This window comes from Puntigrus tetrazona, chromosome 5, assembly GCF_018831695.1.
Source record: "Puntigrus tetrazona isolate hp1 chromosome 5, ASM1883169v1, whole genome shotgun sequence".
NCBI lineage: Eukaryota > Metazoa > Chordata > Actinopteri > Cypriniformes > Cyprinidae > Puntigrus > Puntigrus tetrazona.
This window is the reverse complement of record NC_056703.1, coordinates 20,654,713-20,757,428: the sequence shown is the minus strand read 5'-3', so window position 1 is coordinate 20,757,428 and position 102,716 is coordinate 20,654,713. Positions and strand designations below refer to the sequence as shown.

The 102,716-nt window shown below is 37.8% G+C and overlaps 9 protein-coding genes, 2 long non-coding RNA genes and 4 pseudogenes across 14 annotated transcripts; 10 read left to right on the top strand and 5 right to left on the bottom strand.

The window, feature by feature from the left end:
* Positions 1-8,129: 8,129 nt before the first annotated feature.
* Positions 8,130-8,907, bottom strand: LOC122345841 (annotated as a pseudogene).
* Positions 8,908-10,713: 1,806 nt separating this feature from the next.
* Positions 10,714-13,944, bottom strand: LOC122345851 (annotated as a pseudogene).
* Positions 13,945-18,271: 4,327 nt separating this feature from the next.
* Positions 18,272-23,807, bottom strand: LOC122345098 (G-protein-signaling modulator 1-like). Its single transcript, XM_043238931.1, has 3 exons — positions 23,719-23,807; positions 18,548-18,878; positions 18,272-18,421 (listed from the first exon to the last, which is right to left on the bottom strand). Exons 2-3 carry the CDS (start codon positions 18,857-18,859, stop codon positions 18,272-18,274), a joined length of 462 nt encoding a protein of 153 aa, XP_043094866.1. The 5' UTR covers positions 18,860-18,878; positions 23,719-23,807.
* A 4,759-nt stretch (positions 23,808-28,566) lies between these two features.
* LOC122345856 lies at positions 28,567-30,035 on the top strand. Its single transcript, XR_006251043.1, has 3 exons — positions 28,567-28,707; positions 29,300-29,387; positions 29,892-30,035. It is a non-coding gene; the product is annotated as an uncharacterized LOC122345856 (long non-coding RNA).
* Positions 30,036-31,409: 1,374 nt separating this feature from the next.
* Positions 31,410-35,363, top strand: LOC122344820 (centrosome-associated protein 350-like). The gene is made up of 4 exons (XM_043238394.1): positions 31,410-31,611; positions 32,748-33,028; positions 33,818-34,555; positions 34,615-35,363. The coding sequence occupies exons 1-4, from the start codon at positions 31,589-31,591 to the stop codon at positions 35,361-35,363; spliced, it is 1,791 nt and encodes a 596-aa protein (XP_043094329.1). The 5' UTR covers positions 31,410-31,588.
* LOC122345835 lies at positions 35,323-38,812 on the top strand. 2 transcript variants are annotated; one of them, XM_043240321.1, is made up of 6 exons: positions 35,323-35,467; positions 37,539-37,697; positions 37,828-38,064; positions 38,152-38,292; positions 38,409-38,500; positions 38,655-38,812. In XM_043240321.1, coding segments are annotated over exons 1-6 (684 nt in total). In that variant the 5' UTR covers positions 35,323-35,413; the 3' UTR covers positions 38,656-38,812. The 2 variants fall into 2 exon arrangements, with proteins under 2 accessions (XP_043096256.1, XP_043096255.1); XM_043240320.1 differs by having other exon boundaries at positions 38,409-38,534.
* Positions 38,813-39,601: 789 nt separating this feature from the next.
* On the top strand, positions 39,602-50,970 carry qsox2 (quiescin Q6 sulfhydryl oxidase 2). The gene is given in 14 exon segments (XM_043240307.1): positions 39,602-40,043; positions 43,652-43,702; positions 43,705-43,751; positions 44,578-44,626; positions 44,712-44,817; positions 44,978-45,068; positions 46,618-46,763; positions 46,859-47,002; positions 47,537-47,666; positions 47,787-47,909; positions 48,023-48,173; positions 48,400-48,455; positions 48,457-48,589; positions 50,055-50,970. Coding segments are annotated over 14 exon segments (1,998 nt in total). The 5' UTR covers positions 39,602-39,784; the 3' UTR covers positions 50,567-50,970.
* Positions 50,971-53,535: 2,565 nt separating this feature from the next.
* Positions 53,536-57,179, top strand: LOC122345826 (nucleus accumbens-associated protein 2-like). Of its 3 annotated transcripts, XM_043240310.1 has the most exons (6): positions 53,538-53,802; positions 54,098-54,942; positions 55,039-55,215; positions 55,350-55,455; positions 55,670-55,767; positions 56,047-57,179. In XM_043240310.1, the coding sequence occupies exons 2-6, from the start codon at positions 54,147-54,149 to the stop codon at positions 56,580-56,582; spliced, it is 1,713 nt and encodes a 570-aa protein (XP_043096245.1). In that variant the 5' UTR covers positions 53,538-53,802; positions 54,098-54,146; the 3' UTR covers positions 56,583-57,179. The 3 variants fall into 3 exon arrangements, with proteins under 3 accessions (XP_043096244.1, XP_043096243.1, XP_043096245.1); XM_043240309.1 differs by having other exon boundaries at positions 53,536-53,724; positions 54,098-55,215; XM_043240308.1 differs by having other exon boundaries at positions 53,536-53,802; positions 54,098-55,215.
* Positions 57,180-66,318: 9,139 nt separating this feature from the next.
* Positions 66,319-70,337, bottom strand: LOC122345839 (annotated as a pseudogene).
* Positions 70,338-70,504: 167 nt separating this feature from the next.
* LOC122345836 (inactive phospholipid phosphatase 7) lies at positions 70,505-73,626 on the top strand. The gene is made up of 2 exons (XM_043240323.1): positions 70,505-71,154; positions 73,093-73,626. The coding sequence occupies exons 1-2, from the start codon at positions 70,683-70,685 to the stop codon at positions 73,479-73,481; spliced, it is 861 nt and encodes a 286-aa protein (XP_043096258.1). The 5' UTR covers positions 70,505-70,682; the 3' UTR covers positions 73,482-73,626.
* A 2,133-nt stretch (positions 73,627-75,759) lies between these two features.
* edf1 (endothelial differentiation-related factor 1) lies at positions 75,760-77,889 on the top strand. Its single transcript, XM_043240333.1, has 5 exons — positions 75,760-75,938; positions 76,214-76,265; positions 76,350-76,510; positions 76,603-76,696; positions 77,563-77,889. Exons 1-5 carry the CDS (start codon positions 75,864-75,866, stop codon positions 77,622-77,624), a joined length of 444 nt encoding a protein of 147 aa, XP_043096268.1. The 5' UTR covers positions 75,760-75,863; the 3' UTR covers positions 77,625-77,889.
* A 454-nt stretch (positions 77,890-78,343) lies between these two features.
* On the top strand, positions 78,344-79,436 carry LOC122345848 (putative uncharacterized protein BRD3OS). The gene has a single exon (XM_043240336.1). It carries the CDS (start codon positions 78,446-78,448, stop codon positions 78,698-78,700), a length of 255 nt encoding a protein of 84 aa, XP_043096271.1. The 5' UTR covers positions 78,344-78,445; the 3' UTR covers positions 78,701-79,436.
* Positions 79,437-79,485: 49 nt separating this feature from the next.
* LOC122345824 (bromodomain-containing protein 3-like) lies at positions 79,486-92,496 on the bottom strand. Its single transcript, XM_043240305.1, is given in 12 exon segments — positions 79,486-81,898; positions 82,839-82,964; positions 85,201-85,490; positions 86,332-86,564; positions 88,640-88,828; positions 88,910-88,939; positions 88,941-89,039; positions 89,534-89,905; positions 90,761-90,939; positions 91,043-91,187; positions 91,280-91,417; positions 92,202-92,496. Coding segments are annotated over 12 exon segments (2,118 nt in total). The 5' UTR covers positions 92,400-92,496; the 3' UTR covers positions 79,486-81,779.
* A 733-nt stretch (positions 92,497-93,229) lies between these two features.
* Positions 93,230-97,581, top strand: LOC122344817 (annotated as a pseudogene).
* Positions 97,582-97,957: 376 nt separating this feature from the next.
* On the top strand, positions 97,958-98,335 carry LOC122345854. The gene is made up of 3 exons (XR_006251041.1): positions 97,958-98,036; positions 98,144-98,231; positions 98,322-98,335. It is a non-coding gene; the product is annotated as an uncharacterized LOC122345854 (long non-coding RNA).
* The last annotated feature ends 4,381 nt before the right edge of the window (positions 98,336-102,716 follow it).

The window sequence follows — 102,716 nt, the reverse complement described above, 5'->3', positions numbered from 1 at the left end:
CTTCTTCAGCGTTCTTTACATTTGATGTTCAGGGTATCTGGGGACAATTGTTAAAGAGAATAAAAATAACAAAAATATAAAAAAAATAAAATACAAATTCTGTCATCTAATTACCCATATTATGTTTTTCCAACAATGTATGTCTTGCCTTCTGCACCACTGACTTTAATTTTTGCACCAACATTTTTTTTTCAAAATACCTTCTTTTGTGTCTCACAAAAGTCAGCCATACAAGTAAACAATTAGAAAATGATGACATAATTTTCAACCTGGAGTGAACTACACCTTTAAAATGTGATATGAATGTCTGAAAAGTTACTCAGTCTTTTGGTGACAGCCCCAGTCCTCCACCTTAACCTCTCTCCAACCTCCCAAGATGCACCAAATCCCCTCCTCCACTCTTCCAATGACCTCATACGTCTTAAAATGACCTTTTCAGTTGTCTTTTTGTGCAGTAACCATTTTACGATATTTAATTTTCGTGGACAACAGCAATGATTCTCAAACATTTTTAAGTATACTTGACCCCCAGACAAAGGAAATACACATGTCGTCATAATGAATAAATCACGATCAAATATGACTCACTACTAACGCTACTCATCTTTAATGAATAAAATCTAAACTATATTGTCAATTCCTATTGGTTTTATAAGAATATCTGACCTTATGTGAAAATATGCAAATGTTTAACACAGATTTAAAAAATTTAACCTGCCTGCAATAAATACAGTTGATGTATCTTTATAAATCTTAATCTTCAGTTGTATTCTCCAAAATCCAAACTAGAAATCTGTTATAATAAGATGGAATTATAACGCACATCATCCTATGCACCTCCTTATATACTGTATGGGTGTGACTGGAGTAAATTCCTTAATAGCCATTTAGTCCCTCTTAAATCTTTCATTTATCAACACCCAGTGAGCCAGTGGAGTGAAGAATGTGTGTTGTTGTTGTCAGTGTTGTTCCAGTGCGTATTACAGCCATGTGTTGTTGTATCCATAGTTACTCGCCGAGTGCATCCTAATTTGCCAGGCGTTCTCATGCGGACCACCACTTCAAACACCCCTCCACCCCATGTGTTTCTCCAGAGTGCCCAGCCCTGTGCCTGCTCCTCCGTGTTGGCCTGCTCTTTCCATACCCCACGACCTTCCCGCTCAGACACTTGAGGCTTGACGTAGGACGACTCATTTTTCAAATCAATGCTTTCTGGCCCTGCCCACGCTTGGCGTTCAAAACAAATGCATGAAAACAGGGTTCTTTACGCACGAAGCCACTGACCAAAACAAGCACTTTAAAGTATTGACACAGACCAAATGCCAACAAATGCCTGAAACTTTGTAAACATTCCAACTCTTGGCTTCACACCAAGCAATGCATGCTTTGAGCCCTACCTTCAAATTTAGTTGGAAAACATAAACACTAGCGATATCATATTAAGTACACTGGAAAAAATGTGTACAAATAATTTCTAGTCTAGAAATTGCCAATAAATTTCACAGTTTCAAAAAATGTTGAATTTTGAAGTAGAAAGCATAAAAAATATTTTTCTAAAAAACACTCCGTTAATCTGCTGCATTTACAATTTTTGAACAATAATTTTTACAGTGTATATGTATTTGTGTATGAATTGTTTTTCAATGTAAAATCTGCACTTATAGTTTGTTTTCCCAGTCTTCTTAGTTTTCTAATCCCATCAACAGCCTTCCAATTTTGGCGTTGCTACCACACCTACTATGTTATTGGTTTCCTGCTTGTCAAAAGGAAAAGAAATCTGACAGATGCTGAAATATGAAACTAAATAAACAAGAAGACAGAGAAGACAGATTTCTTAGAAGCTGTATTTCCATGTCCCCTGTTAGAACTTGAAGAGAACTACGTGTAATGATTAATAGGAAGGACAAAAAAAAAAAACAGATATTAGACCTCAGGATAAAATAACAACTTATAAGACAGAACGTAAAAAATATTAAATTACAAAACCAACACATCTGATAGGATGACTGACATCTATATTAATTAGAGTCCTAAAAGCTCTTAGCATACTAAACTCTCTGGCGAGCTGTCAGCTGGAAAATATGGCTCATCTTTCTGGAATGAGCGCTTCCTAATTAGTTAAGCTTACTCATAAATGAAAATTCTGTCATTTACTCACCTCAAAGGCATCACAAACATTTTCCAACCATAAATGAATATATTTTAATAACACCTGAGGAGGTTTCTGTGCCTCCATTCCACCAAACATTTGATGCTTCATTAATTTAATCCATATGAATCAGAGCAGTTTAGTCTGAAGAACTATTATTGAGTTTATGATGAACAGGTGTAATTCAGTCTTTTATTAATATATAAGCATTAAATATGGCAAACAGTATCTTGAACAATTCAAGAAACTCATTGGTTTATATGTATATATTCATCATATAAAGTCTCTTTAGAAGATTTAAATTAAACTGATTAATTCATTTTACTGCTAGCTTTAGGTAGCAATGAAAACATGTTAAATAATCTTTCAAAGGCGATCGAAAATCTTCTGAGTTAGGATGACATCTGTGTGAGTTGTAAATGATGACAATTTCCATTTTAGAAGTGAGCTATTCCTTTAAACTAAAACTGAGTTCTCGATATGGAAATTTTCTACAACATCACAGTAAGTTATCAGTCTGGCTCTGCTTGTGTGGGATTTTATGTCATAGAGGATACAACACCTACTAAACTGGAAGTCCACATATGGTTTGGCTTAGGGGGTAAAATAAACACTGCGATCTGTTCTTGATCCGCTGCGAACATTAATTCCTAAACTATATCCAAATAACCAAATTCAGCTGGCATTTACAGTAGGTGCGGACCTTGATCAAATAAAAAGTGATCAATTACTCCTCAAAAACAGTCAAATTGCCTCAGAGTACACATTGGAGGTGCTTCAAGCTGCCATATACTGTATGTCACATAAAACAGATTCAACATAAACTTTAATTTAAATCAAAGCCTGTTTATCCATCATTCGCTATTCCCTCAGCGCTGGGAAGCAGCTGCACCGCGTATATCTGTTTAGAGCGACTTTGACCTCCACCCAAACCTGCTGAAATGGCACAGCAGGCTGAAGCAACCTGTTCCATCCTGGACGGTAACCTAACATATTGATTGTTCTAGGAGCAGAGTGCATTGGCGGTGAGCTGAAGGACTGTGTGTAGAGAAGCAGAGGAGACACCTGACTGGGAAGATTTTAATGGACTCTGGCAGGTTCTGCAACCATGTCATTGCGCATAAAGTCAGCCTGCCGAACCGCTCATCTCCCCACAGGAGCAACACTAGCCTCGAATCGGACTGACTTCAACCATCGCTCTGTGCTGTCTTATCGCTTGATTCATTGCGCTCTGTGTGGCTTTTTATCAATTGGCCGGTCATAATTTCCTCAGGGTTTGAATATAGCTTCTCAATCATCACACAATGAGTCTTACGAGTTCCATATATATACGACAGTGGATATATGTAGGTCATGACCGCACTGGTCTGCTAGGAAACTGTAAATCTCGACGGGAAGGCAATGAAGGCACGGTAGTCAGCCTGACTAAACATCTTAGTTCGATCATTTTAATTCTGGTGACCAGACGCCTGAACTACTGCAGAAAACATGCTATAAAACTGTTATTGACTGCACAATCCCAGATGTTATATAGAGACAGAGAAATAAATATTTGGATATCGATGCCCCCTAGTGATGTTCTAACAATTGTCTGGCATTGACATTTTAGCATCTTTTTGAGGATCAGCCTTATTGCTGTACTTTTTCTAGCTACTGGTAAATCACGCTTTCTGTTTTCTGTTGTATGTTGTTTTTATAAAGAAGAGCGTACATATGTACAGTAAGTGTTGGGGCAATAATGCCCTCTAGTGATATCACATGCCATCACATCAATTTTCACACAGAACATGAGCGTTTTCAAAGTGCAAAGCGGTGTTTGTTCTCGTTTGCATCTTGATAATAACTGTCGAATGTGACTGCAAGTCGGTCCTCACGTGGTCATCCGAGAGAGACTCCGTCCTTCTTACAAGACTGCAAAATCTCTGCAACACACAAGCACAGCACACAACTCCAGCCGATGATGTCATCTGTAACTGACCCATCCCCCATCGGTGAGGAAGATTCAGTGCAGATTTGAGGGCTTGTGCACTGAGATACCTCAATGGTACTGATTAAGGTATGCTGGGAACATCCTCTCCTCATTTTCTCAGTCAAAGGGGCCCAAAAGGCACTTCTTTTTTAAAGACACCAAGGAGGTATTTAAGACGTTTAGAAACACGGTGCTCTTATAACGACTTTTGACATTATATTTTGATTATCTATGTCAAATATGCTCAGTGTCATAAATATGCATGTCAAATATACTGTATATAAATGTAAGACATAATTCCAAAAGACATTTATAAGATCTACATATTCTAAGGAGACAACTGAGGTTTTATTATTTGCAAGATTCTGTCTGTATCTAACAATCTTCGTTAACTTGGCTTTGCACCAATATGAATTTTATATATTAACATTCTAATATTATCTTTTTTCAGCTTTCAGATGATGTATAAATGTAAATTTCGAAAAAACTGACCCCCCATGGCTGGATTGGAGTGCTAAAATAAATAAATTAATTAATTACAGTATCACAAAATTGCTAAAACTTTCAAATTGATTCGAAAGCAAAAGTTAAGACACTAATGTACAATTTTAAGTATCAAAGCTCTAATACTACAACAGAGAGAGAGACAGAGAGAGAGAGAGAGAGAGAGAGAGAGAGAGAGAGACTCGTGCCTCATTTATATTAGCTATATGATGAGCATTTAATGTGAGTGAAACGCACCAAAGACTGATGACTAGAAAAGGAGACTCTTAAAATATTTTATACCTTCTACCTTTTGATGTCCCTCTCCCACTGTAAGCTTCAGAGATCAGTCTTCCTTAGCACTCTTAATTCTCTGACATTTAGGATGATATTTGCACGCGCTGAATCTAAGCCTATCGCCTCTCACGTCTGTGTTTGGGCCGTCTGAGGAGAAAGTCTCGCCTGTGAGAGGTCTCCACATAAGGATCCTTTTGTTATTTCTCAGTGCGCTCCAGACTTAAAGAATAAAATATACGTCTGGACATCAATGAATAATAAACTGTTGTTTGAGATAATAAAGATGCTCAAGCTCAGTCTTTAAGGCCACGCTTCCTTGATCATGTGCCAAACGCTCTCTCGAGATCAACTACCCCAGAATCGCCTACAGTTTCACGGCCATTGGTTTCTTGTGAACTTAAACTCGACTGCCATATGTACGTCCCAGTGTGAACCTATATCCACATGCATGCACAAAAAAGAGTCATTAGCTGGGCAGACGTTGTCTTTGGATCCGAATTCAACTAAAACTGTTATCTCTGTCAGTGGTCTTTATGTCCAGAAAGAATGTATAAAAACAACCATACACGTCTCTAAAATAAAACATACTTTGTCTTTAGGGATGAAAAGAGGCAAAGATGGCTACAGCTCAGTCCTGCCAAAGAAAACAGCCTTTGTGTGGGACAGATTCACTTCTGAGCCTATAGTCAAACCTAAAGAGTCGATCTCTGACGTTCAAATCCAAGAGGCCTGTCAAAACGACATTATTCAACAAATAAGAATCGAACTCGGAGGTTTCGCCTCACACTTTGGAAAACTGGCCACCTAGAAAGCGAAATACACTAAATGACTCACAGGATATTTAACATGAGAGATGTGGCATATGAAAATGGAAAAGGACACATGCCTGATAGACATAATGTGTGCGGTGACAGGAATGAGTATCTGATTGATGGGTGGCTGCTTTTCCTGGGTTTGTTTGGGATGTAACAGAGGGGAAGTACAGATGTGGTGTCAACCGGGCTTGCCAGGGCATTACCTGTCACCATAAACAAACTCTCCTCTCATAAACAATGAAATAAAATCCTTCCTTGGACTTGCCTGCGGTTCTGTTTTTGCTCTCCTGATTGAGCATAGATGGGGAAAATCCAGTGAGCTTCAAGCTGCCAAAGCTGCAAGCAAAAGAGGGTTGGTGAGCTGCCATCATAACTGCAAACAGATATAAATCACGACAGCGAATCTCATGGACTCACAAGCATTTAAATCTTGGCGAAACTTCTAAGCGCCTAAATTACTCATTTACTGCAGTTATAGATCACAAAGAATGTTGTTATGCAGAGAACATCGCAAAAATGTCAGATATGGGAAGACTTTGGAGGATTCCCGCCAAACATAATGTTATGATACGAACGACTTTTGTTTATTTTCACAGCACTGATTTAATGAGGAAAAGGTGGATTTACTAGAACAAGATGCGTGACAGCCACGAGGAAAAGAGCTCAGGTATTTTTCGGAGGTTCAAAGCTGCAAAATCTGCCTTCTTTATCGCTCAACTCTCAAAAAGTTAGTAATATGACCACCAACCCCCATTCCCCTCCTCTCCCTAACAGGAGTATTACACGCTGATCTATACAGTTCAAGTACAACTTGTACCCTACTTAGCCAATCAATGTTATAGTCACTATGTACTAACCTTAATTACAGTGAAATTGAATGCAGGGACCAGAACAGCCTAGGGTGCCTATTTGAGAATGTGTACTGATGGTCTGCATTTTATGAATTTGATATGTATCATGTGAAAGAAAATAAGACTGCAAAAATTAATCGGATGATGCTGTTCTTCAAATAGACCATAGTGATTATGCACAGGAGAATAATCAATAGCAGAAATACCGATACTACCTATTCAAAGTACCTGAGCGTTTTTAACTTAAAACTAACTTTCACGAAGGTTACGCTAATGTCATAAAATTAAGCAATATCACACAAGCCTCTGCACTGTTCTAAAATATTGGTTGTGATTTAATCTGCGCTAATCACAGTTAGGCTGTATAATATTTCCCCACAGAGTTAAAGTGACTGTGATCTTGTTTTTAAGCAACACTTACAAAGGTTTAAATTAAGGAACTTGAACACACATTACCTTGTATCTGTTTTCACACCACCTATGGAGACATTTCCAAACAACCGTTTTGCGGAATGGGTCAGTGTTTTTGTAAGTAACTGGTCGATTTAAATGGTTCAGTAGCACTTTGGATGGGATTTTACACCATAGACGTGTATATTTGTATATACTATGTGTTTGTGTATATATATATATATATATATATATTATATATTATATTTTACAAGCTCATTAGGATTTGGGCAGCAATACAATCATTGACTAACCCCAATTAAAATCGCTAATGTCCACATGAGACTCAGAGACTCACTCATAAAAACGTGTCTCCACCTAGCTTGCACTGACTGATCTTAAAATATGTCAGTACCGTAGTTTTGTCTTAAGATGCACAGCAGTAATACTTTTTTCTAAGGCACGTTTATAAAAATTACTTAAATGTCCTAACTGAACTATGGCCTGATGCTAGCTTTAGGCTAAGCACTGTCTATGAAACCGGCCCAGAACAGTTTGTATTACTCCGCTCTTTATTTTAAAGGTGACATATCATGAAAATCAGTCCCTAGCGCACCTACCAAGGAAACTTAAAAAAAATTATACCAGTTTTTGTTTTTGCAAGTCTTTGTCTGTAAGCGTCTGATTTAGCTCCCTTAGTGATATTGCAAAGGGATTTCATTACAATATTACGGTATTATCAATAAGTGTCCACCCACTGATCAGTATGTAAAATAGTTGACCAGTAAAATGTCCATCAAACACTTCAGAAATTTGGAAATAGGTTTTCTCTGGGACAATTTTGCCCACTGTGAATTTGTTTTTTTTTTCTAGTTTTTTTGATTAGTTGTTTTTTTCCTAGCCTATTGTATAGTATGCAATTTCATATGCAGCCATTTATACGCCACACAGTCAAGCTAATCCGAGAATTTGAAGTTATGGTTGCATAGATTGTTTATGGCACTAAGCAGGACATCGCTGCCAAAATTCTTTTTTTTGGTTTTTGCTGGCACTATTTTTAATAGTACATGTACTGTACTGTAGTTCATGTTTTCCAATACCTTCCTTCTTTTACACACATCTGAGTTTGACATCTCAACAACAAGATTAACAGAACAAAAAAATCTCAGACGAAACAAAATTTGGCTGGTTTTTATTTGATGCTTTCCAAGACATACAGACAAGACATATTTTCTTTCCAGTGTTTTGACAGTTGCCATTTAGAGTTCCAATTTCAATCAGCAGTCGTTGTAGCTCCGGCTCACCCAGAGAGGATGTGCTTGATGAAGGGCGTGTAGTTAATGCAGCCGTTGGCGTCTTCTTGTCCGGCCATCAGACGGTCCACCTCATCTTCTGTCATTTTCTCCCCAAGCGTTGCCAAGACATGGCCGGAGCTCAGCACCCATCACTGTTCCATTTCCTTCTTTGTCAAAGACTCTCAGACCCTCAACAAAGTCCTCAAATGTCCCCTGGTCCTTTGCTCTCGAGATATGCTGCAGCATGGGCAGGAGCGTCTCAAAGTCCAGGTGTTTGATGTTCATATCTTCAGCCTTGGGCTTCCCCAGCACAGTCAGGACATCAGCGTTGGTAGGGTTGTGACCCAGGGCCCTCATCACGTCTCCACACTGGGCGTACCTTATCTTCATCTCGCCCGTTGGTGTCTCGTCAAAGAGAGTGAAGGCGTCTCTGAACTCTTCAATTTGGTCAGCGGTAAATTCAAGAGGGACACTTTTCAGGTCCAGCTCGGGCTCTTTGGGGTCTCTGGAACCGGGGCAGGAGCTGGGGCTTCTTCTTTCTTAGGCTCTGGTTTTTTAGGCTCTGGTTTCTTGGGTTCAACTTTCTTTGGTGCCATGGTGCCAATGCTAAGAGTGGAGATGGGAAATGCTGGGAAGTGTGTTGTAAAAGACCCTGCTGGGCTTTTATATTGACGTGTCAGAGATTGTGATAAGCCTTATCGGAACTGGAATAGTGACATACTATATAAGGAAATGAACTGGAACAGACTTGAGTGCTGCTCATACCACTTTGAAATGCTTCTGTCCGGTAGATAAAACCAGAACGACCACCCTGTTCCTGTTAATGTTCTTAAATAGCCTTAGTCAGCTTTAAATGAAACCTTGTTACAAGCGTAGGTTAGTTTTGCCTTTTCAAACATTTAAATTATATTAGCATTTAGAGACCTTAGATCAACCTAAAAATTTATGTTTGTTTATTTGCGTATCTTTATGTGAGAAACAGACCAAGATGTGGGTCATCATTCACTGATATTGTTAACTGAAACTAAAAAGATCTAAAAATAATGATTTGTTGAATCAGACAATATTTCTCTCATAACTGTGCCAAGGATAGCTACTGTGTGTAAATTGTTTCAGGGAATTTATTTCAAAAAATGTTTTAATGGCGTATGAGTCAGCAAATGATAACACAATTTTAATTTGTTGGCGAACTGTCCTTTTTAACATATATGGACTAGCTTGCCCAAAACTGAAATTGTCATAATTTTCTCACTCTCGTGTTGTTCTACGAAGATAATTTGAAGAATGTTGGAGACCGTTGATGTCCACTGCATGGACAAAAACATTTTCTTCTTTTATGTACATCAGAAGAAAGAAAATATGAAAAAGAAAATAATTATTAAGCTCAAAAACATACAGCGGAAAAGAGTTAAGAAGAGCGAAAACTGCACCAATGTTTTGGAGTTTAGTGATATTTTGGGATCAATCTCTAAACTAAATATGTTAATCCAGAACATGAAAAGGAAGATTGTGCATTTATGTCAGTAATTTAAATTGTGCTTCTAAAATCCTGAAGCTGAGTTATACGCAAGCCAACAGGAGTCTCCTGGTTCCGCTCAGAGCTGCTAGTAATTTGCCTGGCAGGTGATAAGGGCGGATCTATTCTGAGAAACAGCACATACCAGCACTCTGTCACAGAGATGCTGCTGATAAAACAGTATTTTAAGCACACTTAGCACGGAATAAAGATACCATGATCTTTGTATGGTAAATGTTATCCAGTATAGGCTAGTTAAAAGCAAACTCACATGTTATGATTTCTCAAGCATTTTTTTTCTTAATTTGTGCACAATCTCAAAAGTTAAAATTTCATAATATTAATTTATAAAAAGAAAAAAAAGTTGGTATAGTTGTGGACGGCTATAAATGAACTCAAACCAAGAAAGGCTATGCAAAATATTTTTAAGAAATAAAAGCCTGCCATCTAGCGGCTCAATTGTGAATTTGTGTTCAGAAATGTACAAGCCAGTGTAGAGTTTACATGAAATAGATAGTGAGGTTTAATAGACTTTACTGCTTGATACTGCTCTGTATTTAAAGTAACAGTGTCTTGGCGCATGCATGATTGGTCAAGGTCTGTCAGCAAGGGCAGAGAGTCTGTGTTCACTGATGTCTTACTGTGAAAAAGTGGCACAGCTGGAATGAACATCCATTAATGAGAACACAGCCAGAGGACACGTCTGTATAATGCGTTCATATTGTGAAGTAAGATAAAACAAGAAATGCTACATTCATAAGTGAACTAGTTATTAATCAGAAATTATTTAATCCTTGTAATGTTTTTTACAGGAATAGGTATGTTTTTTCAGCATATTATATTATGTTTTATTATTACTATTACTGGCTTAAGATCCAAATATACATTAATATAAAGTCAAACATAATATTCAAAAACAGAAAATGTTGGAAAAAAAATGTTCTGCTCTAAAAAGTCATTCTTATTAAATTACCGTAGAAGTTGTAGAGAAGATTCACAGTGAAGTACAAATAGTCAACAATGATTGTAAAATATACAGTATATTATATTTCTCCCTTAACTCTTGTCCCTGATCCTCGACTCTGACCCACAAGTTTATTATTGAAGAATTATGGTAAAATAAAATGTTTGGCAGGCTGCTTTTGACATTTTGGATTTAATGGCAGCAGCTGTTTGGATGTTTAGACGTCCCTCTAAAGATCTTCCGTACCACTCTGCAGGAGAAAAATAATGTCTATGAAATATGAACAGAACAGATTTGAAGCACAAATTGTGGCTTGTAGTGTACGTTTTATATAAAAACCTACTGGATTTGTGTCGCTAGGGAACAGTCTCTCCTTGACAATGGTACAAATGTCTGTGAAAATGTCATCTTCTTCTCGATCAGCGTCAACCTGGCCAAGTACATTGAGACAGAATTGTGGGTCACACTTCATATCACCGTAGGTGGCCTAAACTACTATGTACTAACATCAAAAAATAAGTACAATGTACTTATTGTGTTCATATTGTACTGCAAAACACTTTCGCTGCTCTTGAGGTGGGATATGGGTGCAGTTAGGGACAGGTTTGCTGATATGGGTTGGTTTAAGGTGTAAGGGATGGGTCAACAGTGTAATTGTAATTATACATGTAATTACTGAGATTTATTACATGGCATTTTAAAAAAATATAAGTACAATGTAAAAACATGTACATACACAATAAGTGCATTGTACCAAATTATTCATTTAAATGTAAATACATAATAGTTAAAGCCACCTTATATAAAGTGGGACCGAATGCGTTTCACAGCGAAAACTAGACAATTTTTTAAACAAAGCAGCATCTATACAGCCACTCCTGTTAAAACCAGCTGATTTCAACAGCGATGTAAAATAGGCAAAGAGCAGCATCTTACCCTTACAATAAGCCCTCTCTCCTGGTAGTACTTGGCTATGAGTGTGATATTGTGTTTAAATGTATCTAGTCTCTTCTCAATAGCGTGAGTATTGTCGTCGGGGCGGCCCTGCTCGGACGCTCTTTTCTCTAGACGTTGCCGGAGTTGCTGATTGGAGCAGGCAAGCAAGACCACCAAGTCTGGCGAGCCAATCTGAAGGAATACTGTATGAGTGTCATTCATAGTGTACAAAGACTTTTTTCATGCAGTTTATATAATGTATTGAGCAGACCATCAGAATGCTGAATATCTGACCTGTTCCTCAAAGGTGAACGCCTGTGAGATCTCTCTGGGGAATCCATCCACAATGAAGCCTTTAGCATCCTGCTTTTTGATAAACTGATGCTTCAGCTCTTCAATAGTTGTCTCCTGAAAGATACCATACCAGAACAACACTGAGGTGAATAAAAAAGTACTATGGAATAAAGTGCACTACTTAAATGTTTGGGAATTTGTTTATTTCAAAAATACAAAAATAATGAATTCACTGTCACACTGTCCTTATATTCAGGTTTGGTGCTCAATATGTTGTGCAGCTCAAAAGTAGCACAACATATTTGCAAAATACAACATATTTTACAAAATTTGAGGCCATCCAAAATGTGTGTATTTCTTTATTTGGAGAGACATTTGGTAGATCTTCTGCAGTGAATGGCTGCCGTCAGAATGAGAGAACAGCTGATAAAAACATCACAATAAAAAGCAGCATGTTTGCAATAAACTAATTCATCATAGAGATCTCTTCGATCATCGATGTTGTAACTTCAAACTATTGCTAACAGCTAAAATATGAGACTTCAATATTATTCGATATGACCTCTATAACACTGCTATGTCAACCGCAGAGGATCCGTTAGTCAGCAAGTGATGCAAAATTTCTCAAAACATGCTACATCTTGAAAGCCTAATGGTAAGTACATTTTGGGACTCATTTTTCATTCATTTTTGTAATTAAGCAGCTGTACCACCATTTACCATATCTGTGCAATTCACACATTCGGTGGTCAAACTGACAAACCTGAGGCGCCAGTTCTCCATTGGCAATGATTTGAGCAATCAGTTCCCATTTCCTGTCGCTGGGGGCATGATGCAGCAACTGGTTCCTTAAAATTTCCCCACGGACACATGCTCGTAATCATAGTGATGTGCAAGTTTAGCTGTCTGAGTGCCCTTTCCACTGCCGGTCCACCTGGAAAATATTACAGCAAATTTGACTTTACATCGCAGAAATAGCACAACAGGATTGCTCATTTTAAATTAATTAAGGTCAAGGTCTACGAATTGAATTTCATCCAGCTCAAAGAGTTATTATTCAGAATAAGATGAATTCAGGAAAAGATCAGATGATCAAAAAAGGCTGAAAATGACAAGCTGACAGTGATGAGCGTTCACCTATAATGAATATGATGTGTGGTCGTGACTTTGTTGGGTCGAATACATCATATTCCTGTATGAGCCCCGAGGACTCCGTCATATCTGAGTCGCTTTCTATGGAGAACTGGGCCTGGATTGGTGGCAGCCTGTCATATCGACAGTAAGGACCGGGGCCTGGACCAGGACCGCCGTCTGTGGAGAGAAACGGATTACATTCACTGTTTTAGTAGCTCAGATCAGATGCACTCTTCGTTCGCTCGTTTGATAGAAGCCTACAAAAATATGTGGTTAGGCTTTCGTTACTGAGGTATTTAAGAGTTTAAAACACTTGAACCACGTTTGACCGCTCTAACAGATGTCCTTCAGATTCTCGCTCTGAATAATGATTGCCGCTGCTGGCTTTTATCAAGAAAATGTTTTAGTGATTCAACAGTCACACAATGAATGCATATTATATAAGACAATGAACGTGCTTTTTCACCTTGCACGCATGTCAACCTGTTTTTGGGGACTTCCAAAACCAAAAAATTAACCTTTTATTACCCATAATAGAAGTGCTTTAGCTAAAACAGCCAATGCAACTAAAATGCAAAGTGTGATTTTAGCTATATTTATGGTGTACAAATACATAATTTTTTCACTTAATCATTGTTGATAATGTGCCTTCAAATTGTCTGAATTACCGAGTTTGCAGGGGGCTTTCTTTCCCTGTGCCGGGGTGATCGGTGGTAGAGGTTTTCGATCAGGTGTAATAAAAGTGTCCCAAGCCACACATTCAGGACCCCCAAGATCTCGTGTTTTCTGCAGGCAACCCTCCAAGAATGCCAAAGGGTCCTCAGGTTTGTGGTACATCAGGCCTGTTAACATGCTCTGTGAGATACACACAGAATTCATTTTTGTTTTGTTATAAGAAGTGCTTTAGTTGAATGTTTCTGAAATTCTGAATTACAGTTCGTCTATATGTAGGAACAACTTCTTTCATCAAGATTTCATCAAATGATTTTTACCTTATTTTAACCGAGGTTAAATGATTTAAAGACAGGGACAGAAAAAAATGAGCATTCAGGGGAGAAAATAATAATTGCAAATTGTTGCTCTATTCATCTCACACGTGTTAGCAGTTCATACGCCGGGCCATTCAGAGGGACATGGAATGGAAAATCTGAGCTCTAAATAATCAGCTGTTTGCTTCTTTTGATGCAAATAAAACTGCTTGAGAATTTACATCTCAATCCTCACGGGTATCAAACAGCTAAAGACACATTCAAGCCCTGAATAAAGCAACAGTGTCTGAACAGAAACAAAACAAAAGGCTGAATTTGCTAGAGGTATCAGTTCCATAACAGATCACAGCATTTTTAAGCACTGTTGCAGTATAGATATTGAGAACCCTGTTGAAAAAAAATGCATATGCTGGTTAGGTACGTTTCGAAGCATGGCAGCTGGTTTGAGATGGTCCTGAACAGAAGCTAGTTGCATGACCAGCATAAACCGTCTTTTGACCAGCTTAAACCAACTCATGAGTCGCCATCGGCATAAACCAGCTCAAACCAGCTGTAATGCTTCAAAACATACCTAACACAGTTAAAAGTAACCTGCTATTATTACCTTAAGGTGCTATGTATTCTATTCAAAACATGCAATTAAGTATTATTGCTGTAAGTTAATAAGCTTGATTTAGAAATGGTAAATAACACTTTAGATTTTATTCAAATTAATTAGTAAACCTTAATTAATTATTTGCGGCATATTTAGTACTTCTCCAAATTGTCAACACAATCAAAACTTTGCTTCGTTTATTTTTTTTTAATAAAAACAAGTGTAACAGCAAGTAAAAGGCCTTTGAGTACAACGAAATTGGGTATGTTTGCCATGATTTTTATTAATTTTGGTACATAAAATAACTTTTATATTGTTAGCGAAATGTAAAGATGGAAGTGAAGCAACCTAGGTCTGCTTGATAAATTCTTATGTTAAATGTTTCTGTTTAAACTAGTGCTGGGCAAACATTCAGTGTCATACAAAAATGCTTTTGTGAACATAATACATGTGTGTGCATGTCTCTGAACAACACTTAGGAGCTCAATTTTCTTCTACTATCTGATACCCATGCTTTGACGACAGTTTAAATAAAAGTTATGTACGAAAATAAAGTTCACAAAGTTTCTAATCCGTATATGCGTACAGAGTCTGGAATTAGAGAGATGTTCTGTATGTCTGCAGGTATGCACACGAACCCAAACCTGCGTGTTTGCATTCCTCAGTGAACATGTTCAGGCGCATGCAAGAATAATATTGTTTCAGTCCTTCTCTTCCCCTCGCTCTACATTGCCCACTTTTCCAAAGATGAGTCACATAAAGTAAATATGAAGTGCATAGCTTGTTGCCTTGGTGACAGCCGAAGTGTTGATGTGCTAAACCTCGTGTTTACAACCTTCACCATTATGTCTTGCCTGAGGAGATGTCAGGCCTTGCGGTGATGACCCACAATATCGAGCCTCCTTGTATATAAGATCAATTTGGAGATGGAAAGCCTGTTGGAAGTGTGTCCGGTGGTCCTCTGTTTTGTATGCACCTACATATCTCCCACACAAGCACAAGCACTTGTTGATGCTGTCTGAGGAGAATCTTCCCTCTCACTGACAAGCTTGCAACCCTCGGCTTTGCCATCACAGTAACCTACTTGAGAATCACCATAGAGACACCTTGAAGTATCTAATTTACCATGTAATTGTGCATGCTAAATAGACACAGATTAATTCGTGCTATCAGCTCGCATCTGATGTAGCCTACAGCTGTAGTCAACCCCAAATAGATTTCAGAATATACAAACTGTTAAAACAACCATCATTGCCAACCTATCATGTACTTTGAAGAACTCAAGAAGAACTGGAAGGCACAACGTTATATGCTCGCGCTGCACAATTGTCATAGTGGCAGATGTTTCCAGATGAGTTGCTCTCTAATTGACGTCGCTATACTAATATTATAACGTACGACCAGGCTTCTCCTGGAGGCGATTCTTACCTCAAAAGGTGTGGATCTGTCGTTTGGAGAGGTAATCCTTCGCGTCGTTTGTGTTCATTCTCGCCGGTTATCCAGAGCAGCGTTTGTAAGTCAGTGGAGCAGTAGCTGTGTCTATCTGCTCATCTGTTGCGTTTCCTTCAGAGCAGCTGTGCTGTCTTGCACCATCGCGTTGGCTTGCTCTCTGCTGCTTTGACGCCGATGACCTCCGGGCGATGTTTCTATTCATCAGTTGTTATAGTCACGCTCATGAATGTCGAGCTCAAAGTGACCCTTATAACGTGTAGTCGCGGGTAATAGGCTAATCGACTAGTATCGAGTGTCCTTGGTGTGTGTGTGTGTGTGCGTGTGCGTGTGTGTGTGTGTCTCTGTGTGCTTAACGAAAAATATTACAAGCGATCTAATTTAATAAAACATAGCCTAACCATCTGGCACAGTTAGCTAGAGATCTTTATTTTATAGTGTTTTTTTTTTGTTTATTTAATGTATAAACAAAACGCTGCTTTGGTGATGTAAATATTTAATCAAGTGCAAAACATTTTTGTTACTATACAGATATTAATATTTGCATGAATAAGCAAGTAGCCTAAGTAAGTAAATAAACAAATAATTACGTTTTAAAATGGTAGATTACAGTACGTGCAAAATGCAGTCTATTAAAGATTACAAATTGCAGGCTAAAGGTAGCTAGTTAGGTAATCTGTTGGATTAGGTAATGTGTTTTGACTGTTTTTGGATTGCTTTTAGAACACACTTCACCTAACTCATGAGAAAATGATTCCAATGTTATTCTTTTGTAATCAGCATCATGAATTGCATTAAACATATGTTGCATGTCCAAAATGGGGTTCCTGGCATAACTGCAGGGGGTTGCTGAGGTGATACAAAGCTAATAATTCATTAAATCATACAAATTACAAATTAAACATCAACAAATTATTAAGATTATATAATTTTTTCTGCTTGTGACTCTGTACAAAAATAAAGGTTGCATTCAAACAAGTTTTAAATGAAAATAATCCCTTCTCAAATTTATTGAGACAATCTTGTTGTGTCTGCACAAACAGAAACCATTTGGTTTTTATCTGTGGAATCAAATACCTGATCACGGAATATTTAAACCTTAATCTGTATATTATAAATGAGGACTTTTTAGGAAATTAGGAAATTAATGATTTAGGACATGATTTACGTTCAAGCAACCTTAAATGGATATTTAAATGGATAAATGTTACAACATGTGCAACAAGGACACCTTAAAATGAAGTTTCACCAGTAATTCATACAGGATTTTTAGGGTATCTATCTATCTATATAGTGTTTTTTAGCACTGTTAGAAGGAGATACCATATTCATAAATATTTAGCAAGGAAATCATCATCAAAAATAATATTAAAGACAAACTAAAATCATACTAAAACACCACTTTTATTCCAATGAAACTAAAAGCCACGTTAAACAGTGCGCCTTGACACGAGTCTATCCACTTTTCACAGACTAACAATTATTTACTTAATGCTAAAGATGGATTTAGCCTTTCTTAAGTCTTCTGAATGAAGTCTGTTACTATTAGTATTACTTATCAGCAGAATTAGACAACCACATGAACCGATCCGTGAGCCATACAGCTTCAGATACAACCGCTCCCATCTGCTGGGTATCAGTTCATTCATATTCAGTGTGCGCTGAAACACACTTTACACTTGAGTTAAATGAACACGCACCTGTTTGGGGATCATGTGCTGTCGTTGTTTGTCACACCGATCTATATTGTGTTGTGTGACAGTAGTTAGTAATATTATCCTTGGAAAGCAAAGCATCATGTTAATCATTTTCCATGGCGTTGCTTTGCTTAAGATCTGCACAAACACTTTTGTGAAAGAACAATTGGTACATACAAACATGTGAGTGTTTCCATTCCTCTGAATCACATCTGTTGGGTTTGGATTCACCTCAGGGTAACTCAGGGTGACTGTAAAACATGAAACACTTCAACACGATATAGTCCCACTAATTAAAATAAACCTATATTACGCCCCTAAACCCAGCCTTGGAAGATCTCTTAAAATGTGCAGCCAGAGAGTCAGAGTTTGCAGAAGACTTTGTGAAAGTCACATCAGAAGTGCCACAGTCTCTAGCTTGAGCCCTCAGAGGGTTTGGACTTATAATTTAAGTCTGTTTCATCCTTTTCATTAGAAGGAAAAGACACCGTTGTTCATCCATGCGTTTGGATTGCACCCTCTGAATAAGGCTGAAGAAGTCTTCATCTGGGTCTGGTGCTGGTGGCAAAGAGCACCTCTGATCATTGATCCTGGAGGACTGGAGGGCGAGAGAAGTGAGGAAGTTCACAACATGCAAACATAGACGCCTGAGGAGCATGAGTATAAAATCACATTTGTACACCTCGCATCCGATATTGAATTTCAGTTGCTATTGTGTTGTTACCTGATACTTTATGAGCATGTTGAAAAACTCATCACTAGGTTCCCGTGGACTACATGCATCACACAAGTGTCCCACATTGTTCTGTGCTATCCTGATGCCCAGACGGTCACCTATACTGGCTCTCTGGTCATCCAGTCTGCGGCTCTGGGAACTGGCTATGAGGTCAAAGAACTCCTCTGTCTGGGTAAGGGAGATGAGGGAGGAGGCTCCAGACAGTAAAGGGGACTGGGGCATGGAGGACTGGGGCCCGGATGAGGCCTCTTGGGCCTGGGCATTGGGCTGTTGAGGGTGCTGGCAGCGCCGGTTCTCCATGCCGCTGCTTCTGGGGTCTCTGAGCACAGTGAAAGGGCAGACCTCATTAGAGGTGACTGGGACTTACCCTTAAAAAAGAATACAGAGCAAAAAGATTAAACGCTCTTGCAATGATTCATGAAATCCTTCATTTTGAAGCACATGTTAAATCATGATAACTTGAAACCGAATGTCATTATAACAACTTCATTGTTGTTTTTTTGTTACCAGAATGATACAAACATAAACTACAAACAATATTTAGATTTTTAAACACTACTAAACTTGTCAACTTTTATTAAAGCAGACTTGCTTCTATGCGGCTAAAAGTTAGGTCTGAAATTTGTCTGGGATAATAGCTTATTTTAGACTTAGCACAATGCAGACCAGCAAAGTTTCAATGAGTTAACCATTTTAAATCAAATTTTACATTTGGTGTTGGAGTAACACAAAAGAATAACATTAAATCATGTTCGTTCTTAAAAAAGAAAAAAAAACTTTTAATATATATGTAGCATCACATAATACATTTGAGTTATTTTACTAGAAATGCAATATTTAAGCATGACATATTTTACATACGACAAAGTTTTAAAATGACTTACAGTTTTATCCTTTTCAAAAATCCAAAAACAATAAAGTTCACAAAGCGCTCTCTACAGGGACTTCATCTGAAAACAGCCATACACCAATTGCCACAGCCTCTGGCACTAAATGATTTTCTTGGCAGACATGACAATCAGACCTTTCTCCCCCAAGGTTGAAACGTACATGTTAGTGAACGGCTTGCAAATCTTAAAAACATTAAAAAAAGAAAGTAAATACGGGAAAAAATGGCTTATATTCCAGCAAAATGAGGATGACTTCCCTGTCTTCCACACCCAGGTTTCCTGTGTGCTGGGCTGTCTGTTTTTTCGAGGGGGAGAGGGAGAGGGAGAGGGAGAGAAAGGGAGAGTGAGGGGGGAGAGATAGAGAGAAATGGGGCGCAGTTGCCCCTCTCCGCTTACATCATGGTTGCTATAGGAACTGGAAATCGGCTTCCAAATCTCGCTCCTGTTGTTCACTCAAACACAGACATATACACACCAACAAAAACACACACTGTCTGGTGCACACACATACACACACACACACTGGCTTGCATTCCTGCATTGTTGAGTTCCATTCATTGCCTCCTGGGGGATCAGTTGCCTCTCTCTTTCCACAGTCAGGAAAACTAGAGCACAATTATATGAGGATACAGTGGCCAAGATTGCTGATGTATCTGTCATTTTCACGTCTTTGTTTCAAGCGACGCTGAGCTACTGTCGGCAGAGCACGAGGAGGAGGGGGTCGCTTGGAAGCTACCATAAGGAGGAGGCAATAACCAATGATTCTGGGATAAACCAAAGCAACATAATGTTGCCTGGGGCCCTTCGTCTGAAATGAATGGATGAATGCCACTCCATTTAGAATTCCCCAGGGGGAATAGAGCAGTCTTTCTTGGGATTCCTCCAGTCCAACTCCATGTGCCAGCCAGCAGGCAGCTACGAGAACAGGTCCAGTTCATCAGTGCTCTCCACTGCTCTTTGCTAAAGTTCACCGTACATTACATGTGCAGTAGCAGGCAGATCAATGACAGAAGAGTTCATTCAAAAAATAATGTTTCTTCATTGTGTATTCCAGTTAATCTCAATCAAACTGCAGTTTGATAAAGTGAAAATAATACTAGCTAACTAGCACAATAAAATAAACCAAAAACATGTATAACGAAATATATAGATATCTGTATATAAATAAATAAAATCACACACACACACACACACACACACATATATATATATATATATATATATATATATATATAGAGAGAGAGAGAGAGAGAGAGAGAGAGAGAGAGAGAGAGGGGGAGAGAGAGAGAGAGAGAGAGAGAGAGAGAGAGAGAGAGAGAGAGAGAGGGGAGAGAGAGAGAGAGAGAGAGAGAGAGAGAGAGAGAGAGAGAGAGAGAGAGAGAGAGAGAGAGAGAGAGAGAGAGAGAGAGAGAGAGAGAGAGAGAGAGAGAGAGAGAGAGAGAGAGAGAGAGAGAGAGAGAGAGAGAGAGAGAGAGAGAGTAGGGGAGAGAGAGAGGTTCAGTTCCTCTCCCACCACCTCCCCAGCTCCACCTGTCTAGATCTGCTTTAAGATTTCTATATGCCTATTTATGCATCACCAGAATATCTTACAAGTTCAAAACAGGAGCAAGTTTATACAGCAGCATCACTAGTGTGCATAGCACATATAGCTGACTCAAGACCAAAATACCAAATCGCAGGACAGTCCTGAAACTGGGAACATTGTCCTACATCCTTCAAGACATAACTGTCCTGCATTTCAACTGTGTCTATTGTTTTCTTCTCTAAAATTATAGTGCCAGCTTAATAAGAAATCTGATACTAAAAATCCTCATCTAGACATGTACTGGATAAGAACATCCTGGTGCCAGATTCAACAGAAAATACAAGTTTGAGATGCACTGAATCCAGTAAAATGCATGTCTGCATAGTCTAATAAAGGAACATAAACGAGTTGCTATGTAAAGAAAGTAAGTTACTACTTAATTTTAATATGAAACGTGATTTTTACTATTCTATTACTCAGTTTATTATATTTTGCATGCTCAAATTACACTGTATCACTTGAACCTGGGCAAACTGAGTGCCAGTCAGAGAGTCAGTCACAATCACCAAAAGCTTTTTGACAATTTGAAACATGTTATCATCCAACGCACACAGGCTTTCAAACTAATGTAAATCAACACTTGTATAAAATTATTTCTCTCCTCCAAAATTGCACACACTGTCACTATCATAATTATTAACATGTCATAAAAAATCACAGATGTTCTGTACAGGCCAAGTGAGACTTGCACAAAAATGCAGTTCCTGTGGTTTGGCTCTCATAAAATATGTATTTGTGAAACCTCATATCACTATTAAGCCAAGTCTTTATGCTCTTTAGACGCACCACTGGAGTGAGAGCAAACATCACCCTTCTTTTTAAATGTACTGCCAGAAGGAAGCTTTTCAGCCCTCCATTAGGTAAGTGCTCTGCCAAATAGGAAAATCCATCATCTTTTGTGAACAAAGCCACTGAGCCATACCTGTCCATTCGCAAGCAAGCATACAAAGGCATCATAAATAGATTCAAACTTTCCTGTTTCAACAAACAATGTGATCCAGCATGTGTTAAAACACTGCACGAACAAGTGCATCACACTGTCTGTTTGAGAGCATGCTATGTTAGTGTATCCAAAATTAGAAAGGCGGAATTACTTGACATTATATGAAAATAGATCCTGTGCTAATGTTGAATGGCTGGAAGGGCAAGAGCGCACGATTGTTGAAGCACCCAGCATGACTGCAAGCAGGATGCCTGCACTCCTGCACCTGGGTTCCCCCTAATCAGATGCCTTTTATTATCACTGCTAAACGTTATTGAGCTTTGTCTTTAAAGTAACGTTTTGTATTTTCGTTCTTTACATACATGTCAGACAAATCATGCATTTTTTCTAAATCATCTTAAGCTTAATTAGGTGTGTTAAGAAACTACAAAATGCTACTCAGAAGCATATCCTGATTCTGTATTCGTAGCAATGGACATTGAACCTCAAGATACAGGCTACTTGACACAACACGGGTCTTGCAGAAAGAGTCTTACCTTAGTTGTTGTGTAGTTTTGGCGCTCCATTCAGCGCCAGTGTTCATAACCTCCTTTATCGAGTTCAATCTGTTACTAGGAGCTTTAATGTAAACAAAAAACTGCCACTGAGACGCTGAAATGACCGCGAGCCTCCAAATTTAAGGGTAGGGTGGCTTAATTTTGTTAAATATAGTTGATTATATAGCATTTTATTCTAATGTTTGTGTTGCTTGCTGGTGTTTTCGGGGCTTCGGGTTGAACTCGGTCTAATAATTGACGTTGCTTATAGGCAACAATATAAAACCAGCCACTTGGGCAATGTTATGACTATAGACATAACATATTTTTTGGTGTTTGGACGTGATTGATTCGAACTAGTAAACAAAAGGCCTAAATCATGCTAAAACCTATGGGGGTATAAGAAACAGTAAAATGCCTTTTATGGATATTAGAGAGTATTCGGCGCACGCTCTGGTTGCCATAGAAAGTGTTATAATTGATATCGTGGATGAATGGGGCTAATTTCTCCTTAATAGGCTATTAAAAATATACATATAAAGATATAACCATTTAGTTATGAAAACATTATATCAAATACACAGTATACTCTTTTTAAGTGCAAGCATATGAAATGGAAGTAACCATTCATAAATGTATTCTTTACAGTCATAGAATATTTTTGTCTCTATGACTTACAGAATGTATCGGATTCTATAATAAATTCTATATATTTTTGTGTATCTGTGTGAATGTATTGCTTTCTTTTCAGAAACACTGCACGCAAAGACAAGTGCAGCAAAACATCTTGAAACAAACATGCATGCTTCAAGTGTTTTAGATACATTCCACTACAGGTGAATATATTTGATTTTTATACTTCGATTAATGTTTAAAGAAATGTTCTATTCCCGAGGGTTTTGTATGAAGTGTTAAAATCTCATTTTCAGGCAAGTTAGGATCACGCCAGAGTGTGACTCATCCGCTGTGCCACATCCAGGAAGTGCTTTCCTCCTGGACTCCTTAAATATAGTTGATCCAAATAAATCTGTGCAAAAAGTTTTTGCAAAGAGCACTTATCAAACAAACCCAAAAACGAACACTACAAAGGCAACTCAGGTTCTGCAGACTGTGAGTCATTGCCAAAAGTTTCCACAAGATGACACTCTTTCACCGAAATTAGACTCACTATCTTGTGCAGAGCTTTTGAAGAAAAATGTACCTACATCCAAAGCCTTACGCAGTCTACGAATGGAGATCCAGCAGAAACCGAGGAGAGAAAGTCGAACTCCAGAACCTAAAGAGAAAGATCGACAGCACCTTAGCAGAAAAGTTTGCAGGGTGGCAAACAAAGGTCTGCATTGTCACTGCACTTTATGACACATGCAATTACAAAAGCATGGACTTGTGTTTAAAAAGATACAGAGGTAACAGATATGGGTTAGATGATGTGACGGTCTGTGTTGAATTAAGTTTTTTGATGTAATCTCTTCTGCTAGAAGGTGCAGTTAAGTTGGCTGTAAGAAAAAACACTGTAAGCTGTTTTTCACCCATCGCCAAAGCTACCAAAGATCTGATCTCCGGAGGTGAGACCCGTGAGGAAACTATTTAATATATTGCTTCCTGACCCAGAATGTAAAATAAAAATATCTCGGAGCTTTCAAGGCACCTTTGGCCTACTAAACAGCTTGCGTAAAGAGAATAGAAAAAATCAATTAAGCATTAAAACTACACTCTCAGGAAATGGGTTTTTATAAACGTCACCTTTTTGGGAAACAATAGCTTGTCACTGGGGCAGTACTTTTATACTTTTAAGAAGTGTATTTAATTTGAAAGAAATATATTTAAAGAATATGAAGGACCTAAATGCAAACTGAATTTAATGGCTCAGATGCAATTATTTACATTTACAATTAAATAAAAATACATTATATACTTATTATATGCACAAGTACAAGTGCACATTCAATACAATAAAGCTTCTTTTTTTTCACAAGGAAGACACTAATATGTATCCTAATATGTGTGTAGATACTGTAAATTGCAAAGTTGGCCCTTTAACTACAGAAATAGTTCACCCAAAAATGAAAATTTGTCGAAAATGTTCTTACTGTAAGGCCATCCAAGAGCACATCCTGATTTTGCTGAGTTCTGCGTGTTCCTAGGTCAACATATTTTGTTGACCCTGAAACAACATTTTAATCCTAAAATTTAGCCTTGAACATATCTATACACCTAAACCTCACCTTACCTATGAGTAAAGCCTAAAGTCATATTTAATTATAGATGAATGATACTGATCTAAAAACACCAAACACGGATTGTAAGCCTAAACTTCACAAAAATTATAAACTGGTTCTTCAAATCTGATCAGTTAATCACAATGTTGTTCCAGGGTCCACTAAGATGCTGCCCTACGAACACGTCGAACTCAGCAAAATCAGGACATGCTCTCGAATGGCCCTTCTAAGATCTTTAAAGAGTCTTTGTGAGAAACAAGTCCACCGTTGCATCATGTTAACTTTAAATTGTCACACGGTTCTCGCTTCACAAGAAGTTTACTGATTGACTGGAGTCTTGTGGATTAGTTTGATGTTTTTATCAGATTCACTGGTGATCAAGTCATTGCTTAATTGCTTAAAAGCACAATCTACAAACTGGATGGCCTGTGACTGAGAGAAAATGTCAAGCAAAAATTCATTTTGGGTGAACTATTCATTTAAATCTACCAGCTGTGTCAGGAATAAGCTACTGTACCACGAGAAAAGGTACAATCTTTGCATTTCTTTTCCTTTCTAACCACGCAGCAGAGCATTCTACGTACATATCCGCCTGGAGGAAAGCCCAAGGGCTTGTGAAACTAATTTTGAACTCACCTTGCAGTGCTGTTTCAGAGGCTGAAAAGAGTCAGCATTAAGGGTAGGCCGTAATTCAGTTGCATTTAGTGGGCACACAGAATCAGACTCAGCATCTAATGCATGCTTATATCATATTTAGCACCTTTGCGTTTTCCTTCTTTTATTTTAAATTTGCACACTTCTCACGGATGCATTTTCTTTTACAGATCAGAAAGACCGGTCAAACACGAAGGCTTCTGAACAATTGGCTGTTTTGAACGCTCAGACAATCGGAAACCTTAGTTCAAACCAAATGAAAAAGCCACGAGAATTCATTTAAGAAGCATCAGCCCCTTGAGATGTCAGGCTCGAGTGTTGTATTCTCCAGCATCTGGAAAGGCATTCAAAAGCCGTGCAGGTTCTTCATGCCCGTCAGAGCAGTTCCAATGGCACACAGAAATCATTACTCGCCCAATTCCACCTCAGAAGTATTTGCTAAAAGCGACAACTTTACAAAAACGACAAAACCACTAGTTGCAGGTAAAGAAAACGAGGCCAAATGAAATCAAACAGGCAGCCTAGACATAATATCCAAGAGCTGCAGGAATATATGCATCACCAGGCCGCTGAGAGAAGGAGAAAGGTGCTGCAAATGAGGGAAGAAGCACAGCGAGAGGACGAGAGGAAGCAAAGGAATATGCATGAAGTAATTAAGAAACAAAGGCAGGGAAGTGCTCCACAGGGCCAAGAGCGAACAGCAACAGGAGTACAAGGTATGTAAATGAATGTTGTCTGGAAAGAGCAAAAAAGCAAATCTTCTTATCTAGACATCTTAAGGATTACCACCTTCATGCTCTTGCAACAATGAAATGTAAATGTGCACTTACACAGAGCAGAGGCAGTCCCGAGGAGAAGGAGAGATGTGCTCATGTAGCTGACACAACTGAAGAACAATTGTCTGTCTTTCCTAGACAGAACCAAAGTGTGACAGTGTGAGTCCACTGCAGAGCCCACTCTACCTTCCCTCAAGCTCAAGAGGGCAGTATTGAGCTAAAGCGTTTCAATCACAGAAATGGATACTACGTGGCCAAATGTACAGTATGTGGGCGTGAAACACCACGCAGTGCTTCTTGAGCAATTCAGTTATAAAACTACGGTATTGTTAGTGAATTAAACTGAGACGAAGTATGGGAAACAGTATGTAGAATTGCAATAAATAAACCCTTTAGAAATCATTCTAGTATGCTTTGTTGATATTCAAGGAACATCACTTGGTATTCTCATTGGTAAATAAATAACTGGGTAAATTAATGTTTTTTTTTGTGGCTACTGTGACACTAGATATTCAATAACATTTACAATTTAATTAAGCACTACTTTTCTTTCAAAAACAAGACATCTATAAAGGTTTCATTTAATTAAAATGAAAGCAATAACAGCTTTTAAGCTTTGCCATCTCTGAAATCAATCAAATTATATATGCGTACATACCACACATATATGCAGTAGTCAACGTTTAAAGTAGTCAAAGTGGATCGACCTTTCATCAAAGTTAAAAACTAAAACCAATACCAAAATATGTGGTGTGTTAATTGACGTTTTTGATCCACTCCAAATGTTGATATATATTTATTTCACTGTATTGTTTTTAAAATAAATGCTGCCTCTACATGTTTAAAAAAAAAACTTAATTCAAAAACATTCAATAACCTAGATTACTTTGATAGTGTATCTAGAAAAAATATGTTTTTCATGTAATTTTATTTTAGTTTATTTGCATTTTAGAACAATAACAACACATTTTTATGCATGTTAGTGTCACTCATTCTCAGTCCGATAGTACTTGAGTTCCTAACACATCTGCCATCTTTGAACCAGCAGAGCCGAGCGGGTGGATCTGGGTGAAGCTGGCAGTCCTGTGAGTGCAGCTGAGGAAGAGTGGGCTCAACACGCTCTGGCAACTCACAGACACAGAGAGGAGGCTCTCAGGAAGACCATCAGTGCTCTAGATACAAACATGGACGATGAAGAAGCCTGGCTGCGAATCACAGACCACAAAGGGTCTCTGAGACAGTCACAACCTGCTGGACAGGGCATCTGTGGAGCCAAAAGGGAAACTTTGTCTGAACGTGCGGCTCGAATACAGACATATAGAGACAAACCACAGACATGAAAGAGTGTCGATTAAAAAAAAGATTAAAGATGAAAAAGATGGAGTGGGTATGTATGCGCTCCAGAGTTTATTGCTCTCAAAGAATATACTTCTTATTTTAATATATGTATATATCATTTTAAATGTCTATCATTATATATCATTTTGTTGCAGATTGCAGAGCACAGATTGACCAGACAGAAAAAGGACAGGAAGAGCAAACTGAGAGCAGTGACTCCACAAGCAAGGTGATCAATAAAATTGCATTAAATTAAGAATGTGTGTGTGTGTGTGTGTGTGTGTGTGTGAGTGAGCGCATCTGGTATTTATCACATTATAGGAATCCCAGTAAATTTTGACCTTGTGGGGACATTTTTTAGGTCTCCACGAGGAAACAAGCTTATAAAACATACACGATTAGATTTTTTGAAAATCTAAAAATGCCAGTAGTTTCCTGTAAAGGGTAGGTTTAGGTGTTGGTGTAGGACAATAAAAAATGTCTTCTTTTGTGTGTAAAGATTTGTGTAATTTTTGTCTTAGAAACATTCAATTCATTGCATTTAAATTCATAGTCTTGTCTTTATGGGATATTTTAAATTCAACATGGACAATTAAATAAATATTTATATGCCTGTATATATGAATATGCAAAAATATAATTTTACAAAATGTTCAAAACACAACAGCTGGTTTTATTAATAACACTGATGAGTTATCATCCCTCTAGATATGTAATCACAATTTAAAAGGTAAATTCACATTTTAAGGGACCTTCTTTTTCCTCTTTTTGTTTATTATTATTACTATTTTTTTTTGTTAACACGCATCATGATAGTATCATGGTTTCCTTCAAAATACATAGTAACACTATGCAAAATGAATGTGGTATAATCATTTAGTCAATACAATTTTTAAATACACTGTCAGTGTATACCATTGACTGTCTTTAGCTCAGTTACAAATTGCAAATGTGCACTAAAGGCCATGCAAGGCAAGTTTCTGTCAAAGTATTGAACGCGCATTTATGTCTGGCTCCTCTATTAATGCGATTTGTAGCGGAGTGAGCTGAGCGAGTTGTACAGCCACCTCTCCCTGGCCCAGAGCCGGCGGGTCCTGAGGGAAGACGAGCTGAGGGCACGGCAGTACAGCGCACTCTTCAGGCTCAGGGAGAAAGCGCTCCGGGAGAAGACCCAAGCTGAGCTCGACTGGTTGGAGCACTGCAGAAAGTGAGCAACAGAAGACTTGTAGTGATGTTACGTGATCACAATACAAAAAACGATTCTGTTAAAGTTACATTATGAAAGGATGTAATCAGATTACTGATGCACTTAGTGAAAAAATTAGAGTTATTAGCAGGATGTAAGGAAAGGATAAATATACTCAGAGTGTATAAGAAAAGAAACATTGTGTTAGCAATGGCAGAACCTTATTATCACATCAGGCTGCTGATTATCACATGCGCAAATGGCACCTTTCACAACACCATGTTCAGCCTTTGATTCAGTAGTACAGTCGTTGTGTATTTTAGCTTTTCTTTATTTTATCTGCATATGCAGCCTTGAGGTATGGTGTTAACTTGAAATGATTACATTTTGCTAAATATTTAGTAAGTATTTTTAGGCGACCCACCCAGCACTGGAAGTGCAATGTGCATTTTATTCTGTATCATAATGATCATATATGTTATTCCTCATAATTTCAAGACAGATCATTTTTTTGTTAACACTTATTCACGTGGGCAAATTTGTAAGGTTGGAAAACTGCTGTTATTGTTGCAGTCGCTTTGTGCATATTGCTATATAACACATCTTTCATCAGTCGCGGAACTGCACAAGATGATATGCTTGCTTTCACGGAGCTCAAGCAGAAGCAGGAGGAAGTAATTCACAGATTCCAACGAGAGCAGGTGACTTTTTTAAGATTGGGGTCAATACATTGTAAAACATTAACACTTTTAAAATGCATTAAATTGATACATTTTGGCAGTGCATTTTAAATCATCATTTCTAAATCAATAAAATAAATATTTTTAAGTAAGCAGTAAGCAGAAGACGTTTTGTTTTATTTTAAGTATCCTGAAAAAAAAAAAAAAAAAAAAAAAAAAATATATATATATATATATATATATATATATATATATATATATATATATATATATATATATATATATATATATATATATATATATATATATATTGTGGTAAAAAAAAAAAAAAAAGACTCTTGAAAATTCAGCTTTTGCAATCACATAATTATGACATAAAAAAACAGAAACATATTTTAAGCTGTAATGATATTTCACAATATTACTGTTTTTACTGTATTTTTGGTCCGATAAATGTAACCTTAGCATAAGACATAACAGATTGTATAGATAGTACTCTATTTATGCAGATTTTTTTTATGCTAGGCAGAGATCCATTCCTGGCGAAACACGTACAGATCAGGCCAGCAGCAGAGACGGTTGCTTCTCCATCATCAGAGAGACATTCTTCATATCAAACAGTCAGCTGTTGGCTTAAGACAAGCTCTGCTAATACAGACTCTGCCAAAGAAAAATGGAATCACCAAGAAGGACAACACTTCCAGTTATTTGGTAGTGTCTCAGAATGGCCTTAAAGTAAATCAAGGCTTTTTTGGACCAGAAGAATTTAATTTTCCTCATTTTATTTTTTTTCTTGTAAATATCAAAATAATTGTGGATTGAATGTATGAACTATGCATGTACTCTATATGATAAGTTGAAAAAGGGATTGGTGAAATCAAACAATTTTTTTTTGTTTGTTTGTTTGTTTTGAGAAATAGAGCAATTGCATTTTGATTAGAAGGACAACTTTATTAAATCTTACATATCTGATGCAACATTTGATACAAAATCAAACATCTAGGAAAATGAATCTTGTTTTCATTTAGAAGTTTGTTGATTTTCTTAACAGACACATAAAAATATAAACTGGCTCAATTATGATGCATTTATCAGAAAACAGGACTTAATATTTTAGGTAATTGTGCTTCTAAAGCTGATATATTTATACAGAGTTTTTATTAATATTTTGAATTAATATTCATTGTTCTGTTTTCATTTAATTTGATTGTGTTCTTTACATTTTAATGACTTTTTGTTATTTTGTGTTTTTAATATATCTCCAGAAGATTCAAGTCAAACAAAAGCCAGATCATAATAAAGAAAAGTTCTATATTATTATAGAATTTTATCCCAGCTGGCGTTAAATTCATAATTTGATTCCACGTTGACTTAAACAAAGTCCAAAATGCAACAGTGTTGTTGCTGCGATAATATGATGAACTGAGCAGGAGTGCAAAAATCATGTGATAATTTCCCATAATGCTTGGATGCTACATTTATAGCAGAACTGATCTTTATGCTGATGTTTTGCAGGAAGAGAGGGTGTTATGCAGCCTGGGATTAAGCCAGATGCTAGGAGCACAGATAAAGCACCAAGAGAAGAAGGGAGGCAAGTCTGATCACTATTATTCCATCATTTATTTTCATACACTTACACAGAGGAGTAGTGGGATGCTTGTTTCCCATATACAGTAAGCAGAGACAGTGCCAACACATTTATGTAGAGTAACACCTCAGAGGAAATACTGCAGTGCACCACTTACTGTCTGGCAAATCCTGCATGACACACAGCAGAGGAGGAGACATGGCAGAAGTGTGTGTCTATCATGAGCTTGTTATCTACAGCATTTACTGTCTGTCTTGGATGCACCACTCAGAGTAATTACCCTTAGAGAGAGAGAGAGAGAGAGAGAGAGAGAAAAGGAAGGAAATCGGTGAGATAGAGTGGAGATAGATAAAGTGAGAGAGAGAGAGAGGAGGGGAGGCTGGATGGGAGGAGAGACTTACTCGATGAAAGAGAGAGAGTAAAGCAAGCAGGAGGAAGTTAAAGAGAATAAAAGAGGGCATAGCTGTAGAGAGAGATGCAGGATGACTGCTCTCTCAGCCACCGGCTCGACTGCAACTGCGAGTTGACACGATATTTGGGGAGTGGCAGCAGCGTCTCACAGGGGACCTGAAGGAGGACAGTCTACTGTTCCTCTGGCTGCTTGCTCGCGACTCAGCCCCTTTGTGATGGCAGTATGCCAGTCATGAACAGGTCAGGGTAGGTGGACGGCATTTCTCTCTCTGATTCTCGCTCTTTCACTCTCTCTCCATTTGCATGAGTAGGCATTAGTTCTGTGTCAGTTATATAATTTAATACAGAGAATCAAAGCAGTAGTTAACTTAAAAATGAACATCCTAAATATTTAAGTATATTGTTTACTTTTTCCAAGTAATGAATGAATGGAGACTGAGGAGTCTGTTTGAGACCGAAAGCCTCAGTCCTCACTTAATGTAATTGCACAAAATTGCTAATAATTTCTAAGCGTCTATTAGATCTTATATTTCAGAAAATGGCTTTTCTTTCATTTGGGATAAAGATTAACTGATGTTGTAATTATGAGGTAAGACTTCAATTTGTTAACATTAGTTTATTAGGTATCATGAATTAACCCATTAACAATACTCTTACAGCATTTATTAATTTACATACAGAAAAATAAAGATTATTTTTATCATTGGTTTGTGAAGACTATTTAAGATTATGGAACTTTCCACTTCACAGAAGTGCACTGGGGAAAAAGCTGGTTTAGGATTTGGTCTGAAATCTGAGATTTCAATCAAATATTGTTAGTACATTAACAAACGGCAATTAACTAAATAATGAATATTTTTTGAAGTAGATTAAAATAGCATTTGCTTATGTGCTTATAACCTTATAATCAAATGAATGAATTAATTACAGCTTTGAATAAACAAGAGACAATGTTGAATAAACAACAAAAATGTTCTTCAGATTACAAAAAAATCTTCACACTCTTCGCACACTAAGCCCAAAATTCTCAACCCCCCAAAAATAAATACAACCTCATTATATTTATATACACTGCCTCCAAAACTTTTGTCCATTATAGAAAAGTTGGACCGGGTTCGATTTTCATAGCAAGCATTTTGATAGGAAAGGATGACGAATATTAAAAAAACACAAAAAAGCATCTCAGACTCTTCTCGGAATGTTCATTTGAAAGGTCCTTTCAAAGATTATATTCTATCACTACAAAAAACTCTTTTAGAACCTATTTTTTATCAAGTATATTCAAGTTTTACAAATAAATATTAGTGATTATTACACCCCTGTAAACGATTTGACATGAACCTATAACCTAATAATATGTATTGTTGATTGTTTTGCTTCAGCTTGTTGGGCAAGGTAGGTTTGAGGAGGCTGTTGTCATCAGATGAAGTGTGGACTTTGGGAAGGAAGAGGAACCAAGTGGAATTTGTCCCAGCAGAGCAGGATATTCTGCAAGTCGCAGAATCAAATAATCCTCCAGCCAGTCCCTCTCACAGATACAGCCGACAGAACCAGGCTTCTCTTCACCTTATCAGTCCAGAAGGAATCAGCAAGTCTGAAGGTGGAAGCACTTCATGTCAGCGTGACCCTGTGAAGGCTTTGATATCAGGATCTGAAGTTAATGGTGGGTAGAGGGTTCTGCGTTTTCAAGCTTTCCATGAAGACAGTGTATCTGTTATTAAAACACTTAGTTATCAGGCTTCATCTTCATTTCAGACAGTAAAGGAAAGCAGGAAGAGAGCATACAGTCTGACTTTACTTTTTCAGTTTTCTCTTTGATATATGTCTTTCTGTTGTTATTAAGCGTACTGCAATTTATTGTGACTGCTGATTTACAGTATGTCTAGTTCTGCTGACTCATGCTGTGAGCAGAATGACTCAATGCTCATACAGATTTACTGTGGCATTTATAGCATCTGACTGGACATAAACAATGCAAAACTGCTACAATGTCAAAGAAAGTAAAAAGAAAATCAGAACCAGTCCTAATGGAATCAAAAAGAGCTTTGTTAATCAATCAAGAATGAATTAAGATCACAATATCAATTACAGTTTTGAAGACGAATTTGTTTTTAATATTTTAATATACTCAAAAATATAACGTATTACAGTAATGAAAGCTGAATTTTCATCAACTATTACTCCGGTCCTTAGCATCATGTGGTTCTATAAATCATTCCTACATGCTGGTTTATACAATTGAGGCTGAAGTTTACAGCAAATGTCAATTTCAGCTTTACAATCAAGAGCTTCTACACCTTTGTTATTCAGCTATCATTTCCTGTGGGATACAATTGATACAGGATCTGAATAAGGACTGCAATTATTGTTATTATTAGTTAGGATTGGTTACAAATTAGGGTATCCATTAATAGTTTTTTTGACAGTATAGAATATTTGATCACATTTTCAGAACAAGATCCTCAGAAGAAGGCACAACCGCTTTATGAGGACACCAGCAAACTCCAGAGAGAAAGACCACAACATCCAGTTGAAGTGCCAATGAAGCCGGTGTTAAATATCCAGCATTTCACACTCAAATGTGAACCTCATTCAGATTCACTCAGAGCCCCAATAGTGTCCAGTTTGTCATCTGAAAAAAAGGATGATCTCGGACTGGACTCTAAGAAGAGCCATCTTAAACCCAAGGAGCAAGAAGACATAAAGACAAAAAACGTGGTCCATGGCAGCACAACACCAGATACCACAGCTCTAAATGTACAGAACAATCAGAGACTGACGCTGAACAACAACCACAATATCTGTGACCAATATGCCGGGGTGCAATGGAAGTCATCTCTTTCATACCCCAAAACTGATAAAACCAATGAGTTTCCTGAACAAAAATCTCAGGCGTGTACAAATGAGACCATCACAGACAATCCACTTATTGAAAACTTAATTCTGGAAGCAGTAAGTGTGGAAATCAGAAAGGCTGAGGATAGTGCATCTTGTGATGTCAGTCTGTCTGAGATAGATGAGAAGTCAGAGGCAATTTCATTTCATAGTGAAGCACTCGCTTGGTCTGAAGAAGATGAGGAGAAGATTGAAGCACCTCAAGCAAGTAGCTGCTCTTTAGTTTTTGCAGAAAAGTACACCGTGGTGGCAGATGATTTGGACAATAAACAGGAAGGACACTGTATACCGCCGTGTTCACGAAAAGACAAGCGACCGTAGAGTCTACCCTGTCAGAAATTCTCTCTCCTGTAGATGAGGTTTTATCTTACGGAAGTGCAGAACTCCCTCCATCTGTTAAAGGTGGAGTGGCATCAGGTCTTGACAGCTATGGTTGTCCTACTCCTCCTCCTGCCTTTGAGATTATTACATGGACCAGTGAGGAGGAACTTCCAGCTCCACCTGATTCTGTAGAAGATTTCTCAATTAACAGCGAGAACTTCCCTCCTCTCCCTGTGGACTTCTCTCTGAAAAGAACAGAGTCTCAGAGTCTAGACTCTAACAGTCTGAGGGAAAAAGATGTAAACGATGATACTAATGGAGCTCTGTGTGAGGATGCAGAGGAAAACGACTGTTCGGAGTACACTAGCTCACTTCCTGAAGATGCAAGAAATGAAATCTCGGATCCATTGTCCTCCTTTCAAATTGGAGACAGAGTTCTTGTGTGTAACTCCAGACCGGGTGTGCTGAAATATAAAGGGCTCACAGCGTTTGCGAATGGGTTTTGGGCTGGTGTTGCTTTAGACGCCCCTAATGGAAACCACAATGGAACTTTTAGAGGTGTGAAGTATTTCAGCTGTGACAAAAGCCACGGTGTCCTGGTGAGAGCCGAGGACATTGCTCCCATACACAGAGAACATAGTAGTGATGTAGAGACTGGAGTGGATGAAGATCCTTTTTCAGATGAGGAGCAGCCTAGGGCAAAGAGAGATAAACAACAGAAGGATGGATTGCGACAGATGGACAAAGACATAAACTTAGTCAGTGTCCTCCAAGAGATTTGACCATAACTACAATCACCACATGCACACGGCAAAAGGAACCTCAGGAAGACATGTCAGATGGAGCAAGAAAACTTTCACATGCTTTTAAAATGCCTTTACCAAGAGTAAGTAAACACCAAACACTTAAAGGAATAGTTCACTTAAAAATGTCATTCCAAACCGGTTTGACCTTCTTTCTCCTGTGGAATGCAAAATGAGATGATAAGACATATGTAGCTTTCTTGCATATAGTGAAAGTACATACACTTATATTCAAAACTTTTAGATTAGTGTTTTATTTGACAGTAAAACATTCGTAAAATATATATTATTTAAAAATCCGCTTATTAGCATGCATATTACTAGAATATTTACTCACCCTTGAAGCACCCTTGAAGGTTTATGTGACCTTCTTCTTTGAGATGAATCAAATCAAATCCAAGCCTTACAATAGGGGGTGAGCGAGTGTTTGTTGTCAACAGTTCAGAAGACATGAAATAAAGTGCACATATCTGTAATAAAACATGTCTGGGGGTGAATAAAGGCTTCCTGTAGCAAATGGTTAGAAAATCCATATTTCATACGTAATATGTTTCTCATTTCTGCTATGGTATGCAGAAAATGTTGCAGAAATATGTTATAGGATGTCTGTTATCAAAACATTAACTATGGCTATTCCCTCAATAAACTACTAATTTGCTGTTTATTACTAGTTAGTAAGGTAATTGTTATGTTTAGGCATTGGTTAGGATTAGCTTATGGCCTTACAGAATTTCTGCTTTATAAGTACTAATGAACAGCCAGTATGTTATTAATAGGCATGCTAATAAGAAAAAAAAGTTAACAGTGATAATCGTTCTCTATTAGTGCTATCAAACTATTAATAGTGATTCATTTTAGTTTTTGTTTAAATAATATATATTTATATTATATATTTAAATACACATACAGTATGTATTTGGAAAATATTTACAAGTACATATTTATACTCATTTAATTTATATAATATATAATTACATTTGAAATATAAACATAACATATTTTTGTCTATTTTTGACAGCACTAGTCGCTATACTAAAGTGTTACCCAGGGCCATCCTTTGGGTGGAGCAAATGGTGTGGTCACCAGGGCCCCGCGCTTTGAGGGGCCCTGCAGCTAATTGACTGAGGGGCCCCTCACAGCCCTGGGGCTACCAATGCATTAAACTTGGTTTAATTTGTAATAATATTTCCCAATATCACTGTTGACTGTTGATAAAATAAATGCAGACTTCAAAGAACCTTGACCCCAAGCTTCTGAACAGTATAATTTATAATGCCCAGAGGCTGTTAAGCCTCAAAAAAACAACATTTAGTACCACAAAAACTAACAAATCATGATACAGTCGGTTACAAGACACATAATCCTTGTGCAGTGCTTTACTGCTGTATATAACATAGCTTTACCCCTGACCTACTATTGGGCTTATTGTCATTTTTAAGTGTATTACAGTCTACAGTCATTTTTATTTTTCTGTTCTATTATTCCATTCTATTACAGTGTACTATGTATTGGTAAGCTAAAATATAAACTAAAAAATATATCTGTTCCTCACACAAACCTATGTACAACTCAACAGAAAGCTTCAGAAACTTAGAATATAGTGTAATGTTTTTGAAGCTCATTTATTAAATGCTGAGTAAACTACAAATACATTTACACATGTATAATCTTAATAAAAAATATCCTGGAATTGTACTTTTAGTATAATGAACTGAAAAACCTAAAGTCTGCTAAATTTGAACAACTCATTTTGCATTGCACTTTAATTGTGTCTAATTAATTAAGTCCAATAAAAGATACACTTATTTGATTGTGCAAAAAAGTGTACTTAAATATCTCGCATTTAAAGACTATGACTATTCAAAGATATTATCATCATCGATAGTGATGTTAAAGAACACATTTTATGCTTAATATTAAGAATTGTGCATAAGTAGTACTCTAAATAAACTTTAATTATAATGTGTAATCTCAAGCGATATGTCCGTACAATTGAGCTGAATATGCTTATGAAATAAATATATCTCTTTATTCTAGGGCAGGTATTAAAATACAAGAATGATGACAGAATTTTTTTGGCTAACTATTGTTTTCACAAATTTTACCATAGCATATGGCATCTACAGCATATCACTAAGCACCTGTATTTTACAGACAGACTTTGAGCTCCATCATAATGAGCTCCTTCAAAACAGACATCATGAGGATGCTAAGCTGACAGAAGAGCTGGATAAAGATGGAGTTCACTGTGCTCAGGATAATAGAAAGAGACAAAGGATTAAAGCATTGCATGACAATCACTCTACGGATACTGTAAGTTGTCAAAACAACTGTAGAATTAGCGTTAGTGAGGAATAAAATACCTCTGTAAAATTATATCTGTGCATGAAATTTGAGTCGCTGAAATATGTCATTTTGTTGCACATTTCTCTTTGATATTTAGGAGGTCAGAAAGGGTGAGGATGGCCATTTTATGCCATGTGTCTTGGATCAGTGGCATCAGGCCCAACCCGACACGCCACCAAAGATAAAAGTGCCGCCCCATGAAGACGGCATTGTGTACAGATTAGTGGACACAGCGGTGGAGATTCTGTGTGGTCAAGCAAATGAAGACACTCTCGACCTTTATGAAACACCAAGCTATTTATTTGACGATGATAGTCGCAAGCGTTATCGGCAGGTTAGTCTATATGATTGTGTGCGTAACAAATGAGCTCGATGAGAGAAACAAAACTCTGGTCTAAACCTTATTCATTTTACACTGCAGGTGATCTTTCAGTTAACATCCGATGTACTTCATGAGATCTTGGGCGATCTTTTAAGAACAAAACAGTCCGCCCAGAAGACAGATGATCGATCTGTGATCTCAGCTCTGCAATGCAGTCAAATTTCCATCACATTTTTAAAGGTAGAGCAATTTGCAAAAAATAATATTGATGCAAAATTGTCTCTTTTTTTCTCTTGAAATACCATTTTGATGAAAGTACTTAAAAAACACTTACAGTAATCTAATGGTATTTGCAGGCTGCCGTGAGAAAAGAGATACAGAAAATTCTGAATTTAGAGCGAAGCGAGCAACGGATGACAGAGATGCTCCAAAAACTGTGCAAATACTGGTACGCCAAGAGAGACAGAGTGGACTTTATACTGGTGTGTGTAAAGGCACTCCTATAATAATATACTTACTTGTTACAATTTCTTGGTGTAACTAAGATTGCAGTAAATGTTAAAACTGAAAGCGCCTAATTGTATCTTTTTATCTATTTCTAGATTCAGGAACTTCATAACGAGGAGAGAAGTTGGCTAGACTACAGTGCTGACCAGTACACTGTGAAAATGCATCTGACTGAGGAGATTTTCAGTTTTCTTTTGGATGACACAATATTAGCCCTAAATCATATGCACATTTCAACCTAAAAGTCAAGTTTCCTTTTGGGTGAATCTTGGGACAGATCCTGTCATGAGTATGTCAGAGTCACATTTCACTAATTATATTTTGCTTGAAGAACATAAACCCATAAAACCCATTTTTGGACCATTTAGTGCAGTTTTCTTGCATTATGAAATGTTCATAGCAACTAAACACATTTCCAATCTTTACCACTTTTGCAATTACAGTAATGAAAAAAAAATTCATTATGGAAATTCTCAACATTTTAGATATTGTTTACATTTTTGAGTATTTATATGTCATAATATTGTTTGTATTTTAATATCTGCTCACTTTAAATAGTGCATCACACTCATTTGTTTACTGTAATGGATTTAAAGTAACACTTTATTAAAGTAATAAGAATATGATGGAGAACAATGGGAACTGCAAAAAAAATTATGGATATATTACATAAATGAGAATTTCAGGGCAAAATGTGCTTAATGGTTGTTAACAAACATCAAAATACCAAAAAACTAAATAAATTCATTATCTGTATGCAATATATTTTTTTCCGGCTGATGATTCTGAGATGACATTATATAAATGGTGAAGCTGTTTTGTGAGATTGAATTTATCCTTTCTTTAATTTAGACTTGTCTTTAATTCATCGTAAAAAAAAAAAAAAAAAAAAATTATAACGATTTTTAAAAATCTATTCTAGAGTTTCCGTATGTTAAACTTCAGTGCAGTCAAGTTGAAATATATTTCATTCTTTGCAGCATTTATGGTGGGGTTTTTTTCTGAAACAATTTTGCATAGGTTTTGCTTATTAGAGAACTGTGTAGTCGTTCAGTATGCGTCGCCCGTACGCACATATGACGCTCAAAGTATGCGCCTGCGTCTTCGTAGCGCAGTGATGATGCTCTCGAAGACTCGCGTCCCTGCTAAATGTAGTCATCCATAGGAGCGAGAAGAATCGGTCTGAATGTAGAGAAATCGCTTTAAGTGAGTGGCTTCAAATTGTATGGCGTTTCTTCCATCACCTCCAATGGCCGTGGCGTTTTGCGTCAAGCTCGGTGTTCTGTCGGTGCTGCTGTTCGGACTGGCTCAGTCAGCTCGACTCTACACTGAGGAGGATCCAGTGGTGATACTGAGCAGCGATAGCTTGAAGCAGACCGTGTTGAACTCGTCCAGCGCCTGGCTGCTTCAGTTCTACTCGTCGTGGTGCGGACACTGTATCCAGTACTCGCCTACATGGAAAGCTCTGGCCGGGGACGTGAAGGGTAGGTGCATTCGTACGATCCTCTTCCTGTTTATTCACTCACTGTCTTGGGGAAAGATAGAGACACTTCCTTAGACGTTTTAAGGCGTCCTTACTGTGTAATGGCAAAATGATGGCAATGCCGTGGTATATCAAAGTAGTCACTGGGTGATTAACATATCCATATCTCCACTGATACACTACGTGTCAGTTGACATAGTTCAAGTGAATCATGGTATTGCTTTCATCTTTAAGTACTCGTTAGTGCTTTTTCCCTTTGCTACAACAGCTGACTTTTGCCTTCATTTTAAATGATGGAAATGTATTTCTTTGAACATTATCGCTTGGGTTTTGCCTAATGAGGCTTACAGTGTTTTTGTGCATTTGGATTTAAGTACACAGGAGGACATGCATGGGAAGTCTGTAATCCCTGGTTTGTTGATACACCTGCTTGTATATCCACGGTTGCTGCTGACTGTTTTCTCTATTTATCATTGCGCTCAAGGCCTTTATGTTCACACACACTCACACACACACACACACACACACACACACACACACACACACACACACACACAATGTCTCCAGGTAGTGTACACAGTATATTTATTTAAACTGTCTCTTAATATTTAGTTGTTGTTTTTAACACTCTGAAGTATAGATTACCCCAAACTGAAAATTGTGCCATTGCTTACAAATGTATTTATAAAGTCTTTATTTGACTGTTAAAGGAATCATTCTCTTGAGCGAGATCTTTTCGGTGAATCAGTCTGTTCTAAATGATCTGTTCATGAATCAGTTTGTTCTTGTTCTTCGGGTTAAAAGGATTGTTATATTGAAAAATGAAAACGGTCTACACAGTCTCTCGCTGTTGGTGCTTATATAATGATTTCTTTGGACAAATGCTTTCATACTACTGACATACTTGCTGCATTAGTTTGTACGGTACAGTTGGAGGACAGAAAGTATTTACAGTTTTGTTTGGGCAAGTTAATTAGTAGTAATTCTAATATAATTTGAGTAAACTAATCCTTTCAATAGTCCTATAGGTGTAACACAAGCTTACTAAACACTATCATGGTGAGACTCATTAAACTGAAATATGCAATAAACATTAATTTAACAAAATTAGATGTAACATACAACCCAAAATAAACATAACTGAGAAGAAATGGTGATTTTAAAGAAAAAAACAACATGTGAAACGTAATGCTGTCATGTCAAATTTACATGTTATTTTACAGAAATTTACCGTTAACCATTTAACAGGTTTTTACTGCAGCATTTTCACAGTTTTTGTGTTAAAATTTTTATAGTGTATACTATAACACTAACTTGTTTTTAAACCAAATGTTTTGGGTTTACCATTTTTTAATGTCAAGTTTCATCAGGCTTAAAATGTCAACACTGATACGCAACAAACATTTTAAGTTCTGCTATCTTTTCGTGATCTGAAAACAAGCTCAACATGTAACTCTACCAAACTTCTCATGTACTGCATGTGTTGACAAATTTGATCTTAGAGATTTAGACCTGTTGGACTTCCTCTTGTTGCATTAGTTTTCTGTTTGCTGGTGTTGATGAGTGTTTTCTGTAAGCAGCTCTGGTTGAATGGGGAAAGCCCACCTCTGGTCAAGCTGTGGCTCCTAAAGCTCCTCTGAATAAATAATGGGATTAACAGTCACTCTCTCTTTAGACCATCTTAGAGCTACAAGACCGGCCTAATTGCTAATAAAAATGCTTAGACGGCAGTGTTACGTGCCTGCCGTGCTCTGAGCTAAAGGACTGATGGTGTTCAGGCGGAAGCTACTTGTGTCGGGTGCATTGAAGGGTGACGGCGATGAAAAGGTCACTGTAGACTGACACATTTAATCTAAACGAGGGCGAATGCATTTAACACCTTGTCTCAAAGATGCTAAAAGTGGAAAAGTTAGTTTTGTAAACCATCAACGTCACGGTTTCGTAGTTCTCTCTCCATAGTGTCTGACATCTAATGAGTTTTCGTTTCAACAACCATTTTTAGTGTTACAAATTTTAAAGCAAGTTTAAATAGTAATTTTAAAGGGATAGTTCACCCAAAAACAAATATTATGTGTATTTATTCTGTAAAACATGCAAGAAGATTTGAATGTAAAGCGAATGTTGGTAGCCAAACCGTTTTGGTTACCATTCACTTAAAAAAAAAAAAAGAAATATTTCTTTCTTTCTTTTTTTTTTTTTCATTTTTATTGGTAATTAGACCAGCATATGGTTGACTCTAAATGCATGCACCATTATTGTATCACAGGGTATACAGTATATATGTTCTGGAATGCCATGCCTTGCTTTTTCCTCTTCATTGGACTGCGAAGGAAGGGGTGATTGTGGCCTTTGGATGACTAACGTTGCGAGGACAAGTCTTCTGTTGAATGCTTTCACTCTGCCTTTGTTGGCACAAGCTGTCGGCTGGGTGGCTCGCGAGTGGCCGCCTACCAGCTGTTACCTTCACAATGAGGTCAGATGGCCCTATTGTGAGGACGCGACCCGCTGTGCATTCCCCACATATCCCAAAACCCACAGAGTCCCTCTCTCAGGTGAAGAATAGAGGGCTAATGTGTCCCGGCTGTCCCTCTCTCTCTCATCCAAACATTTTTATATCAGCTGCCTTCTTCACACCCCATCTGCTTCATCTTTCTGACACAGATTTTACAGCTGTTCAGTTTATGAGTTTGCGTTAAAAACAAACCACCTGGCTGTGGAAACTGTGTATACAATGTATGAAATCATGCTTTGAGGCTGCATGACTATATTTCGTCTCACAAAGTTTTATGTGAGAGACTTAATATCTACATTTTCTATGTCAGAGCTCAAAACCGTGTAATGCATCAAATGATTTTAGGCTTCCTGCCAGAGGTCCTTTTACCTCTCCACTTAGGCTATCTGGCATCTGTTCTGGGTTCCAGTACAGATAAAAGATTCAGTGTGGACATCAGCTCACGTTTTACAACACAAATCAAGAAATATCACTGGCATAAATGCTCTCTACAATGCTCTAACTCTTCACTTCATGGCGTATTCATTATTTGATGTATTATTAGAGCATTATTAAACAATAAAGTGATGAAGTACCAAATATGTCAGTACCTGTTATTAACTTATTTGGTACTTGTCACTTGATTTTAATTTGTGGTTATTTCACCCAAAAATGAAAAGTATGTGAGACATTTGCTCATCTTTGAAACTCTGATCAACGTATTTTAATGACTGGGAAATTTATGCTACTCTAAAAGTCCATTCACGACTTCAACAAGTTGCTTCAACAAGTTCAGAAGAAGACTGTAAAACTAATCCCTGTGAATAGAGCATTGATTCATGTTTCTATTTGAATACCTAAATTAAATCTTTTCATCATCCAAAGAAATTCTGTGACTTTAAAGATTTGGTTAAAATGATTCTATTCATAATGTACGTTGAAGTTTAGTGAAGTTTTGGAGGAATCTTCTAGGTTTCATGAAAAAAAAAAAAATTTAATTGTAGTTAAGTGATGAATAGAAGTCTTATGGGTTGGGAACAAAGTGAGGGTGAGCACTTGACAGAATTTCTCTTTAATTTTATGTCTGTGTTGTTTTGTGTTTTTGAAATGTGTGATAGACTGGGCACAGGCCATTCAGATAGGGGTTCTGGACTGTGCTCATGAGAAGAACACGACATCTGTAAGGAGTTTGGAATCCACTTCTACCCCACCTTCAGGGTATGTTTGTAATGATCTTCTTTATTTTATTTTATTTTATTTTTTACAGCTAAAAAACTGATTCACTCAGGATTTAAAAAAAAATACAAAATTATAAACCGTTCATTGAATAATTGACTGGATGTGTTTAAAAAAACAGAAACCTCTCCAGTTATGAAATGCGACAGTTCAGCTGTAGATTCGTTTGGGACCATTTTTGTTGGCAAATATAGAGCAAAAACAGACAATAATAATAACAGTAACATTTGTAAAATCAACATTGCTTTTTCAGTTGCAGTGCTAATCTATAAAACAGCACTACTGGTGGTGAGACATTAACTATAACTATATCATATAATGTAACATCTTTGGCCCATTGGCCCATACATCTTTAAGAATGGGGGTTTTCTAATGGCCTTTTAATAGATTACATCATGCAGAACATGTACTCCAAGCATGCTTTTGTTTTTGTTTTTGTTTGTTTGTTTTTTTTTTTAAAGAAATCTTATTGGTCTAATCTTCTGCTTGACAAAGCTGTATATTATGTTACATTATATTCACCCATATTAAAGATGTTTTACAGTAGATCCCTTGTCATATAGACACTTCTGCTCTGCACTTTGCTAGCTCCATTCTTTTGTCTTATCTCTGTCTTATCGAGGTCATGTAATCCTGAAACCAGCGCAATTATACAATAGACAATGTACTATTACACCCTTATCCAATTTCATGTTTCCCGAAACATGCCTGGTTAGGATACTGTAAAAATTGACACACGGGACATGTTGTTTTATTGTTTTAGAGATTAAATTTGGAAATAATGTCTCCTAACATCTTTTCTTTTTAGTATTTTAAGGCACATGACACCACAAATGATTTTGGGAAGACATACCGTGGTAGGTTTAATTATTTTAACTGGGTTAAAATTGAAGCTTTGCCAATTATTTTTGATTAATTATTGTTTTATTTGTACACTGATAGGGGCTGACAGAGAGCTTCAGACGGTGAGGCAGTTGATGGTGAACTTCCTCCAAAACCACTCAAAACATGAGTGGCCTGTGGGCTGCCCTCCCCTTGATCCTTCCAGGTGCCCAAATCTACGATATTACCATCCAGTTTAAATCATCCTCACATACACATACAGTTTCAGTTCCAGCCGTTTTTAGAGGGAATTACACGTGTTTGTTTAGAGCTTAATTTCTCAGTGTGTCTAAACTCTATTCATTCTTTTTTGTCATCTGTTACAGGTCTGAGGAGATTGTATCCTTAATGGGGAAGAAAACTGAGTTCTATACTGCAGTTATAGTCGAGGATGGAGACTCTTATATCGGTAGAGAGGTATGAAATGCGGTTGTTAATCAGATCAGATGTCATAATTTACTCACCCATATGTCTTTCCATATTGATCTGATTGTTATTGGTCAGTTATTTTTATCAGCCTATCAATTTTTGGTCATATATACTGTGTATATATATATAAGGCAGCCACAAATTCACACATACACTACAACCCTGCTGCAACACTAGTGAGCAATTTGTTGTTGTAAGCATTCACTTTAGATGAGACATACATTAATTCTGTTATTGATATTAAATGAAGTACAATGTGTCCATTCAAGGGTAACTATGGTAATTGTGCTGAACTGCTGTGCAGCTAAAAAAATGCAAATGCATGTTAAAAAAAAAAAAAAAAAAAAAAAAAAAAAAGTATGACTTATGAAAAATAAATATGTGGATTGGTCTCAGTCTCCATGATGGGTGCACCACTATTTCAAATTGGTATGACTTTCTTCCACTGAACACAAAAGAAGATTTTTATTTTTATTTTTTTTTTGCTCAAAGTCCAGGCAGCTTTTTACCATAACATAAACATAGATAGATACAGAGACCCTTAAGTGGCATGGTGGTGGGGAAATTCTGGGTGAGTTGAAAAGATTTGAGGTAGGAGGCAGTTTTTTTTTTTTTTTACTTTTGCGTTCCCTTGCAAAAATATTTGCGTTCTCTGGCATAACCCGTTGAGCTCAAATAAACACTACCTGTTTACTTTACACTTCCAGTGTTTCAGACAGCTCCGTACATTCATAAAGGAGAAGTTTATTTTAAGTATAAAGAAATACGCTCGGTGCTTTGTTCAATGCACTGTTTTGACACCAGTGAAGGATAAACGCCAGTGAAAAAAAGCTATATTACGAAAAAGCATTGTATGCATGGATGCCAGCAGTTTTGCACGAGAATGCAAAACGTTTGCGAGAGGACGCAAATATAGTTGCGAGAGAACACAAAAGACTTACAAAAAACATACATTTTTTCCTTCCACGCTGAATTTTTCCACCCACTCTGTAGATAGACACTATAAACCTCCAAAAATATAATAAAAAATATATATTATATATAATGTCAAATATCTGAACTGCAGGAAAGTATGACTTTCAGTGAACGTCACAGAAACATATATGTTTTTCATAAAACTATTGCATCGTTTAAGAAAACCTGTATAACACATTTATAGCACTATGGTACTAGTCTACTTTTGTTGACTCAAAAAGCAGTTTAAACCAGTGTCTCTCACTAAATTGTATTATTATATTAACAAAAGCGATAAAATGCTAAAACAAGAATTATAACGACTTCATATTTTTGAGATTATTTATTTATTTATTTATTTTTGTCTTTGAATTCTGCCTTTGAGTCAAAAAAAGTTGAGAACCACTGGCTTAGACAATACTATAAACCTCCTTTTGTGTTTCATGGAAAAAGCATAATAACATAGGTTTTATATGACAAGTGGGTGAGAAGATAATGATCTAAATGACCCCTTCGGGCATAATTAGTGATGAAGCTAGAATTGTAATGCTCTAATTTAATGTTTTCTGCTCTTTTTAACTAGGTAATTTTGGACCTAATGCCATATGAGGGTTTGGTAGTGAAGAGAGCTCTTAGCTCAGACAAACTTCTAATGGAGAAACTAGGGAAAAGCTCAGTTCCCTCTGCATACCTCTTCTATCCCAACGGCACGCACACGGTCATGAATGTGTACGTTAATGGCCTCTGCCTAATTCATTTTAGTCTGACTATGAAAAAGACGTCCTGTTTATGTGCGTTTAATACATTTTTGTTTGTGTAAACAGTCAGAAGAGGCTGCGCTTTTTCTTCTCCTCCTTCCTAAAACTCCTCCCGGGGGTACACAGGAAACAGTCCACCTCATCCCTGCAGCATCCTCAGCCTGGGAATAATGGACAGGGAACCCAGGTGGAGTGGAAAGAGTTCGAAAAGTGAGATTTATCGACGTGTACACTACTGCTGTAAAGTTTAGAGTCAGCAAAGACGTTAACTTAAACAAAAGTGACAGTAAAAAAAATAACGAAGGATTTCCATTTCAAATAAATGCAGTGGATTTGAAGGTCATAAAATAAAAAGTAAAAATCCTAAAAAATCATGGGTTCAAAAAAATAAGCACTGTTTTTCAACTGTTTTCAACATTGATAAGAAGCATTTCTTGAGCAGGATCACGTGACACAAAAGACTGAAGAAATGACTGTGCCATTACAGAAATAAATTACATTTTAAGATATATAAAAAATAGTAGTGTCAAATGATAATTGCTATTAATCACACCCAAAATGTGTGTGTGTGTGGCAGGCATATATTTAGAAAATACTCACATGTATATATTTATATTCATATATCTTATTTTTATATTTATATTTAGTCATTTGACAGCACGAATTAAAAATAAGTTAGTACAGTTATTTTAAAGTGTGAAATACTCCAAGGACGAGGTAAGCAATGACAATATGTTTCTTCAGGTCTAAGGTGTACATGGCAGATCTGGAATCTGGCTTGCATTATCTGCTGAGGGTTGAACTGGCCACCCACAAGACCTTAGAAGGAGAAGAGCTAAAAACTTTCAAGGACTTTGTAACAGTTGTCGCCAAGGTACCGTTGTAACCCAAACACAACTTCTTTGCACTTGAGCTGTCTTCTCGCACTAAAATTGTTTTCCTTAGTGCATTGAAATTTCCAGGGTTATATCTTACTTGGCCCATTTGATTGTAGCTATTTCCAGGCCGTCAATCTGTAGTGAAACTTCTCGAGACGTTGCTGGAATGGCTAGTCAGCTTACCTTTGGAGAAGATCCCCTACGACGCTATCCTGGACTTGGTCAACAACAAGATGAGGGTAAGACCGTCTCCCACTAAACAACTTACAGCATAATACATCTCATAAAGTCTCTTGCCTGATGGGTTTTTAGTTGTTTTTTGTGTATGTGACTCTGTTTGTATTATTCTCAGATCTCGGGGCTGTACCTGAGTGAGCAAGTGCAGTGGGTTGGATGCCAGGGTAGTAGTGTGGCACTAAGAGGATATCCCTGCTCCCTCTGGACTCTCTTTCACGTTCTGACTGTGCAAGCTGCCAACCGACCCGATGCTCTCGCCAACACTGGTATGAGCAGGGAAATCCCTTCCGAAACATGTTTCGGATGATCTCATCTTTTGTTGTAGATTAGCAAATTGAGACTAAATGTTCAGTATGAATAATTCTGGAGTATAATCATTTCACATGTAGCTGTTCGGCCCGTAGCAAGCAGAGCATTCATTTGGTAGATGTTTCCTTTTAGTTCCTGTTCATCGTTGCTGCAATTAATTGAAACCCACCTTCTTCCTCTCAGGGTTTGAGGATGATCCATTGGCAGTGCTTCAAACCATGCGTCGTTACATCGGGACCTTTCTTTGGTTGCCAGGAGTGTGGGAAGCATTTTGAGGAAATGGCTCAGGAGTCTCTGAACCAGGTCAAGTCTGTGGATGAAGCAGTTCTGTGGCTGTGGAGAAAACACAACCAGGTTAATGCAAGACTCACAGGTAAGGCACAAATGTACAAAATCTGGTTGCACAAATGTATATTTGGGAATAGGTGAGTGACGAAATATATACATTAGCAAGGTTTGGGGTCAGTTTTTTTTTTTTTTTTCAGCAAAGACAATTGATCAATAACATTAAATATATTTGAATGATACAAAAGATTCTCATTTCAAAATAGTTGTTCTTTTAAAACGTTCTATTCATTAAAGATAAAAAATGTTCCTGAAAAACAATGTTTCACAGTTTTCACAAAAAATATTAGGCAGTCCAAAAAGGAAGTAGCGATTAAGTAGCGATAATTTTGCAGATTATTCTTATTTTTATTGTATTTTTGATCAATTAAATGCAGCCTTTATGAGCATAAGTTTGTTTCAAAAACAACTTTTTAATTGCAGTGTAGGAAGAAAAAAGAAGCGAAAACTGGCAGGATTAAAGAAAAGAGTTATGGGGCAGTGGTCTCCAACATGTCTCCGTTCAGGAGATACTTTTTAATAATGAAAGCAGCTCAGAGCTACCAATGCTATAGAATACTTACATTACTTAAATATCCAAACTGTTATACACAGCATTGTTAAGAAAAGTGATGGATACATTAATACACACTGAAATAATATTTAACACATACAAATGACAGCACTTTTTCATGCATATTTTCCAAATATTTACATTGGTCTGAAGAAAAATGTGGCAGAAGGACTGAATGAATTTGTAAATCCACACTTTGGCAGCAGATGGCGCTTATGAACAGCAGAACGGCTTTATTGCACATCACACAGAGGAAAGATGGAAAGCAAAGGCAATCTAAACTTTTCTGAAGACAGGTTTCCTATTATGCATTCATACAAATAATTAAAACATACATTCATATACCTATACCTTATTTCCCTCGGCAGACTCCCTTCGGTCTTGTTTTGACACAGAACTAGTGAGTGCTGTGCCTGTGTGAGGCTCTCACCTTTGAATAAATCTTTTACTTCAGCATTTAAAATTTTTAGTTTTTAAAATTACTATAATCAGATATGGGTTTAATGATAATTAAAATAATTATACAGGATTATTAAGAAATGTACAGAAAGATGAAAATAATGGAAGAAAATAGAAAAAAGTAAGAGGAGGGCAGACGAGATGAAGGATAGAAAGCAAAGGTGATAAAAAGAAGGGAACGTGGTAACAAAGATAGTAGGATGAAAAGAAAAAAGAAACAAAGAAATGAACGAAAGACAAACTGATGTGTGTGTGTGTGTGTATATGTATATGGATATGGATATAAGTATGTATATAGGAAGGGAAGGGAAAGAAAAGAAAGAGAGAGAAAGAAAGAAGGAAAGAAGGAGAGACTTAATTTAATGTGGCAGAAGAACTGGAAGAACTACAGTTATGTTTTCATGTCCAAACTATAAATGTAAAGTTGTCCTAAACATGCTAGCAGACGTTACCCTCACAGCTGATTGCTCTTGTTCTGCAGGTTCAATGAGCGAGGACCCCATGTTTCCTAAGACTCAGTGGCCGACTCCTGATCTCTGTCCCACATGCCACGAGGAGCAAGAAGGCCTTCATGTCTGGAACGAACAGATGGTGCTCGCTTTCCTCAGACAACACTACGGTGTCTCAAACATCTCCCCAAAATACTCCAGCAACAGCCATCCAGAGCCAGTTCCTCCTGCTCCCGACAAACCCAAAGCCATAACCAAACCAAACGGCAACCTTCACCTCAACCAGAACCTAAAGCCGTCTCCTGACAGCGCTCCGAAACATCAGAAGAGGAGTGACAGCATTGGCGCAGGAGAGAAGCACACCGGCATCCAGATAGAAGCCAGGCCAGGCATGACGTTCCTGGGCCTGGGATTCTCCAGCGTGGACATGAGTCTCTGCGTGCTGCTCTACGCCCTCTCCTGTGTCTTCCTCATGTTCATGTTTTTCTTCTTCCGCTTTCGCTCGAAGAGATGGAAAACCAGAAACTACCGGCCTTACGTATAGCCTAGGAACACTGCGATGGAAAACTGTGGAAAAGGTGAATGTAATATATAAAAACCCCTGCCAAGTGTTGAAGGACACTATTAATTTATTTAATTACTTTTATTTGTTTTGATCTTGTTGTTGTTGATGTTTTTGTGAAGTGTTTTTTTTTTTTTTTTTTTAAATGAAGAACTTGTGAAAATTTACCTTGTGTATCAGGCCTAGCTGTGTAAACAAGCACCTGTTAGCTAGGATTTCTCAACCCTAAACAAACAGAGAGGATTATTTAACAGGAGAAGCTATTTTATTATAGTAAAAGTAACAACCTAGGTCAAAGTATATTTTTATGAATATTCTACATTATTTATAGAGATTTTTATTGTAATAATATATCCTAAGTTTCTCACAGGGTATATATCGCTCTCTATGAAGTCACTCTGTCCCCATATTTCTGTTTGATGGTCCAAAAACACTTGGGAATATGATTTATTCTGTCGCTCAAGGTCGCTCGCCGAGAAGCCAGTGACACGAAACACTGCCTGTCAGTGACCAGATGTGGAAAAACCATTGGTTTTGTCTGCATGTTAAGTCACAAAAGAGCTACATTTCATTTTAAGCTTAATTTCTTTCTTTTTATTCTATTACCTTCTAAATCTTGTCAGAATGCTTCATAATTAGTTGAATTGATGCAATTCAGCAGTAAAGGTACAATAATATCTTCCCGAAAATAAAAATGTGTCTGAATTTTTTGGTACTGAGTTGTACTGAGCACACTTGCTGAGTAAAACTTTATTGATAATCTTTTTTTTTTTTTTTCTTCAGTAGATTACAGAGTCTCTTTTAAACTGGAACTTATTCTAATAAATATTTTATACTTTTAACTTTTTTTTTTTTTTTGTCCAAGTCACTGTAAAAACAAATGTGTTCTGTTGTAGAGCTCATAGAAGACACACTATATGTTGAACCTTAAGGGAAAGCATTATTACAGTGTACTCAGAGGATTCCTGATCACAAGCCGTTTAATGTTTAACATCTATATATTACTACAGCAGTATTTTGATTCAAAATTTCGAATTAAAATGTGTTGATATCGTAAAATGCATTATCAGCATTTGGTTTGTAGACTGATTTGTAATGTGTTCAGCTTGTGATATTTATTTCACTATCTAATGGAGCAGTGTTAATGTGGACCTGAGGCTAAATATTTATAAAGCATTCTTAATAAAATACAGCTTCTGTGTTGTGACAGTATGTGCCCATAATGGTGGCCTTCCAAGCTGCTCCAAATGAACGGCTGTAAATTGCATTGCATTGAATTATTATTTCCAGTGCTTTAAGAATTATATTTTTATCTAAAGACTATTTTTAGGTGCGGTTGTTCTGTATATATATGTAGTTTGTCCTTTCAGGGGAGTTGTTGCATTTTGTATGAAGAACACTGTAAGTTATCTTTCAAATAAAAATATGTATTTCCCATCATTTCCTAGTTCACATCTACCAACAATGCAGATACATACACTTATTTGAGTTTTACATAGCACCACTATAATAAATATACGCTTACTTGGAGTATAATGTAAATGTTTGATTTTGTGATTTTTTTTTTTCTTCTTCTTCCTAAAGAGTGGTTCTGAACAATCTGTAATGAAAAGAACAATTGGATGTGCCGTCCTGAGAACACAGTGTAACGGCAACTTAAAGTCTTCAGCACACCGGGAGGTCATTTAAGTTTTCTATTTCTGTAAGTCTGTGTCTGTCCTGTAGTAGGCAGTGTGGAGTATCCCTTTCTCCACCAGTTCAGACTGCAGTCTGTTCTCCCCAGGGACATCATACATGTGACCATACCAACGCTGTCTATTACTAGAGCTCCAGCTGTCAACTTAACAGATGTCTGCAAAGGCACTTGTGCTTCCAAATGTAAAATTACTTGCCATGTTCATCTCTTCGCACTGGAAGAGGACATTTTCCTCAATCATGGTGTGCATTTCACACTGGAAACAAAGTTTAAGGGCACTTTCTTCAAGAGACAGCTTAATGTGTCAAGTTTAGCTTTTTTCCCCATGGCTTGACACAGTTTTGCAGCTTTTAAAGAGACCAGACAGACAGCGGGAATCAAGTTTTGCAGCATTCGCAGGGCGTGTGTCTGCTACTCCTTATTGATTTATTATAATTTTTTTTTTTTTGCAGTTGATATCAGACAGAAGACTGGAACATGGCAGTTGATCTCTAATAGCGCTGACTCACGCCGTAGCCCGTCGGCGTCTCAGCATTAAAAGGCAGCGAGTCAGAGACAGAAGCATAGCGCCTTCTTCCCCACTTTGCTGAGAGACGCTGCTTTACTGCCCCACTGCTCTGTACTCAACTCTTACTTGCACACTACAGTCTTTCAACCATCCGTCTAATACGTGCCGCCTTAAAATGCCTCTCGGTTTGATGTACTGATCTGACATTCAGGGCAGCTTTGAGGCTGAGTCTCTCTCTTTTCTTTCTCTTATCGGTTGAGTATCTGTCTGATGCCGTGTTGGCACATCTGATTGGGTATGCAGACTCTGTACTGAGCATGCCAGCCTGTGACAGGGACTGCAATGCAGAGCTGCTCTCCTGGCACACACCATTTGTCTGCCCTTAATGTAAATAATCCTGAGCATGCAGCCGATCATGGCAGAGACGGCTTCTGATGGATTATGTGTCTGCACGCGTTCGGGTTGGTGCATGCGGGGTGCTCGCTCCTGTTCTTGTCTTTTCTTCGTATGTTGACGCTCAAATAAAAGTGAGCCATTGCTCCCTCTCTTTCTCTCTCTCTCTCTCTTTCTGTCTTGCCTGTCTTTTGTCTCCATCGCACATGAACACGTTTACTCTCTGCAGGGCAGTTATCCGCATCAGGCTCTCTCTCTTTCTCTGTCTCTCTCGCTCGATCTCTCTCTCTCTCTCTCTCTCTCTCTCTCTCTCTCTCTCTCTCTCTCTCTCACTCTGTGTCCTTAAATGACTTTCCTTCAGTCTCACTCCCTCCCCCTCTCTCCCTAGTCTCTGTGTCTGTGCCTATAGCCTCTCTCCCCCTTTCTGTGACATACAGTAGATGGTGCATCGATTGCACACAGACGCTTGCTTTCCCTCTCGCTGGCTCAGTCCTGTGCGGGGAGGAAGAGGACGGATTGAGACGTATCTCTCTGCTTCTCAAGGTACCTTTCCTCATGCTGAGCTGCTGTGAGGAGCCTGGCCGCATTCTCTCTCTCATCTCGGAAGATTCTGCTATAGAGGTCAGGTAGTGGCGGGGTGGAGAGGGAGGGTGGGCGGGTGGGTGGGTTTGTGGGTCACTTTTCAGCTTCTTTTGAATACTCCAGGCAAGCTTATGCTGAGTTGCCAAACATGCAGACTCTAGTAATGTTGGGGTGAAGAGAGCTGTTTACAAAGGAGTTGCTGTGCAGCATTTCTGTCGCATTTTTCTGCTGTGTCTGCACCAGATAAACATTGTGTGACTTTTGAATCTAGTCATTTTCTGTTTGTTGCCTCATCGAGCCGGTCCACCTTCATTTTGACTTTCTGCTGTCTTAGATGTCTGGTGAGAACATCCTGTCTTCTCCAGAGATCTGAAACGGGCATTATGTCTCAGCTCTTGCACATGGAGATCCCAAACCTCGGCAGCACTGTTCTGGACAGCCTGAACGAACAGCGGCTGCTGGGCCAGCACTGCGATGTGGCCATCATGGTCAACGGACAGGCCTTCAAGGCCCACCGCGCCGTTTTGGCGGCTAGCAGCCTTTACTTCCGCGACCTGTTCAGCGGAAGTGCCCAGACGCTCTTTGAGCTGCCCTCGTCCGTGGCCCCATCCTGCTTCCAGCAGATCCTGTCTTTCTGCTACACGGGCAGGATGACGGTGAGTGCCAGCGATCAGCTGATGGTCATGTACACCGCAGGCTACCTTCAGATCCAGAACATCGTAGAGCGAGGAATGGACCTCATGTTCAAGGCCAGTGCTCCATACTGCGACTCGCAGACATCTGCCACAGACGATCCCCCGAGTCCAAACAACAACAACTCCTCCCTGTTGCTAGGCGACCAGCCCACAACTGTCTGCAAGATCAAGGAAGAGAAGCTGGAGACCCCGGTGTGTGCTCAGAACGGGGAGCTAAAGCACTCCGAGGAGGACAGGGGACCTAGGGGCAGATCTTCAAGGAATGGCACTCTTTTCTACACGAGTGGTGGCGCAAACGGGGTCATACCCGTGATGCATGCTTATGAGCACTCGTCCCGAGATCACGCCAGTCCCGGTGCCTCTAGCCTCCCGACCACAGACAGCCCAACTTCACACCAAAATGAGGAGGAAGACTTTGAAGACGACTCGTATGAGAGCCTGACAAATGGGAAGATCTTCGGCGGCTCGTCCGGGATATATAGCAGTAAATGTCTTTTACCAGACTTTTCTTTTGCCCCATTGCAACCCAAAACACTACGGATTTATCTCTGTGAGTGTGATCTGTTGTGTGTCTTCCCAGTTCAAGAGAAGATGGAGGTGTCCTCCCTTCCTCTGTCCTTGGAGAACCGTTTCTGTGTGCTGTTAGGAGGAGACAGAGAGGCTCTGCCTGCCGGACTCATCAGCCAGATCGGCTACCGCTGCCACCCTGCTCTCTACACGGAGGGCGACCCTGGAGAGAGGCTGGAGCTGATTGCAGGTGAGGCCTGAATAATAGCAGCCTGTCTGAAACTCCATGTCCATTTGAATTATTTATCAGTTCAGACTGAGTCATTTGAGTCACTGATTCAGAGCTAAGGTCTCCTTGTTTCTGTGTTGTTGGTGCTGTGGAAGGATCTGGTGTCTTCATGACTCGTGGGCAGCTTATGAACTGTCACCTCTGTGCTGGGGTCAAACATAAAGTCTTGCTGAGACGTCTTCTGGCTGCTTTTTTTGACAGGTCTGAAACATTACAGATATGTAACAAGTGTAGTGTCTGTCTGAAATACCAAGAGCTCAGTTCTGCAGTAAAAATAGCCAAGCAGAGATGGAATCAATCTTCTCACATTCAAATGTTTAGTATATTGTGTTTGGTAACTATAAGGACCGCATGGTGTTTGGAAAAATATTGTGTGTGTGCCCTCCAGTGGTTGACTATGGTATTTTGACTGCAGGAACACATTGGCTGACAGCTGTGGGACTGGAATACGTTCTTCCAACTGTGATCCAAATCGCAAACCACTGGACAGTCGCATACTCAATACAGTCAAACGTGAGTGACCCTTCTCTATGCTGTTACAGTAATCAAAACTGACTCTATTTAATACATGCTGCTGTTCCTTGGTTTGCTTTTTTTAAAGTCTTCAAAATTTTCACAACTTTCCCGCCTGTAAATTTCTACTTTTCCTGATTCAACTGGTTTCACCTACCCACATTTACCGACATCCTTTTTCATTCGGAAATATGTTACATTGTAGAAGTAAAAGGTTCAATGTTGACTTGAGGCATTAATATTCCTTTTTTTCTCCCTCTTTCTCTGCTTTATCATTAGTCTACTGTCAGAACTTTGCCCCTAACTTCAAAGAAAGTGAGATGAATGTCATTGCCGCAGACATGTGCACCAATGCCCGGAGAGTTCGCAAGCGCTGGCTCCCCAAGATCAAGTCCATGCTTCCGGAGGCGATAGAGGTGTACAGGGGTACTGCGGTCCTGAGCCAGGTGGAAGGAGCTACCCAGCCAGGCGGTGGCTTTCCCTTTGAGTCAGAGTTCAAACACCTGGCAGCGTCAAATCTGACTCTTGAGCAGCATCTCTATGGAGACTGTAGAGAGACACTGAGGAATGGCTCTCACTTCAATATGGAAGAGAGGTCCCAAAAAAGTGAAGAAGCCAAGACTGAGCCAAGCCGAGTTAAAGAGCCAGACAACCCGCAGGAAGTTGAAAGGCTACCGGAGAGTCCCGAGAGAGCGGCCAGCGTGCTCGCCCTCAACCCTGCCAGCAAGAAAGGGGAAAAAGAGCGTGCAACCAGCAGCCCCAGATCACAGAGAGAGGAACAGAGCAGACAGAGACCACTAAAAGACGATCAGTGATGTCCCCCACTTCATACTATTAAAAACTGGTCTGCAGCTTCTCACACCAAAAAGGATCATTATCAGTAAAGGCAACCTCCCATGCCACTGAACATTACATTAAAGCTGCATGATCATGGGGACTGGACATACAACATTTTTTTCCAGGACAGACTGAAAAACGTCTGCATTAAATACAGTTGTGAATACAAGTTTATCTACCTCTTGAAGAATCTACAAAATGTTTGTTTCTTTTAAAATAGAGGGATCATAACAATTGCATTTTAGTTTATTACTCAGCTTAAGAAGCTCTTTGAAAGATATTTACATTTATTCCACAAGACAAAATGATTAAATTTACACACCTGACCCTTTTCAAAGGTTTATATACCCTTGGATTTTAATATTGTATATTGCCTCCTCAAGCATCAATGATTGTTTGTAGGTCTTTTGCGATAGTTGTGCATAAGTTTCTATTTTGTCCTGAGCAGTTAAGCTGTTCTTGAAAAAGCCTCCAGGTCCAGTAAGTTATTTGGTTTCCCAGCATGCTCTGCACATTTGAGTTCTTCCCTACAGTGGCTATATAATGCTGATATCCAGCTTTTCTGCTCTGGACAATTGAGGACTGGTGCAAAACTGTGATGCTTGAGGCAACTTGCAATATTAAGAATCAAGGGTATGGAAACATCCGATTAGGATTTTTGTGTAGTTTGGTTTTTCTTATGAAATTCACACAAATATCTTTTATGCTTCTTCTACTAAACTAAACAATTTCCTGATCTTATTTAAAAAAAAATACAAAATACTGGTTCCCCAAGGGGTATGCAAACATTTGAGCACAACTGTCTAAAACATTGTAAGGATCTTTAAAGAAGCCACTTAGCATACGTAAATACCGGCACATATACAAGCCCAGTACATTAAGGCAATCTGCAGTGCGTTTTTTATGAATGCATGTGATGCACAAGCTCTGGCATTTCTGACTAAATACTCTTGCCAATTACAGAAACAAATGGATCATGGACTTCTGCATGGCAAAAACAAGTGAAGGACAAAGGCTCTCCTTAATATAACTCGACTTACATGCTTCAGAAATCAACTATACTGCTTTGACTCCAGCAGGACAGTGGGGTTGCTATGTACAAAGCTGACTGTGGGACTGCTGAGTTCAGTACAGTAAGGGAAGCTGAACAGAGAACAACAGTTCTCTAGAGAGTAGCCTGGACTCTCAGTTTTCCCTCTCAAGCTTTTTAATCTTACTCTTGTTCTCAAGCTGCTGTATAGTAAATGCTTGCCTGTTTTTTGCATATCAGCTGGTCTGGACATTTGAAACGTGATTGTATGATTGTTTTTTGGAAGCGAAATAAAGGAAAGGATTATTTTGAGGGATAATTATAGGTTATGCCTATTATTGTTGGTTAAAAATGACTTTTGCTTGATTACAATGAAACTGTTTTATCGTAAAGGAAACATGAAAACGTTAGTATAGTTTTACTTACAATACCTCAGTAAGGTCTAGATGAACAGAGATAGTTACAGAATTCATTACTGTTAATATGATTATCATTTTCTTATCTATTTTCTTATTAACATTTCATTTGCCTACCTGCATGATCAAATATTTCAAACTAAATTTTGTTCAAGTCATACAGACAGATTTTCTTTCTTAAATGCATAGATGAATCTCTGCATCTGTTCTCCAAACAGGCAGTTCTGTCTCCTTTACCCTGAAAAAGAACAACACAGTCAATGATATTTGAAAAATGAACAATGTTCTTTGAATTATTAAACAATTCTTTTTAAAACTGATTCAGCAGCTGTCCAGAAAATAACCTGCGTTTTGGCGAAGTAAACTGCATATTGTGGCACGTGTGTTCATTTTGTGATGGTCTTTAGATAGCACATCCTGATCCTTTTCCAGACGTCTCCAGATGTTGCAGAAATCTCGAACGGCACAACATTTCTCACAATTTTTCAGTTGCTCATTTTCCAGCCGGAAGAGATTCCAAATAAAACGTCTGGTTCAACAGAACGAAACAATTTAGGGAGTGAATACATCAAATAGTAAATATTCTGATAAATAGTCAAATAACCTCTAAAAATATATTTCCTATATCGAAAACAATTTCCACTTAGGAATGAAAGTAAATGAGAGTCTTTGAAACAAAGACTGAAATAGTATTTTCTTGTTAAATGTATATATATTTTTTTACAACTTCAAAAACTCTTTCTTACAGTTTATAAAATGGTTTGTTAAGGTACAATATAATCCTGAATATTTGTCATATGACTCAGTAGCTACTTTAAAATCAAATTATAGCAAAATGTAATTTGCACTGATCATCCCGGATTACAAGTTTACATACTTGCTGTCTTGCTGCTGAAAGCATGTGACTGAAATCTAACCTGAGGACTTCCAGTGGTGCCAGCAGGGCACTTGCTGTGGCAGCTGCAGCTGAATCCTTCATCTGAGCCAGGAGGATATTTATAGCCCAGGAGACCCGCAACAGCACATCCGCCAGCATGGCTGCATAGTAATACCACTGAAAGAGCACATCTCTCATTATTAAAGACTGTTCTAGAGCTGTTGCAGGTCACTTTAACCCCTAGTGAATTATTTAATGCCAACTTTTTGGCCTGAAATTTAAAAGCTTGCACCGTCACCAAATAGACTAAATCCCAAACAACAAGCTGTGATTTGTCACAAATAATACCTATATGCTGGATCTGAAATGTTGACAGCGCAGAAAGTAGTACAATGGTATCTCTACTACCAAAAAATGTCTGGCCCAGTTCACATCACCTGCTACATGAATAAGTTTTAACTTTTGAGAATGAATAATCAGTACCATGCGGGTCACATAGACATTCATGGGTACAGCACAATATCTATAAAATATAAATCATAACTCTATAAACCTTTATTTTTTCATTTAATGCATTTTAAATGATATCCGATAGATTAAATGATAGTCAATAAACAGTGATGCCAGATCTGTATAACAAAACCAGCCCATTGGCCAATCAAATCTAACCTAAATAGCAAAACTTCAAATATGTGTTTCTATGCCCCTGATATATTTTAGCTTTGTGTGAAGATAAGACCAAAACGTTGGAGCGAACCATTCCTTTAATATCCCAAATGCTCTATATCATGTTAACAGTTTCAGATTAAAAAAACTATTAAACCTAATAAGAACTATAAAGGTTTTTCAGTTGTTACAATTGTGTTACAGTATTACAGTTGTATATTAACTTTTACCTGTTGGGAGAACACCAACTCGTCTTTTAGCAGACCATTTCCCTGAAGTAATCCCCAGTCCATCCTTAAATCCCAGCTCACTGTAACTATAACACCTGTACAGGTAGCCACGGCCCATATATACAGGTATATCCTCTCTTCCACAAGCAGAGCAGATCTCTCTATCAAACACACACACACACACACACTCACACGTTAAACTGAACATTATCTATTATACACTTCAAGGCCCTTGCATTAACCGTTAAACCTCTGTAGATACTCTTAGATTAGTTTTTGGTTAAAATGTAAGAACATATTCTCATATGCTAAAGGTGCTCTCGGTCACTTGTTTGTCTTCAAACCAATACAATCAGTTTAGATCAGTGCTGGACGTGTAAAGCTTTCTCTGTAAATTAAAATGTTGTGCTCTAACGGTACCTCTGGCCACGTTGTAGAGGCTGGCGAATGTGACCATAAGAAACACAGTGAAGTATTTTCCTGCATTCAGGAGATGTAGCGTGTGCCCAGTGTCCCAGAAGCACCTCAGGCATTGTGCAAATCTCAACCATGGTGGAAAGCACTGGATCAGACAGGTTACAGACATACTATAATGTCCACGGTCCAGACTCACTGTAACAAACAGAAGAAAATCAAGAGAAAACAAGACAGGAGTATAAAGAGGTTTCTTGAAACATATAGTTCTACAAACTTTGACAAGTAATTCTGTCCTAAAACTTAATTTTACTTTGATCTGTGACCCAATTTAAGCATATAATATGATCTAATAATACCGGAGGCACAAATGCAGTAGCAATTAGATGGTTACCTGCGGATAGAGACCTGTCAGACCACATGTCTCTCCAGTTGATCTGATACGTATAGAAGCACAGCAGATCCCTCAAGCCAAGTAACAGAGGGCTGAGGCTGTTGAATTGATCAGCTAGCCAGCATTCTGCAAAGCCCACAGGCTGAAAAGGGGCTGCCAAGACCTTACTCTGTAATATAGACATTTTAAAGCATAAATGAGGACGCCGCATATGATGATGCATTCTCTTGAGAGGACCGCTGGTAAAATGTGTACTATTGGTAAAACTTTGTATACAGCAGAGATAGCAAGGCTCTAGGTGAAAATACATATGCCCTGGTTATTAATAAAGACTTCAACATGAACATTGACGTGTCTGCCAAGGTTGGATTGTTGTACCAACAACATTCTGAAATGTAAGTTATATGTACAAGTATAGTGTATACTGTATATATATATTAAATATATATAAATATAATTTAAGACATTTAATTTAATACAAATTAAACACAGCTGTCGCTAATGTTAGTAATCACAGCCTTGTTCATCTTCAGACCAGCAGCATGCTCGCAAGTCTGATATTGTTTTTACGTATGATATTAATATACAACGTATGAAATTAAGATATTCACATTTTTAGGAAACTTACATTCTAGAAGCAATATTGAAGGTATTTTTTTGCTCTGCCAACAAAAAGTGTCCAAATGAAACTAAAAGAGAATAAATCATAGGATGTTCATGAATAAGTCAGTGTTTTTGAATGAATCAATTGAATTAATGATTCAATGAGAATAAGTACATCTCATCAGTCACCACGTTCAGAAACTCGTGTATTCTGAGATGAGAACGTGTATTTCATAAAATACTTGCAGCTGCTTTTTATTACATAATTACCACAGAAGAGGCACAATTAAATGTGCCGTCTTGTCTGTTAAATAGGGTCACCTGAACAGACAATTTTTTTTAACTGCGAAGTACTGTTAATATGCGTACATAAATTTTTTTCCTTGCAATTTTATGACTATTTACTGTATATAAATCAGGCCAATCAGTAATTAAGAGTTGTATGCGCACATGCTGCCTTCATACCCAACAAGAAACAACTGGGCCAAATACAAGAAAAATGTCATGCAAGCAGACAAATGTTCATCTTTCAACTTTATTTACATATTAGTAAATGTGCATATTACTATTTTTAAAATCATATTAGAACCTAAAGTGTATATATCAGTAGCTTTTGAGAGGGTACTGCCCTAGTGATAGTTTGGGGACCTTTTTGTACTGGGCGTATTAATGTAACCCGCAGAGAGGGTCTTGGATAATTCGGTGAATTCTAGTAAAACACAGACTAAAATAATAAAAACAACAACGACCAAAGAAGCCAGGTCCTATCTTTGTCATGTTTTACCATTGTGACAACGAGCCAGCGACGAGCCTGGGTGTGAAATATGGCGAAAGGGTTTAGTAGCAGAAATAGCAGGAAGCTGTGAAAAAGTAGTGGGTGTAGCTGCTGTGGGACTGGCAACACAGTAGGATGAAGACTAGCCAGTAAACTGGTGCACCAGCACACAGTCAGACCCCCGGCCATCTGCGGTACACAGGCAAACATATGAGACCTCAGCACTGCAATCATAATATTACTAATATGTGATTTCACTATAACTCGCCTCGAAAATATGGTGGTATGAGAGGTGATCTCTGGGATCCAGTCCAAAGATGAGCGCGTGATTTATTGCTGATATATTAAAGCAGTACAGGTTCAGTCCGATCAGGAACAGAAATTCAATCAGCAAGAAACTTCCCTTGTAAAGCTGCAGCTGAGGCTTCAGGAGCTCCAGGTCTGTTTCATTTAACACTTTCAAGACAATTGGATACGTTACCTACTTAGAACATAACAACCAACAAATAAATACGGAGGGATATGGCTTGAAGTATACCATTTTATCATAATTATATTTCTTCATGCATAAGGTTAGCAGAGATCTAATAGAATTACAGATATTTAATATCATTGTTGTAGTTTGTTTACAATCGTCTAGGGGAAATGGGAAAATGAAAGACTTTACTAACCTCTGAAAGCTATAGCGGTAAGTAAAGCCATGATGAGGCCATAAGCAAAGCCAATGCGAAACATTATCCACACGCCGACTTTCTTTGCACGGAAGAAAAAAGATTTGAACGTAAGAGCCTTTCAATAATGCAAAAGTTATGTCTTGAATGAATTTATCCTTCTACTAAATTCTGACTAAATTGGCTTCACTAGTCAAAAAGGACTTTAACTTCATTGTGGAGTATATATATTATTCCATACCCCTGTATATGAATTATTATAATATTAGGCTTAAATTTTTTAAAGTATGGGAAAGCACTATAAGGGCAAATGGTTAATATCAGGACAGGTTTCTGAAACTTTAAATAACAATGATATAAATAAAATTGACATTTAACAAAAAATAAAAATTTAAAAATTTAAATAAAAAATAATAATTGAAGCAATAATACACTATTTAAAGTAATTTATTATTTCGATTTAAATGGCTTTTCAGGAAAAATAAAAGTGTGTTGGGGCAGATTTACTAACAACTTGCGCCAACTCACAAAAACTGGCATTAAAAAAACATACTGTAAAGACACACAGTGACAAATCAGCGATGAAAAGGCATGGATAGAGTTTTGTGGGTGTGAATTAGTTTCCTTTTCAGGTGCAACATTTACGGGAGGAGAGCATTTAAATGAATGATGCAAGGTGATTTATAGGTTTTCCAGGAGTGGGTTTACTGGCATTTACTGCCATTGTTTAACATCTTAACTGTGTTGTTGAGAATGTTACCCACACCTGATTATCATGGGCTCTGCTTGTTACGGTCGTGGGGGTCACTCGGACAGAAGCGGCCAGGCCAGACCCCTCCGGCTCGCTCATGGCACAGACACCGCTTCTTTGATTTGCACATTGTCTGTAGACCACCCTCAGAATTTTCCACTCCCATGGGTGCTTTTATGGCATTGCAGTCTCATGCTAATTTGCCTTGTTTGTTAAATCTGGCCCTCAGTCTGTTTGTAAACATGATTTAGTATACTTGAGAGAGAGCCATATTTTTATTTCACAAGTGAGGCTTTTTGCTCTTACCAGTGTTTTGTCCATTGGTGGGACCTCAAGCCTTTTCATGGCTCTCAGCTTGTCACCCCCGTCCAGCTGAATCATGAATGTCTGTAGAATCACATTCAGTGTTTTATCAAGGCGCTGGATGAATAAAGTGAGCTATAGGTACGGTTGCAGGGCTACGTTCTCACCTTCAGTTTAGACATGAGATGTTCACATTCGCCTCTGTCCGTGTTGAGTAGAGATGCATCGAGCTTCTCGTTTCTCCATTTTAGGCCATGTTCACAACCAAACTTCGAATCGTACATTGCAGTGATCCTGCAGAAACACTTGTAGTTGAATTCCTAGATGAAAAAAAAAAGTTCCAGCATAATCAGGCATATTGAAAATTATAAATTTGTCATCAAAGTTTTTCAGGAATACCTGGTATGTTTGCAGAAAGGCCAAACTCAGGTATAGTTCACCAACTGCCATTTTGATTTGTTTCAGATTGGTTCTTCTTCTTTTGGTAGGTGGTAAAACACCGATGACACAGTTATCCCCTTGAACTCTGGATCCAGAAACTTCCTGGGCTACAATCCCAAATGTTGCCAATTTGTTGTGAGCTTCTAATAACTTCTCTATTAAATATAAAAGGTAATAGTATGTATCCACGTGTATTGTAAATGATCTGCACACGGTTCTTTAGTGTTGTCTACCTGAAAAGAAGAGGTTCACCTTGTTCAGCTCTTCTTCGCAGCTTTTGAAGAACTCTTTTGTCACAGACCTTTGACTCTTTCCTATAAAGTGTTTTATTATTACTGATGGATGAATGAAAATTGAGTTAAAACGTTATTCACTTACTCCTGCACACATCTTAATCCTTTGCCTTATTAAGCATTCAGCTTTGCAAAATTATTAATGATTCATTTGACCTGCTTCACCTTTGATATTGTGAGGATACCTGCCATAGAAAGTCGAAATCTATCATGCCTTTAATTTCAAAGGAATAATTTATGACATTATACTGCCGTATATGACAGTCATAAATATGTCTTGCCAGCATTTATTTTTAACTCATTTTTAACTTAACAGTGTAAAAATCTTGCAAATATGCAAATGGATATCATACATTATTTAAATAGTGGAACGCTCTCAGTTCAGCAGTGAAAATGACCCAACGTGTTTATGCTCTTACCATAACAAATGAGGTTAAGCCTATCTTCCTTGTTCAACAGAGATTTCAGGGCCTGAAATATAACACATTACTCTACTTTATTTTTGGTTAATTAATCACATTAAGTTTTGAATACAACTATTAGAGTCTATAAAAGCCTGAAAGTTTAAAAAAACATTAGGAATGTATCCAGGAACAAAAACCCAAACTCACCTCATAGCTCATATACTGCTTTTTCCATTCGGGAATCATTTGTAAAGCTGGGTGGTCAGAAAATGTCATTTAGACTACCTGCTCACCAGTACTGTGATCTTCAGTGTTTTCTTCAGGTGTGCTTGTGTGAGTGTGTGTGTGTGTGTGTGGGTCTCATAACAATAGAAAGTATGAGACGTGGAGGAGGGGGCAGTCACAGTGCAAAAGCACAAAGAATCACTAAACTCATGTATAATTCAGTGGGTCATCTAAGCATTTAAACACACTTCTCATGCAGTTCTGTATCATAAGCTTTCTTATCTCTCTTTAGCAGTTAAAACATTTAACAAACATATTATCGCCTTAGAATTATACGGTTTATTAGCATTCTGAGCAGTTTTTATTGATATTTAGGTTTTTCTAAAAAATCATGTAAAAGATAATAAGAATATATATATATATATATATATATATATATATATATATATATATATATATATATATATATATATATATATATACATTGATTGCTGTAGATATTTAATGCAATGCAAAAAAATCTGCAAAAATACTAATCCAAACAGACGTTTGGAAAACACTGGAGTCCAAAAAAAAGAAAAAAGATATACTTAGAAATAAACATTTTAGAATTTAATAAATCATTGTAATTAATTGTAAATAAAAATTGTTAGAAAAAGTACTATTAATTTTAAAAGCAGCAAGTTCATTTTGATATTTACATAAATATGAAAACTTGATTAATTTGGCATACGGTATATATACACTTTTGTTGTTGCTGTAAAAAGTTATCTGTACATATTTATGCCTATGTCTTGGGGGAAGATGAAGTCAAATTAAAAATCACCCTACCCATTTTAAATTAAACACATTTATTCATATTTATAGTAATATTACTAAACAACGTAACAAATAAAGATGCCCACAGAGTCTCTGCAGATACAAGACTTTTGAGATTTAAATGAATTCATAAGAGTACAAAATAGGACAACTTGGAGTATTTTAGAATCAGGTCATATGGTCCCTGTTGAGAGGATGCTCTCAAACAAAGAACAACGTTTGTGTGATTCTAATACAATTATTGGTCATAAGTTATCAAATAAATCAGGGCTATGAAGTTCAAATGCCGTTTCAAAGCAAATTTGACTTTTTAGGTCTTATTTAAAATGACAAAGTCAGTAAAGCAGTCTGATTTTCAGTAAAGCTTCAAGTGATAACAAACAAAACTCAAAAAACACAGTATTTATTGTTACACGCTGATTTTATTGTAGTTTCCACGTTGTCTTCTTAGTTCTCCGAGTTTAAAAATGAGACGAAGTACCTGAAACTCAGCTTGTGCACCTGAAAAGTTGCCTCTTAAAATATGAGAAGACAACTAAATTATTCACAGTTCTAGTTCACAGAACATCGTGCAAGAAGCCACGGACACAATGTGCTTCCTGTAATTGCACAAAATAAAAGGCAACATTTCTTTGTAAAACATTGGCCACGCCAGACTAAAAATAAATACCTCCATTATACATTTAATTATCGACTCATACTGTGTGAACAAACTAATTCAGTTTGTTTATATGTTTCATAAGGCCACAAATTTCCGTCCACAGCCAAGTATGCAAAGGCCACACACAGTTTTTGTCTTGCAAATTACAAATAATAAAAATATTTAAAAACAAAACAGTACACAAAAGGATAAATGTGTGCCCCTTAAAGGGACAGTCCACCCAAAAAAGGAAATTTTGTAATCAGTTGTTTGTACACGTTGTTACAAACCTGTATGCATTGTCTTTCTTCTGTGGAATGCAAAAGAATTTTGTATGCACAGAAGAAAAGTCGTACAGGTTTAAATAGTTGAGGAAATGATGAGAGAATCTTAATTTTTAAGTGGACTGTCCTTTCAAACAGCCTATCAACCATCAATAAATACACAAATAGTACATTTGTTCGTTTAAAACCATCCTTTAAAACCATAGTTAGCCTGTTGACTATTATTCTCACACACTCCATGCCATTCTTCATTTAACTGAAATACCCTTCATTAGCTCAATATTTTGGGGGTATGACCACAATGGGGTCCCCATTTATAGGCCGCCACATTAAAACCTGGGCATCGTTGGCATTAGGCTTAAGCAAGGCGTTTGTTGGGATGGGTTCATTTCTAACTAGGACTTGAGGCTGTTCCTGGATCAGAGGCTCCACAACTGTGGCTCTCTGACCCAGAGGCTTCATTGGATCCACTTTAATGCAGAGCTGCATCCTCCAGCGGATGCTTCGGAGTAGCACCATCTCAGCTGTGGTTTCATTCATGGCCACTAGCCACGTGGTGAAGCGCTGGTCCCTCTGGATGGAGCTCAGGAGAGGGGACTGCTGGTGGTGCCCACTGGGACACTCCACGTCACACTTGGGCAGAAGTTGTCATTCATGCTGACGGTGAGTTTGGTGCTCTTCTTAGTGGGACCCACTATTGTGTACATCTCAGTGGTGCAGCCGTACCAGGGATAATTCACACCATCTGAATCACTAATGGCCTGGATCCGCCCACATTTTAGCTCTGGAAGCTCCCAGCTGGATCTAAAGAGGCAAGATGAAACGTCTTTCTCAGATGTTGTTCTTATAAAGAAGTGAGTTAATGCATTCTTGCAAATATTTACTTGGCAGTAAACGGGTGCCATCAGAATCCAAAAGAGATGTCCAAAGAGCTGATAAACACTTAACAGCAATTCACAAGTTTTTAATTCAGATGGTTCTGTTAGGACTGTGCTGAATCATTAAATTAACTCATTATTTTAGTTTTCTTTCTGTACAAAACATATTCTCATCATTTCATAATGTTGCGGTTAAACCACTAACGGCAGATTCAGATGACAACTTTCAAACTTATTGTTTGGCAGTCAATGAGACAGTCACAAAGTTTATATTTAAAAAAATTCTGGAATTGCATTTAAATAAAGCATTTACGAGTTTGGAATGACATGGGGGTAAGTGATTAATGACCAAAAAAATTACTTTGGGGTGGAGTAACCCTTTAATTCAAATCAAGGAAGTTATAAGGACTACATAAGATCTTAATTAACAATCCCGTTATTTCTTAGAAAAAAGCCTCCGCTAGTTTTCTCAGGGCTGGCACTGGTAAAGGACGAGCCTTTTGTTCTGTTAGGGGTGTGTTCAGCTCTGCTGCTTTTGAGGAAACAATCTCAGGAAATTGCACCATAAACATCACTAACATCCTGAAAATCGTTTTTTTAACATATTTCCTCGGCAGCATCATGCCACCTAAACTACGTTCAGTTCATTTTTACAATATTTCAATGGTATTGCACTGCCCCGAAAACCAAATCATATTAGTTTCAGACATGCGGAACTGTGTTGTTGTTTTATTTCTGCTTAAAATGCTTTACAGTACGCATCACAAATGCTTGTAATCATCATTTCTTTTAGGCTAAATAAATGTACAACTTTAAATAGGTGCACATTTATTGTCGTTTTTGTTTTCATTTTTAAAGTGTACCTTTTCACATAATATATTTTACCATTGAATATTGTTGGGTGCAAATCTTTAAAGACTTTAAAGACCCATAATGTGGACCCATAATAAAGCTTTCTGTGATTCTTGTGAAGAACATTATAATAAAGTAAAGAGCACTTTTCACTATGTTTTCGGGTCCCATCAAATTTCCACATTTTATATTTTTAAAAGAGCCCAAAGCAATAAAGCATTCATCAGTATACTGTCATACACTGGACGCACTTACACTCCTTCGCTTCCATATATATTGAAGAAATCCATCTGATTGCAAGCTTGAATCCAGCCAACGGTCCAGATCTCTTTGCAGAGCATGGGTGGCACCTGCACCTGAGCCGATGCCCTGAAGTAAGGCGTGCGGTATCGCAGAACCACATTAGAGGACTCATCGATGACAGTCGGGCTGGGATCAATGGAGGCTTGCAGTTCCAGGACCGTGATGTTCTCATGAAAACTGGGCTTGAGTTTCACACTCTGTACACATCCCATGGCGGAGCCTCTTCAGACTGGCAGCACAAACACCCATCAGTATCCAGATGAAGCAGCAACATTCATGATGACAGAAAAGGGCCCGAGTCTGTGGTCAGGGTGCTATGACATGATCCCTGGCATGTCAGCATAATGAATCATTTCACGTCTTGTAATCTCTTAATACAGCATTAAAGAACCCCAGGTCTTTCCCTTCCTTCAGTCAAGCCAAAATAACAATATAAACCTTACATATTCAATCTCACGGCTGTTATGATAAACTTCAATTAAAGTGAATAAATAGCTATATCGTGTTGGTTGGTTAAAATATATGTCAGCTCATACGTGCCTTTGATTTTAAACCAGTAATATCTATGTAGCACCTGACAGGTACCGTCCAATAGTGCGGCATTACGACCTAGCTCTGTTACCTAGCTCCAGTCCTTCAGGATGACAGGAAGAACAAGCAACATTACTTCAAGTTTAAATCCACAGTCCCGTTACAGGTCCAACTCCACGCTGCGTCTTCTGGCATAACTTGAGACCAACATTTTTAATGTCAAATCAAATGTCGGTGCTCTTAATTTCCGCGTCATATCTGAGAGATTTACAGAGCGTGACCAGTCGGGTTACTTTGTGTCGCCCTTGTCCTATTATAGGCTAGTCAGGTTCCTCTGGTGTAATACAATACTTCAGCTGTTGGCTTTTTTTATCCAAGCGGCTTAGAATTAGACTTCCCTTCTTGGCGACGTTTTGCATCCTGGGTAGTGTAGTTTTGAGTCGGAGGCGTTCAACAGTCATCTTTGTTTAAAAAATAAAAAATAAAAATTTGCAAATGAAACAGAACCACTTTATGAGAAGCATAACAGACTGCGGTGCATGACTGTTATTTATAAAGCTTATCAAGTACACTGTATAGATATTGTACTCAGGGGAACTATTAAAACCAGTAGCTTTGCTAATAAGCTTTCATGTTTACAATTTTCTCTCCTCTCCTCTCTGATTACAATCAAGAAAGCAAAATTAACGGCATATAAATGGGGTGTTGTGGAATATTCCATATAGAGTTATGGAATATTTGTTTATTTGTTTTTAACGTTATCAGAAAGGACCTTTTTGGACAGTTTTTAGATGCTGATAATAGTTACAGTTGCGCCAGTAGGCTAGTACTAATTTAAAGCTAAATATACATTAGGCTATAAGGTTTCACATTTTAAAATCAATAAACAAATAGGCCTGCATTTTACTTAGTCACTGTTGTTATTTTTTTTTTTTTAAAGCGAATTATCTTATACAGTGCAACGCAATGCAATGCAATGCAAAAAAAAAAATCATTTCGTCTATTTATGTGTTTATTTTTTTTTTTTAAGCAAGCACAAGGTGATTATCTTAACTGAGTGCCATTTGTTTATCTAGATTGTCGGCAGCATGTGGATGCGTCTCATGTATCCTGGCGGCTGGAATGTCTATTTTTAGTATAACTGGAATAGAAGTCGCAACACTTAGAACAGAGCAAGGCATGATCTGGGAATGGACATGGTAGACCGTTCACTGTCTCTCAGTGTGAAGAACAGGATAGTAAAACGCGTTTAGGCTGGAAGGTCCGCAGAAAATCAAAATGCCTGCGAACCAGACTCGAACCAGAGCAAGGGAGCGAAGCAATGTGCTGAACAGACCCGAGTTCATGTCTCTGAATCAGCCCTTGAAGAGCGGTAGCGCAGAAGCTCGCGGCGCGGCGCGGAGGCCGTCGCAGAGACACCAGCAAAGTCAAAACCAGCAGGGCGCCAACGCGCAGCACGAGCCCGCCGAGAACAATAAGGAAAAGAAGGAATTACCAGAAGAAGACTGCATGCAGCTGAACCCCTCGTTCAAAGGCATCGCTATGAACTCTCTTCTGGCCATTGATATCTGCATGTCTAAACGGCTCGGCGTGTGCGCGCACAGCACGTCGTCGTGGGGAAGCGTGCGCTCTATGGTCAAGCTCCTCGCGCTCACTGGCCATGGCATCCCGTGGATCTTCGGCACGATTTTGTGTCTCACGAGAAGCAACACGTTGGCCGGTCAAGAGGTTTTGGTCAATTTGCTGCTAGGTGAGTTTTAGCGCATTCCCGATACGGAACGGGACGCTGGCTCTCTGGAGGACGTCCGAGTGTTATTCTGAAAATGTGTGTGGCTGTATAAACATCACTATTTTGGTCACGCATGAAACGTACACCAGCATGGACCGAGTGTGTGAGAGAAACCCATATTCTCGTTGCGACTTTAGCGTCGTTTTAAGGACAATTTAAATGAACAGATTAGGGATATAATCGCAGCGCTGTGTGCGGTGTTGACTTTATTAGCGTTTGCGCGACTCTATCTGAAAGGAGGACGTGTATTTAAATGCAATGTACTTTTTTGCCCACTGTTTAGATGAATTACTTGATCAAAACGACTTTCAAATCAGTCACGAGAATGAGAACGATTGGAGCAGTGATCGGGAAAAGCACAGATCCTTTTGATGAATTTGAAATCGCAGGGCTTTTTGCAGCTGAGGAGGATGCTGTTGGGTTTGTAGGTCAGTGGATGAGGGAATACAAGGATATGTGTTCTGACCGACAGACGCATGTGACTACTTCATTACACTCCAGCATAATGAGAAGCTACTCTACAATTTATTATTTTCACTACTTCTTTAATTTCACTTTCTTTAACGGAACCGAACTGAAGCTGAAACACACAAGTTAATCTTCTCCCATCATTTGCTCCCAGATGAACATTTGCTCTCAGAACACATGCGAAGTAAGGTATTTAAGCGTGGTATAGGTCCATGCTGTGAAAGTGGATTTCGAAGCTCCACAGAATTGTAATGTAAAAGTGTTCCAGTGGTTTAATCCATTTCTCTGAAGTCGGTTTCGTGTCGTGCATCTTTATCTCTTTGGTGATCACGGTTTGTAAGCTTAATTACACTTACTAGTGCGGTCATGTGGTTCGCGCGCGTGTCAGATATAAACCCTGCCAGAGATGTTCCTTTTATTACGGGACGATACCGACCTCTTGAGCTTTACCATGGGAAAAAGCTTGTATTATGGTAAACTTGGATTAGGGGTGCTTTGATAACCAGTCACATTAGCATGGATGTCAGGACGCATTCAGTGAATGAGAAAACCGTAGAAATCAATGCACCACTGAATCCTGTTTGTCACAAAAATTGTCACTTCTTTTTTTTTGTAAAGCCTAAAAATGGATTAATCAATGTTTAAACAAACGTTTAATGGCAAATATTTCAGAAATAAGCTCTTTCCTCTAACAAGAACTATTTCTGTCCTTCGTTGAGATGCGCAAAAAGGGGATTTTGCCTCCTTCGCGGTACACCTCAGTGTTAAGGTGTTTTCTCGTTTGTCAGCAAATTTTTATCAGCAAAACGTAGTCATTTCTGCAGGAATCCATGTGATCAGGAACTGCAAGTGAGAGGGCAAAAGATTTCCTCATGCAGGTTTTTCACAGTTTTTTCATGAATTTTTCTACATTGATCAACAGAAAGTGACTTTCTGTGAGCTATTCATTGCATAGATTATTTTTGCCTGCCAAGTTTTTCAGAAAAATTAATTGTCACCACGACGTTTTCCCAACATTGCATGTACGTCTGATTCTCTTGTCACAAACAGCTCAAGTCATTTAGTTCATTCTTACTTGATGTTTCCAGATTAGTACACATTAGTGTTTCGGTAAAGTTACTTTTTAAAGTAATGCATTACAATATTGCGTTACTCTCTAAAAAAGTAACAAATTAAGTTACTAACTTATTATGGAAAGTAATGGGTTACTTTATGTTACTTTTTAAATCTTTGCAGGGAATGCTTGTTTGTTTAAAAAAAGTGAAAGAAAGTTCTTTTTTTGGCAAAAGTAAAAGCCCTTTCCCAACACAGGTGAAATGAATAAACCTCAGACTTAAGGAAAAGTAAATTCTATACAGCAGATTGCCATAAACATCCTTGCGAGTTTTCTATTGCTTTAATAACGTAAATGTAAATGTGACTGCTTTACAGCTCTCTTACTGGACGTGATGACTGTAGCAGGCATGCAGAAGTTGGTGAAGCGCAAAGGGCCATGGGAAATAGCGCCCAGTTTCCTCGACTACCTGGCCATGGACATCTATTCTTTCCCGGCAGCCCACGCAAGCCGAGCAGTCATGGTATCTAAATTCCTGTTGGCACACTTGGTGCTTGCAGTTCCCCTGCGTATTTTGCTAGTGTTATGGGCAGTCCTAGTCGGCATGTCCCGTGTGTTGCTGGGTCGCCACCATCTGACAGACGTCGGATGCGGCTTTGCCTTAGGATTCCTTCATTACAGTTTAGTGGAGATGGTGTGGCTGTCTTCCAACACTTGCCAGACTCTAATATCAATAGGAACATTCAACTGGAGCCCCCTCTACTGATCAGTACCTTTTGAAGGATTTCAAAAGTCGCCATACGTTTTTTTGTTTTATTTTTTTTTTTCAGTTCAAGTTAAGTGCCCTATGTCTATTTTAAAAAGCGTGTGCAAATTTTTATTTTTTTTTTTTTTAATTAACAAGCAGCACATATCCATAAGCTTGATCCGACTATTTCTTGTTCCATTTCTGCCAAAGCAATATAAGGTTTGGAGAAATGCTCTGGAAAAGCATCAGGTGCAAAGTTTTTCCTTTCACTTAAAAAAAAAAAAAGGATGTTGATGCAAGTATTTTTTATTGCCGCATCGATGAAGGCCAAACCAGTATGTGCGATTTGTATCAGTCGGCTGATGGATTTTATTGATCACAGGAAGTGAGCGAAACATTTGCTCAGGGACTATATCAAGCAGCATAATGAGTCATTTCAGATTTCTATTTTCTTGGAATTGTATATAATTTTCAAAAAAGGTTTGAAGTTGTAAGTGAAACCACCGCAGATAATTTGGGATTTTTTCTGGACTGCTTTCTGTGTCTGGAGTTTAAATACAACTGTACTGACATTTCATGATACTATGAATGCATCACATTTATATAAATATAAAAACTTAAGCTTTCAAACTGAACATTTCAAGCACATTTTTCACTATTAAAAAAAACTGCAATGTTGTTTCTATGAAATTGTATGTTGTTTAATTCCGATCGCTGCCAGCCCCAGATGTGCCATTTTGTAAGATTTCCACAGCAGTGTTATGTGCGGTATGGGTCTTCTGGAAATAAATGAATCCTTCAATGAATTTTATACACGATTACTGTAAACCAAAAACGTCTTATAGTGTTGTACAGATTGAGGAAAAAGATATCCTACATCAAACACATTCTGCATCTTTTATTAAGAGATTTTTTTATTTTGTGTCAACTTAAAACATACTGTTGTGAATATATGTATGCAATGTGTGTGTGTGTGTGTGTGTGTGTGCATGTTTGGATTATTCATGCCTAAAAATGCAGAGATAAATACTTACAATGGATGCAACATGAATAAAATACATTTTATGGAACGTGATTACAACTTTGTACATTAATATTAATTTCAAGAAATCTCAAAAGCTTTTACAGATGGAAAATGAGAGACAGAGAGAGATGCATGAAATCATTATTTTATTGAAAGTTGTGGTAAATCTGCTTACATAAATGTGCAACAGCAGAGATCAAGCTTTTATTGAGATGGTTGCTTAATATCTCAGCAGCTGTCGAAGTCAGTCTCCGCACCCGCTTTTGCTTATAGCAGTGATCTGCCAGTTCCTGACCCTGACTCAGCAGTCTATAAATACCAGCAGGGGTCAGTCTCCGAGTCCATGTTCACGCTACGACTATTAGAACCCTAGCAATGCTCTTGTGACCTACATACATAGGCACCTAAAGACTGCTCTTTTGAAACATAGTTGATTTTTGTTTAATAAGCTTCATACACTTGACAAACCGCATGAAGTTTATAGAGTTTCTCTGAGCAAAATTCCATTGCAGATTGAGCAAGATTCCTAAAGGTATTAAAAGTCAATTCGGGTCAAACAATACTATTGTTCTTTAAGAACAGTTACACAACCTTAACACATGATGAAAAACTGACGGATGGATGACTTAACGAACAAACAAATAAGAGTTTAAAGAAAAATAGCTTACATGTGAACTAGTTTTTATTCTCTTTTTTCCTACACATTAAATTTATCTTTGTAATGTAATGAAAGGATTCAATTAAAATGTAAACGTGTAGGTTCAGGCAAATTAAGTAATATGTCCCTACTAAAGAGTATTAATATAATTCTGATGAGATGCCTAAACCAGCTAGTTTACCAATGTAATTTAATCCCTACATTCCAAAGATATGTTTATTGACTAAACATACTAAAAATACTTTTTTTGACATCTGTCGTGACCACTTTGGGCTAAACAAATAAACACAGACGTATCCACCGACCAAAACATGCTCTTTGAACTATTTTGTAACATAACGATAAGCAAACAAATCTATATATATATTTATAACATGATTTTGTGAAGAAAAAACTTTGTCATTCCATTATATTGTTGCATCAGATACCAAGCAGGGCAAATGTAAAGCTTTAAGAAGTCATATCGCAGTTTATCGCACAACTGAACTTAAACCGGATTAAAACACAACCGTTTTCTCTATTCCCTTTTTTTAAAAACACACATGCACGCAATACGACATGGGTTAATACACGTTACAGGGGCTTGTTGACATGTGCCTTATAGCGTGACGTATATCCGGTTTAGTTCACTAGCATAAAGAGCAGGGACGTGCCCGACAAGTTGAGCGCTCCGTTGTCGCCTAAAAATCAAACACTTCTTCAAATAATTGTCGACAACATGGCAGAGAGCGACTGGGACACCGTGACCGTTTTGAGGAAGAAGGGATCGGCCGCACAGTCGAAGTCTAAGCAGGTATTTCACAGCCATCTGCTAACGTTACACAGTTTGCTGACGCTATTAGTTCACGTTAGACAAACGCGTCGGTGCCGTGACCAGCTTTGAAACGTTTGGCCTCGAATAATGCGCAAAATGGCTTCAATCTGTCCAAGTTTGAAATGCCGATCTGGGAATAAAAGCCGCAGAAATGTTATCGTCGAATTAGTCGGGGAGCGAAACGTGGCGGAAGCCTAAGAAACGCAGTTCGCGGAGTTTCGCTTTACATAACGCCGACGGTGCTTGTGTTTCAGGCTATCATTACTGCTCAGAGGAAAGGAGAGGCCGTCGAGACGTCGAAGAAATGTAAGCGCGTTAAAAATAAATAAATAAATACGTCTTCCGCGCGTTTTACGACCGGAATTTAAACGAGCGGTTTCTTCTTTGAAGGGGCTGCTGGACAAAACAAACAGCACGTTGTGACCAAGAACACGGCCAAGCTGGACCGAGAGACAGAGGAGCTCAGCCATCAGAGAGTGCCTCTGGAAGTGGGGAAGGTGATCCAGCAGGGCCGGCAGGATAAAGGCCTCACCCAGAAAGACCTGGCGACTGTGAGCGCTTTATTGCTTTACTGCATGATTCATCTTTAATTACACCGCAGTGTGGGTTTACTTAAAAGTATATATAACTGTGTTTCTTGCAGAAAATCAATGAGAAGCCTCAAATCATTGCGGAGTACGAATCTGGGAAGGCCATTCCCAATAACCAAGTAATGGGGAAGATTGAGCGAGCCATTGGTATGATTTTGATTTTGCTGAGCCATGCTTCACGTACTTTAAGTCCATCTCATAGACCGCCTCCTGTATTTTTAATACCAGGGAGGGTCATCATAGAAATGCGCTATTTGTAGGCCTAAGAGTCGCTTAAAGCTGGTTTGGGATTTGGCCTGTGGCTTTGTTATCAGTGGATTCAATATAGATTTAGGTAGAATAAAATTAGTGGGGTCAGAAAGATTTAAAAATATATATTTTTTGTAAACGGTCTGTTATACTCATTAGGTCGGCATGGAAAAATATAGCGAAACACTTGATGTTATTTTTGTTTCAAAAGTTTTCTTTTTAATTGTGATTTATTCCTGTGCTGGCCGAGCTGTTTTGAGAGTGCTCCAGTCTGCAGTGGATCCTTCAGAAAAGATTTCAATATGCTGATTGGTGCTCAAACTGATAACTTTTTTTTTTTTTATTAGATTTGTTTTATTTTGATCAATAAACATTCAAAAAGGACAGTCAAATTCAATTTATTGAATCTTTTTTTTTGTTGTTGTAATTATAATATTACTGACCCCAAACTTTAAACGGTAGTCGTCATAAAAATATAGGTTCATATTTATATTAGTTGGCTTGAAGTACTATGTACTTTGCATAAAAAATAAAGTATATTGTGTTCATTGTATAGCATAACGCTCTTGCAGCTATTGAGGTGGTCTAAGGTTAGGAACAGGTTTGGTAGTGTGGGTTAAATTTACTTTTAGTAATTCTAGTAACTTTTAAAATGGTTAAGGCAACCTTTATATAATAAAGTTCTGTATTTTTAACCGAACAAACATTTTAATTCATTTTGTCTTTCTTCATTGTTAAAATATTTTTTTCTTCTTAATTTTTAGGCCTTAAGTTGCGTGGAAAGGACATTGGGTTGCCTCTTGATTCTGGCCCTAAGAAGAAATGAATACAAAATCCTCGAAAGATCCACCATTCACTGAAACCTTTCAGTACTTGTATGATCTTTACAGTTAATCTTTATTAATTGCTGCATTACTTCATATTTTCTCGATTCAATGGTGGATCAGACGCACTCATATTGCCACCTACACAGAAGGCTTATTATCTAACGTTTTATGTCAGATGATGAAGACTTGGAATTATAATTTTTTTTTTTTTTTTTTTTTTAGCCTGCTCACTGCTTTGAAATAAAAACTTATTTCTATGTCTGATTAAGTTGCCTTCTGAATGATTCTGCACTTTTTCAATAACTCGGTATTGGAAGTTTTCAGGAACCCCATTTGTTAAACACGCAGTTTAATGTTAAATGCTTTTCTGTAATAGAAAGAAAAATCATGCTTATTAACTCGGAACCTTTAAACGTCTAGTGGTTGCAGTCGGACTCGTATTCAAGCGGACGTTGTTGCCACAGGCAGTCGCTGGCGTTGTTTTAACAGGCTGCTGTTTTTCTTCGAATTACCACACGAGAAAACCGTTAACGGTCGATGAATTCTGAATACAAGGTTTTCATAAAACTGCGTTATTTCGATTATTAGCGGGTTGTTCGCTGCTACGTTTATAAAACATCGCCGACCAGCAAAATGCAGAGAGGATTAGCATCACCAAAGCCTCGTTTTGCTTTCGAGCAACTGGTGAAGACGAGCTTTTGAAGTCGCCGTTCCCCTTCATCAAACCTGCTGCCTCGGGACATCTTTCTAACGGCATGGTCGAACGGGAGACGACGTCCGAGACCCCCACGAGAGACCTAGCAAGCCGCCGTCCCTCGCAATGACGGAGCGCTGTCCTTTAGCCGAGAAGGCGCTGTCGGAGGGCTTCGCGCGGCTGCGCTTCAAGGACACTTCTCTGCTGATCTGGCAGCAGCAGCAGCTGGAGCTGGAGAGAGCGCCACCCGCCAACTACCTCAGCCGCAGCCAGAGCTCCTGGTACAGCCAGTACGGCAACCAGGCAGTGGTGATACGGGACAAAACAAGACTGAAAGACTCCGATAGCACCGGACAGTCCCGGATTTGTGCTGTCATGTGATCCCGGTGTTCTTCTGGCGACGGATAGTTCTCACATTTGAGTGTTACTGACAAGTTTGAAGTATGGCATCTGTCCACATGTCATTACTCAAGCAGTTTAGACTAAACTTCATGATATTATACAGTATTTGTTAACGTTTGTGCAGTGCAACAGCAGTATTCATAGAGGAACATTACCTGTTTATTATATTTACAGACTGAAGAGTCAGTTGAACCAATCCGAAACCTAATTTTTAACCCAGATTAAAAGCGAACACTATATACCATTGCATGTCCCAATTTAACAAACTTCATATTCAAGTATATCATCACTGGTAGCAATATCATTAGGTTTTCGTTGCAAAATAAACCTTTATATTACTAAAGGCCTAGCAGGTATCTATCAATCTGTCTAGTGTGGTGAAAAATACATTACTTTGTCAAATTGTAATGTTTTTACATTACACGAAACGATCATATTTCTCACTTAAAACGGTGTCCACTAGCATGACTTACACTTGACAAAGAAATGTTAATATAACTTTTAAGTATGGGGCATTTGTTCCCTTTTTACAGAATCTTCGAAGCCTCAAAAATGCAAAAAAAACAAACAAACCGTTTTTTAAAATGGAGATTCAAAAAGGTTTATAAAGTTTTAGTTGGTACATTCTGACAGCTAGACCTCAGTACACCGCTCAGTGTTTTTCAGTTTTACTGGTTTTAATGTCTTCTGAAACAAAATAAATATATATAAAAACATTAAGTGCACTCAAATAAATATATCTAGATAGTAAAAAGACACTCCTATGGGTTTTTGTGATTTATTTACGAAAAACGAGGGGCTCAGTGTCCAAATCTCAAGATTAGCTTATACATCAGATATTACCATGTAAGTCTGTGCCAAAACATACTTGTCAACTTGCTTTAACTTGCTGAACTTAACATATGCAGCGCTACCAATTTTAAAATTTTACTCGAAAGAATGACATTTACATGTTATAAACTGCTCAAAAAGTTTAAGAAATATACTGTAAATTGGCATGCAATACACAAATGTTCTCTCTCTCTCTCTCTCTCTCTCTCTCATAAAAAAGAACTAAAATACTTAGACCCGAGACAGAGTTGACGAATAAGTAGTGAATATACATTTATATCTGTAATTATATATCCTATGTATCTTTATATCTCTGTCTGCATCACGAAGCTCAGTTTTATTTACTGGGCTCTGCTGGAGGAATTGAGGAAGAGGAACTGTAACAGAAATCATCTTTGAGACAAGGTAGGTTATAGTCACAAGGAACATGTAATGCAATACAGTGGTATAATGAAGAAAATCAAACCATAATTAAAAGCATCCTACATAAAGAAAACCAATGAAGTCACTTTACATCACGATTTCTTGATGCGTTTTCATGATTTAAAAAAACAAAACAAAACAACTATACACATTGGCTTCAACTTAATCAGTTATACCGGACCAATCTGACTTTATTTTAATGTGCCAACTAAACTTAAGGCAACAAGAGCACATCCAATGATTTCTGAGGGGGTTCAGGCTTGAATTCAAGGCTGTTAAAGAAATCCTCGCCAATGCAACAAACCCAGTATGAGTGGCATTACTGCAGCCACAAGAAGAAGAAGAAAAAAAAAAAAACTAATACATTCATATTTTTTTTTTTATAAAGATTATCAGTCATGGTCCATTTCCAAACTATTCTGGATACATGGCAAGAAGTGTCTAGGTACCATTGAAAGCATTCGATACACCATTCGGAGAAAAAACTAAAGTAAAATAAAGTTATTAAAATTGAGAACGTACATTAGTTGTAATACTTTCAACTAAAAATAACTATTGTCAAACACGTATCCTTCTGAAATGACATCTAGCACAGCTGCTTGAAATCTTGTCTTTTCTTTACGGAGATCTCCTATTAAGTGGCTATTATTCTAGTATTCACTTAGTTTGGAGTTTCGTGGAGGCCGATTCGTTCCAATCTGCAGCCTTACGGGCGTTTTTTTGAAATTCTCAATGTATTTTTGCCATCATTCATGATAAATACACCCCGTTTCATATATACTGAACTTAAATCACAACTTTGATTGTCCTATGAGTGGACTTAGTAAAGATGAGGCATATCAGATAGAAAGTAGGAAATTAGATACTCAGGGAGCCTACAAATGAATAGTAAAAAAAAAAAAAAGTAGGAAGAAGACAATCCAAATAGAAAACAAATGAGCATATGATATAGATTAAAAGCGAACAAACAAAACAAAAAAAAAAAAAATTCAGACATAATTCTACATCAAATACTGAGCTGACAGCACCGGAAGAGAAAGTTTACAGTGTTGCAATGATTACGAAGCCTCTGAAAACGGTTTAATAATGATACTGACAGTTTCCAGATGCGGCCTAGAGTACTAGCGAGTTACGTCGAGCCGAATTTCTTACATTTAAACTGGTCACCTGAAAACATTTCCGTTGAAAACGCACGCAGCCTTGTGCCTTTTTGGATTAAAAAAAATAAATAGATTCTCTTAAAAATGGTAACAATTACGAGTATTATCATAGTCAGCAAAAGAAACGTGGAATGAGCTGAAGTGTCATGCCAACATGACAGAACCACACCAGAGCGAGAGAGCCGATATCATTGTTTGTTCCTTCAGACTTGTGTAGCTACTCGATCAGTAAAAAAAATGCAGCCAGGCATTTGTCAGTTTTTCCACTAATGCGTGTTTTCAGTATGGATCTAACGAGCAGCAACCTAAAAAAAAAAAAAAAGGAGAAAAAAACAGACACACACACACAACCGTTTCACCTCCACAGCCGACTTATTTTCAAAAAAATATCTTTTTTTTGTCTTTTTTTTTCCTCTGGTGATACCAGACGTTTCCCTTTGAGGGCCAGCGAGAACCTTAAAACTGCTTGAACTATTCCAACTCTCCTCTTTGTCTGAGCCAAGAGCATCCTACGAACTATTTTAAAATATCCTCTGCCATCTGCAATGCGTCTAGCTCTTTATAAAACGGGGCCTTCAGAGAGATACTATCATGACAACACACACTACTCGTTAGAAAATAGAGGAGGTTGAAGTACGCGGAGTTCAGTCTGAGTCACTGCTCTCGGAGCTGGAGCCGCTGGAGCTGCTGCTGCCCGAATCCGAAGAGCTGCTGCTGCCACTCAGCCGAGATGGCCCGCCCCCCTGCGCAGACCCCGCCTTCTCTGCTGGGAACAGGGAAGAGAAGTGATCGACAGGTTCAATACGTGCGAGAAAGCGGACGCTGAATGTACATGTTTTACGCGACTCGCTTCCGTTAAGAGCTTTGTCCCTATGTCGTTATCTTAAAAAGGCTTTACCCACACTGCGGCTGCGTATTACGATAAAGCAGAGACATGCACGAAGAAAGCAAAAGAACTGATCTCGAAAGGACAGAATATATTACGTGCCCACCAAAGCAGCTGATATCAAGTGAAGTCGGTTAGTTACAGCGCATACACAAACACTTTCGTCAGTTATTAGCCTCTCTAGCAGGTTTAATCAAATTTACGCTTTGTCCAAAACAGGGCTCAAGAGCAAGGATTTTTTTTTTCCAACGGTAGTTTAGATGCTTTCACTGGCCCCTACACAAGATTATTATTTTTTTTACAAATCTCTTTTAATCATGAAAGACGTCTCCTGTGCTTACCAAGGCTGCATTTATAAGATAAAAAAATAAATAGGTAAAAACAGTAATATCGAGAAATATTACCGCAATTTATAAATGTGAAACTTTTCAGCAGCCGTCTACAGCGTCACATGATCCCTCCCAAATCGTTTGAATATGAGCATTTGTCACGCTGAAAACAGCTGTGCTGCCTAATATTTCTCTGGAAGATTTTCAAAGAAAGCTAAACATTTCCGACAGGGGCAGAGAGAGAGCCCCGTCAACTGGTCCAAAACTGGCTCCGGTGGTGCATCCTTGTTGCTGAGCCCTGCAAACCCTTTTCCTCGTGTGAGTAGCTTTACATACGAAGGTCTGACAGAGGCCCTTCGATCAAGTTAGTCAAATTAGTGAAGCAAAAAGCCTAGCCTTATCTCCGTTTTCTTATCCTACCCTCCTAGATCTAGCTAACCCAGCTTGGTCACCTGTCTGCTCACATCTGCACATTACCACACAGGTACCTTTTTTGGGTGGTTTCTTGTTGTTGTTCAGTTGTCCGCTCACGTCCTGTAGCCTCTTTTCTAACTCTTTCTTCTTTTCCTGAACCAGTTCCTCTTTAGACTTGGCACTCTTTTTCCCAGTGCCCGCTGCAGGAGACACACAGCGGTGACCGGTGAGTAACGGGTTGCCCTCGTAGCCCACCGCCGTGGCAACAAGCAGCAAAAAGCACTCCACTACACTGTTTTTTTTTCTCCACGACGACAAATTTATGTTAAAAGGAATTTTATGGGGTTGGTGCAAGTTAAGCCCGAATGGCGGCATTTGTTTATTACCACGAAAATCTATTTAGCCTCGTCCCTCAAAAATCAAGGTTCCATTAAAGCACTGACAACGAAAAGGAAAGGTTTTTGCAGGATTATATTATAAAACAGGGTAAGCTGAAAGTGCTCATTATTTGAGGGTTTATGACACCGCTGTACGTGTGAAATTATATATATCTTTAAATGGAAAAAGGCAAGCTATTTCTTTACACTAAAGCCCATGCTTACACATCGTTTACATCTATATTTCCCCCGTTCAGGAAATGTTTTTAGCAATAAATGATAAATCTTACTATATAAACAAATTGCGTCAACAATGCAGGAGGTAATAAGGAAAGCCAATGTCCCTACTCTCTCAGTTCTCTCGAAGAAATGAAAGCTAATTTGCAGTCAACATGAAACGTGTTCCTTCATACATAATCAGCATCTTTCAAATCAATTTTCCCACGATTTTTGATTTGATCATGTTTCAGTCTGTAATGTTATTGCATTATATGGACTCGCACCTAAGGCAATTTTATATCTTTAAACAACATAAGATTTATTCTGTTGATCCCATATTTTTAGTTAATAATTGTGCCTGCTTGTAGATCATGTGATTGTAGTTTGGTATCGCTTTAATTTACTGTGTCAACGTTACATGTAATTAATATACCGGTAGTAATAACAATAAAAGGCATAATTACAAGCACTTATCGCTAGATGAAAAACAAAACCTGCCCTATCCTACAGACATCAGAGTTCTATCACTTCCGTGGCGGCAGAAAAGCACTGGTAACAAGTGGAGAGAAATGGCTAAAATCCAGAAAAAATCATGTATACTTGCTCCTTTGGGATGTCAGAATCTGAATGCAAATCTTATATAGAATACTGCCATCAAAGCTGTCATTTGAAATGAAACTGATTACATATGCAGTTCATCAGGGACATATTCCATAAGCCCCACAGCAGGAAACAGTGTTTAAACCTTTAACATTTTACATAACATTTACCTATTTTATCTCACGATTGACCTTTTTCCTTTTTATATGTCCTAGTTCTGACTCAATAATTGTTGATTTAAATGAAGGAAAAGACCAAATATGGGATATAAACTCATAAGTCGAGACAAAAAAAGTGCAGAATCGATTTTTTTTTATCAAAATTGTGAGGTACAGTCTCGGTATTGCGAGTAAAAAAGTTTTGAAATAAACTCAAAACTACTTTCTTATATTCTTTTATTCAATCGCTTCCACACAACTTCTACTTTAAAACTGATTTCGTGCCACCAAAACATAGCTGTTTGAAAAGACCGAAACTGGTCTATAGTAAGTACATGTGGTTAATTAACGCTTAATTACTCTGTACTTATTGCATAAACTCACTATAACGTATATCTTAAAATGAAAAGTTAACCCGTATTTATTTCCCTCATTTAAAAACAAAACAAAACATAGATTTGTGTTTTTGTCTGATTTTCAAATACTTTTCACATCAGCTTTTTTTATATTGTGATTGACCTCAAAGCTTGTTGGTTTGGTTCATGGTTTAGGAAAAAAAACCAAAACGTCTGAAACCAAGGTGTATGGCCACTGTTGTATTTAACATTTACAAACTGACCCACAATTCTTTTTGGGGGGACGAGTGGAAATTGCTTTTTGTGGTAATCAACAAGGTGAAAAATCCTTTTGATTGAGTTTAACTTGTAACGAACCCAGACTATTCTTTTACGAAGGTTGGACAGCACAGTGAGCACATTAATGTGCACCGTTTACAATTTGGAAATTCGTGGTCTGATCAAATGTTCTCTATTTTATACTGATGTCCTCTTTAACCCCTTGAAGCTTCACTTGAAGGTATTAATACCAGGGTAAGCACATATAAGATAATCCACCAAAAGTCATGCAACACATTGGAGAAGGTGAGTGCTCCCAGCTCAAAGGAGGAAATAGCACAGCCCATTTCAGCTTTTAGAGCAGACGGACCAGGCAAGAAAAGAGAGCTGCTTGTCTATGAAATACTGAAATAAGCCTAGACTAGCACCACCACAACATCCGCGGAGAAGGAAAAGAAAGGCACTTACGTAAAGGTTTGCGTTGCTTTTTCTGTAAACAAGACTTGACGTATCGTTCGAGCTCACGCAACGTGGAAGGCTTGAGCGTCTCGAAGTCGATCTCGATCTCGTCCGGGTTGGAGTCTCGCAGCGACGGCTCGCGCGACTGGATGATGTGGACCACGCGGCCCAGTTTCTCACCCGGCAAACGGTTGATATCCAGGCTGAGCTGCCGTTTCTCGTCATAAGACATGGGAAGAGACTCCTCCTCGTCAGACTCGTAGTTCGCAGAGCCAGGTTTTCCCCCTTTTTTCGGTTGCCTGTGGATTGGAGGTGTAGTTTGCACGAAGGCTTTGCAACCTTAACTTACTCATGAAGCTGAACTGGTATGCTGAGACTGAGATAATGACGGGACAATTAGCTTACATCACTACTACCGCCAATAAAATGGTTCATTGTGTGCTACTGCATTGCTTTGAATTACACCGATGTCATACTTAAAACTCCTCATACACATTATCAGCTGATATTTTCAGGTAATAACTGCGTCTTCTTGGCCTACTGGCAAGTGTTTGCCTTGTTTTCTAGCTTTTTTCTGAGAGATAAACTACAATAAGAAATAATGTCACAGAGAAATAATTCTGAAGTAATGAAAGACAGTTGTGAGAAATAAAGTTACGGTAAGAATTACACACTTCCTTTCAAAAGCTTTGTATCTTTAAGGTTTTTTTTTGTTAGAAGGTTATAATTTCATACAGTAATGATTCATAAATTTGATTTAAAGTTAAATTAAATGCATTAACGATGTTTCAAAAGATTTTATAATATAAAATGTACTTTATATTGCTAAAATATTACTGTTTTTACTGTATTTTTGATCAAATAAATGCAGCCTTGCATAATAATAAGAAACTTCTTTTAAATACATAAAAAAGTGAAAATTGGGTAGAGTAAATTCCCAAATAAAAGAAATTACAAGTTATCTTTGAAGTTCTGTCAGAGGGATTCTGAATAAATATAACATCCCATGACATTACTGTTACATAATCATTATATTTATATAAAGTTTTGCCACTCTTTCTAGATAGCACAAAAATCCATAACCACTATAAATGAAATCAGAAGCGTATCATCCTACCCAAGTGTAGAAAACAAGCTCACCTCGTGGTGGACGTGCTGTTGGGTTTCCGTGCGGAGGTCTTCTTCTGCTGAGTTTGCTTATTCGGTTGCGAGGACTTGGCCTTTTTGTCATCTTCCGCCTTGACCTTGTTTTTGTCTTTGTCCTTCTCTTTATCTTTTTTCTTCTTCTCTTTTTCTTTCTTCTCTTTCTTTTTCTTTGGTTTGCTCACAGGACCCTGTGACAGAGCGGCTAGCTGTTCATGAACAGCCTTCAGCTGAGGAGGAAGGTGGAGGGAATGGTTAGCAAGCAGGGGATGGGGCATGCTGCATCGGCGCTAACGTGAAAGACTAGGATCTTAGCTGTGCGGGGACAGATGATGGGACTGGTGATGAAGGGAAGAGTTTAAAGGATAATGAATGACATTCGTCCCTACAGAGCTCTCATTTTCATGGAAACACACTCTCCCCTTATTTTGAAATTTACAGAGCCTCGCAAACTTCTGTTAACTTCTGAGTTCTTTGCAAACAAAATGGCCATAAAACTTTGTAACTACTTTAAAATTCCAGCACATTAATCAAACAATTAAACAAAGACAATATCTTTCTCCATTTAGCAGTCCAGTATTTCTGAAAAATCCACATGCAAGTCGATAAAATGAAAATTGTCTGGTCAATAAACAGTATATTGACTATGATGAACAATATACAAATATTGGACATTTTTACTTGGTATGGATTATTCTATCACACAGCAGAAGTCAGTATGTGTGGCTAAAAAAATCTTTTTAGTGTTTGCCATCTTAATATATGAGAACATGAACACATAAATTTCATTTCCAGAGCTGTTCTGAGAGTCACTTCACAAGCTTTTCAAGGTTTCATTATTTAAAAATAAGATCAAATAAGTGTCAAACACAAAAATGTATAGATCTTCCTGACAAACACAATTTGATTAAGCTATGACAGGAATATATTATAGTTTACTAAAATGTAGTCTTCAAAATAATGAAAATAAGAATAGAATATTTAAGGGCTTATCATACCAACAATATGTTTTCCCTACAAATGTTATCAAAAATAAAATACAAATAAATTAATTGAAATGTTTTATTGCAAAATTTAAAAGACAGATACATTGTTTAAGTCTTACTAATTAATTTTATTAATTAAAAAAAAGTTAAAGTTTATTTGTGAGCAAAGTTTATTCTCACAAACACATGAAAAGCACTTCCTGAGCGCTGTGATAAATACTGACTTTGTATGATATGGGCAGTAATATGGCAGTAATATTTTTGGCCGTATCACCCAGCCCTCATTCACCATTATTACCAAATGCAAAATATTAATCTGAATGATTCATCCGCGTAAGTTTCAGACTTTCTGAAGACATACGGCAGACATCTCCTATCACTTTCTTACGATCAACTGCAAGCTCACGTTCAACTCTGCCTCTATCCAATCAACAGAACCAGGTCCCCATCCTATTTTGTTTTCTTTTCACAAAAAAACATTCTATTTCTAACCCATTTCATTGACGTTAAACCTCCTTTACGGAATGAAAAAGACTCTGCCATAAAGCACCGGAGACCACATCCCGGCAAAGAATTTGGATACTCACTGACAAACATGCCAATCAATGTCATTCACACAGCAAAGAGGGAAACAGAGCCGAAAGACTAGCTGAGCGACGAAGCAAGATCACTTGAGGGAGATGCCCAGCTCAAATACACCCCATAAAGCACCACCTTAACCCTCTACCGCTCACATAAGAAGCAGCTACGAAAAATGAAGGAGTTAGTGGGGTGGGGGACCGGGAAGTAAAAATATCATTCACCTGAAAATGTTTGGCACACCCGTTTTTTGTCCCCGCCCTGTTACCATTGGGGTGCTCCACAGCGAATTGCTGGTAAAAAAGCCAAAGTGAAATCAACGGACAAAATAGTCATTCTCAAAAATGTATTTTAACAACAGACTGTCATGATGAGAGCAGAGTAACTACAATTGACACCAATATGTTTGACACTGAGAGATAGCGAAATTAAAAATTGTCATCTGAACTTTGACAGCATGCAAGCCAATGTATACCAAGATGCCAACACAAACTGCAGAGGCGGTAGAGGGTTAAACGTTCAGTCCAGGGTGAAAATGGGCACTCGTTTCCAAAACATTACAAAAAACAAGAGACATTAAGGAAAAAAAAACAAAAAAAAAAAATGACTCTGACACAAGCTGTCAGACTGAGGAGGTGGTGGTGAATGCGAGGGGGAGTGGATGTGGCCTCTGCCTGTCTCTCCACCCTTGGTTTGGATCTTGGTCCTCAAGTGGTGACACCCACCTGTTTGTCACTCACCTGTTCCTGCAGCTCAGCCAGCCGAGTGGCCCGTTCCTCCTCCGAGTCGGAGCTGGAGCTGGAAGAGTCGGCGCTGCTCTCGCTGCTGCCCGTGCTCTTGCTCACCACTGCCGTGGCTGACACCGCGCTGGGAGAGGACGGCTCCGCGGGTTCATCGGGCATCTTGGCGAATTTCATCTCAAACACATCCTGCGGGACATGGACAAATGCGACTGGTGAGATCGGACAGCGCTGGGGTTAGGCACAATGGCTCACGGTCGAGCGCCGCACCTGGAGTTTTCTTGCCATGGCAGCGACCTGCGTGATCGGGCGGGTTGTATTTGTAACAATTTGAGAACATTAACCGAATATCTGCTGCGAAACTTTGGGCGTCTTGGTATTCTCGACCGTCCATCTTTTTCTGGAAAAAAATTAAAATTACAATAAAATTAATTAAATATATATATTAATTGGGACATTTTCTTCCTCAGTCCTCTTACTTCAATTGCTCCAATTTAATTGAATTCACCTTATATGTACATATATAAGTATAATGTGTGCGTGCTATAAATAAAAGAAATATTTATACCATAAATATATGTCAAATTTTGCAATAAGTTGAATTTATATACATATAATGATTTCTTTTTGAAAATGTACTACATATACATATGTAATAATTGAAAAGGTAATTCCATTAAAAATAGCAATGTGTAGTACTAGTACTATATATATATATATATATATATATATATATATATATATAGTTATTTACAGTGTAGTTTATGTTAGTTATTTTGGATATTTACTACTTTTTGAGTTATAAAGGTTACGTAAATAAATGCATTAGAGTCATATTACTATCATATACTTAAATAACTTCTGTTTAAATTGTTGGTGAAACTGTTGCAATACTTTGACAGTGCTGAGGTCCATTGGTTGCTTGATGATTTCGTGATAATCGTGCAGCTCGAGGGCCTCCGCATCTACAGGCTTGTAGAAGGGCCAGGCGTAGGCCGCATGTTTCTTGGAGAGCATCTCTTTAAGGATAGTGTCACAGTATTTGAGATGATCGTTGAGCTTGCTTTTCTTGTTGCCTTGTTGTTGTACGTCCCCGTCCTCCAGGTCCTTTTTGGGAGGTTTGATGGGTCGGCCTGTGCTCTCTCGTCTGGAAATGACTTTACTGTGTTTAGACTCCAGCATGGCAGTGGGCGACTCACTTCTGCTGGCAGTGATCGCGCAGGTTGTGGGTGTGGTAGTGTCTGCTTTCCGCTTCACCCCTTTCTTCTGAGGAAAATGAGATCGGCATGTGTGTTAGAACGCAACGAAAGAAAAACTAAATACACGCGTCTACGCCTTTCATAAGTGCTCTGGGCTTTTTAAAAAAAAGACATTTAAAGAAAATAAAAAGACGGTTATTCAACAAACAAACAGTCATCAAATGGTTTTATTGCACAAACTATCATAGTCACACACACAAAAAAAAACCTGATTATGCATAATAACGGGAACATTGCTCACAGTAGGCGATGTGAAATGTATCGCTAAAGGCAGTGAATCTGTTACAAAATCTGTTTTGATGGCTAAAACGGAGGTGCTTTAGGAGATGCATTTAGAGATGTGACATCTCTGAAGAGGTTTTAGCGTGCTGACAATCTTTACAGCTACTTTTAGACCGTTAACACACTAAAGCGCAGCGTGCTGTCAGAAAACAAAGAGGATCGTCTCAATTCTCTAAATCCATCCCTTTAAAGCCCAGCTGCTAAAAATATTTAAAGCTAAAAAAGGAAGGGAAAAGAAACAAAAATAAAGAAGAAAATTACATAAAATAAATAAACCGAATAAATAAAATAGTTGCTGTATATAATAATGCAGAAAAATATTATACGATAACTAACTAATGTTCCTATGCCTATGTGCCTAAGTAATAATGCAAAGAAAAACTTATTATACAAGTACGATAGCTATCGAATTATGCTTAGATAGATAATACGTACTTAAAAATAAATAGTCTCGTCGATCCTTCCCTAAAACAAAACATTTTTCCCCTCGGCTACGGATGACCTCAAAAAGCACTCCGCTATGAGAAAAGGACAGAGCAAATGAAACCTGCTGCTTCCACATAATTTGAACTGGTCTTACTTTGACGACGGGCTGTGCAGTTGGGATCATGGACGCGGCGGGGGGCACAGCTTGGACATTGGAGGTGATGGTCGAGACAGGAGTCGCTGCTATTACAGGAGTCTGAGCCAGCTGAGGAGGGGAGCTCGGACACGACGAGGATGGAGAACCGGTAGTCAGTGCTATTGATTGTTGGTTTTCTGTTTGGATGTGATAACGACAAGGTCAGCTGGAATCTCTCCCTCGGGCAGCACGTCACCGGTAACTCCAAAGGTTTATTAATAGTGACATCCAGTCAGTTACCTGAAGCCGGGGGTGCTCCGGGTTTCCGTGCTTTGCCCTTCGGTGGTGGGGTTAAAAGTTCCACCTCCTCCTGAGGCATCTGAGCTACCTTTTGGAGGAAAATCTTTTCCAAGGCTTGAGCCATGAGAACAATGTCATCTGTGGGCTGGGACAATATTTCAAGGAAGTTTAATCACGCGTTACAAAACAAATTGGTAATGCAATTATACAAAGTAAAGATTAAGAACCTTAATCTACCTTGTTATAGATATAACAGTTTGTGAACATAGTGTTAAAATCCTGCATGCACTCTCCAGCAGTCCAATAGTAATTATTCTCAAGGCGCTTCTTTATGGTTCCCATGTCCATTGGATTCTTGATAATTTTATGGTAGTCCTATATGACAAAGATAATAAATTATACAAACCGTAATGCACCAGGAGGAACAAAACAAACATTTATGGGTGCCGTTCAAATATTAAATCTATTCTCAAGTCACTCGTATTTCATTTCCTAGAAATAACACTGTACATATTTTTTTGACAATCTCAAAACAACAACAACCTGACTCCTGACTCAATTAGCTGCATGAATTTGGGACAGGACTTTCTACTGCCGACCAATAGCAGACAGGGGACCCTTTTAAAAACAGTCAATATTTTTGCAATTCCATTTGGCAACACTAGAGGCACAGAATTCACACCAGGTCAAAAACAATATTATAAAAGATTTTTACAACTTAAAAACGACAACTAAAATGTAATTTATTCACGTAATGACAAAGTCGGTCTGCTTAATATTTGTGTGAAACTGATACTTTTTTCAGGATTATTTCATACATAGAAAGTTCAAAAGGACAGCATTTATTTGAAATACAAACATTTTCTAATGTCATAATTATGTTTACTCTCACTTTAGACCAATTAATGTGTGCTTGATGAAAAAAAAACATTTTTATTATGAAGACTGCAGTAATGACTGCTAAAACTCTAGCCATTAACAGGAAAAAACATATTTTAAAATACACAAAATTTCAAAACGCGAACATATTTCAGAAAATCAGTTTTACTTAATTTGACCAAATACATGCAGACTTTGTGTCCGTTAAAATTTTTTTGCAATTATTCCAAACTGATCATGTAAGCATATATTTATGAAAAGTCACACAGATTTTACTCACTGGCAGATTCAACTTGATGGCATCCACAGGTGTGTAAAAGGGCCACGCAAACTGATGCTTCCATAGAGTCTTCACAACCACATTCTGCATATATTGTAGCTGGTTGGTTTTTTCGCCAGGCTTACTGGAGTTCGTGACCTCAGGAGGAGGGTTCACAATAGGTGGAGGCACCTGGGCAGGGGATGTGACTACTGACATGCTGCTCAGTTAAGGGAAAGAAGTTGCTTGAATGACGTCTGTACGTCTCTTAGCTCAGTTACAACGATCCTCTTGCTGCTCCTTAGTCCCACCTCGACACACATCCCATCTCAGGACCTGAGTGTCAGCACGCTGCCAATAAACGCAGAGAAATCACTTATTAAATATACATGAAAAAAATATAGATACATGATACATGAGAGAGAGTGTGTGTGTGTATACACTGAGTCTCATATAGCATCAATAGAAATGTAACTTCAGAATCTTATCAATTAAAGCCACACATTATACTGCTATATTATTGCAATAAATTATTATTATAGTATGTTTTGATATAACTCACCACCACCACGGTGGAAGTTCACGTGCATGTTGTTAAAAACAGCAGTTATTATTTATAGCCACTTACACGCTGAATAATAATAATATTTTATTTGGATGTTTATTGTGCATGTATCTTCACCAGTAACTTGAATTAGTTAAAAGTCTGAACTACAATATCAGGGCTTCACACGAATGAATGACTACAAAAAAAAAAAAAAAAAACCAAACAAAACCGGGAAAAGCTGAAACATTCTGCGAACGTTTCGCTAGAACTTCTTTCAGTAGTTTTTAAATATCAACAAAGCGAACAAATTTTCGCCTGCTTATGAGAGGCCGTGAAAAATAGCGTGTTTCGTCGGAAATAAAGCAAAACATCAGCTAGCAAATTGCGCCCCTGCGCGCCCTTAAACGGAGCTCTCGAACTCTACATTTCTCTGAAACGCGTTTGCTATCGCGCGTTAAAGTAACTGCATCAGGCGTGTGTGTATAAGTTCTTGAAAAAGATGGCGGGCACGGGAGAGACAGGGCATCGAGTGAGGAATGCCGAGGATCGAGCCCCACCATGTCTTTAACACAACCATTGTGTGTGCATGCCGTTCAGCCAGCTAGCTACTCAGCGGGCTAATTTGAAATCATCCCGCAATGCATCCTTCGGCCCGCTTTTTCCGCTTGATACAACGAGAAAAAAACAGCGCAAACAAATACAGCAAGCTCTGCGTTCACGGATCGAAACGGCTGCGCGTGAAAGAAGGTTTTGTTACATTGTTGCAAAGCGCCGCTCATCAGCTCCACTCTGTCAGAGGAGATCCAGCTAGCCACATTCAGCTGTGTTTTCCCCCAAAAAGACCAATATACATCACCTAAACTGAACATAAACTTCGATCGGAATGCGCTAAACGTAAATATGCATGTTATACTTTATTACTTTTACTCCAAGCAGCTCCGGTAGCGTTTTTCCTTGCAGATTTTCGGGTAGCTTTTATTGCGAAGAAGCATAATAGATGGCTGGGGTCGACACTGGTTGGGTAGTGTTGTGCGCATGCGCGCTGCGTCGCACGGTATTGTGGTTGTTGTTGTGTAAATGAATAACTGTCGCTCTCTGCGCCGCTCAGCCTTTAACGTTCTCATGTCCAGTATACAAATGTTGTTTTTGTTTATTACCAGTTAGTGACATTATTACAATATACAGTCAGCGTTTCAAAATGTATAATAACCCTGAAAAGATTTTTTGTATCTATCTATCTATCTATCTATCTATCTATCTATCTATCTATCTATCTATCTATCTATCTAACAAATTATTTTTGTATACGAATGTTATTCCATTGCATTAGATATGTGGATGGATAGATAGATTTTAAACAGGTAGAATTATTTTATCTGATAAATTACTCATGTTGTTAATATAATATATACTGACAACATGCAGTTCAACACTTGTTTTTATCTTGCAAATAATTGGAAATGATTTAATAAGAAACATAATAAACATTTACAAGACATAATAAATGTCTTGTAAATAAATTAAAAATGCATACAATATTAATGTTGTAAAGTTTCCCATCTCATAACGGATATTAACGATCAGTAGTAAAGCCTACATAAATAAGGCTGATCCCAGATCAGATGCACGGAGCGAAACGAACACCATTCTCTTTCTATTAGTGAAAAGATTTTGAATAGAATCACTTGCAAAACATGTATTATTTTCTTCACAGTTTATTCAGAAAAGCCAAAGCTGGGAGAAATGCGTACTCGTCGTCGACTAGTCGAGTATAATAAAGAAAAAGCAGCCCCCATCACAAGATCCTGAAGTTGTCATACACTGCACATGCGCGGTGACGCGCGAGTAATTTCTATTAGGCTCAGCAAGTGCCCCGAAGCGCCTTTTCTGCCCGCTTGTAAACACAGTCGTTTGGAGCGACCTGTTTGAGCCCAAAGTTTGCTTCAGAACCCGCCAGTAAGTTTATACTCGTTTGTTCGTGTTTCATCCTTTATGTGATGTGGAAACCTGAGCTGTATGCAAGTACTGGGTCTGTTGTTAGCCTTAGCCTGTGACAGGCTATGTGCGTGTGACAGTGTGTGTGTGTGTGTGTGTGTGTGACAGGGCGGCAACTACAAACATGTTTACTTTTGTTAGCGATTTATATGTGTCAAAATATACGCTACACCAAAGTTCTGGATAAACATTGGACGTATCAGTAAGAGAAAGTAAAGGGCTTGGCTGGCATGTTATTCTGGTGAGAGTTTTCTTTAGGCCATATGCATTTTTTTAACACCTGTTCTGTTACAGACAAGACAAGATGCACATGTTTTGATGATGGACAATTGAAATAAATGGCATTTGTTTAATCTGTTTAACAATTTCATGATCTCCTCTTCTTAAGAGCCACTTAATTTGAGCCACACAAGGTGCAGTGATGGCAGAGGAGAAGAAGCCGAACACAGAAACACATAAAACACATTCAGCGTCATCAGCATCATCATCATCATCCAAGGTAGAAAGCCTGCCTTATGTTTATTCTTATAAGTCGTTCCTCTGTTGATGTGGTTTACCTCTTTTTCTGAAGTCTGCTGCCGTGAAGCCAAACTACTCCTTGAAGTTCACCCTCGCAGGTCACACAAAAGCTATATATCAGTCAAATTTAGCCCTAGTGGTGAATGGTTAGCCAGTTCATGTAAGTAGGGCTTTTATATTGTTCAATTCTGATCTACAAAAAGCAAACCAAATGTCTGAAGGTTTTGAAATGACAATCTCGTTTCAGCGGCAGACAAGCTCATCAAAATATGGGGCGCTTTCGATGGAAAATTTGAGAAGAGTCTCGCAGGACATAAACTTGTGAGTTTCAATCGAAGTTGAAGGAATAGTTCACCAAAAAATGCTGAATCTAATTTTTTTTGGGTGGGTTTACAGGAAAATTAAAATTCTGTCATTTAATTAGCTTGAAACCTAGGCGTTGGTTCATCTTCAAAACTCAAAGCAACATATTTCCAATGAAACCCGAGGCATGTCTGTCCCTCCACTGAAAATACATTCCACCAACCTTCACGCTTAAAAGGACATGGTAAAGTAAGCTGCCATGGGTCCTAGTTGATGAGCTCTATAGAGGTTTTTCATGAATGTTAATGTAAATAAAACTCTAAACTAAATATCTTATAAAGCAGTTGGTAACTTTAATATTAATTACTGTAATGTGTTCATGACCTTTTAAAAAAAAGCTTTGGTGGAATGGACAGAATTTTCTGTTGGATGGATGGTTTGAATAAAATGTGGTTGGTTGTGTTTTGAAGATAAACAAATGTTTATGGCTTTGGCAAGATGTCATGGTAAGTCAGTTCTGACAGCATAACCCTTTTAAACACTTAATCTGATGTATTAAAGATGCTACTGTGTAAAAAAAGTCTTAATAATGTTGTTCAAAGAATTAAATCATACTGTTGTAATTGCAGGAATATCAGGACGTAGCCTGGTCTTCAGATTCAAATCTTTTGGTGTCGCGCCAGATGACAAATCACTGAAGATCTGGGATATGAGTTAGGTAAAACTCGTCAAATAATTTCATCTGATGTTGTGTGGTGTCGTCCATATCAGTTTTGTCTCTTAAATCCCTGTCATGCTTTTGAAGGAAAATGCCTGAAGTCACTGAAAGGCCACAGCAACTACGTCTTCTGTTGTAACTTCAACCCACAGTCGAACCTTTGTTGTCTCCGGATCTGTAAGCAAGCAAACATATTAATATATATATTTTTTTTTTAATGAATAAAAATAAATATGAGATATGCGCTCGTGCTCGTAAGTCATTTAGTGATCAAGTGATGTGGTCTCTGTTGACAGTTCGATGAGAGCGTCACGGATCTGGGATGTCAAATCCGGGAAGTGTCTGAAGACCCTGCCAGCACACTCTGATCCCGTCTCGGCGGTAAACATCGGTTACTAAAAAAAAATACTCTTGTCAGTTTGCATGCAGATTTAATAGTTAGTTGATGCTTTTTCAGGTTCACTTCAACAGAGACGGATCACTAATAGTGTCCAGCAGCTATGATGGTTTATGGTAGTTAAGTTGAGGCCATCTATTAAAAGTGCTTTTGCAAAACCCAAAAACATACAAGATCGAGTGGCATAGCTCATTCTGTGATTACATATTTATTTCAGTGAAATACGTCAGACTTTTATATGTTTTACTGCTAAACTCTTTCTTGCAGCACCTTTAAGTCAGCCTCCATTCACACTTATGATAAACTTACAGACTGAAGTGATTACATTATTTAGCTTTTCTTAATGCTATGGACTATATTTCAGCCGACTTTGGGACACTGCGTCAGGACAGTGTCTGAAAACTCTCATAGGTATGTGACTGTTTTCTGTTTACTCTGTGTACTAGAGAAGCTGGATAGCATGTCGTCAGGTTTTCTTATCGTAGTTGGACTTTAAATCTTGAGTTCTGTTGTGGTGCCAGATGGCAGGATGGTGTGTGCTGCATAATTTGGATAAATGTAGCCTATTTAAATGCAAATTAGGAGAGTGTGTTGATGGTGAATTGATCTGTTTTATTTCCAGATGATGACAACCCTCCTGTCTCATTTGTGAAGTTTTCTCCAAATGGAAAATACATTCTAGCTGCGACACTGGACAAGTAAGTGAACTCATCCCCCTAGAGACTGTTTATTTTTTTTTCCATTCAGTGCAGTTTCTGAGACTGAATTAATTTAGGAAAAACTGCCAACAGTGCTAACAATAAAAATATGCTTATTTTTTTTTTCTCACAGCACGTTAAAGCTCTGGGACTACAGCAAGGGAAGGTATGAATTATTATCAATGTTGACTGCTAATAATATTAGTCAAATGCATTACAGTTAACAGAATAAATTATATATGTTACAAATATGTGTGGTATGTTGGTTATTCTAGCACAAAATATTTGCGTACCTACTTAACCATATTTTATGGAAGAATTTGTAAATAAAAATGAAATAAATCTGACAAAAATTTATTTTAAGGGTATTCCCCTTTGTAAAATTGTATAAAAATAATAGAATATTTTTTTATGTTGTTGTTGTTAGGGTTATGTTATTAAAGTGTATATATATATATATATATATATATATATATATATATATATATATATATATATATATATGTTATTAAAATAATTGCACATTATATAAACTCAATTTAATGTGTGTAGAGAATGTTCTTGCTTTAAACTAACTACTGTAGCTTTTATTTTATTTTTTTAGTGTTTGAAGACATATACTGGACATAAGAATGAAAAGTATTGTGTGTTTGCCAATTTTTCTGTGACTGGAGGAAAGGTAGGCTTTGTATGACACAGTCAGAGCATTTGTTTTAATATTTAGATATATGTATATATGTATAGAGCAGGTTTTGAATAACCTGAATCCGTCTTGCTCTCATTCAGTGGATCGTCTCAGGCTCTGAAGACAACATGGTGTATATCTGGAATTTGCAGACCAAAGAAATTGTTCAGAAATTGCAAGGGCACACAGGTATATGCCATTTGCTACACCTCTGACTCAAACGCACAGCCTCCTCTTTGATTTTGTTAACATAAGTATGATTATGTATTTTTGTCTTAGATGTAGTGATCTAGGACAGCTTGTCACCCTACAGAGAACATCATTGCCTCCGCAGCCCTGGAGAACGACAAGACCATCAAACTGTGGAAAAGTGATTGTTAAGTTAAAGCACTGCACTTCAGAGGCTTTAGTGGAAACTTCAGAATGACGGCTTTCAGTAGCGTCTGTCTTTTACAGTGGTTTGATAGCACTTAGTGCAGGGTTATTATCTGAGAGATGGGCAGGTCCTGTCTGCTCCCAATAATTGACAATCTCACTCAAGCCTTTTTCCTCTTAATATACTCTAACAATGTAAAGTTTTCAGTTCATTTTAATTTATTACTGAATAACAAATGTTTTCTATCAAATCATGGATTCAGTTGTTTTATTCATCTGGTTGGGTTCGTATGCTAAACATACCAAAAATGGATATGATGAATGTTTTTATGCAAGACACTTTTTTGGTCTTTTTTTTTGCCATCAGACAATTTGCAACATGTTTTGCAGTCATTGGTAATTCACATATTCAATGCACTTAGATTTTCAAATTGTTTCTAAACATTATATTTCCACTATTTTGTTTCTAAGGAAAATTTAAATTTTATTATATATATATATATATATATATATATATATATATATATATATATATATATATATATATATATATATATATATATGTATATGTATATGTGTATATATATATATGTATATGTATATGTGTATATATATATATATGTATATGTATATGTGTATATATATATGTATATATGTATATGTATATATATATGTGTATATGTATGTATATGTATATATATATATATATATATATATATATATATATATATATATATATATGTATATATATGTATATATGTGTATATATATATATATACATATAATATTATATATATGCTGTATATATATGCAGTGTATATGTGTAACTGATATCCTTTATAACACCATTTAGTTCATAACTCAAATAATGTCATTATTAAGATAATATGTCTTTTTTACAATCTGAAATTTAATAGTCCTTTGGAAGAGACATAATATAATAGACAATAAACGTACTACACCTCCATTTGTTTTGTAAAAAGAACGAGGAGCCGCCCTCACTCTTCAGCTCAGGTGAGGTACCATGAAATAAATGGCAGGAGGAACAGAGAAGCCTTTGCACATAAACCCCTTCCTCAGTCCAGGTTTGAGGGCACGGCTCTCAATTTTTAAAAACTAATATTTACACCAACAATGTGTACAATATAGAACAGACAAAAATAATGAATGTAGAGAAAACAAATTACACTTTGTACAAAATAGATCATTCTTTAAAATGCATCTCTTTCATGTTTTACTGATGTTCCTTGTGATGGATTGGTGTCTAGGGAAATATAGCTACACATGAGGATTGTAGCTGATATCAGATCATGTGTCCCGCTTCCTGATGAATGAGAATAAACCCTGTTTGACACAGTTTGAATCCAAGAGCGCTATACTGTCTGCTTCTATACCTCAGCAAAGGGGTTTCTAGTTCTGTCTGCACATTCTAAATATGCTGGTTTTGAGTAATGAAAGGCCAAAGATGTCCAATGACAGAATCCAACATAAGTCCGCTGATCTCTCCATGACACCATTCAAATTTCAGCCTGTCAGCTTAAAAATGCACTACTCAGAACTTAAGGTTGGTAGTATAACAATCACATGGACAATAGATTCGCGCAAGTAATCAACTGAATACTCATGTTGTTGTTATCATGCTATCATTCAGCAGAACGTGTCATATAAATCAGTAGGTCTTTGCACCACGCCTGTTAATGACAACTGCTACGCAGCTCAAATAACTCGCTAATTACAAAAACGGTAATTAAAATTCATCGCCATCATGAAAACACTGGTTCAGATTGGCTCAATCTGCAATTGAGGCTTGACGCGCCAATACAAATGTAACGTAAATGATCATATTACAGTTTCTTCCTTATCAATATGATAAAGATTTGCAAAACAGAACCAAAAAAACCGCATTTGAATCAACCTGAGTTTATTCTCTGGTAATTGAATTCTGTAAAACCCAACTGTTAAACTCGCGTAACAGCAAATGAGTATTTGTGTCACAACTTTCCAATAGGGGACAGGCATGGCACTTCCCAAACCTCGCAATTCCTGAGGCCAGACTATCATCTGATTCCTTTAACTCCTTGCATATTTTCAAACTACAAACACCCACTTGCTGGGAATTACCAGATTATATATATATATATATATATATATATATATACATATAAACATTGGAAAATCTTGAAATAATGTGATTTATGCTGAATTATAGAGGCAAACAATGAAAAATCATAGTTTTTTTTTATACAATTCTAACAAATGAATCATTGTATTTTTTTAAATCTAGAAAGAGTTCAGCCAGAGTACACTGCTTTAATTCTTTGCATCTTCTTCATATTCATATGTCTGTCCATACATCTCTCCAAAAGAAAGGACTTGAAGCCAGTTTGCAGTTTGTTCAAGAGGATGCACTCAAAGAATCCTGGACGTATGACAATACCGCCGCTTAAAGAAGCAGTTCCTAAGTGCGTGGTGGTGGTGGGTGGTGGTGGGGGAAGTGGTCCTGTTCACTGTTCCAAATGGCAGATACAGTAATATGTTTTAAGGACAGCGAAGAAGTGCATCCGAGGTATTTTGTTTCTCTCATGAAATCTGAAAATTCACAGCAAAAATGATTGTGAGTTCAGAGATGAGGCGGTTTGGTTATGTATAAAAGCAGAGGTAGACCTCTGTAAGGCAGAAGAAAATGAGAAACCTAACACTCCAGAACTGTGTGAGACTTCCCAATGCATGTGCAACCAGGAAACCACTAATCCATCCCCGCTGCCCAGAATGAACGGTTACACGCCATTTTGTGGATTGGCGAATGTCTCTGATAAAAGGTAATTACTGGTTCAGTCCTTCCTGTGAGATCAGAGATGTCTCGTGGCTCTGTGTTCTGTACACGAGGTGCTGGAGATGAAAAGAAACCGGCGTCATTTGGTGTGGAGTCGAGCATCATTGTGAAAGTGTCGGCGGCGGTTCCGATTAATTTGAAAAGAAGACGTCGACACTTGAGGCCGATACGCAGGGGGGCAGGCAGCACTGCAGCAGCTTGGCAAATCTGTCCGCAGTCAATGAACGCCGCCAGTGTTTGGATGAGCACAGTGTAATACTTGCCAGTTTTAATAAATTACCGCTCAAAAGTTTGAGGTCAGTGCGCTTTTTTTTTTTTTTTACATAGCACGACATTGAAAGTGACAGCACGACATTTATAATGCGGCAAAGCATTTCTGTTTCAAAATGAATACTGTTCTTTTGAACTTTACGCTTAATCAAAGAGTCCTTGAAAATGTATCAGAGTTACCACAAAAATGTTATTTGAGTTATAAATCAGCATTTTTATAATGATTTAAAGACTATGTGATGTCATTTAGACTGGTGCAATTGATCACAATCACAAGAATAAATAGCATTTTAAAAATGTGTGATGAAAATAAATGTGTAAAATGTGCTGATCAGACACAGTTACAGTAGGCCTCAGAGATGCATACACTCTTCTCTTAATGCCTCCACCTCTGATGGATTAGACAGTCCTTTTGAATCTGCAAGTTGATTAAAAGGATGGATTACGATGATAGGCAGGAAAGCAATGACAAAAAGTAAAAATGTTTAGCATTATACTCTTATGGAGGTTCCTTTAAATTAAACGTGTGACAGTAAAGATAATTATAATATAAAGAAAAAAAAAATTGTGTAATTCCAAAGTTCTTTTAATTACTTAAAAGAATCCTGACATCGTATACCGCTTTTAGTGCATGTTACAATTAAGTTCAACGTACTAAATTAGCATAGACCATTTTTGGTATTGAATGCAATATTAAAGGGAGAGCACAGAATTCTTTCAAAACATTAATAAATTAATCCCTACATTTGTGTGATGTGCAGACATGTCTTGTGGCTCATAACTTCAAGGCTGAATCAATGACTTTAGGATGTAGATAAAGACATTTCAGAAATCTAGGCAAATACTGACTAAAAATGGCCTTTTACATACCGTACATCTAAAAGAGAAGATGCTGGCCATACATATATCACTGACCTCCAGCAGGCTCAGGCACGATGAAATGAAAATCCAACGATTTTGAACTTTCTAGACTGGACGCTGTACATAGCAAAAATGGCTATTTCTATTACACTGAAGTCAGGGATGACAACAACGTGCTACGTTAATTCATACTGTTTTACTGCATGCAATGTTTAATCATCTCACTGTACTGCAGTTTAAAGTCATAGGAATGTCATTTACACTTTCTGGCTTTGTTCCAACATTTTTAGGTATTTGCCAATACAAATAGCAAGGTAGGTTAATCAAACTGAAGT

Bases quoted from the DNA above. Each gene is read 5' to 3' on its own strand.
- LOC122345836 (XM_043240323.1), top strand. From the start codon at position 70,683: ATGCCTGCGAACCAGACTCGAACCAGAGCAAGGGAGCGAAGCAATGTG. The intron at 71,155-73,092 runs GTGAGTTTTAGC...ACTGCTTTACAG, and splicing joins TTTGGTCAATTTGCTGCTAG to CTCTCTTACTGGACGTGATG.
- LOC122345848 (XM_043240336.1), top strand. From the start codon at position 78,446: ATGACGGAGCGCTGTCCTTTAGCCGAGAAGGCGCTGTCGGAGGGCTTC.
- LOC122344820 (XM_043238394.1), top strand. From the start codon at position 31,589: ATGCCAGTCATGAACAGGTCAGG. The intron at 33,029-33,817 runs GTGGGTAGAGGG...TCACATTTTCAG, and splicing joins ATCAGGATCTGAAGTTAATG to AACAAGATCCTCAGAAGAAG. The intron at 34,556-34,614 runs GTTCACGAAAAG...TCTCTCCTGTAG, and splicing joins AGGACACTGTATACCGCCGT to ATGAGGTTTTATCTTACGGA.
- LOC122345098 (XM_043238931.1), bottom strand. From the start codon at position 18,859: ATGGAGAACCGGCGCTGCCAGCACCCTCAACAGCCCAATGCCCAGGCC. The intron at 18,422-18,547 runs GTAACAACACAA...CTCGCCCTCCAG, and splicing joins ACATGCTCATAAAGTATCAG to TCCTCCAGGATCAATGATCA.
- LOC122345826 (XM_043240309.1), top strand. From the start codon at position 54,147: ATGTCTCAGCTCTTGCACATGGAGATCCCAAACCTCGGCAGCACTGTT. The intron at 55,216-55,349 runs GTGAGGCCTGAA...GTGCTGTGGAAG, and splicing joins GAGGCTGGAGCTGATTGCAG to GATCTGGTGTCTTCATGACT. The intron at 55,768-56,046 runs GTGAGTGACCCT...CTTTATCATTAG, and splicing joins CATACTCAATACAGTCAAAC to TCTACTGTCAGAACTTTGCC.
- LOC122345835 (XM_043240320.1), top strand. From the start codon at position 35,414: ATGTCAGATGGAGCAAGAAAACTTTCACATGCTTTTAAAATGCCTTTA. The intron at 35,468-37,538 runs GTAAGTAAACAC...TGTATTTTACAG, and splicing joins TTAAAATGCCTTTACCAAGA to ACAGACTTTGAGCTCCATCA. The intron at 38,535-38,654 runs GTGTGTGTAAAG...ATCTATTTCTAG, and splicing joins ACAGAGTGGACTTTATACTG to ATTCAGGAACTTCATAACGA.
- edf1 (XM_043240333.1), top strand. From the start codon at position 75,864: ATGGCAGAGAGCGACTGGGACACCGTGACCGTTTTGAGGAAGAAGGGA. The intron at 75,939-76,213 runs GTATTTCACAGC...CTTGTGTTTCAG, and splicing joins CACAGTCGAAGTCTAAGCAG to GCTATCATTACTGCTCAGAG. The intron at 76,511-76,602 runs GTGAGCGCTTTA...TGTTTCTTGCAG, and splicing joins CCCAGAAAGACCTGGCGACT to AAAATCAATGAGAAGCCTCA.